The sequence below is a fragment of the Barbus barbus genome, assembly GCF_936440315.1.
Source record: "Barbus barbus genome assembly, chromosome: 24".
NCBI lineage: Eukaryota > Metazoa > Chordata > Actinopteri > Cypriniformes > Cyprinidae > Barbus > Barbus barbus.
This window is the reverse complement of record NC_136752.1, coordinates 21774498-21918676: the sequence shown is the minus strand read 5'-3', so window position 1 is coordinate 21918676 and position 144179 is coordinate 21774498. Positions and strand designations below refer to the sequence as shown.

General features: G+C 36.5%; 4 protein-coding genes across 8 annotated transcripts; 2 read left to right on the top strand and 2 right to left on the bottom strand.

Annotated features, from left to right (window-relative positions):
- Window positions 1-3178: 3178 nt before the first annotated feature.
- Window positions 3179-23055, top strand: LOC306843763 (patched domain-containing protein 1; the record flags this gene model as incomplete). Its single annotated transcript, XM_079375417.1, has 3 exons — window positions 3179-3610; window positions 6626-7106; window positions 21392-23055. 3 exons carry the CDS (start codon window positions 3179-3181, stop codon window positions 23053-23055), a joined length of 2577 nt encoding a protein of 858 aa, XP_079231543.1.
- A 12390-nt stretch (window positions 23056-35445) lies between these two features.
- opn5 (opsin 5) lies at window positions 35446-51260 on the bottom strand. Of its 2 annotated transcripts, XM_079375475.1 has the most exons (8): window positions 50909-51257; window positions 48235-48386; window positions 41967-42088; window positions 40982-41101; window positions 38650-38820; window positions 37737-38071; window positions 37415-37659; window positions 35446-36466 (listed from the first exon to the last, which is right to left on the bottom strand). In XM_079375475.1, the coding sequence occupies exons 3-8, from the start codon at window positions 42001-42003 to the stop codon at window positions 36403-36405; spliced, it is 972 nt and encodes a 323-aa protein (XP_079231601.1). In that variant the 5' UTR covers window positions 42004-42088; window positions 48235-48386; window positions 50909-51257; the 3' UTR covers window positions 35446-36402. The 2 variants fall into 2 exon arrangements, with proteins under 2 accessions (XP_079231601.1, XP_079231600.1); XM_079375474.1 differs by lacking the exon at window positions 41967-42088 and having other exon boundaries at window positions 50909-51260.
- A 9312-nt stretch (window positions 51261-60572) lies between these two features.
- On the bottom strand, window positions 60573-107187 carry LOC306844154 (CD2-associated protein-like). Of its 4 annotated transcripts, none has more exons than XM_079376099.1 (19): window positions 106891-107187; window positions 95512-95672; window positions 90880-91078; window positions 87842-87942; window positions 86804-86927; window positions 85859-86028; window positions 80413-80512; window positions 79945-80051; window positions 78354-78452; window positions 78073-78126; window positions 72844-72880; window positions 71040-71102; window positions 68847-68994; window positions 68241-68344; window positions 66786-66898; window positions 65953-66039; window positions 64678-64856; window positions 64414-64477; window positions 60573-62152 (listed from the first exon to the last, which is right to left on the bottom strand). In XM_079376099.1, exons 1-19 carry the CDS (start codon window positions 106892-106894, stop codon window positions 62090-62092), a joined length of 1977 nt encoding a protein of 658 aa, XP_079232225.1. In that variant the 5' UTR covers window positions 106895-107187; the 3' UTR covers window positions 60573-62089. The 4 variants fall into 4 exon arrangements, with proteins under 4 accessions (XP_079232225.1, XP_079232226.1, XP_079232224.1 ...); XM_079376100.1 differs by having other exon boundaries at window positions 68841-68994; window positions 79957-80051; window positions 106891-107176; XM_079376098.1 differs by having other exon boundaries at window positions 68841-68994; window positions 106891-107173.
- Window positions 107188-112043: 4856 nt separating this feature from the next.
- Window positions 112044-137904, top strand: tnfrsf21 (tumor necrosis factor receptor superfamily, member 21). Its single transcript, XM_079376045.1, has 6 exons — window positions 112044-112505; window positions 117290-117929; window positions 119382-119909; window positions 126803-127068; window positions 134844-135057; window positions 136584-137904. Exons 1-6 carry the CDS (start codon window positions 112422-112424, stop codon window positions 136811-136813), a joined length of 1962 nt encoding a protein of 653 aa, XP_079232171.1. The 5' UTR covers window positions 112044-112421; the 3' UTR covers window positions 136814-137904.
- The last annotated feature ends 6275 nt before the right edge of the window (window positions 137905-144179 follow it).

Sequence of the window (144179 nt, the reverse complement as noted above, 5' to 3'; positions counted from 1 at the left end):
TTGCGCTTCTGACTTGAAGTAGCATCACACCATTTATGGTATTTATAACGCAATGCACTGCGTTATTAGAAATATGTGAGCTTTGCATATAATACAGGCTTATTATGTTCTGACACTGCTGGCAATCCAGACTATAATTAATCATGCCCTTCTGTTTCTAGTGATGGCTACTTTAGAAGTCGTTGGCCTACATTTTTTTTATCCTAGCTTTTGAATGAAATTTAATTGAATTCAGTGTTTGTTTTGTATTTGTGCATTTCATGGCAATTTCACAATGTGGTATCTCCACAGCTGTGCTTGAAGATGTGAGTGCGTTTGGCCTGCCACTCTTGCTCAAGCCCACCACCTGGCAACAGCGGCTGGCAGGAAGTGCACATTAAGCTTTGACTGCAGGCCCGTATCCACTGAGACTGCAAAAATATGGGATTCCTCTCAACTGCACGACACCCTGTGCCATTTTCTTCTTCCACGTCCTTCTCCAGCTCCAGCGCTATTTATCTCTCATCATCTCGTTAGTCCAGTGTTGCCACATCTGCTAATTCTAAGCAACTTGGGCTTGTTTTCACATCGCATTTCTCATTTTCAACACAACTTGTGTATTTTTGGCTTATTTCTAGAATATAGTGATGTGTTTGGGCTTGGCTCTTATTGCGCAATGAAATAAGGCCAACCACAAATAGCAACTTCTTTTGGGTTCCGCATTACATAATGTCATTAGTAAGCATCAGCATAGTTTCTTTTCGTTTTACTCCTGTATTTCTGCCTTTACCTATCACAACGATGCCTAAATTACCCATGTGTGCCACCTTGTTTACTTAGACTTATTTTAGGCATGTTTTGTCAGACCAGGTTGCTTGTTTTCTAGCCAGATCTGGCAACACTGCAGTAGTTGTTGCAGTGGAAGAGCCTAAATGTCAGTGCTTAAAAGATGCAGGGAAGTGTTAAGAATTTACATATATCATTTAATTATCTCATGTAGTGTTTTAGGTGTATCTTTCGTGACACCTGTAAGTGGATCTACTGTGTGCACAAATGTTTTTGAGCCAAACAGGTAAGAAGACTGAGCTGATGGCTCTAAATTTAGGTTAAATTGTCATGCTTGGAAAAGGAGTGCAATCATTTTTGTAATGGATTGGGGAATAAACTAGGACAAGTCTGTGATGGTCTCCATTTTATCCCAATTATGTTGTAACATGCTGCTTTCTGCCATGTCAGATTTACGTAGAGAGAGAGAGGCGTTTGTCTGCACCATGGATTTGTTGGTTAGCTTCTGCAGGTATGCCCTGCTGGTAGATGCTGTAACTACAACATTTTGCAGGGTAAAAGCATCTTTCTCCATTAACAGTCATTCAGACATATCCATAGATTTTGATGTGTACCATCACAAGTGTGTTTAATGTGGCTGTACTCAACTGATTTTGCATCCAGTTACAGTATGTTCCAGATGCTCAAAGGTGGTTATGTTCTTACTATTCATAGCCAGCAACCAAATAACAGTCTTTCTATGTCGATGACCATGTCTAACCATTCACTGGTTGTAAACACAACATCATCCACACATAAATAATGAAGAAGCTGTAACCGAACAGGATTACAGGCCATCTCTGCAGTCACGCATGATCAGCAGTGCAGAAAATTATTTTTTGAGGGGCTTCTGTTAAAAAATATGGTGCAAACAACAAATATGCATCCAGAGCTGTGTGTAGAGAGTTTTGTGTCAGGTTATTAAGGTCACGGGTAGCTGTTTAGAACTGTGGATTCACTTCACTTCATACATTAGAAGAACATCAGGGAAAATGACAAATAACACTGCATGGAAATTCTTCTACTGTGTGTTCACTGTGGATTTATTCTCCACTATTCAACTGAAAGATCTTGGTTAAACCTATTTTTGACTTTCTGGTGCTATGGCTTTTTACAAAAATGTTACAGACTTTTTCATTAGGCTATGTTGTCATTGCTATTTATTTACAGAGTATGAATCATCCTAAATTAGTTATAGAGTACCCCGTTTTTTATTACAGGTTACTCTATATTTCAGGCTTGTAAATGATATTATAGATCACATTAAGTTAGAACCTGAAGTAAGTTATGTCCCAGAACCACCATTTCATACACACACAAAAAAGTGCTAAACAGTTCCTTCATGAATCTAAATGCAAAAATAAAACTAAGCAAATAGATATAAATGAATTAGACCAATAGATAAAACAAAAACTAAGTAAAAACTAATAGTTAGGTAATATAAGGATCTTTTTCCAGTGCGGGAGCTATTTTTGGTCTACTTTTTAATCTAGTTTTGGTTCTGACATGTTCTGCTGTGCTCACCAAGTATAAAAGAGGCTTTACTTCTGCTCCACAAAGAAATAAAACATAAAGCTTTTAAGTTTCATTTCTCAAGATTTCAAGTAGTCAGTAGCTAGTCTTCTAACTGAAGAATCACCCCCAGGCTGATAATGTATTCTGAGGCTCTGAGATGTACAGTTATTATATAGGCCATAAGAAACAACTTTATTCAAAGTTTACCGAAACGTGTGAAAACGCAGTTTAAATGTGTGGATAGAAGTACTTGTACTATTCCTGTAACTTAATAACGTTTATTAGTTTATTAACTTTCTAGGTTTCGTTCGCGGTAAATCAATCAGGACTTTGATTTGAGTAGCCTCATATATTCAGGTCTGGAAATCAACGTTATTTTTAGCGGGTCTGCATTGTAACTGCATTTGGCCTTGTGTGTGGACTGCCGCCCTTAGCTTTAAAATGGGAATGCCTCATTCATTAGTAATCGAGTGGCTATTTCAAGAGTTGAGTCCGCGATCGTGAAGGGCTTTGAATCGCGCGTGTTCTTAAAAATGAGCCCCCACCCTCCCAGTCATCCAGCATTCCCCGTCTGCCTCTCCTTCCACGCACACAGCAGCACATGGTTACAATCAAGCCCATAAATCAGGCGCCTCCGATCGAATAGTCCGAATTAAGCACACATGCACATCAGACTGGGGCTGGCAGCTGTTGCAGCAGAAGAAGCGAGAGAAACAGTCACACATCAGGGGGAGGGATGGAACCAAAAAGCCTCTATAGTGATCAATATCTGACTGTCTTTTGCAAATCGCTGCAGTGCTTCACAGGTGTACACTGGAGTATTCTCATACGGATTGACTGAACTGGAGCCACATGTCACATGTGCTTCATAGGAAGAACCGGGGCATCATCTGCTGCAAGCTGGATCGGGAGGAGGATGCTGCGGCAAGTGATACACAGAGGGCTGAAATCTTCCTTCTACTGGCTGGGTTTGTTCGTGAGCAGGCATCCGGTGTTCTTCCTCACCGTCCCCGCAGTCCTGACCATCATTTTCGGATCCACGGTACTGAGCCGGTTTAAGCCCGAAACGGACCTGGAGATCCTGGTCGCCCCGACGCACAGCCTCGCGAAGATCGAGCGGAGTCTCGCCAACAGCCTCTTCCCCATCGACCAGTCCAAGCACAAGCTGTACTCGGACCTGCACACCCCCGGCAGATATGGCAGACTCATCCTGCTGGCCAAATCCGGGGGAAATATCCTGGAACTGGCCGAGCAGGTGCTCCAGGTGCACAAGAAGGTCCTGGATATGCGCGTCAATTATAAAGGCTTCAATTACACTTTCGCGCATCTCTGTGTCCTGAGCCACCGGGACAAGAGATGCCTCCTGGATGATATCGTCACCATATTCGAAGACATTCGCTTAGCTGTTCTGTCTAACAGCACTTTTTCCAAGGTCCCCGTCAGCTATCCGAATACAACATTAAAGGTAAGAGACATACATTATCTGGAGCACAGGGGCTGTGTTTCAAAACCTCGAGACAGCGTTTTCGAGAGGTTTTTGAGACGCAGCCTTTGTGTGCGACATTGCAACAATGAAACGGCAAAAAATTGCGACTGTGCCTCATAAAACCTATAAGAAACGCTCATAATTATGAATAGACTCCTTGCTGCTGTAATTCTAGTGTGTGCAGCCTCGGAATCAGCTGCATAGTTCTATAGCGCTGCACTCTGAGGAGCCTGGTGATGCAATGTGCACTAGAAGACACTCACAGAACCTAGACTTTTACAATTTAAACTTTTTGCATTATATTTAATCAATAAAATAAAGACAACGTATTAAAAGCAATATTATTAATTAAATAGGCTACAATTGTTTAGAATCCAGTATCAATTAGGCTACATGAGCTGTGTTAAACCACTGAAATGCAAACAGATCATTAAAAACCATATTATTTTTCATGCCCCAGTGCATGCTGGGAAGACCATTGCTAGAATTAAGAGCAAAAGCTGTGCATAAGAAAAGCTTAAACATAAAACTGCTTAAACCACTTTTGAAAATAAACAAACCAAAAAGTTCCAGTACATTTTTCCTCAAAGATTTTAAATGTTCACTCAAATTTTGATCATAAGAACATGTTTATAGCACAGAATCATATATTGCAGTGTATTGTTACTCAGTAAATATGACAATCAAGCAACAACAGTTGTTGGGAAACAGTGAAACCATGTTCATTTTTCAAGCCCCAGTGTATGCTGGGAAGACCATTGTTGGAATTGTGAATAAAATGTGTGCTTACTTAGATTCTTCAATAATCTAAATTAGTGATTCTTGGAAATTATATCAATATTTTAACAGAATACATATTAGTTCATTTTCCCCCAAACATTTAGTTTAGCATAAAAACATGAATATAATTCTGTTAAAAAATGTTTTGATTATACTGCAGTGTATTGCACATTGTTAAATTTCAAGTGTCCTAAACTGAGACCGAATATGCATCTAGTATGAGACCTGTAAGACCAACACAGTCTTTATCAGAATGCTGCAGTATTCACAGACGAAAGACTAAATATAACACAACAGTACAGCAAGCAAGATATCTTATTGTTTTCCCAAGCCTACGTCAGTAGGAGTAGGAGCAGGATCTGTGTGAATGAGGCGCTTACTGTGGCCTCTACAAGAGCTCATTCATATTGTGCCAGTCCTTTTCAGAACATCTTGAGACTGTATTGCTGCATCCAAGGCTACAACGCTTTCTCAGCAGGGTGATGCACTGTCCAGCTCATTACTGGTTGCTGAAATATTGAGACTATTGAAAACAATAACACTCAATCTGCTCTGAATTTTATTAATTCAGCATTGTTTTGGTGCAAAAATTCTGTTGTTCAACTGTGGAGACTTAACATATTTATCCAGCTTCATGCTGTGGTTTGATATTAGCTTGTGTTTTCTTCTTGCCTGTTTTGCTTGTCTGACATTTAGCTAAAAGACATTACGCACACACTGCTGCCTTGAGAAACTTTTTTATTTTTTTGGGCTATGGAAGACAGTTTTAATACATTGTTGAAATGTGTTAAATCCATTCAAATACCAGAACAAATCCACACCAACAAAGCTGCTCATTAACTGGTTTGCTGATTCTGCAAGTCACACATGATTTTAGTGCGGAATTAATATTCAAATGCAGCAGCGGCGTAGCAAGTCAGCCCTTGGCAAAATTTTTTGAATGGGCCCCAAACAAGAAGTGCAGCGAAGAGGCGTATCACTGTAGGTTATCAGCAAAATACCACACCAAACACATTGCTTTGCAAAGGACATTTATACTGTATGTCATTATCACCTGAGCATGTTAAAAATATGATTTCTGTAAAGTAGCAGTACTAGTACTAGTCAAACATTTTTGAGGAAGTTGTGTAATAAATAAACATGAAATGCAACCTTGAGTTGCATAACTCTACCTAATATCTTTTCACAACCAGGGATGCGTTTCCCAAAAGCAACTATGGTCGCAAGTTCCGTCATTGCCAATAGAATTCATTGGAACTAACGGCCATAGTTAGCTAACGATGATTTTAGGAAACGCAGCCCAGATCGGAACTAACATAAGTCTAAAATAACCAAGGCATCCAAACTTAGAAAAATGTCAATAGTAAACTACATCATGCAAACAAACAATTGGTATGGCAGCCCTATGAAATATTCCAGACATGAAAATGTAAAATGAATGCACTACTCACTTGTTTTAGTTGCACTCTTCAGGCCTTCCTTTCTGCAAATTCAACCTTGTGACTGACTTATTCACCTTTCTTTCATTCCTCTTTAAGGTGACACTTTTACATTTGTGTTTTATTGTCCATCCTTAACAACTATGGGGCCTTGTACATGGCATGCAGGAAAATAATATTTTTCCCTGCATGTCATGTGCAGGGCTCTGTAACCAACCTATCACACATATTGTCTATTTATTTTGTTTTAATTCGGCTGTGTTTACATGTAAGTTTTTTTTTTTTAAACACTGATGTATATATTAAAATATGGAATAAGTTACATTATATGGAATAAGTTGGATTGTTAAACTGTTTTTATGATAGGCACATGACCACTACTGCTATTTCTTCCAGCAGCCCATATTACAGATCTCAATTCATTTGTTAATCAACTTTAGTATTCCTCAGATGTTCCAAATGTACCACTTATTTAACATATTTTCGGACAGCAGCTGATTTTGATTGCAGAGTACACTTGTTAGATTGCATTCAAATTCAATTTCACTCATAACATTCCTTTAATTAAGGAAATAAATTAAGTGGTTTGTTTTGCCTCTAGGATGGTCGAGTGTCCTTTATTGGCCATCAGTTGGGTGGCGTGGCCTTATCTGCAAACAGCCGGGATCAGCAGGTCAAGTTTGCTCGTGCCATCCAAATCACCTACTACCTCCGCAACCTTGGGCCAGTGGTGCAGGACATCATTTCTGAGAAGTGGGAGAGTGAATTCTGTAAGCTGGTGCTCCAGCTGGCTACAGATAGCCAGGAACTACACATCCAGTCACTTACGTCCTTCAGCTTATGGCGGGACTTCCACAAGACAGGCGTGCTGGCCAAGAGCGAGGTACTGGTCAGCTTGGTGCTGGTGCTCCTGGCAGCCACCATCTCCAGCTCTATGCGGGACTGCTTGCGCGGGAAACCCTTCCTGGGCCTCTTGGGCGTCCTTACCATCTGCATCGCCAACGTGACGGCAGCTGGGATTTTTTTCATCTCTGATGGGAAATTTAACTCTACGCTCCTTGGGATCCCCTTTTTTGCCATGGGTAAGTGCGGCTTTGTTAACGGAGACTGTGGTGATTGTATGTAGGATTATTATAATTGGTGTGTGACTCCTCGGGAGGGAGGGTGTAATTATTTTCCATGGCAGTCACCGGGGTCAATGCTTCTGCAACAGTGGGCTTCATCATGTAGGGAGAATCTGTGATATTATGAATAGAAATGGAAGATAATTAGAGGCCAACATTTTTGTGTTACAGTGAAAAATCTGTGAATATTTGCCTGAAAGTTCCATAATTATGGTGAAGAATGTCAAGTTAAGATTATTATAAAAGGTTGCCATTTCTTAAAATGATTGATGGTATCGTTATCAGTAAATATGACAATCAATCAGTAAATAAACAATTTACCACTCATGATAAACCATTGAATATCTCAGTAGATTGTTGACCTTTTTACATAGAACCAATGTAAAAGCGCAGTGGTTCCCCATCTGGTAGGTTGCAGGTCTGCTCTGATAGGGTCATCAACAGCAAGAAAACAAACTATTTAAAAAAGCTAAATGTAAATAATAATATGCAACGGAATATATAATCAAATCTTGTCCCTTGTCAGATGTTGACATCAAATCAAATTCTGTAGTGTTTACAATTCATGTCACTTCGTAAAACCTAGCCAAATCAGGCAGGGACAGGTTAAATGCGCTCATTTGAGAAAACCATGAACGAAGCTATGCGAGGTAAAACCTGACTACAAATGTTTTACTGTAAACATACTACACTAAAAGGATAAACATGGTTGGTGCCTAGCAACTATAATCTGTGTTTGTACAGTAAGTGGTGATATTCAGATCAACAGAACGACTGCAAGTGTGCTTTTATACGGTAAACAGTTCAATAAACAAGTATTTCATTTTGCATAACTTACATTTTAAACCCTGTATTGCCCCTATATTTACTCTGCTAACGGAAATAGTTCCAACAAATTCAATCATCTCCAAGCAACACCATGTAGTGCTGTTTAGTACCTGAATGAATCTGTGTTTTGAACAAATCAGGTGAGTGAATGCTTCAATGACTCCTTAGTGAATATGTGTTGTGAATGAATCCGATGAGAGAATGATTCATTGACTCATTCGGTCACCTTATTCTCAAATAAATCAGTGTTTTGAACTAATCGGTTCAGTTCATCGACTAACAAAACGTTATTTGTCACCACCTTCTGGCTGATATAACCTGTCGCGAGTCACAGAAAAAAAAATGGATAAGTGAACAGATGAAGAGTAATACAGAAAAATGCATTTCAGTATTTGCTTTTTAATGACTTTTTGGTGTGTTAGACCCACTTGAAGACAAATGTCAGATTTGGTCTCCTCCATAATAGCGCTTGACTGAAACTTAATTTATAATTATTAATGTAGTAAATCCAAAAATGATATTAGATAGCAAACATACCATTGCACCAATAAAACCAATGTGAATATTTTAGTCTGCAGAATATTTATACTTTTAATGATAATTAGCTCCTTTTCTTTCTATTGTTTGTGCATTTTGGGAGAATAAGGAACAGTCATTAATTTCCGACAGTGCTGTGTTCTTTCTGACGTGTTATTTTTGTGAACCCCTGGGAACACAATCTAGCAAGCTAAAACAAACTTGGAAATTTAACGAACTCAGAGCTCAACACATCTCGCAGGTGTTAAAAACACCCTTAGATTTTACACCTGTCTAGCTTGCATTAGATGCCCTTAGGTGACGACTGTCACAACCCTTAACTGAGTGGAACTAATTAGCTTCGGAGCTCCTGTGGAGGTAGAATCATGATTCACCCAAAACAAGGATATACAGGGTGCAAAAGCACAATTACAACCTGCAGAGAATAACCGCTTACAGCATTCTTACTCTCAGACAGTCACTGCAGTGTGTTTGGTTATTGTAGCAACACAATAGAATAATTAACCATCAGTTACACGCGGTTTCCCAATTTAAGAAGACAGCAACATTGTACAACTGACTGTACTGTAGGATTTTATGATCACGAATGTCCTTGTGGAGCTTGTGGATCAAAGGTAATAATGCTTGGTGCTGTACTGTATACTCACCTCTTAAGCTTCAGCCAGCCATTTACGGCGTCCCTAATGATCTGGACCCCTCAGATGCTCAGTCTTATTGCAAGGCTAGCCCAGCGTGAAAGATTAATTGCTCCCTGACCACTGGATTTTGAGCTCTTTGCACAATACCAGAGGACCTGCGATTTACTGTGCTTTGCATTTGAGCTTCGCAGGAAGGACAATCTGGAGAAATAGATTTTGTCCCGCCAGCGAAGATGAATGGTGACACTCTACACGGCACATCACAATGTGCTGCAGGGACCCCGGGGACACGGGGTGGCTCCGTCAAGTTGGCGAAGTGACATTGGATTCGAGTTTGTGGATGATTCTGAAAAGTCTTTTGATAGAATAGACACATTTGAAATTGTGGGTTTCCTATATACTGTATATAGTGCATGTGTTTGGATTACTTTTATCATTTACATTTTTTTTCTTTAGTCCTTTTTTAAACAGATGTGGTCCAGCTATGTAATAAATCTTTGTCTTTAATGGGACAAAAAGGGGTTGAAACAACAAGAGGGTGAGAAAATAATAATAAAATTTTCATATTAGGGCGAACTGTCCCTTTAAAAGGCCTTGGCAGAAGATGGATGCTCTGCAGAAAACAATGGATGGAGTGCGTGCTATACCTTCAATTTAAGTTTGGAGGTTATTTTTGTTCAGACGCATACAGCAAGAGGCCTATTTATAGACTTGCTTCCTGCCACACGTCTTAGTGGTGGAGCGGCAAATTCTTTGTTCTGCTGGGACAAATGACAGGATAGGAAATCAATGTCAGACTACTCACTGCCCTCCTGATCTTTGTGCACATACAGTAAAGCTGTTTGCTGTTGACGTATGATGAGCCTTGATCAGGAGAATTATAGAAGTTAATTCTCAATGTCAAATTTATTAATTTATAATTGAAAGGGATGTGAATCAAAATTGAGATTTCTGTCACTATTTACTCAGCTGCTGTTGTTTTACATGCACCACATAAGGATCATTTTTTAAAGAATCTTCAAGCAGCTCTTAAAATACGAGAAAGGGTTTGTAGAAGTAAATAATAATTAATTAAACCAGTTTTATGTGGAAAGAAATCCACAAATTGTGCTCTGTTCCATGCAAGTAGTTTTAGAATTTCAATTTGTGGTCCTCTTCACCCTCTCCAAAAATAGTCGGAGTCTGCTCTGCTGAATATTTTGACGCTGAACAGGTGCGAGAAGTTCACATGGTGAGCGAGTCATGTTGACAGCAAAGAAATGAAAATTCATAAAAGAAAGGCAAGGTGAAGCCAGAAACAGAGCAGTAGCACAATGCCAAAATCACGCTGTTTTATAAAGAAATAAAGTTTATCCAACAATATATATAAAAATAACAGACAAATTATATTAAACTAAGTAGATTGTGCAGACCATTGGTGCAAATGGTTTCTGTGATCTACACTGACTGTAAAAAATTCTATAAAGTTGTAAATAAAACAAGATTATCTGAGTTTTAAAAGTTAATACCATTCCTGTCTCTCTACATCAAAATTTCACATTTAATTCATTGTGTTACTTGCCGTTTCTTAATAATTTTTTTGTGAGACTTGCTAGCAATTTCTGAGTGAAAATAGTTTCAAAGTACATCCCACACCTAATCATTTTTATGATGCTTTTCAGAAACATGACCCAGGTCAGGAAAAAGGCTGGCTTTACCTCTTCTGCATATGCTAATTTATTTTTCATGTTGTCATGTAATTTAAAAATTAATTGCACAAAGACCTATCTTTGGTTGCTGTTCTGTTGAAATTATATGTTGGCTTAAATTGAATTTAGGATCTTATTTACAAAATGCGGCATGCTAAAGATATCAAAATTACAAAGAAAACATTGCTGCACCTTTATTTTGTTTTCCTATAGTCATATTAGCACATCCATTTATGAAATGTGACTGCCTATTATGACAGAGTGTACAATGATAAGCATAAGAAATTAGACCATTATACGAGAAAAGAGATTAAAGATAAATAGATAACACTGACGAACACAAATAAAAGTACTAATCAAAGAGCAGATTAAGACCAAATTAGAAGAAAGATGACTAGATGTATGTGAACTTTGACATTTTGCCTTCCTTTTGATCCCAACATTAAGAAAGACTGAATGAACTTTATTTTTAATGAAGATCCAGACCACGTCAATCAGAACTTGATCCTTTGTTTACTTCATTTTACAAACAAGGCACACTATTCCATGAAGGATTTTCAGAGAGACTGAAACTAAAAGACGATGCAGACTATATTGGATCTGACAGTAATGTCGCAACACACAAGTGTGAGTAACTGTTTTTATGACATGGTCACTATTGCTTTGTCTGTTAAACAGATTGTTTGATATGAGTATTTATGTGGTTTTAACTTAAATCACAGCAGCGTCTATCTGTGACAATCTGTGACAACTATTAGCCAATCACAGCAGTGGGCGTTTACTTACAATCCGCCACGCCTATTCAAACAGAACGATCTATATATAATATAGTATTATAAGAAGACCTCAGAGAACAGTACAAAGGCAATTCATAACCCCTTTCAGTTAAAGTCTGGGTTTAGACGTCCATATGTCTGTCGTGAGCCATGTGTGTACGTGTGTATGTGTGTGTGTGTGTGTGTGTGCGTGCAGTGGCGTAGTCACTACCCAGCACATCAGTTCTATTGATCGAGCTCATTTACGGCCACAGACTGTGGAACAGCATGTGCCCTGGGATCTGGACCGTCTCCTTACAATTCTCTCTACACAAGCATGATTGTGCCTGGTCATGGCTAACACACATTCACAGTGCCTGGGAAGCCCAATCCCATCTCAATCACCATTCTAGAAACAAACACGTGCAACCGCCAGCATTTACAGCAGACCTTTGCTGTCTCCCACAGGAAAATATAGATGATGGGGTGTTAGTAGATTGAAAACTGGCCATGTTGAATGCCATTGATTTACCTCTGTGCTAGAAGGCAAGAGCAAGTCCTGGGGAAGAGATTAGGGGTCTTCCAATGAACTACTTATCACAAATGTCTTCAAGCGTCACATATTACATGCCATTAAGCCTGTGGCTGGATAATTTGCCATTGTCAGGAGGAAGAATCAGAATGAGAAAGGTTTGTTGGACATCGCATTTGCATAGCTTGGTCAGGCATGATGTGCGACTACTGAATCGATGCGTGAAATAGAAATAGTAACAGACGTCCAGCTATTCTTCATCCTCCCTCCATTTGTCATTAATATTCCAGTCCTTTTATCCTTCAGTTGTATGATTTATGTTTCACAGGTTTTTTTCTAATTGAAAATTATGCAAGATTGGAAATTACGGGAATGTTTTTTTTTTCTTCGTTTAGTGGCTTGCTTCAAGTGGAATAATTGGCATTAAAAATACAAGAGTGTTTTGGATTGAAACTGTTTGAACTTGACAATATTTTACTGTCATCTTTATGCTTCTAGACCACTGAAAGGAAAAGTGCTGTTTTTAGTGTGGGAGTACAATTGTTAGGAGAAATAGATCTTCCGATGAAGGCCTTGAACACACTGACATATGCTGACAGTGGCATGTTTTACAATGACATGAAATGCTGTCATAGATAGTAAGGTAGATTCTCCCACGAGTTTATGTGACTGAAGCCATAGCGTATAGAAAGCAAGTGATGGAAAAGGGCGATCATAAGCTATTCAACCACATCCTTGATTGCTGTTTTTCCATTTATTGTTTAAAACTGTACTAGCTTCTACTGTATGTTGTAGTTCATTGTTTTTTTATATCAAAGAAGCCTCATTACTTTGTGCGAAACTGATAATGAACAATTAAATTGTGGGTTTGAGGTCAATAAATTCAATAGTTGAAATAGTGTGGCCCATGGCACAATAAATGCAGGGCGTTTTGTTCAGCTCATTCAGCATCTCAGCAGAAAAGTAGGCTATAAGAAAGATGAAAAGTTTTAAACCCCCAACTTTTTTATTAGTCTTCTTTTATTGGACAGTCATATGTGAAATGTGAATACTTTGTACTGTACTTTCTCTTGGCTATTTTTAGATTGGTTTTTTATGTTTAGCATAAAAGATCTTAGGGCAGTTACTTCTTTCTTATTTATATGTCTGATTTAATATTTGATCAAAATAATAAATATATTAATCATATTATATTTCCTCTAACTTAGAACAGATTTGAAATGTTTGTGGTCATAAAGCAATTTTTAAGGAAATTGATATTTTACATTTACTCATTTAGCTGACGCTTTTATCCAAAGCGACTTACAATTGCTATATATGACAGAGGTCGCACGCCTCTGGAGCAACTAGGGGTTACGTGTCTTGCTCAGGGACACATTGGTGTCTCACAGTGGATTCGAACCCGGGTCTCTCACACCAAAGGTATGTGTCTTATCCACTGCGCCATCACCACCCCATTTTATTCAGCAAGTGATAGTAGAGACTTTAACATTGTTACAAAATATATTTCAAATCTATGCTGTTATTTTGAACTTTCTATTATCAAAGAATCCTGAAAAAAATATCATGGTTTCTACAAAAATATTAAGCAGCACCACTGATTTCATAAATGTTTCTTAGCACCAAATCAGCATATGATTTGGGAGGGGTCATGTGACACTGAAGATTCTGCTTTGCCATCAAAGGAATAAATAAAACTTTGAAATATATTAAGCAGAAAAGAGTTATATTAAATTGTAATATTTCACTATATTACTGTTTTTCTGTATTAAAAACTGCTTTCAAAAACATTTAAAACTCCTACCTACCCCACATTTTTGAATGGTAGTGTATTGTACTGTGTTTGTATTGAAATGACAATCTTGAAATTCCAAGGTTAAAAATGCAAACTTATTCATTGCCAAACACAGCTAAATGATGATTCGTCAACAGCAGGATTGATGAGGTCCACTCCAATGAAATTATGTGCGTGTAACTCAAGCCCTCTGCTGATTTACATGTGGTGCATTTGCACAAGCTTTTTCATTAGCAGTTGCAGATGTAGCAGATGTGTGGGGTGCCACAAGAAGCAGCAGCCTTTCAATACAATGATTCTCGTTACGACAGAAGTGTCACGCCATCCTCTCCATCTTCTGACTGCAATCGTTTGACTGGTTCTGCAAAGTGCCCAGCTTTCTACTTAGACACCGTTGTGTTGTGTTGAGTTTTGTGCACGCCACACACCTAATCCTTAGCAGCGGGATTAACGGTGAGCTGTGATGTGTGCCGTGTTAAGATAAGGACATGTTCACTGTCAAACGAGATGCTAATTTTGGGCATTTTCGTAATGCAGCGTTCTCAGCATGTTTTATTTTTGTTTTTGAATGAACAGCGCTGCCTTTATACTGATTATTTCACGTAATAAAATGAAAGACATTTTTTTGCACTGCAAAAGTAAGATATATTTATTTGAGAAATAAATTTGTGTAAGATAATGATATGAATACATAAAAAGCACATTCAAGGAATAATTGAAGATGTAAATGAGTTTGTTTCTTCATCAGAACAGACTTGGAGAAATTTAGCATTACAGAACATCACTTGCTCACCAATGGATCTTCTGTTGTGAATGGGTGCCGTCAGAATGAGAGTCCAAACATCTGATACGTTTCTTACAAACATGCAACTTTTCCGCTTCATAAGACATTCATTTATGTTTTTATGAGCTCTTTAAACTCGTATTCTAACATAGTCTCATCCCAACTCGTCACATATTGACGCTTGGTTTTTGCGTCGCTTTTTGCCGCTCAAGGTACCCCTTTAGCGTCACTTTTCGACGTGAAAGGAAGGTAATTTTTTTAAATAGGAAACACTTAGCGTATATTAATCATTTTTAAATAAATTATGCCAGTACTTCCATCTGCCTCCTATATCTTGCGTTTTCTTCACAGATGGTAGATTTAGGGGCAGGGGTTGGGTAAGTCATATAAATAAAACTATTTTGACTGTTTACATTGAAAAATCACACCCCTACATATATGCAATAATGGCAACCTTATTATGACGATAAAATTCCCAATATCGCGTTAGCATATCGACGCCGAAAAGTTACGCTAAAGGGGTACCTTCCCTTCACGTCGAAAAGTGACGCTAAAGGAGTACCTTGAGCGTCGAAAAGCGATGCAAAAACCAAGCGTCAATATGTGACGAGTTGGGATGAGACTCGTGGGATGAGAACAATGCTTATTCTGATGGCACCCATTCATCGCAAGGAATCCGTTGATAAATTACTCCAAATAAATCAAGCCATTTTTTTGTAGCATTTGCCACAAAGAATAACTATGCTGATAATATTGCATGTCCAAACAATGTGGTAATACCACTTGGAAATAAATATAATTAGCAAAATAACTCAAATATACTGCACTACTTCAAGAATATCTCTTAAGAGGATATATAGGCTATTGTACATGTCTTGTCAGTGCTGCACAGAAAGACTGACACGCTATGGAAATCCGTGTAATATTTTTCCCATCTTCTGTCACAACTGGACATGCTTTATGAGAGGTACACGAAGGGTCCATCCGTAGGGTGTTTTCCTGCCGGTGATGGATGTGTTTGCAGCTGCTCTGGTGCTGAAGTTTTAAAGCAGTAATTTTGTTTAATGACTCACTGCACTGCAGCGAGAGAGGTGATGCAGCTCTTTATATTGAAGCCAGGCCTCAGAGTAGCTTTCCTTCAGATGGTGCTGACTAGAACTGTCCACGGGAGGCCTGTGACAAACTGCCCTCCTTAGCTATGTGGAATGTTGTACCTGTCCACCAGCACCCGGAGACATGAGGTACAGCCCTTTATTTCCAACTGTACCCCTTGTGAGACCTGCAGGGAACACTGGAGTTATGTTCCCTAGGTGTTCTCAGTAGCATGGCAGAAAAACTCTGGGGGAGGGAATTCACTTTGAATGAATTGCGCCCACTATTTATTTGTGCATGTGGTCTGCATTGTTTCAGCACCCGATTCACTAAAGGAATTATGCAAATCCGGTAACACACAAACACACCCACAAAAACACAGTTTGCACTGTGCAATTTCTGATTTTGCAGGTCACTTCTGAGTGTTGGGTTGTGTAGGATGCTTTTACCACAATTCTGCTTACTACCCTAGGAACTGAATATGTTATTTGAAATATTGTAAGTCTGCTCGACTACCATTGTTGGGAAGTAACAAACAAAAAGTATGTAAAAATATATATACAGTATATATATATATATATATATATATTTGGATGGGTTAAATGCAGAGCACGAATTCCGAGTATGGGTCACCATACTTGGCCGTATGTCACTTCACTTTCACTTTCACTTATGTTGTTTTTTTTTGTGAACTACATTTTTCAAGATCTTATCAATAATAGAGTTTCATTTTTCTCTCTCTTATGTAACACTGGAAAGTCAGATTCATGAGTGAATCAGTTTGTTTGGGCATAAATGAACAGATTCACGAATGAATCACACATTTGAATCCCTATATATTTTCATGGTTTAGACTAGTAAAATATGGTATTTTGTTATGTTTACTATAAATGTACCTGTTAAAATTTAGCTTTATTTATTATTAAATAAATTATGTTTACACTGTACAATAAGGATTCATTTATTAACATTATTTAACTACATTTGTAAACATGAACTAACAATGAACAATACTTATACAGCAATACTTCTCTTAACTTTCACATTTACTAAAACATTTAAAAAAAAAAAGTGTCTGTTACCATTAATTCACTGTGAGCTAACATGAACAATGAACAGTTGTATTTGATTAATATTAACAAAGGTTTTTAAATGCTGTAAAAATATATTGCTCATAGTTAATGTAACTAATGCTAACAGATGAGACATTAAGTTATTATAGAAATTATATCAAATGTATTTTTCATTTAACTTGTTTTTCATCTTGCTATTTTTTTCAAATGGTCGCTTGGTTGTAGTTTAAATTATATTTAGCTTGTAACTTGGCAAGGTAGATTTCCAAAGCTTCTCCAACACTACAATACACAGCTATATATATGGTATGTTGCTGTTTTCTCTGTACTGTATGTCTTCACTGTTGTATGTCAATGATATATGACAATGTTGAAGTATAATAGTGAAGTAAATGTATGTCTTGAACAGCAATGGGTCACTCACTACTCCACGTTCAGGGATATTGAGAGTCCCATTGGCCCTATTGTGCTGGACCAGTGAAATCATCCTAGACGTTGTTGAAATGGCTTTATTTTAAAAGCTTTAAAAATCTCTGTCTTACTCTGTAATGTATAAGCGGTATTCTCCTGCCAGCTCGCGCCTTTGTGCTTTCAGTTTTGAATACACTCTATTTGCTGCTGCACTCCTTAACATTTGGCACCGTTGCTGCAGCAAAATGTGTCAATCTTGTTTCAAGTTGTCACTTTGCTACGCACTCCTCTACTGCCCCCGATTTAATTTACAGCCTTAAATGGATGGACCCCTTTTGACAGAGCTTGTTTGAATCAAAATCACTACCATACATGCTATTTTAGGAGCAAGCTTTTGCATATTCTCACAAGTTGACAGAAATTAAGATGGAATTTAATCGTTTTACAAAGAAGAAGCAAATAAAAGAATAATATAATGGTGGTTATTAATAACTGAAAGCATTTATAATGGAGAGAATAAAGAATATTTTTCTAATATTTGTTAAAGCGCTAACCCAGTTATTCCCAGCTACTGCAGGGGGCAAGTTTGAGGAAGTACTTGGCAAGATTAAACCCATAAAACAGAAATGAGAAAATATTAAGATTATAGTAATTAAAAACTATTCATCTTTTTTCTTTGTAATTAACAGTTTAACAACTTTCTGACTTTTAAGGAAAAAGACACGAGTCCTTATAAAAATGTCCATTTGGATTATGTTAATTCTAAATGATATGTAGCATAATAAGAAGCTGTTTTTCTGATTTGGTGTAGATGAAGACAGCTTGAACCTTCCTGATGGGGTTGTTGGTGAGCATAAGACAAAAAAGGCTTGATCTAGTCAGATATGCAGTAGTTTAGTCAGGTTTTGTCTCTTTGTCCTGTTTCATTAGAGACCTTTAGAACCGAGCACATTTTCTTTCTGCCCTTGACCAACAGCCTGATGGCATTCCATTTATGTTGTAGTGATTCATTCTCGGCCCACACTGAAGAAATCGCTATGTCATTCTGAATAAGAGTGTGGAAATACATTTAGAAGCACCATTCCTGTACCTCTCATTTGTCCTACATAGGGAAATCCCTCTTGCATCATGTTTAAGTGATATGTTAGCATCTGAAAAGTGATGATGTCTAAAACCAGAACAGTGAAATGCTGATGCCCAAATTATCTTTGTGAATTTGTTGTTCTAATAATTATATTTTTAATATTTTAAAAAATAAAATGTGAGTAATTAATAATAAGAATGCTATGATAAGTGTTTCCAAACCTTTTTAGACTAATGGATCATCAGTAAGGCTGAAATATCATTGCATTGGCACCAAACCAGTGATGTGTTGATTTTAACTCATATCAACATTTATGTATCCCATGAGTGAAACACATTTTTACAAATGTTAATGAGAAGACCGTCAGAGGACTTTTATAGCAGGCCAGAGGCAAAATATCCTTGTTTTATGTGTAAGGATAATTAAAAAATAACATGGAAAGTTATGGTTATTTTTTGCAGAAAATGTAGTGGAGTTCAGTGTTTGCATTTATATAATCTGTCTTTGTTGTTACTGAATTTAACTGATACTGAATTCAGTGCTTTGAGACATTCGGTGATATTTATTGTTTTGTTTTTAAATTTACAGAGATGTTACTTTTATTTTTTGTGCATATTATACAAAACATACACACATACAAAGCATATTATAATACTAGCAAGATTTTTTTCAAGTTTTTTTTTATTTAAAAATTGCTTAAAAATGTATTCACGAGTTCACACTTACATGTATTTAGCACGGGTTATGTAATGCGTATTTGGTGAGTATGGTAATACGTAGTTGGCGTGCTGTCCTGGGGAAGGACTCTGAGCTTGGGAATGGCCCGAACCCAGAGTACACCCCCCCCATAGTGTGGTGCGAACTTAGTGATATGGGTGGAGAAGGGGTGGTGGAGAGATGCTGATAGACCGTCGAATGAGTGGAGGTATGTCAGCTGTATTTATATCCGTGAGTTGATTGACTTGATTGCGTGCCACTTGTGTTCAATTAGGCTAAGTATCTGACGTGATCCTCCCGAACTTTGTTAATAAAACATCATTTATGTCACTTGCAATTTAAAATTTTGACAATTTTTTTTTTCTCGAATAGTTTTAGTTTATTAACAAAAACAAATGAAACTTTCCAAATTGGGAATCACTGAACTAAATGAATTAGCCTCCATCAGCCAAGAGATTACAGTTTCCATTTAGCAAAAATGAAGTGAAACTTTGCTTATCATCCATTAGCATCTTACAATTCTTTGCACATTTTCCAAAATATAAATGGCACTCACTTCATGAATCTAATTAATCTTCTTAATTGGAGAATGCAAAGGAATTGCTCAAGCAGTGATAGTGTTGTTCATGAGATGGCAGGGTCAACAAATTAAATCCTCATACAATGATTTTGTTGATTTATATATATATATAATGTGGCAAGTGGTGACCCATGTTCATACTCAGATGTCTGAATTTTTCAATACTACCAAACTTTGTGTTTAGTAGTTTAGGTTTTAATTACCATTTAGCAGCTGCTTTTTATTCAGGGCAGCTTCCTATAATTGCAGGGACAGTCCTTTCGGAGCAACCTGAGGCTAAGTGCCTATCTTAAGTGTGCTTGATGATGAAAGAAAGATTGTGATGCCCCTTCTATGAGTGTATGTAATTGAACATGCAGTCTTTGCATTGGCAACCTGGATCTTTGGCCACCGGGTGACCACCAGCCCACCATGTGCCCTCCTCATCTTGCAGATGAATTCACACAAGCTAATGGACTTGTTCTTTGTCTTAATAAAGCTAAAAGCAGGGAAAGCCAGTCCATCTGACTCATTACATTGGTGTAATCCTTTATGGTTAATTAGGTTTTTCTCCGTGTTTGTCAGGTCAATGAAAATTTATGATTTTGTAGAAAGAGGTAAGTGAGTAGTTTTTTGACATATTCTTGACAGCGACAGAGTGCGTAGAGAGAAGGCGCGATGTCCTTGATGCTGAGTGAAATATTTAGTGGATGGATGAAAGTAATATGTATTAAAATGTTCAAAGGCGACAGTGTGCACACACTAGATGTGATGTATGAGCTTGAGCGATCTCATAGGTGGATGGTAGAAGAGTAATTGAATTACTGCTCATCTTACAGCTATCATGAAAGGCTTATTATTCCATAACTCATGTTTAGTGGTTGACCATTATGACCGATGACCATGCCAATATCTAGGCAATGACTGAAAAAATGCTGATGCACAGTGGGGTCCAAAAGTCTGAGGGCACTTTGAAAATCAGGAATTCTAATAGAAGTATAAGATGTATGCTTATGAAAACTGTTTTTTTTTAAACAAAAATACTTAAAATGAATGAGAGACTTTGAGTATTTTGCACTGTTTGTTTACTGTAGGTTAATTGTGGTAACATTTTAGTCAATTTTTTTTTAGACTGATAATTTAATGAATGCAATATTGTGTTGTAATTATTATTAATTTTTATTAAATAGGAAAAATAAAAAATAGTAGCATTTTCACTAATAGTATTAGACTTTTGGCATCTACTGTAGAATTTAATCATGGCAAAGTATTCATGTAATTATTTAAAATAAATTATTTAATCATTTAATTTATTTATCTAGATTAATATTCAAAATCAAACTTGATTTAGGGCTGTGGGATGAAAGTAAAATGGTATATATTAGGACAAGTGGTTTGCAATATATTTCTAATAAATTTAATTCAAATGCTTAAAATTCACTGTGAAAAAACAAAAACAAAAAAGAAAGAAAGAAAAAGAAAAAGTATATTGCTTACTAAAACTTGGCTGTTTTGGGATTTTGGAACTGACACAACTATCACTATAATTAGCCAAGTGGGCACAGTTTTCAACCAATGCCGATAATTTGAAAATGGGCAATTACCCTGGCTAATATATTGCTCTTACACTACTCATGTTTTATATTTTTGTAGATTATATTCATGCTGACATTGCACATGCTGTGTAATAAAGTTTCTCTGTGAATTTTCCATGCATCAAATGATAAATTGCTTCTTCTTTTTTTTTCAGGCCATGGAACAAAGGGTGTGTTTGAGCTTCTGGCAGGTTGGAGAAGGACCAGAGAGAGTTTGCCCTTCAAGGAGAGAGTGGCAGATGCATTCGCCGACGTGATGGTGTGCTACACCATGACCAGCTCGCTCTATATTATCACCTTCGGCATGGGTGCCAGCCCTTTCACCAACATTGAATCTGTGAAGGTTTTCTGCCAGAGCATGTGTGTAGCAATCTTGGTGAACTACTTCTACGTATTCTCATTCTATGGCTCCTGCCTGGTGTTTGCCGGGCAGCTGGAGCAAAACCGCTATCACAGCGTCTTCTGCTGCAAGATCCCCTCGGTGGAGTATCTAGACCGCCAGCCCACTTGGTTCAAGACCATGATGAGTGACGGCCACGATTTGTCTACGCACCACGACAGCGTACCGTACCAGAACCATTTCATTCAGCACTTTCTGAGGGAGCATTACACAGAATGGATTACCAACACCTACGTCAAGCCCTTTGTGGTTATCCTCTACCTGATTTACGCCTCCTTTTCGTTCATGGGATGTTTACAAATTAGTGACGGTTCCAACATAATTAATCTGCTAGCTAGTAATTCGCCCAGTGTTTCGTTCGCCCTGACCCAACAGAAATACTTTAGCAACTACAGTCCGGTGATTGGGTTTTACATCTATGAACCCATTGAGTATTGGAACTCCACAGTACAGGAGCACCTCAAGACGCTAGGCCAGGGCTTTAATAAGATTTCATGGATCGATAATTACTTTCACTATCTGAGGGTCGTGAATGTCAGCGCGTCAACCAAAAGTGATTTCATCAACATCCTCAAGACTTCTTTTCTGAGGAGCCCAGAATATCAACACTTTGTGGACGACATAATTTTCTCCAAAAATGGAGATGAGTACGACATCATCGCATCCAAGATGTACTTGGTGGCCAGGACAACTGAGAAGACCAGGGAGGAAGTCGTGGAGCTGCTGGAGAGACTTCGACCTCTCTCCCTCATAAACAGCATCAAGTTCATTGTTTTCAACCCGACCTTCGTTTTCATGGACCGCTACAGTTCCTCCATCATCTCCCCCATCCTAACGTCAGGTTTTAGCGTGCTCACCATTCTCATCCTCACCTTCTTCCTGGTCATTAACCCACTGGGGAACTTCTGGTTGATCTTGACTGTCACCTCCGTGGAACTGGGTGTCTTGGGTCTCATGACTCTCTGGAATGTAGACATGGACAGCATCTCAATTCTGTGCCTTATTTATACGCTTAACTTTGCCATGGATCACTGTGCCCCCCACCTCTACACGTTCGTACTGGCCACTGAGCACACGCGGACTCAGTGCATCAAGATCTCTTTAGAGGAGCATGGGGCCGCCATTTTGCAGAACACCTCGTGTTTTGTAATTGGGATAATGCCTCTTCTCTTTGTGCCTTCTAACCTGACCTACACACTGTTCAAGTGCTCCCTTCTCACAGCCGGCTGCACAGTGCTGCACTGTTTCGTCATCCTACCGGTGTTTTTGACATTCTTCCCACCCTCTAAGAAGCGGCACAAGAAAAAGAAACGCGCCAAACGGAAAGAGCGGGAAAGAGAGAGGGAGCGGGAGAGGGAGAGAGAGGAAATTGAGTGCATTGAAGTCAGGGAAAACCCGGACCACGTGACCAGTGTTTGATTGAAAGATGTGTGTGAACGTAAGTGGTAAGAAATCAGCTCCTGTCCACTAGGGGGCGACGTCAGGCAGCACTTCACAGGTCCAGAGGTGGCCGAGTGCAGCACTCTCGCCCCTGGGGTGACCCTCGCGACCCCAGCAATCAACAGCAGTGCTGTCCAGAGTTAAAAACACCTTCTCACTCATTTCTTGTGTAGCCTTCGTCTAGAACAGTGTATAACATCTGCAGCTGCTAGCTTATGTTAGACATTAATGAAAGGTTTGCGAAGGAAGGTTGTCCGTATACATGAACTAATACAAAAGGCCTAAAAAGAAGGCCTCCAAAAATGTTATGAGCATGAATCTAAGCAGGTGGGTTCCTGCTTATTTTAGATCTCTAGGGCTATCCCCAAGGGTATTCATGTATGTTTTGTAAGAGCAGATATCACTACAAGTACATTTGCTCTTATTTAGCACCAACACAATTCTTTTTGATCACTCTGTGTTTTTCTAACTGTTATGCAGCTCACATTCCTCCAGCCTTGTGCTTACATAATTAATCAAAACCAACTCTGTTTAAAAATAACTTTGTGAAAAATAGTAGCGAAAGGAAGTAGCAGTTTCAAGCGTCCATAAAATTATGCAGCACTCTCCTACAAATAACATTTGGCATGCATTTATCACAAATGTCCTGTAGCAAATCTAATAGTGTATTTGCAGTTTCTCTGGTAGCAGTTATTTAGACTCTTCTTCGAGAGGTCCCAACTTATACCTGGAAAATATCCTCCGAGCAATGCATTAATGGTCAATAGAATGAATTATTAAGAATTGTAAAAGGTGTTTTTCTCCTTTAAATGTTCGGTGAAAGTACATTTGTCAAATCTGACATTTAGCTGATATTCAGACTGTAATTTGTCTTTCTCTTCTGGGTAAATAACAGTGTCTGAAGGTGGTTTGTGTGGAGACCACCAACATGAATCACTAAAATGTTTTGCATATACTATTAAACTGCATATGCCATTTAAAAAAGGTTTTCCAATACACCCAAGTGGCTCATTCATGAGAAAAGAGACTTGTAGCATGTCTTAAAGCTGATATGATCTGTTTGTTTACTTGCTTGTGTGCTTGTGTGTTTGTTTATTACAAAACCACAAATCTGGTCATACACCTTTTCGTGTAGTTAAACTGAACAATGACAAAGAAGAGAAAGGTTTCCTTTCTGTTGTTTTGTTATTTTGCACATTAGGTAGATTCACTGATGGCTGTCGTCTAAAAATATACAGTACGTGTCAAGTCACAAGAGTAGAAATTGTTTTTGAGTGTGGCATGTGTTTTGTCTGTATTTGTGTGTGTTTGTGGAGATGAGCAATGCAGATGGTATACACTGTGTTCACGTTGAAGAAATATCTTGCACAAATCAATATAAAGGTATCAAGGTACATTCTGGTGGAAATGAGTTTGTCTGTTATGTTAGAAGTGTCGGTTCTCTTGTCCTGAGGAATATTAGGCATTGCATCAGGCGATGTTGTGTATTAGCAAAGTAGTTTTGATCTGTGGGTTATTTTATGTGTCACAAATACGTACAGCACCTGTCAAACCTGTTGGTAGCTCTTAAGATGCAACACAAAAGATAATGTGGAAAATGTAAACATGAAAGGGATAGTTTACCCAAAAATTTAAATTTTGTCATCTTATACTCACTCTCATGTCATTCCAAACCTGTATGACTTTCTATTTTCTGCAGAATACGTATTTCTAAGTTGTTTTATGGGGTCCAAAATGGAATGAAAAGAGGATGAGTAAATATGACGGAACTGACAGAATCATTGTTGTGTGAACTGTCCTTTTAATGTGAAAGTTTCTGGAATTAACTGTGTAGATGGAGGCAAAAATCAGCAGCAGTAATTATATCCTTATCTCATGCAACAACAAACTGTTCTTGAGCTTGCCATATTTCCATTGGTTCAGATGTTGATTCAAATGGATTCTAGGTCAGTTATTGCAATGTATGCCTCAACATAGACCGCCTTCCAAAAAAGTGAAATTTGAACCCAAAAATGTTTTTAAAATACTGCTAGCTTTTGTCCCGCTGTGCATACTGTACACATTTCGTGATCATTGGACTGTGCAAAACGCATGTGGTAGCCAGAGCCTTACTGATCCAGTCAAACAGCTGGGTTCATTGTAGAGTCATTCCAAAGGCAGAGGGCCTCTCACCAGGGAAGGTGTCGTTGACTAGAGTTTACTTGAGAGGTTGAGATACATGGACCAAATGTTTGCTACAGAAAAGTCCATTAGAAACGATAAAACGCTTCATGTACAGTGATGGTCTTATGTTTTTCATTGACTGTTTAAATGTGACAGGTATTAGGCACGTCAAGATAATGGCCACCGTATTTGGATGCAGCATTCCAAACCCAGCAGATTTCATGAATATTAGTCAATCAAACTTTTATGTACTTTGTGTCTAATATCGATGGCATCCCCATATTTTGTAAGAGCTATAATTTGTGTTGGAAGAGGGCATGAAAATTAAATATACGAAGACAAGAGATGCATAATGAAAATGATGAAAAATCATATACTTCCCAAAATAACTGTGTATGCATGTATTGTAAGTATGCATGTATTTGGTTAGTGTGTGTATATTTTCCTGACTTTTTGAGAGCTGTAGATGCTGGAGTGGACACTTTCTTTTAATGCATACTTGATACCATCTTCAGAAATTTGTGTTTTACTTTTTTTCTGGTGTGCTTTAAGCCAGTTGGAAAAATTATGAATTGTAAAATAAATGTATAGAGTTTTCTAATTTTTTAAAGAAATGAGAGGTGGAAACATTTTTTTAAGATGAAGGTCGTGTTATTATAAAAAGCAATAAAGAACAAAAAAAGGAATAAAATTAATTCTAAACTCAGTAGGTCAGTAATAACGTATGGAATGTTATTTGCATCCTCACAGATCAGTTCTTGCCACACTACACTATGTTTGATCTTTTGTTGTTTCTTAAACTAGTAGCCTACATGAAAAACCACAATCTAATTTTGCAGGAGACAACATCTCTCCCAACATAATCCATTTCTTTATAGGTGGCCAAAACTGAATCTTGAAATCTTAATTATAATGCAATGTGTAGACATAGGCATAGAGAGTTTGTAAGAAATTTGCTAAATATATTGCTAAAGCTATTAAACCGCCAAATAAATATGTTGACAATTCAGGACACTTAATTAAGTTCTAATTATATAACCGAACTGTATGTATATTCGTCTACTAAACTGCTGGTCATATCTCTAGAGTTAAGGCTGTATAAATGAAAATCTGCATACTGTTCTTTTTGTTGTGATGCATGTTCTTGGATTAGACCATAAATCACTTAGTCGACATTCTTATTATCTGCTTTATTTAACTTCAAAGTGGCCCACAAATCAAAGTCAACACAAAGTCACCACCGTTTTCAGTGAAACTTCAGACTACGTATTCTGAGGGTCATAAATCAAATATGCACTTTTGGGCTCAAATCACTTTGACAACAAGCATATCATATTAGAATGTGAATCATTGCTAAAATGATTAGTCATTTTCTTTACAGGGGACTAATTTTGCTGTACCCCATTTTCTGCAAATGCAATGTCAGAGGTCAAACAACAAACAGATACTTTTACCGTTTTACTGCTCTGTGAAGGAGGAATAGCTCACTCAACACTAATATTTCTAATATTTAAAAGCTCATTAAAAATCAGGTCAACTTCTGATGATTTAATCAGTAGCTGCATTAGGCCAAAAAAGAACATTTGAACAGATTTAATTTAATAATCTTCAAATTCCTAAACACAGGCGCACTGACCATTTATTACAGAAGCAGTGAATACTGTATATTACTGTTATTTTATTTTTAAAGGTTTGTCCTAATTAATCAATATTTTGTCATGAGATTTGCTATTTAGAATGCAGATAAAAGTGTTAACATCACTTGCTTTCTGTAATTTCAACTGTATTTTACATTGCCAAGGACAAAAACTCACCGCAATACACAGAGGCACCTTTTTAATACAGAAAAACAGACATTATTGTGCATTCAAGGTGATGATAAAACTCTGGATATCAGTCAGCTTTTTAGCACACACCAGCATTTAGTATTTTCCATGATCAGGTCATTAAGATTACAGAGCAATAATAAGACAAAAAGCGCAAACCTGTATGTTGTTGTTGTTTCCCCTTTGGTGCAAGGCTTTTTCAGACTCTGCCAGGGTCCAAAATGAACACTTTTATAATTAAATTCAGTGCAATTCTGTAAGGTGATCTTGAGCTTGGACAAGGCACTATATCAATATTCATTTGCCCCCTCTTAGAAAATGCATTAAAATGGCTTTGATGGCTTAATAAAACAGTTACTTCAACAAAGTACATGTACATAATACTTTTTTTTTCTCCTATATGTGAAATATTCTTCACAGTTAAGTCACCAAAACAAAAATCTGAGGAAAAAAGCAACAATTAATCTTCATATATTTGTACAGTTATATTTCACGGCAATGCTGTACAATAACCTGCTAATTATTGCCTTTGGGATTTTTTAAACAATAAAAATAATGTAAAACTTGGTAGTATATTTGTTATGATATGCTGTTATGTAAAACACAATTTCATGTCAGGTTACAAATATTTATGACTGATACATTTTCTCAATCCATTTGCAAATGTAACAAAACGTTACTTTTGGATCCTGGCCATAGCAATGATATATACCCATCTGAAGTTTTCCAAGTCCATGTTTTAGTCAGGTTAATCGAAACAAATCAGCTAAAACCATAAAGCTATAAATAATAATCTGACATCTTAGACGTTAGTCTTACGATGTTGAATGGTTTAACAAGCTCTTCACTGTTGAGTACTTTGATTTAGGTGAGGCTACATAATTTGTGACCTCAAGTCAAATAATGAGCCCAAAACATTCATGTCTTGTGTTGTATAAACCAACATTGAGAAGGCAGCTTCTGTATTTTCAAAGTTGTTCACCACTGTATAAAGGCTACTGTGTTGTTTTTACAGTAAAACCATCAGCCAGCATAATATGTGTGAGGGCAGGTTTTAAAACATATTTTTTAAAGTAATTGTTAATTAGGAGTGACTTATTGTCAGTGATCTGATTTGGTGTCTACTATTAGGAAATGATACTTTTCAGTGCAGATTAACTGGTGTTTAAGATAATATTCTGTTCTTTATGTTTAGTAATTTTGGCATTTATTTCTTTTGTGTTAAGGCTAATTGTAATGAAGCACTCACTGAAGATGTGTGATTGTTATGCGAGTGCTCATCAGCTTTGTTGAAATAAAATTAGACAAGAATTAGACTGCCATGGATTGTGTCATATCAAAGCTTTTGCAATCAAAGATCCACAAGTTCATAAAATATGAGACATTTCAAAGTGCTAAATATGTTTTAATGTGACCATTTGTTGTACGTATTGCCAGCAGTGAATCTTATTAAGCAGCTTATACATGATGTACTGTAAAAGGTAATGTAAGTTTTAAGTGGTACATCTAATGCAATTAGTACATACCTAAACGGTAACTAACAATAAACATATTTACATAATATTTAATTACTAAAGATTTAAAGGGTTTTTTTAACACATAAAAAAATAATCTGTGAGGTTTTGTTCACTGTTGTCTGTTTAGTATCTATGTTCTTAAAATGAAAAAATAAAGATTCATAAGAATCACCCTCAAAACAAAGCAGTAAATTCTTAGTATGGACAAAATTAACAGTTAGTCAAATCTATTTATGAGCCCAAATATGTGCAATTTCAAAACATAATAGGGATGTGCAATGATATTAAAGTAGCATAATAGTCTACTGTATTTTAGTCCTTAGGATCATCTCAAAGATATAAACTAAGTGAGACTTTTATGTAAAATAGCCGTGTAACATTTTCACAATAGCACTAAGATGAACAACATCACATGAGAAATTATGGTTAAGATACTATGTATGCAAAGATGCTCTCTATGTCTTTTTTATTAACACATTAGTCCTAAAGCATGAAGGTTTAGTTCCTATGCTTGTGTATAACACTGTGATGCTCATACAAAGTTTACTTTTATGGACATGCTTGCATTGGAATGGGAGGGAAGCCATTGGTGTGACGTAAATGGGAACCTATGTCTAAAGAACAAAACACATTAGTAATGAAACTGTGATGCTCACAATGGCTTAAAGCTAGACACTGTCATGGTCGTGTGGCCTAAAACCCGTTATGTAATTCCTAGTCTGTGTTTACTCGTGTGAATCTGAATTGTGCTCATGTAGCCCCATTTCCTCCTTACTTATTTCTCACCGCTTTGCTCTCAGCAGCTCCAGTGCTTAATTCAATGAACTGCCACAAATGGGTTACATAACCTGCAGTGATTCTGTATTCTTACTTACTTGATTACTTCTGTGCTTCAAAGTGTGAATAGCCCTGAAAACAGGCCCAAAGTGCAAGTCTCTCATGCAGATCAAATCTTTTCAAACGGGAGAAAGAAAGAAGAGTGAGCGAGCCGCAAGATTGAAGTCACATGCTGATATGTGTCTGTTTGTGCAGTTGTACACTTGTTGGGTGTCTTGAAATGTTTGAGTTCACTGTGAAGTGGATATGTCAGACTTAAAAACATGACGTTTTAGATTCCATTCTGATGCAATGACTTGGTTTTATTGTGTTACAGAACGCACAACGGTAGACGTGAGCATAGCGTTAAATGAATATGTCTTCCATTAATATGGTTTTCTGTTTGTGACACGCACCAGAACACTGTTTCATTTGAGTTTCGTCACAATTCATGGTAGCGAGTAACGTGAACTGAATCGATCAGCCAAAAGTAGAAACCATAGTAAAGCGATCATTTAAAGGAATGTCTTTAAGTCTGAATTTATAAGATGTATGCATTTGAATGCTCTGAATATTTTCATTGTAAACTATTTTTTACTGCCTGCTATGTTGAAGCTATAAATATTATGCTGATGTACATTTTTATATGGAAACATGGATTTTTTCATTAAAGCCTTTGTCTATGAAACTTCATGGCATTATGACTGGGAGCCCTCTGTGTATAATGCTTACCGGGTGGGTGGATCGGCCGTCTTTCTCTCTGGCACAAAATTAGCATCTTTCTTCTCTGATGACACAGAGTGATGAATGAGAATCCTAGTATTTACCATTAGTGTGAATCAAACTGATTTCATAAGTGTCATCCATAATGTAACAGTTTTTGTCTTTATAGATTGCATTAATTATTAAGACATGTATTCCAACAAGATTTATAATAACAGAGAGTGACACCACGAGGTCCGTTTGCATGCTTGTCAGCTACAGTGTCTTACCCAAGAATTTCTCCAGTTCTCCAATTTTCCTGTTCATCTCATTTGCTCAGATGGTGAAGAATCCTTGAATACTCAAACATTTTTAGCCTAATTACTCATAATTTCTATATATACTGACTGACTTGAGCACTAAATCAGCATATTAGAATGATTTCTGAAGGATCATGTGACACCGAAGCCTGGGGTAATGGCTGCTGAAAATTCAGATTTACCATCACAAGAATAAATTACATTTTCAAATATATTTAAATAGATAACAGTTGGTTTGGATTGTAGTAATACTTCACATTATTACTGTTTTTACTGTATTTTTTTTAAATAAAATAAATGTAGGCTTTGTGACCACAAGAGACATCTCTTGTGGTCACAAAAATCTTACCATCCACAAAATTTTACCCATTAGTCTGTACAAATAAATAAATACAACAGTTAGGCAGTGGTAAAACATCTATAATATAATTAAATATTCAAATGTATAAAACATGACTATTTTTGAAGGGAAATCAATAAACAGAAAGATTTTTGGGCCCTGATGTGTGGTTACGGCCTCTACCACAGGTGCTGGCTAATGCTAACCATCCAAACTTTAACCCCTTAATTTTAACTTAAATTAATATTTTGCACTTTACTTAATATATTTCAATTAAATTTCACCCATGGGGACATTTGGACACATTATTTAATCTTTAAGTGTTGTATTCACAATTTCTGGTGAGTTTCTTGACAGATGCCGATGTACCAGTAGAGAACTTTTCTGGTCCTGGGGTACCATCAAAGCTGCCTTGCCTGCAAATCCCCTTTATGATGTGGGTTTGATTGAGAAGGTAAGTCCAGGGATAAACTCAAACACGTGCTAAGAGACATGAAAGTGCAGACAGACAGGTTGATCTTCTCTCTCCGTCCCTGAGGGACTTGTCCACAGAGACATGTCTCCAAGCCTTTCTGCTAGGTTCGCACATGCCTCACCTAAGGGAGGTACATTTAGTGTTTGCTATTGCTGTCTGAACTGGGATTTGGAAAGTTAAAAGTACACTTTTATGCTATTTTTATTTTCTAAAAAATATGCATACTATGACTGATAAAGTTAGCAACAAAAGCAGAAAAAGTGAGGTTAGCTGTGATTATACTGTACGGCCTTGAGAACTATATAGAATGTTTTTTTTTTGTCTTTTTTTTTTTTTTTTTTTTTATAAAATGTAAATTCATGTCCCAGTCACGTTTTCTTGGTTAAATGAACATTACTTACTATCAGAAAAAGAAAAAAAATATATATATATTATATTTTTACATAAATATTCTATTTATTAAAGCCATGTATCCATGTATACATATATTTCATTTTCTTTGCGCACAAAAAGCATTCTCATGCTTCGTAAAATTACGGTTGAACCACTGATGTCACATAGACCATTCTTACTACCATTCTTGGCCTTGAATGTGGTGGTACCTTTGCTGTCTGGGTCAGAGAGCTCCCAGATTTCATCAAAATATCTCTTTGTGTTCCGAAGATTAACAAAAGTCTTACGGGTTTGGAACGACATGAGGGTGAGTAATTACAGAACTTTCATTTTGGGTGAACTATCCCTTTAAATTTTTACCAAACTGATTACTCACAAAAAAAATCAGTTTTAAAGCCATTTCAAGTCTTATTTTGACGTAACAAAGTGGTTATCTAAGTGTGTAAGTTGTTCATTTACTTTATTTAATTACTCTATTAACACAATTGTTCGTTCAAACTAATTGGCGAATCAGCATCTTACATGTTGTTATGGTCATTTTGAAATGCCCGAGCAAAGTCTGTCAACAAAGTATTTCTGTATAATTGCCTCCCAGAATTGTTACACGACTGCGTTCCCAAACAGCAGGCATCCACCTCCGAAAGCAATGACGCATTTATTTTGTTTTGTCTGCTCTCTCTGAGGCGCAATATATGAAAAGTATTATAATTATTATATTTGATGGCTTCTCCTACTTTTCTTAGTGTTATGTAGTGATACTTCTACCAGGAAGTTACGAAGACGATATCAGTCCGCTTCAGCTATGTGTCTGCATCAGGTCAGTAAGTAGTTGGCAATGTGGAGTAGTGAATCAAATTAACAAAGTATCCTTTAGTTTAAATATGCTCACATGAATAGCCTTATATGGTTCTATTGTGTTTGTTTGGTTATTATTCTGAGAATAGGCATATGATCGTCTTTCCTCACCCGAATTGCTCCACAACCCAAGTAGGGCTCGCTGCAGCCCACAAGATCCAGGGGGTGTGGCTGGATCCACATCTAGGGGGTGGAGATGGGTAGGTTTAGGGATCAGGGGGTGGAGATGGGTAGGTTTAGGTATATGTAAGGTGGGAGGAGTTGGATCTGGATCCAGCCACGCCCCCTGGATCTTGTGGGCTGCAGCGAGACGCTCCTCCCACGACTTGTAACATTTTAAATCAACATTTGGAGCTAGGTAAGGACATACCGTTGTTCCAAGAGTGAGTAAAAAATGACTGCAACTGTAAAGAGGTTTTAGGCTAATTGTGATTCCCATCAGGTTGTGAGAACGGTCCATTTGACTGTCGCAGGGTGGTGGGTATGTGCTGGCTCGTGGGTAAACAGCTGTGAGCTCATCAGCTCAGCGTGTCTGTTGTGTTGAGCTCAATCTCCCAGTTCTCAGCCCATTCTCTGCCTGCTCTAGAATCACAAATTCACAGCGTGAGTGGAGTATCTCGCACATCATATTGCGGCCCCGCTGAGATCATGGTCCTACCAAGGTTGGACTCCACAGTCATTGAAAAATTTATAATATGGCCAAAATGACGAATGAAACAAAACATTTAAACATAAATGCTCTAAAATGTATGTATTTGATTTATTTAAACTAATTTATGTTATTTTCCAACATTGTTGGATCCTAACTAGCAAGACAACCAATGAGCCAATAATAATAATAAAAAAGTCTATTTTTCTAATTTCAGTTACTGGAGACTACTGTTTGCTTCAAATTGATAAATGGCTTGATGTCACCAATTTCTACACTCTTTTTTTCTATTTTATTTTTGCTGTTTTTAAAATACCTGTTTTTAAAATAGTTAATTGAAACATTTCCTCCCTGTTGGGTTGCTAACCCTTGGCATTGTCTGTCAACGCTTTCTTGTTAAACAGCTATTTGACTGGAAATACTGACAATCTGACTTTTTTTTCCTGCCAAATGAACACAAAACAGCTCTTTTTAAACAAGCTTTATTCAATGTTTTGATCATTATTGTAGACACTGACATTACATTTTCTGACATGGATACACACAAATTAATTCATAACTCCAGCCAACTATCCTTTGTCAAATGTTGAAAGTGAATTTATAAGTTATAACAATTGTTGTTCCAACATGCAAGCTGATGAGCACAATAAGCAAATTTCTATTGATTTGGTAAGATAATAATCAACAGATAACATCATTTGCGGGTTTACAGTAAAATGAAAAACCAACACAGTAACAGAGAAACATTCCAGCCTGTGGAAATGAAATATTAAAACCCTGTTTACCATATTGCTAATGACCTTTGCAGTAAAACTCCACCTTAATGAGGTTTCAAAAATAATGTTAAAGAGAACATGATGACAATGGATCAGCATGTATTTTGTACAAGAGTTATGACTATATTAGCAATAAACTGAATGTCTTATATTGTTATATTCTGATATTATAGATTTAACTATTTCAGTCTACACTGAATGTTGTCATGTAATAAAGGTCCTGTACTAAATTTAACTTACTGTAACTACAAAGAAGAGATTACTATTTATGCCAAGACATCCGCTGAAGACAAAAATGCTGACATCCTGCAGGGTCGGAATCAATGCATTATATCAACTGACTAATGCAATGGCATTTTGAAGTTGAATGCACCATAACAATGATTTGTTACTTGTGACAGGCTTTATTGCAGTAGCAGAACCCTAAAAATAGTATAAGATGTATTGTGCCTCGCGTTTGTGAAATATGCAAATCTTTGGTATCTTTCAATCTGCCAGCTTTGTTTGCCTCCCTGATCACCACTTAGATTTGGAACACCTTAGACGTCCCATTTTACATCAATTCACATGGCAATGCAATTTCTGGTTGGTTAAATGCTTTCCTTGACCACAAGTAAAAAACATTTTCTTAGGTTTGATAATAAAGCAAAATGTTAATTATAGTAGAATAATCTATTCTTTCATTAAATAGCAATTTCTTCTGTAAAAGCTCTTTTGTAAGTCTTACTCGTTGACAAGCCTGTCAGAGCTGATTGAGAAGGAAAACGTATCTTATCTACCAAAATGAAACAAAGACATGATAGGTTTACCTTTGGTTTCATTATATTTTTCACTTCAGGTTCAATGTGCTAATCATTCTACATACTATATACTGTAAATAATTCATCAAGCTGATTAAAGCATGAGATACATGAAAAAGCATTAATTTCAAGTCACACTTAGACAGTGTGAGAGGTGGCTTTTACAGCCTTCGTTGGAAATTGAAGGGTCTTTTAGTGTATTGTCTGGTTGTTATTCTGGTTCCTGCGTGCTGTAAACTGCATTATGACAAGGACAACAGAAGGCAGGCAGTGAGGCATCCAGTGCATTTTCTACTTCCTGCAACTGGGGCATTGATTTGCAGGGGAAGTAACCCTCTCTGTCACAACAGCATGAAAGCATCAGAGAAAAGACGTGGGCATTATATTGAACTGCTAAAAAACAGGATAAACTGCTAAGGGAAATCCAACACCATAAGGATCAGCTACCAACAGACTGTGAGGATTTAAAGAAGTACCCTGGGTAATACAGTTGTCAGACTCAGGAGATCAGAATGGGGAATCTCTGAACCCAACAAGGTCAAACCATGCATTTGATGAGAGCACACCACAAAGCCACTCATTCAAGACCTTTGTAAACAACTGTCTGAGCTAGATTGCACAAAAATTTCATTTCTTTCATTCAAAAATATGTCTTCATTTACTCAATCATGGGTAAAAGCTTTTCAAAATGTGGTTCAATTTTTCAAAGGTTTTTTTTTTTTTTTTTTTTTTTTTTTGTTAAAAAAAATTACTCTGGACATCTTGCTAAATACTTTGCCTTCCAAGAAAAGATATTTCTGAACTATTCGAGAAACATTTAACATTTTATAAACCCAGCTTGCTACATTATTAACTGTTAGAACTTCCATTAATTGTCCAACTTCCACGTTTATAAAATTTGTGGAAAACATTTAACCACACTAGGACCTGTAAACAACTTATCTTCACCAACTGTTCACTTTCTTTTAACCTTAGGGGCTTTCTGCAGGTTGATAACATGCAAAAGATAACTATAAAATAATGTTAAAATGAGTTAAATGTTTAAAAATAAAATGAAGAAAACTACAATTCTTAAGACCATGAACTGAATCTTTGGGGGACATCTTTCAATGTAAAATTTCTTATGTAAGGACAGTATATAATCATTGCACATGCCCCAAAACTATCATGCTACGTCTGTTATAATAATGTAAAAGAAATTCTAATAGTCTGAATCAGTGCATCAGTGTCCATTCAATTTGATAAAAAAATACTACTAATAATAACATCACGCACATGTTGTCTATACGGTATATAGCTATATCTATATTGTTGTTTATCTGTGACTATGCAGTTATATTGATGTGAGCGTGAACGGTTTCAATTCGATACAATAAACTGAACACAGACTTGTTGAAAAGCGATGCCACTTTAGACTTCAAGCAGATGATTTAAACATTGTGGTTCTGGGAATGCAGGAATATAATACAAACTAATAAAAATAAAAAATATACAAAAATCCATCATATTTATCACTTAATTCTTGAATACACACACAGATCAATTTAAGAGATGTGTTTGCAAAGTGTGTGAAGTTGACGGCAGTAGGATACAACAGCAAAATTAGGCGGGTGTGAATTGCTGATGTTTAAATTGCACAATAACAAATTGCCCAGTGTCCTATCACTGGCCCATTGTGAGTTCCTGTCATTTCCTCATATCTCAATTGGAACTTCATTGGCTGCTCTCTGTTTCAGGGAGGCAGAGATGGAGTAGAACCTGGGAAAAACAAGACAGCTACGTTCAATAGTCTTCAGTCAATCAGTGGGTTTTTGTTACGTTCAGCCTAATTAAGTCATATACTAGGTTTTATGTCAACAATCTTCCAATAAGCATTCCAAAAATTAGGCAACACTACTTTACAGTGTCCAAGCTTGTTAACGCAGAACGACAACGAACATCTTGCTGCATACTAACAATTCTATAAGGACAGATGTTTTTGCGTTCAGAAAAGAGAATTCCCATTGTTTAAAGAGCTCTGCAAAACTAAATTTGTAAAATAAGTACTACTATATCGAAATATCAGCAATGTGTTGCTTGGGAAAAATATTTCATAAGAATACATGGTCATTTTTTCTGCAGCTACAGAAAATCTACCAGCAAAGGCTAACAGGGCCAAGCTAACCAGCTAAAACTTGATGCATGCATCTCGACACAGGTATCTGTTTTTAAGTGAGTTAAAGGCAGTGTCTTATAAAACTAATGGAACAAGACAGAGAGCGAGATGCGGCATAGCAGCAAAAAACATCCACCCACAGTAGTATATGCATTTGCATATTGCGCTTGCTTCATAATATAATGACCTAGTTCAGAGAATTTTTTTTATATAGAACCTTTATATAGATTTACAAACCCAAGTATATCATGTCAAGAAATTCAGCATTATATCAGGATGAGAGTGCAAACAGCTGATATAAATATTCCAGTAATCCACAAGTAATTCTGACGGCACCCATTCACTGCATAGGACCTATTGGTGAGCATGTGATGTAATGATAAATTTCTCGAAATCTGTTCAGATGAAGAAACAAATCTTGGATGGCCTGAGGATGACTACATTTTCAGCAAATTTGGGTGACAAGTTCCTCTAAGGATGTACATATATAAAAAATGTGATCAGAAGCCAGTTTATCCCTCATTCCTCTAGAATTTGTACTTTGCACATACCTTGAAGTCTTGCAGTGTTTCTTTTTCCTCCAAGCTTGAAAGCAGGAAGATTTTGCACAGTTCTTCTTACAGTCAATGACTTGATATATGATAGGATTGTACATGGCAGAGGACTTGGCCAGCAAAGTTGGCACAACAGAGACTGGGATGGGCACTGAATCGGGCTCTCCAAAAGCAGACACCACTGATACCACAGCATAAGGGATCCAAGCTATTAAAAACCCTGCGCAGATCAACATCGCCACCTGGAGGATGCAAATGGAACCGTGTAACTAATGGCATGGCATTTCCACATAGCATTTCTGCTTATTAAAACACAAACCTTAGTCAACTTCATCTCCAGGATGTGGTTGTTCTTATTCCGTGTGTCGAAATTAGAGACTTCTTTGGCTGAGGATTTGACCTTGAAGATGATCATGACATAGGAGAAGACGATAATGCCGGTGGGGAAGATGAGGCAGAAGAAGAGCATGCACATAACAAAGCTCTGGCCAGACACCGAGGCCTGGGCCAGCCACCAGTCCAGCGTGCAGGAGGTGCCAAACGGCTCAGGTGCGTAGTTGCCCCAACCCACCACTGGCATGGTGGCCCAGAAGGCAGCATAGATCCATGTAAAAACCACACAGAGAAAGGCATGACGCCGTTTGAACCATGTACCTGGATTGACAAAGTAAACTGATGTTAGTAAAGCTAAATAGACGCTAGCTAGAACAATCGATAGAATGACAAATAGCTAGAAATACAGAATGACAGAGAGACAAACAGAACAACAGATAGACAGAGATATAGAACAATAGATAGAAATAGACAGAACGACAGACTAACAGATTAGATCTAACAGACAGACTGACACATACAACAGTAAAGTACGACAGAGAGGCAGATAGAAATATATGATAGAAGGAACAACAGACAGAAATATCGAATGATAGATAGAATGACAGACAGAATTGCAGAACGGTAGAGAGAACAACAGAATAAAATAGATATAATGACAGACACAAACAGACAGATACAAAAATAGATATATCGAACGACAGACAGACAAATGGAAAAAGAATGACAGACAGAAAAAAATATAGATAGAATAACAGACAGATAAAACGCCTGTCTCACACACAACAATAGATACAATGACAGATAGATGGATAGAACAACTGATAAAACGACAGACAGGTAGAAATGCATAATGATAGATAGAATGACAGACAGACAGTTAGGCTAATTGTAATTACCATATTTTAAATGACAGATCTTCAAGTAGCGGTCTAAGCTGACAATGGTCATCGTAATGAGACTTCCACATCCGAAGAAAAAGCCGGCCCAGCCATAATAGCGACAACCCTGCCAGCCAAACAGCCAGCGATGGGCAAAACTAGACACTATGAAGAATGGCTTTCCAGTCACTGACAAAACATACAAAAAGAACTTGATGTTAAACAAGCCATACATTTTTTTTAGAAGCAATTATTACTGACAAAATAATACTTTGTTTTACAGTGAGATCTCAGAGGGCAATAAGAGCAAAGACTGAACTGCAAACTATTGTTTCTTCAAATGTTGTATTTTCTTTATCACTCCAAACAGCTCTTTTCCAATAGATTTCATATCTTTTTTTATCATTAATATCTTTGCTTACTGTCTGTATCTAAAACTACCTAAATTTACATTTGTTTGAAATATGATACAGATTTTCATTAATACTCTCTGTAAACATATAGAGTACAAATATGTGGACAAAAACGAGGAAGAGTAGCCACTCTTGAAGCACTAGAGTAGTCTGCCATGTGCATGACTCCTGGGAAACAAAAACCTCATCATTTTTAAATACAGTGATGCCATTCTGATAATAGGCGACAAGGTTAAAAGGCAGTCTTCTTCAATGGCAATTGGGAAGTAACTATTGATTTGAATCCGAGCGCTTAGAATGATAAATCATATCTGATTAAATTTCTTGTCACTCACACTCAAGCTATAGCTGACAAGCACAACTTTTTTCTGTGTAATTTACTTTCTTCTCTGTGATTTTGGGGTAGGACTGTCGACTGACCAATTCCAGGCAGAGAGAAACTTGTTTGGGAAACTTATTTGAAAAATAACACTCCGCACCTTTATTAACTTTATGAGTTACATGGTAGGTAGTTTGTTCTGTAAATGTAAGGATGATGGCGACTAAACAGATTATGCACTTTACAATAACAGTACATGAATAATCTTGCACTAACACCTAAATTAAATATGAATTAAATATGAACTAATGATGAGTTAAGGCATAAACTGCTGGTTTTATTATCAGGGATCACTGCTCCCCGTGGAAGCGACACTAAACATCCACTAGGTGGGAATAGAGTACAAGTATGAATACAATTTTTTGAATGAGAGGAAATCTTTGTTATGAACAAGGAACAAAGGCCAGCACATTGTAATCAGTGGTTCCTCTTTACTGGGGTACAAGCCCCTGTGAAATACCTCTGTGCCCAATTAAAATTTTACTGATAAATTAAAAAATTGAGATTATATTATAACAACTTGAAAATAATTTTCCCTGTCATTATTTCAGCAATCATGTCATGTGTGTTTTCTATTAGCTGTTTAGAGCCAGAACTAACAATGACAAATCTGTGAAGGAAACATGCTCTAATCAATAACCATAAGCACTTTATTATTTGTATTAAAACTAACATAGATTGGACTTTATATTGTTATATGAAGGCCACATTAAACTCTTGGAAACTTTACAACATGCAGCTTTCTAAATGTATGTTAGACATAGATATTACTGTTTTCATTCTTATTGTATAATATTAAAAGCTAATATAAAATGTGAATTGTTTAAAAATAAATTTAGATTTAAACAAAGAGTAATTAAAAATTATTTACAGTTGGTATTTACTGGTATGTGAAAAATCAATCACCACAGTAAACTGAAGGAAAAAAGGAGTCAGTCAAAGCATTAAATAGATCTTTTGCTCATTTAAGCCCACCGGCAACTGTACTTTCCGCAGTTTACAGTTGTCATTTTTCTTTTGCAAGAATTTTTCTAGATGTTATTTTATGTCTCAATGACATGCAAGCAAACAACCAAATAAAGGATATAAAGAAAGAAAAAAATAAATGCAAAACATGTTCACATAGGACACAATTAACATGACTATATGCATGAAACCATTAAGAAACATTTGGGGACAAATGGGTTTTAAAAATCTTTGTATGATTTACACAAGTGTGTCATTTCGATAACAGCAAATAAATCAGTAAGAAGGACAGTGACAAGTATCATAAAAGAGGCAGCACTGAATAACCTCGGCTGATTTACTGCCACGCTGTCTACTCAGAATATAATGCCCAAAGCCCAATACAAGCTGTACAAACTATACACTGAAAGCTGTGTGTATGTATCTTCAACACACACAAAGGGAGAAAATCCTATAAACAACAAAGAGATCCTTTCAGTTATGTAATACATTCGCTTGTATTCCCTTCATAATATAAATCCATTTTTGAAAAGCACAGCTGACAGATGAAAACAGTATTTCAGCAGCATGACATCAAGTCTTTCAGTCTCACCTGATATGCCAAAGTCGAACACAGCAAGATTCAGTGTCATGAACTCTGGTGGCTTTAAATTGGCCTTCCGTTTGATGGTCTTGTATATGACATAACCATTTCCAGTGGCTGACAAGAGACCTGTTAAAACATAAGACAAATTGTAATAAAGCATGTTTTCTCACAAAGATGTCACTGCAGACTAACAAAACAAATTCAAATTCTCTTTTTAAACAGATGCTATTTTTAAAACGCCAGAAAAAGTTAGTCTTGGACCTTGGAAAAGGCTTTTTTATTATTTCCATTATACTGACTATTTTGCATCAGTTTGAGACACAGGTGTTTAAGGTTTGTGTATTTGTTGAAATACAGTGACTGCATATTAAGACTCCTGTTGTACCAGTAATGTTTTGAGAACTAATAAGAGTCGAAGGTTACTGGTTATCCCGTTTCCCAGTGAAAGGGCAAAAAAAGGTCACTATAACAAAAGAGCAGTGTGATGATTAGTCATTTCTGGTTACAGCCACATACACTCAGATGAAACAATCTTCCCATTCATGTTATTCGACTTTTCTCTGTAGATGACCACATACAGGTATGTGCCTGCTAAAATGTATTTGTCCGAAAATTTCACAAAATTAAATAAAATAAAACATCTATTACTCAAAATCTTATGTTCAATCCATAATGTCCAAGGCCCCTTTATGAAAATCAAATATCCAATGCAGAGGTCACTGTGAGTGCCACATACAGTCATTTCACATCTTGTCCTTTTGTGTCAGCTGACTGATGCAACATTTCAGAGAAGATAGTTTATTTCATGTGACTATTCAATGAATTCTTTCAATTTCCTTTAGTCTGCTGTTCTCATATGATCATGAATCAATGTGCATGGATCACGCACATTAACATCACTAACAGATACATTGTTTCAACAGTTATTGCTCTTAAAGGGACAGTCCATCCATAAATGAAAATACTATCATGTTGTCCAAAAGTTACCTACCAAATAATCTGACCTGAACCCTGTTCATCACTGGCATTTGTTGATCTGTATGTGTTACTGAGAGTAAATGTCTACTGCAACACCTTCTGACTGATCCCGTGATTCAAACGGAGGAGAACAGACTGTGAAATACAACAAGGAAGAACTATTGATTCAGTCTTTCCCCTGAAACACACATCTTTCAGGTCAAAGGAGAATTACATGGAAATCTAAGCAAAGGAAAATGCCTTAATTTTAAAAAAGGGATGAAACGTCCTTCAAAGAATAGCTTTAATACCATGGTTACTGATGGGTGACTGGGCTAAATGATGTTGTGCTGAACAAAAAAAAGGATTTTCAAATTACATTTTTTAAAAGCGTACTGCATAAAAGACAGACATACATTGGCAAACATTATCAATTACATTTTCCAAAAGTGTATTTCGTAAAAGACATGCATTGGCAAAACATCTGAATTATTTCTAACAACTATGTAGATTGGACATAGCAATCATTCTCTTGGAGAGGTCATGTCAGATTTAGAAATGTTTATTCTGGTTTAGAGAGAAATTCATGAAAAGAAAACGAAAAAAAAGACCTGCAATACAAAGATTCCATAATGCATTTTTGAACATAGTGTTTAAAGAAAAACAGTCCAAGAGCGCACATCCAATAGGCAAAAAGTTCAATGTGGATGCTGCTTCACACAAGAATTTAAACCAAAAAATATAAGTAGGCACACCATAGCTCCAGAGATAGAAAAATCTTTATTTATGTTCTCACCGTAAGAACATAAATAAATATTTATTTATTTAAATATTTTAAGTGGTGAGAACATAAATATATTTCTATCCTTGGAGATATGATGTGCCTACTTTGATTTTTTGGTTCATATTTTAACATAGTGTAAATAGAATCTATAACTATTTGCACTTCAATGTAAATAGCATATCGTTAAAAAATACTGCTATTTTCACTTAGTGTAAATAGAATCCATTGCTATTTGTACTTAGTGTAAATAGTATCTATCGCTAAGAAAATATGCAGTTTGCACTTAATAGCATCTATCACTATTTGCACTAAGTGTAAATAGCATCTATTGCTAAGAAAATATGCTATTTGTACAGTGTAAATATAATCTAATTGCTATTTACCCTTAGTGTAAGCCAATATCAATACACCCCTACAATAATGTGTTTTATTAACTAACAAGTTTTTTTTTTCTGGCAAACAATACCTGTACCTACAGAGATACTGATATACAAAAATAAACCCACTCATAAAAACATTCAGTGAATTAAAAAAATTTAACCAACCAGAATCTCTTCTATATGTTTCATGTAAAATGCACTAGATGACACTTCTCAAAACTCCACTATATGACAGAGGATGACATCTCAATGACAGCGTGAGAGGATTGAACAAGTCTCAATTATGACAGCATGGATGATGACTGTCAGTTTTTAACAAATTTAAGTAAAAGTTACAAGTCAAGTTTTGGTTCTAAGGATTCAGAATGTGTTTAGCTTCTGCACCTTTTAACCTTTCTTTAATATTTAATTTAAATTGATAACTTTTTCGATTCAGAAGGAATTAAATACATGTTGGTTAATGCAGGCATTCATAGTGTCAGTACAGTCACTGAAAAATCTCTGTAATGTGCTTATATAATGTATATGTACACATGCTACTATTGTTAGTCAATACAAATATCTTAAATCAAATCCCTATAAACCTTAAAGCATAAAAATTAAACTCTTTATTCTTTCTGTGCCTGGGGCTCAGGGTCAATTTTGCCAAGAGTGCACTGTCTCCCAGCCAACGGGTGTCGTTCCTGGGAACAGTCCTGGACTGTTGGTGGCCTCATGGCCGCAGCATCACCGGTGCTACAGTTGGGCATGCTCCGCATGCGGCCCCTTCAGCGCTGGTTGAAACCACGGGTTCCGCCCCACGCATGGCGACACGGTCGCCTGCATATCAGGGTGAACCAGGCCTGTGTGACAGCCCTGGCCTCCTGGAAGAACCCACGATGGTTGGAGAGGGGTGTGGCCATAGGGATGGTCTGCAGCAGGAAAGTTGTCACGACAGACGCCTCCAACATGGGTTTGGAGGCGCTGTGCTAAGGCAAACCGACCTTTGGCCTTTGGTCGAAGGCGGAGCTAGGCCTCCACATCAACTGCTTAGAGATGCTAGCAGTGTCGAGCCTGCCATTTTTTCCTGCCAGAGCTAATGGGATGACATGTGCTGATCCGCTCAGACAACATGTCCGTGGTGTCCTATATAAATCACCAGGGAGGTCTCTCCTCGAAGCGCCTCTTCATTTTAGTAGAGCGCCTTCTGGAGTGGGCTCCGCTCAACTTGCGCTCGCTGAGAGCAGCACACTTGCCGGGCAGATTGAACCAAGGAGCGGATATGTTATCTCAGAGCAACGTCCGGCCTCCCAGAGCGAGTGCTAAACACCATTTCTGAAGCTAGAGCCCCGTCTACAAGACGCCTCTATGCCCTTAAATGGTCGGTTTTCACCGAATGGTGCCTAAACCGCGGTGAAAACCCCTCTACCTCTGAGTCAGTGGTGATTCTGTCCTTCCTGCAGGAACTGCTGGATAAAGGACGTTCTCCCTCTACACTCAAGGTGTTCGTATCAGCTATAGCGGCCTTTCACGTCCCTATAGCGGGCCAATCAGTGGGCAGAGACAATGCAATTGTCCGCTTTCTAAGGGGAGCCAGGAGGCTGAATCCACCTCGACCCCTTACCGTCCCTATATGGGACCTACCCACTGTACACTGTCCTTTTGAGCCGCTACAGTCTACGAACCTTCGGTCACTGTCACTGAAGACTGCTCTGCTATTAGCACTGGCATCGGTCAAGCGAGGAGGAGACCTACAGGCGCTCTCTGTGAGCCCTGCCTGCCTGGAATTTGGGCCCAACGACTCCAAGGTCGTCCTGAAATCAAGGCATGGATACGTACCTAAGGTACTTTCGACTCCATTCAGAGCTCAGGTCATCACACTCTCCGCGCTTCCTCCCTCTGAGGAGGACTGGGAGTTATTCTTGTTATGCCCTGTCACAGCTTTGAGGATCTACTTCGAGCGTTGCGCCCCCTGCAGGCGTACGGAACAGCTCTTTGTTAGCTTCGGTAACCACGCCAAAGGGCATCTGGTCATGAAGCAGAGACTCTCTAAGTGGATAATGGATGCTGTTATGCTGGCGTACTCTTCCTTGGGCCTTCAATGCCCCATTGGAGTACAAGCCCATTCGACTAGAGGCATCGCCTCGTCATGGGCCTGGTCTAGCGGTGTGTCCATTACAGACATTTGTGCGGCGGCCGGCTGGGCCTCGCCGTCCACATTTGCAAGGTTTTATAAACTGGACGTACCGGCCTGGGTCCTCTCTGCTTAGATGAGCATGAATTGCGTTGTGGGAACAACCCTGATGGAGAATTCTTGACTGCAAAGCACTCAAGCTCTCTGGTGGGTTCCTTACATACTTCAGTCCTGGAAGTACTGAGTATGCAAGGACTACATGGAACGATCGCCCAGGCCGAGCGTGACCTCTATGAGTTCAGCTCGCTTTAGCCCGGAGTATACTATTGTGCTTCCCTATGAGCATTGAATGCTTATGGAGGTATATTAGACACAGTCGTTCCTCTACCTCAGCACGGCGTGATTGAATTGTGTTCCCATAACGTCTTTAACAAGACGCAGTACTCGGTTACTATCGTAACCTCGGTTCCCTGAGATACGGAACGAGTACTGCGTACTTTGCCATGCCAGGTAGCTGCACGACTCAGTCGTCGCTTCAGTCGAAGTAACCTGAGGATCCTATGGTGAAACGGCCGCTTATATAGCCGGATAGCCCTGCCCATTCTGGCGGGATCTGGCGGGCTTCGTCGCCATAGGCTCGTGCAGCTCCGCTGCCGAACCATTGGTTAATTTTTAACACACTGCACGAACCAATAGTCGTGCAGTTTCACTGCGTGATTGAATAAGGCTTCAGTTCAAGAGAAAAAAGGCTTTTTCCCATAGCGTCTTTAACAAGACGCAGTACTTGTTCCGTATCTCAGGGAACTGAGGTTACGACAGTAACCGAGTATGTTTGCCTAGTCAAAATTCCAATTCAAGATATCTACAACTGTAATTTGACTAGTCATAAATTAATTGTAGATATTTACAAATGTATTTGGGATATCTTTAACATTTTTGAATTAAAGATATCTCTAATTGTATTACCACTAGTCAAATTGTAATTTGAGATATCTCTAATTAGAATTGTGACTAGGCAAATCATATTTAAAGATATCTCTAATTGAATTACCACTAGTCAAATTGTAATTTGAGATATCTCTAATTAGAATTGTGACTAGGCAAATCATATTTAAAGATAGCTTGAATTGGAATTATGACTAGTCAAAACTCATTTGATGTTATCTGAAAATATTTTTCAATGGAAGTCAATGGAAGATTATGACTAGTCGTAATAGCATTGTAGATATCTGGAATGTGTAGTATGACTGGTCGTAATCACATTGTAGATATCTTAATTCCAATTACGACAAGTCATAATTGCAATATAGATATCTGGAATTACAATTGTGACTGTCCGAAATTATATTTATGGATAGTCAAAACAAAGTTTTAAATGTTAAAACGGCTTGCCATAGGTACTTGCTCTGCCGCAGCAGCAGCACAGCAGACCAAGACCAAATACATGTACATCACCATGCCAATCCCTCCAAGAGTTGTCATGACAGAACCTTGTTTCATTCAACATTTAGGCTGTATGCAATTAAAAAGATGCCTATATATCTTAATGTATATCCCTATTTCAGCATATTGCTCACTTGTACACATTTCAGTTTGGCAAGATGACGTTTAGGAAAATCCCAAATAGTGATATCCGTACAAGTTTAAAATTAATACATTAACTAATGTAAGTAACAATAAATTACAGAAATGTTATCCTCCGCTGAATTAAGCCTCGTCAGATCGCGCTGTTCTTCTGAGGTACATCCTGGCTTATTCCTCATAGCAGGTCTTCTAAAAATTAGATGAATCTTGATTTTTTTTAATCTATTTTTTGTGTCTAGGTGACAAGGGTGTTTGCGTGCAGGTATGACTGCAGATGAGCTCAGAGACGAGAAAGACTGTTCCTTGCTTTTGTTTCATATGAATTACATAATCAGAGAATATTCGTTTTCATTTGAATTCATTTAAAAGTAGACACAAAGCTATATAGAGACATATTTTTTTGTCTCTATGTATCAATTCATTTTTGTTCATCACGGAGACCGAGACGGCAGAAAGCGTATCCTGTTTGTGTCGTTTATTTTACAAAAACACAATATTTTGTTGTTATTGTCAGTGTACACAAATAAAATTAATCCCTTTTTAGATTCGATTGATTTTAGTCCTATCTGTATCTGAGTATTTTAGGTTCTTTTCTGTTATCAGTAAAAACTGCACATGAACGCGCCAGCACGCAGAGCTTTAAGAGGCTGCATTCAATTTTACATTTAGATGATAAATTTAGATTTCAAGTTCAGTATTCATTTTAGAACTGTTGAAATTATTTACAGTATGCTTTGTAATTCAAGTAGTCTACTTTATAAGTAACTGTAATTAAATTTCCTAAAAATGAACAGTAATCCCTTACTTTACTTTTTCAGTGGATAAGTAATTTAATTACAGTAACGCGTTACACCCAACACTGCTGCACACATATTTTTTAAAAGCACATTAAATCCATATTCATTTATGTTACAGTTCTTAGGTGGGCTTTATTCATACTGAATCATCAGGGTTTGAACCCATTGTTTTAAAGATTATATCAATGTGTCTACTCCCAAGACTGTTAATTAGCATGTAGGCCCTACCAACCAACATGACGTTAAATGGTTCTTATGCAAGCCAAGGCTGTTATATGTTCAGGCAAGATTAAGTAATACAATAAATCTGATTGCAAAACCCGATTCTCTGACATCACTGAGAGTCAGTAAAATATCTGATGCTTTTATCATGTCATTGGTGGTAACTAAAATATAATGAAAATTTCAGTATGTTAAATTCACCACAATTACTTACTTGAGGATATTTTCCAAGACAAACTTCTTAAAATCAACAATAAATAAGTACAATCATACCCTCTAAAACGCCAGACATTCTGCTGTAACCTAAATGAACTATTTGAAATCAAATTATTATTAAATTATTATTTCTGATCTTATCGAAGACCATTCACATGCTGCTTATAAAGAACTCTTTCACATGAACAACCACCTTGTACACTTACCGATGATAAGGATGTAGAATGCCGCCACTATGTCTGCCTCCTTGGACAGCTTGGAAGCAAAGGGATCTCCTCGAAGAAGGTAATGTGGGACAAAGCCCGAAGGGATGGTCTCATTCTCCATTAGGGCCTTATTGAGGAGTGTGATTACTTTCCTGCGGAATAAATAGGAAAAAATGAAAAACAAAAAATGAAAACAGAATAAAATTTGAACTTATTTTGAGACATAAGCTCGAGGGGAGCCATATCCAACAGCTTTACAATTCAAAAACCTTCTGCCAATCTTTTGAGGCTCCAGATTAAGCCCCACAAACCCCCTCATCTCTTATCGGCTACTGTACATGAAATCAATACATACAGAGTCCTTGAGTGCATGCATGCCCATGAAAAATGTTCATATGTAAGCAGCATGAGGATACAAAATAAACATATATCACTGCCCCTCACAAAACGAATGCATTTGAGACAGTGGTGAAAAATAGCATGGGAATAAGACATGAGTTAGACCTGCCAGCTACATCATTTCTGAGCAGTTCCTCTCAGCATTAGAGCAATTTCCAAGGTTTAATGATAGGTCTACTAACGATGTGCAATTTAGCTCTATATCAGACAAATCTTGCTATCATAGATAAATTCTACATATATATTACTGGCAATATTGTAACTGATGCTTGTCCAAATGATTACCATTAGCGACTTTGCAAAATCTTCTCTTTCCATTTGGTCAGTCCTTTCAAGACATTAATTACTCATAGTTCTGGAATAAATACGATGTGATTTTGTGTGTGATTTTTGCACCTACATCTATCTGTCCTATTTATACCTTTCCAATGTCAATCACATAAGGTTGCTAATTACTGTAACCGCAGGGATTTTCTTAGCATGCATTCATTCATTTGACACTTCCATTGGTAATTATAAAACATCATGTCGTTGCTTCAAATTAAATGATCAAAATGAATTAAATCACAGATCAGAAAAGTAAACTGTAGACATCCGGGTCCTCAAGGTCTTCCTCAAGCAAGACCAGATAAAACCACTTATCTTGATGGACTTATCTATAAAAATGATATGTAGATACAGGCATGTTATTTGATTTGGTATCTTGAGGTTTGCAGGAAACTTAGTGTCTACTGTTAATTAGCAAATTTATTTATTCATTTAATAATTTAGACTACTATGCAGTCCTTGAGGATTGTTGAATTTATGAACATATTTATTTAACATTTAAAAAAAATTGGGAATAAAGCAATTTAGTCAATTTTAGTCTGAAGACAAAAGAGCATGTAGAAAAACTGCTACATCAGGATTTTTATACAATGTGTAAGTGTAGAGATGGCAGTGTCTTCTCCTTCCCGCCGCCAGGCATGTTCAGCAGAACGGATTACTAGTGCAACAGACATACTTCAATTGCTTCCCATTACTGTAAAGTTACATGATACTGTAGCCATGCCACATTTTTGTTTTGTAAGTCCATTATTTGCTTGCACTATATAGACAGTTTTTTCCAAAAAGGTGAGGTCATGTCAAACGGATCATATTACTTGTCAGAGTAATAAATATAAAATGATAAAATGGACACAGTATTGAGGGTCCTATCAGCACTGTGAGTCACTTTAAAGCTTCTAGTGGATTTATGGAGAAAGAAAAAAAAAACAGTAGAAAAAAAACAGCTTAACTTAATGAGCATTCTCTACACTCTCTGGTGACACACAGCTTTTGCAATCATCTCCCAGGAGATCAGAGGTGATGCTGCATCCGTGTTTCAGTTAAAGCTAACTCGTGATAGGAAATGTGTGAGGTTACTAAACAGTGAATCCCCTCCCCCAAATATGTTTTCTAAATAATGAAATCTCATATAATAGGCTCAAGTTCTAAGAAATGACCACTTGATGCATGCAATAATCATTTCAAATCTGTCACATGACAAGTCAGTTTTTGAGTTCCTTTCATAAAAAAAGAGTCTACTGTGCAATGACCTCTAAACTAACAAGAGAAATGTGACTTGCTATAAAAGCACAGAAGAATAACTGCTCTTTTGTTGGAGGAATCTGAGTGGGTTGCTATAAAAGTGCATATCTGTCTGATGTAAAGGCTTTGATGGATGTGTAAACAGGGGATGTTCATTTATTAAATTCTGTTAAAACAAACAAAGTATCACAAGTTATTAAAAACCTAGTCGATTTCTGTTTTGTATTAAACATGATTATTAATATCATATCTGCTGAACTTTGTGAAACATCAGAAGAAGATGCTAAACCCTGTACTTACTTCTGGTATGTGTATTGACTTTAAACAACTTATTTTCATATGGCAATGTTATTCTCCTAAAAATTTGGCAATAACAAACGCAGACTATAGCCTGTATCTGTCAGCTGTAATGATGATGTACTGAATCTTGAAACAGAGTATCATTCATTTGAAAATGCAAAGAACAAAAAACAATATTGTGCAGGACAGTAGCCTATTAATTTTAATATAATAAATCATACAGTCATTAAAGTTTAAACAACAATGCTATCAAGGCTTCATTTGAAACCTTTATTCATTTTAAGCATTCTTCTCAAAGATAGGCTATATGATCATAAACAAACAAAAACACAAATACAAAGTGCACGTAACAACAATAACCACTCACAATGATGCCCCAGATGTTTCCCGAAAAACAAACGCTTACCTTGCAGTGACTCTTCAACCATGCTGATGGTTTTAGCACTTTTCTCTCGACTGGAAATGATCCTAAAACTGAGTTGGTAACTTCTCCATAATCCACGTTTGTAGATCACACGGACTGCGCCTTCTGTTATTGAACGCTTCAGAGGGGCTGTCGGTCTGACTACTTCTCTTTCTGATATCGAGGAGGATGAGCAGGAGGAGGATGATAGGAGGTGATAGACGGTCCTTCAGAGCTAAACTAGGAAAGGCAAGGAGCGGTAATTCACAAGAAAGTAGAGCTCAGTTTATTACCATAAAGTGCTGCTGGTCAAAGTAAGCGGCGATCCACTCAGTTCTCAGTTCAATCCACTATTGGCAGTTCACATGTAGCATTGACAGTTCAATTCTGTAAAGCCCCGCCCCCCATGTGATAGACCTGTCAATCATGCAATGCATGTTTACACAACTATGTAATTCATATATTATATAACACTTTTCAGTGTCCTAATTATGCATAATTGCACAATGTGTAAGCAATTGCAGCAAAAATAAAACTATTACATATTAAGTAGATTTGAAAAATAATGGGAAAAAAAACATTTGTAGTAACACAAAACAAAAATGTACATTGGATTTAAAGTAAAAAATATTATATTTTTTCAGTCAAATCAGTTAAATGCTAGCTATAAACAGCACAAACACAAATAATAATACAAAAATTCATAAAAAAACAGCAGCCATATGTCAGCACAAAATAGAAAGGGTTGTTTGCTTACAGGAAATATCTCTGAATATCTCTAAATTCTTGTAATGCTAAAACCTCAAACTAAACACAAGCTCGACTCTTCATAATGGTAATCTCCAAAACTTAAACGGTGGAAACTCAACACAACCAAATATGTAACACTAAACACATACTCTCAAAACACATAAAGCAATTCTGACCTTTACTCTCCTCCTTCAGTCTAATGCAACGCGTGCTGGGATATCCAATTGCATTTTGATGAAAGTGGCTTAAATGAAACCAAGAAGCCATTTTCATGTAAATTAAACAGTTCTTTAAGATTAATCATGATGAGTCTTTTGTCTTTTATTCCAGGACAAGAAGTAATAAAGTAAATCAGACCAACAAAAGACAAATCCATAAACTTTAAAAGCACTGACAAATGTTTGCCCTTTTTGGCATTTGACAGGTCAATCTGAACAGTACCAAAAAAGCAAAGTAAGTTCTAGAGGTTTGAAACAACACAAGGTGAGTAAATTCACTGTCACAAGAATTTCTTGTCCGTGTAACTGCTGAAGAAATGGAAACTAATTGGCTGCACACTATGATACATATTTCTATACTCAAGGGATGTAGGTCACAGATGCTGTCTCCCTGTTATTTACGCAAGCACTGGTCATTTGCCGTGTTTCCTATTTTAGTTAGCACAAATTCACACAACCTTTGCTCCTTCTCTTTGTTCAGCCAAAAATGATCTTTGAGTCAAAGCACTGTATTTTTCTCTCCGTTTCCTCAAGATTAACTGAAATTTTACATTTATATTCCATGCACAATGCAAAGTTTCAAGTGTTAGGAAAGGACTTAATTGTTTCAATGAGAGCTTGTCAGCAGAGTATTTTAAATAATGAAAAGCTAAAATCACAAATGTATGCTAACACATGCACATTTTAGAATAAATAATGTATGGATAAAAGCTCAGAAGGGAAACTCATCCTACATCCTATCCAATCTATTTATACCTCTAATGCACTTTTGTACTCTTTAAAGCATGAGTTTGGAAAGGTATATATATGACTATACATTTATATTATTCGTATTAGTATTTTTATTTGCCTACTGAGAGCTATAAACCCATGAAAATAAGGTTAGAGGAATGCTATAATCTATGAAAAAAAATAAATAAATAAATCAGTTAAGCAATGTGTAGTTTTATATAGGATTGTGGTAATAATGGCCTTACATCCGGTTATGTAAATTGAATCAGAAGCTGCAGGTTGAGATTATTTATCAAGTGCTTTGTTGGGCAAATATGCGTCAGATCAGTATAATCAGAGTATAATGTCAGTGTCTTGCTTGCTTGCATATAAATGAGAGCAATATGTCATATATTGTATGAGATTTGCATTGTGATTGGTTGAAGGTTTTGTAAGGGTATTACATGACAAGAGCAATGAGAAGGAAAGGATGAAGAGGGAGAAAATAAGAAAGACAAGATTCATGCACAATCAGAGGAAAATGTTGATACCCCACTCTTCAGAGGTCTGACAATCAGATGACTGATGGTTTTGATGATCTAGATGAAAATTCCTTGTCGCAGTTGGAATGCAAAAAACCTCTTCCACAACAAGCAACTGTGAGTGTTCAGTTTACATGTAATGGACAATTCCTTTTATCAGTAGGACCAAATTCAGCTTCAGATAAATAACCTTCATTTCTTGTTCTTGTTCATTTCTTGTTGTTGCAAACTGCATGTTTTAGCACATGTGCAAAAGAGTAAGTACAATTGTCTACAGTTTGCACAATACAGTACTAAATACTGTAACTAAATGCACATGGCTGATGAGTTGATTCTCACTGAAATTTGGCAAATTTCTGCTAAGCTGGCAAATGGCTTGCCATTATTGCAAAGGGGTGGACAATTTCTGGTAAATTTTCAGAAACTTTTCAGAATGTTTGGAAACTTGACAAAATTGTTTGATAAATTTCAGAAAAATGTTGTACATTTTCAGAAACTTTTTGAAAAGTTTCTAGAATTGATCTGCCCCTAAGCAACCCTACTTGCCATTGTAATGAAATAGGAATCTTGCCAACCAGTCAAGTTTGGAAACATATTGAGTTTGCCCAGCACAATCACTACCATTTTTGAACAATAGAGAATATCACAACCATAAACAGAAGCAGCTACAACAATAAACTGTATAAATACATTTATATTTGTACAGTACGTTTATCCATTACATGTAAACTGAACACTCACAGTTGCTTGTTGTGGAAGAGGTGGTGGTATTAGGGGAAGACAATAATATCAATATAAAGAAACGCAAATTTTCTTGAAAAGTAATCAAGAAAAACTGTAAAAGGTAGCTAAGGAGGAACACACTGTCTATGAGAGATCAAATACAGATTTGTCCAAAATAATCACATAAACAAACTAAAAATGTCATCAGTACTGGCTTGAAAAACCCTTGTCTTATAGACAGGCAGACAGACAGAGAGACAGATTCAATATTTCAATTCAATTCAAGTTTATATAGCGCTTTTCACAAAACAAATGATTGCAAAGCAGCTTTAAAGGAAATTAAGTTTTTACAATATATTAAGTAGTAGCTTATCAGTGCTGACTATGTCAAGTTGATGTACATATGGCAGAAATGTACAGTAAAAATCAGTTAATGACATAATCAAACAGATGATGAACACTATTAACAGCAATGATTATATGTTGCAATCAAACTTACAGACAGACAGATAGATAGATCATATACTCATAGGTCAATATCTGTGAAGGAGACACATCTGGACTCAATAAATACATCTGACTTTTATTTAGAGTTGATGACAAAGGTAGATTTAGAAAAACCTGGAGAATAGCAAAAAAGTAAATTGAAAATAACTCATTTGTTGCATGTGAGTGCATACTTAAATGTTTTTGTTTCATTTTACTTTGTTTGGTTTGCTTTGAGTTGGTCTTTTTTTTAGTTAGGAGGCCTGTTTAGAATCCCATATGAAATCAAACGATTGAGTTTCTACCCTGACTATTAGAGTTATTCTGCATCCTCAACCTGCATATTTAGTGCTGCCAAAAAGAATCTGTGAATATGTAATCAGATTTACTAACTGATATTTTTCTTTGTAGTAGTTCAACTACTACTACTAGACACTTAATATTTCACCTTTGAAATGTGTGAATTTCACATGCTGTAATTCCTGTTTGCTGCTAGCCACATCTGGTGTATTAAATTGAAGAGCTGAGATGACAGGAAAAACAAAGACATTTGCAGCTGATACCTGAACATCCAATATCAATATCAGTATCAATATCATCTATCAAGGCTCTTTACTGTTTTGATTCACAATTCGTGTTCATTTATAACAAGATATATTGCAAGAAATCTGACCATTGGATTAAGTCAGTGTCACAATCCCCAGTCACAGCCACTATCAGTACTAAGGACTTCAATCCCGCTGGACACCTGCACCCAGTCCCCGATCAGAGCACCTGCCAGCATTCACCTCATTAGCTACCCCATATAAGCAGTTACTTTTCATACCTTCTTTGTCTGGTCTCATCAAGTTTTACCCATACCTGATTCCTTTCCTACTCACCTGCAGTCTCACGGTCTGGCATCTTGTCTTCAGCCTGCCAACCGTCAAAGAGGAAAAGAAACGTTACTCTTTTCCTGACTCACCTACATGTCTTTGCCACCTGCATCATCCGTCGAACCTGTAAAGAGATACACGGATTGGTTATCAACCTGAGTTAAGTCCAGTCATTCTCGAAGACTTTGAGTTACTCACCCATTTGCTCTGTATCTCTCTCCTCTGCACCAAGCTGTAAATAAAGAGATTTCACTTACCTGTCTGTCTCCTATAGTGTGACAGTCAGGTGTTTGTTTCATTTTGTTCAGTGTTTGTACAGAGGGAATTTAAAACCTTAGATTTTTTTTTTGTCACTTTATAAATCGCATGCATGCATACATACCCTAAAACAAAGGCAAGTCACACTTTGTTCAGCTATAAAACCACATTGTTTGAAAAACTTTTAGTTTGGTGCAACTTATGTGAAAGTGTCAGGGACAGAGTTCTGTATGAGGAACAGGGTCCATTTGCACCTTTAATAGCAGCTTGAAGTGCTGGCAACATACCAGAGAAATGCATTAGTGGATTCACACATACAGTATTTGGATACATCTGCAGCCGATGACACACAAAAAGGCAGATTAAAGACAGCCTGCATACAGGCTAAATTATATGATCTGCAGTATTTTCTCATCTGCTTCCACAAGGAAGAAACTCCAAATTTGTTTTAAAGAGGATTATTTACTCTTCAGTGAATAACTATATCAAAAAAGGCAATATAGAAATAAGACTTATGTGTAGGCTATATGTCCTGGAAATTGTAAATGGTAAGATTGACACATTTAGATTAATTACGTATGATTCCGTTTACTAAGCTAAACTGTTATTCAACCTTATTACCTTCTGTGATAAATTATTTAAGCTGTGAATTTCCAAAATGACTTGCAGCTGGAGCTGAAGCACATTCAAAACCATTTATTGCAGCAGCATCTGCAAGTCTGAAATTAGTCTGAAAATCAAGGAGCTTTTTTTTCCAAGTAACCTTGAAATAAACAGAAATTTTGAAATTATTTGCATATATCCAATATTTCTATGGTAAAACAAAAACTCACATGATGACAAAAACACTTTATAATTTTGGTGACACAATATCAGACACAATAGGTTTTGAAGCATGCATTAAAAGTTTTGGGTGAGTTACTACATTTTGCAGACATTCAATAGAGTTTTGATGTTCCAGCAAACAGTTGTGACAGTTAAACTTACATTTTAGAGCAGGGGACACCAAACTTGTTCCTGGAGGGCTGGTGTCCTGCAGAGTTTAGCTCCAACCCTAATCAAACACACCTGAACCAGCTAATCGAGGTCTTGCTTGGTATACTTTAAGATTCAAGGCAGGTGTGTTGAGGCAAGTTGGAGCTAAACTATGCAGGACACCGGCCCTCCAGGAACACGTTTGGTGACCCCTGGTTTAGAGAGTGTGAAGGCTGTTTTGAAAAATGTGCCTAAGCAATCGAGAAAATGTTGAAAATGTTAAATTTTTTTGTACCTTGAAGAAGAGCTCATGTGTACAGTCAGATGTTCTTGATTCAATTCAAGTAAAAGTAGGACAAACCAAATATTAAACAAGTAACGTTGCCAATTAAACATTTCACTTAATTACATGCTGATAATATAATTTGTATTAGAAAAATTGCATTAAATTAGAAAACACTAATGGTCTAAGACCTTGGACCTTGTTGAGTCTTATCCACCAATTTAAAATACAAGTAATAAGAAATAGTCACCAAAATAATTAACTGATATGAATGAACAATCCCTGAAACTCAAGTTGTATAAATGAGAAAGACAACATGCCAGCCAGCCAAAGAATGAGATAAATGAACAACTAGTGCCAAATGAGAGGTGTAGGTATGTTTCAGTTTCTCTTTAAATGAATTTGTTTTAGCTAGATGTTTATATGTTGTTTATAATGAATGGCATTATAATTTGTTATATTTTATAATCATATAGCCTATATATAATTTTACTAAAATTTTAAAGCTGCTTATATTTTCTGATTTTTATTTTGTTCTCTTCTGAAAGGGTTACTCCACCCCAAAATGAAAATGTTGTCATTAATCACTGACACCCATGACGTTCCAAACCCGTAAAAGCTTCGTTCATCTTCGGAACACAATTTAAGATATTTTGGATGAAAACCGGAATAGAATCTGTGATTTGTTTTATTATTTATGCAGCAAACGTTTTAAAAATAGTTTGAAAAATTACTTTATTGCATTCTTTCACTAGTTGCTTTTTAAGAACTTTTTCACTAGCCTATAACTTCATGGGTAGCACAAATGAAAAACATGAATTTGTAGTATTCCCATTTAAAAGACAAATTCATTTTTTTTATGCATACAGCATAAAGGTGATTTGTGAGGTCGATGCAATTTGTGCTATTCCACTACCCCAAGCACGTCTAACGACTCCTGTATGTCACTGTAATCTTCAGTCTTCATCATCCATCAAAACTTTACTTGAGCAACACTGGTTTGCTTTATCCAACCGAGAGCTATGGTTTTCGTATCATATGCACATATGGTTGGGTGTTTTGAGTCTGAGAAACGGCCTGGGCTCTAAAGCCCCCCCCCCCCACACACACACACAAAATACAGGCACACAGTAATAATAATTGATTGTAAGCTGTATAACTTCCCTTACAAAATTAACCAACATTTTAGTAAAAGTGTAGTAGTAGTAACCATTTTGGCATATTGATAACCATTTGAGTAAACACAGTTTTACTACAAATACCATGGTAAAACTACATGGTTAGTGTAGCAAAACTATAGTTAATTTGTGGTTACCATGTTTATCTAGTAACGATGATTTTTATTTATTTAGTTTTTGTTGTAGTAAAATTGTGGTTTATTTTCATAAGGGGTGTGCACCCAACTTTTTCAGTGATCATCACTGTCCCAGAAAGGGTTAATTTAGGTTACTGACAGCAGATGTACTATCAAACATTTGTGTAGATACTCAAACATAATTAAGAACTCCAAAGTAGTATGCAAGCATTTCCTATCTATCATCAACATTCAGCTGTTACAAACTACAGCCGGATTGACAAATGTGCTTGAGGTGAATCTTTGGAAAATCCAATAATTTAATCAAAGGAAGCAGCATGATGTCCTAAAGCAATGGGATGGTCTTTTGTTTCTCTGAGGCCATGATAAATATTGCTTTGACAGAGCATCTATTTTCTTCATTAAATGATATGCTAAATAATATGTGTACTAGTGATCAGTGGTTTGGAAGAATTAAACAATTAAATAAAGTTAAATGGTGCATTATCACACATCCTAGATAAGACCTCAAGGGTAACCATTGCTGTGATTATGGCCACAACCAAAGAATTTAAAAAGGGGTGCACATTATTGCACAAATGAATGGACACCATTGAGTCACAAGTTTGGTTCAAGAAGGCTTTCTAGGAAAACGCACAAAGCAACTCTATGAGAGTGCCAAGACTCGAGTTAATGAGATGTCAGCTGACTTACTAAATGAAGCAATTCTTTCACCAAACGATTATGCTGTCGAATTGTGACATCATCATTGCGCTAAGTTTTGACTCCTGAACACAATTAAATTACATTTTCTGAATTATGACTTTTTCTAAAAACGAAATATTTCTTATTATCAATAAGAAAGGTTATGTCTGTAAGCAAGCAATAAACACTCATGCTTAAAATCAAATTCTGTTCATCACTGAGGTGGCAGCAGTTGTATAGCGTAATTACATTTACCAAATTTACCATTAGAATGTCTCAAATAAACAATTCCCTGATGCAACTTTTAAAAAAAATGTTTTTTAGAGTAGGCTATATGCAAATATTCTACTTCTGTTTTAGTTATGTACTTGTTTACTTTTATTATATAAAAACTTGACCCTCTAACATTAACACTCTATTCTTTTTCAATTCTATCTACTTTTAAATAATAAAGAAAATAATAACTTGACCCTCTATATACTGTATTTATTTTCTATCCACTTTTTATTCCTTCCATTTGTTATTTAAAAACAAAAACACACCCTTGCTATGTGTACTACGTTAGACTAACCGGGACTTGTCAGTTGCTTTTTGTCTGTGTTTATTGTCTGAGCTGCATTACAGGAGAATTTAATTTTGTTTTCATAATTTAATTAATTTTTTATTGCTTATCACTGAAAAGCTGCTTTGAAGCAATCTGTATTGTATATACTGTATTGCACTTTATAAATACTTGACTTGACTGAATGGCTGCAGCCGTTTCAGACAGTTCAACTATTGTTGACCTGACAAAGACACAATCCTGATATGTGCTTGGCTTTGTTACATAAGATCAGTGATGGATTGGATTTATCTGTGGTAAAAAACACAGCACTGAGCATAATCTGGTAGGGCATGCTTTCTCCTGATTCTGCAGAGACTGACCGTTATAGAAATGTAACCTGGCTCTGATCAGCTCAGCAGATGGAAATGTGTCCCCTTCACAGTGTGTCTCTCGGCATGTTTAGATTTGGTCTGAGTCCAGCTCTGCTGATTGGAGTGTTTCCAATAGTTTCCTGCCATTTGTGACCTGTTTAAGTATATAATTATGAAATCTCTATAAATGTCCTTTCTGATCTAATTAACTTGTCAATCAGGGAGCTAAAATGCTGTGTAAACATGACCTGCTGACATTAAGCTTAATGGATTTGGATTTGAAAGTCTAGTCAAGGGAAAATATTAATTGGCACTGACTGAGATATTTCAATTATCACTGAAAACAATGATTCATTGAATTTACTAATTTTTTAAGGTAAGTCATTGCAATCAATTTATTTTAGCTACATTTACAGTAAATAAACAAATTTGACTAACTTTCACCTAATGTGTTTGTGCTTTTGGGAACCTTTAGTGCAGCAGATTTTTTTTTTTTTTGTAGCCTTCCCCAGATCTGTTAAGAGGTTCAAATCAACAAAAGATGTTAAAAATCTGCCTGGAAGAGGATGTGTCTATATCGTCCTAATGCATGGTGAGGAGGAGAGTTTGAGTGGCCAAAGACTCTCCAAGGATCACAGCTGTAGAATTGTACAGATTAGTTGAGTCTTGGGGTCAGAAACCTAAAAAAACACATGTTGTTCAGGAGGGTTTCAAGGATAATTCTCCTCACTCATCTGAAATCAATCTCCAGCAAATTCAGTTGTCAGACACGACTGGAACTTCAAATATACATATATATATATATAATGTGTATATACACACACGTACACACACACACACACATATGCATATATACACACAGTTATTTTAACATTTTATAATATCACTATTATCACATATAATATCAATAAATAAAGAGTTTTTCTTTTTTTGTAAGATTTATTTTTTGTCATTTTTGTCTCGAACACGGGACGCCCCTGAAGAGTATCAGTGCTACACGTCGACGTGCTGCCCACAAGGCTTTCAGCGCCAACGATTTTACTGTAATTTTTAGCAAATAAATACAGCCTGGGTGAGCATAAGAGACTTCAACAACAGAAAAAAATTGCGCCAACTCCAAAAAGTAGAAAACTTTATAATTATCCAGGCAGGAAAAATATTATATGAAAATTCTGAACACCTTAAAAATCACAGAGACCAGAACAATCTCTGTAAATAAACATGATATTTATTTAGTTTGGGGAAAGTAAATCTCAGCTCATGCAATTCACTTTGTAATCATGTAAACAAAATAATTTTGATAGATGCTGAATGTGCACAACAGATCTTAAGACAATAAAATGGAACGTGTTCTACCAAATTTCAGACAACAGAGATGACTCACTGCCAATGTACTTTCACGGGAGATCCTTTAAAGTTGCTGCAAAATGGAAACCAAAAAGACATGCCTTTTTATTGCTTTAGGGGTCAACCTGTCATCCTACTGCATCAGCAACTCCACTCTCACACAGAGACAAACAAACAATCCCTGGTCGGGAATGCTTTTAAAAATGGATTTTCAGCTTAAGGGTTAAGAAGCCTGAGGAATGGGCACACTTCATTTTTGTACGTTCAAGGGGGCATAACTGCAGAACAAACCCACCAGCACTCTGCAGCTTAAATTAGGAAATGGATTTCTTGCCATTCATATGGTGAAATGGCACTGCTTGTTGAAGCCAGTTTTTCTTTTCTTGGGAAGTGTGAATGTTTTAAACCAAACACGGATACACAAACCCAGTACATTTTTATGATGTCACAATCAATAGACCATAAAAATATATCATGCTGTAGATCTAAGTATACACATATATATTTATATAATATGAGAGCTCCCAGTATTAACACTTGTAAAAAATCTTAACAGGCACAATAGTGTTACCCTGGATAGGAATGTTAGAGAAAAACAAAAAGAAATGTTCTCCCTTTTCAACATCAGAATACATCATTACTATGGAAACAAGAGTATGTCATACATTTGATAATCATCTAAAGAGGCTAATATAGACAGAATATTGCTGAGATCATAATATCTTTTTTTAAAAACTAACCCATGTCATAAAAAACAAGGAAACAACATAATCCCCCAACATTTATACAGACTCAGTAGTATTGAATGCATAATCCACTGCACTTCTCAATAAGTGCACAGACTGCATATCCAGCACAGTAGTTAAGTAAGGCCTCGATAATCTTTGTTGACAAAAAAAAAGAAAGAAGAGGAAAACAAACATATACATCTGTCATAATTACACTTTTCTAAACCTAGAAAAAACCTCATCGTGTGCAAATATTTGAATCTTACAATTTGTGGAGTAAGTCAGTGAGTATAAAGATGATGTGAACGATATCCGTCCCTCCATCTGGAGATCACTTTCCACTCGTGATGTGACAGCGGAGCCATCAGTTCAGTTCAGGATGCCAGATTTTTATTTGATGTTGATTGTACAATCTTCTTTATTTTTTCTATCTCCATCTGAAAATAAGCAGACACAAACATGCAGTAGTTCAGCCAAAATGTAATGTTAGCTGAAAATTCACTCAAACTCTACATCTCGGATGGCCTGAGGGTGTTTCTTCATCACAACAGATTTGGAGAAATTTAGCAAAATGAGAGCCCAAACAGCTGATAAAAAACATTGCGATAATCCACTCAACTCCAGTCTATCAATTAAATTTTATGCAGTGAAAAACTACACGTTTGTAAGTTTTCACTTTAAACCATCGCTTCTGACCAAAATAACATATCATAATCCATAATGCTTCCTTCATTGAAAAAGTCCATGCCCTGTTGTTCTCTCACATCAAAATCCACAGACAAATTTGTTTTGGACTGTTTTTGCTTGTAAACAGTGCTTGATCTGTGCATATTTCTTTCCTGATTTAGAGCAGACAGCTTGTTCCACTGGAGAAAGAAATATTATGGATAGAGGACTCTGCTGTAAGCATTGGTTTTCAGTTAAAAATGTCTTAATGATGGATTTGTTTATTACTTACACACAGCTTTTAGCTTTACAAGACTGATTGGATTTGTGTGGAGTACTTGTGGTTTTTCGTTATATTTTTATCAGCTGCTTGGACTCTCATTCTGACGGCACCCATTCACTGCAGAGCATTGATCTCAAACTTAATTCCTGGAGGGCCACAGCTCCGCAGTTTAGCTTCAAATCACACCTGCTTGGAAGTTTCTAGTGATCCTGAAGACCTTGATTAGCTGGATCAGGTGTGTTTGATTAGGGTTGGAGCTCAACTGTGCAGAGCTGTGTCCCTCCAGGAATTGAGTTTGAGACCAATGATGCAGAGGATCCATTGGTGAGCAAGTGATGTCATGCTAAATTTCTCCAAATCCATTTCGATGAAGAAACAAACTAATCTTGGATGGCCAGAGGGTGATTAAATTTTCAGCTCATTTTCCTGTGGACTATTCTTTTAACGTCTAACATAGTACCTTATGTAAACAGACTGTTACAAAGGAAACATTTTACAATGACATTAAAGGCTTAGTTCACCCACAAATGAAATTTACCCCATGACTTCAGATGAATCAGAGTTTTATTAAAAAATGGGTGGGTGGGTTTTATTGTTCAACAGTCCAAAAGAAGTCCACTAAAGCATATCCATCCATAATAAAACGTCTCTTTACTTTTTCCTTATTTTCCTTTACTTTCCTTAAAACCAGTCTCCTCTTGGCTAATGTCGAAATCCTCTGACATTTTTCTTTGCAAATCCTCGTTTTGTACTTTTAATTCGTGAGCAGTGTTTTGTTTTACTCCTCTGCGCTTCCGCGTTCATCACTAATCACCACCGCATGCACTATGCCGACATCCTACGTCATCCGCTGGAAAGGCACTCTCTCGTGAATGCGTGTACGACAGTTAGCAGAAGCTAGTTTAGAAAACGGTTTATAATATAATATATATTACCTTTTAAATATGGATATTTTTCTTAGAAAAACGCATCGATTCGCTAAAGGAGGCCTTTATTCACCCCCCAGAGCCGTGTGAGGCACTTTTTATTATGGACGGATGCACTTTATTGGACTTCTTTTGGACTGTTGGACAATAACAACCACCCACTGCCATTATAAAAGCTTGGAAGAGCTCGTTACATAATTATAACTCTGATTGGATTCGTCTGAAAGAAGAAAGTTATATAAACCTAGAATGCCTTGATGGGCTAATTTTTTGGTTGAACTAACCCTTTAACTAAAAAACAAATGGCAAACACCTCAGTTTTGAAGAACTAAATTTTTACATTTTCAAAAATAACAAAAAATGCTCGGCTGTGTAAAAATTGTACTGAAATTCAATGTGGAAAAGAAATGTGTGTCTTGCTTAAATTCATTCTTAAAGAAAATTCCACTTATCAAAGTCAATATTTTTTTATTTCATTTTAGTTATATAAATATATATTAAAAGCATTATATCCACAACATTTCAGATCACCACCACTGATGCCCTGGCCTTGTGTGATGCCATACACCTTAGTTGCTAGCAGGTGTGGACTTTATCTAAAGTATTGTTAGTTTTTATGTTCAGTGAGTGTGAGAAACACGCAGCAGGAGACTCGGAGCCGAGTCATACCCCTTGCGTTCACCCTGCTGAGTGTGGAAGCAAACCCAAGGTATCCCGCCTGCATTTCACGGTCCTCTGAAACACCACTCTGACATCCATTTACATCAAACTAACACACTCTGACAAGCCGTAAAGAGAAATTCTGATTTCAAGATCGATTTACCTGCAGGGACACCCGTTTGAGTCGTTCATCATCCAGCTCTTTGCGGAGTTCATTGAGCTCTCCCCTACAAAGTTATGAAAGACGTTACATAATTACGAGGTTTTCAACCTTCCTATGTCACAAGTGAGTTCTAAATAATCTATCTACAATGAGTTGATATTTCAAATGCGGATAAACATCTTCTGTGCATTATATTTTATAGACATAACTCGACCAGTACAGAATACCAGAAACCAAGCAGCATGAAACAAAACGATCACTTACGACTGTTGTGTCCTCAGTAACTCTATAGACAGCACTAGGTCCTTTATCTGAGCCTTCAGATCCTCCAGTTCTGATTCTTTCTCCTCTTCCTTGTCAAGTTTTGGTTTGGGCTCAGGGGTGATATGAGTTACTGAAATGGTTTTAGGCACCGTAGATGGTAAAGGTGATGAGACAGACGTCTGCAAGAAAAGCAAAATCCAGCGTATCAATTAGTATGAACCTGCAAAATATTCAATGCCACGTGTTTAGCATACAACGCAACTGTTAGGTTATGGAATTACCCTGATCTTTTATAAACTTAGATATTTCCGAACTAGTTCCCTGATAGTCTGCTTTACAAGGATGGCCTTGGACCAATCTCTAAGGTGTTTCCAGCTGAGAGACTGAGGTCATGTTCATAATTGCTGAAAACGTCTGCTTAGGAGGAACATTAATCACTCCACTTAAATATAATAAAACATTTCTCAGACTAAAAAGGTGAAATATTGATAAACCACTGATAGAAAAGGTCCCACAAACTGACTGTGGTCTGAGTTCATTTGTCCACAATGTGATTCTGCTGAATGCAGAGCACTCCATAATCATTTTTTCACATTCACTCACATTTTGATTAGTATGACAATATTTAAAGTGAATAAAACAATGCATATTACTTACAATACATCGTTTAATACGTCTAAGCATAATATTAATATCACTGTTACTATTAATATAAGTACATTTAATGCAAAAACTACAAGACACCCAAACATATTATGATACTGTACAATCAATCCCTTTCTTCTCTTTATTTCTTAAAAGAGTGACCTTGTGATAGTCCAAATATGAGTAGCATCTGTGTGAAACCAGACAGTGTGTTCTCGGTCCATTTCACATTAGCTTAACGTAAAGAACACTACATAATAAAATAAATCCTCAGGACTGAAGCCTCATTTAAAAAGAAGAGCCAGACAGTCAGTCGAGATCATATCAGAGATGATGCTTATCTCACAAACCCTTGAGAATATAATTTCATGGGATGCATTTTCAGGGAGTCACAGTTAATCAGACAGGCATCTTGGGGAAATGAACCGTTTACATATTCTTTCGATTAGCTATTTAATTACTTGATTCAGATATTGCAGAAAGCCACAAAAGAGAGTTCAGACAAAATTTTAAATTCATTCTTAAAAGTAATTTAAGTCATAATTTCTTTGCTCTTTTTTTCCTAACTTGTATATAAATCACAGTATCTTCTTTTTTGAATGTGAATTGTGTGCTATATATTTGAGGTACCTTAAACGAATTTTGTGTGGAAGGTGCAACGTCAACTTCATCCACTTTCTCGATTTTCTCAGCTTTCTCGCCAGTCTCCTTGCTCGGCTGCAGGACGTTACAGAGCATGTTAAACAAAAACATGGGAAGAGAAAAGCGCAAATAGCACTATGCTTGACACACATCTGAGGTGTCACTGGTAAGGCCTTTTTTGATCCAGACAAAATAAACTACCTGATAGCCTTATTATGCCACTCTGCACATCATAAGAACATTATTTTCATTAATATATTTACTACAAACATATCTATTAAAAATGTTAGTGCTTAGCACAAAGAGATTTAACAAAGCCTGGTTTGCTTATCCTTCAGGGCTACGATTAAAGGAACATCTATGATTTCACACATGACAGCATGTAAACTCAGAAAATACTAACCCATAAAATAACAACAATTCTGTGAACCAAAAACTTGAAAATTATAAAACAATTATTAAGCTGATTGGTTGATATAGAGAATGTTACCTAATGTTTTTTTATTAATATACTATCATTTTTTATGAAATTTGATGTTTTTTCTTCTAGGTGAAAATATTTAATTAGTTTTTTTTTATTTTTTATTATTTTATTATTAATGAAAATTGGTGCAATATGTTTTATCTCCAAGTGGAAGGATGGCACTTAATGAATGTGCAAAATTAATGTTCTGATAAAATGTTATTTTAATTAAAAAAAAAATTGCTTACAAAAAAAATATACATTTTTATGTTATCTCAAATATTTTCATTAGTCTTTTAGCATTAAATTGAGAGATCAGAGCCCGAGGCAACTAAGCATAAGTGCATTTTATACTCACAGAGTGGCCTCTGTGTCCAGGTGGTCTTTTGCCAGGCATCTTTGGTCGCTGTGCTGTAGGGTGGGTTAACTTTTCCGAGGCAGAGGAGACATCGTCAAAACTCATGAGATTAACTACAGGAATAAGACACACAGAAGACCCAATCATAAGAACAGCCTTCAGTCACACAGTCAAACACGACCTATCTCAGCTGAATTATAATTTAGAAGTTATATATGAGCCAAAAAATTTTTTTGGAGTTACATAAGCCAATTTAAAAGTCATGGGGTAATAAAGTAAGTTTGTCTAGATCAAACCCCAACAGTGCAGGAAATTACAATTCATTACTGAGTGATGATGGTTGTACAAAGATTGTGCCAGAAAAATTTCCAATCAATCATCCTGGTATGGTTGTCAGTTCGTTATCTTAAAAACTGGCACCTTTTGATGGTGTCTAAAAGGAATCCAGACGCCTGCTGCAGTGACATGCTCATGACCTTTCGAGACGATGCGATTATAGAACCTTTGGTGCCATTTTGTCAACCTTTGAGACTGAAGCAACATCCTGGTGTTTGTGTCATCAAACAGAGAATCTACTCATACAGATTTTTTTTTCTTAAGAATTCTTGTTTTCCGTTTTTCCATTTCATCATTTCCATTTTTACATGCAAAATATGGTGGCTCCAAGGCAAACATCCTCCAGTGTGCTTGTAAGTGCATGTTTTTAACATGTAAACATGCTTTTATCTGTCACAGTATTAACAAGTAATGCATAAGAACTAATTAAACACAAACAGTCAGACCTAAGTGAACAAACTTGCTGATAGATTAGTTAATACCAATTTATCAGGCAATTTTAATTACATTGCAGTGATTTCAATTTTGCATCAAATGTCTAAAATATGGACATCTTTTAACAGTCAAAAAGGCATTTCTCAGCTCTCAGATAATTACTAAAGTACCGCTTCAGATTTGAGTAATTTGCACTTTTCAATTGAAGTTTTAATCAAAGAAACCTTGTAAAGATGGCATCCAAGGCAACTGAGCAGAAATAATAGACTACTCGCTTCCTTTATCTTTCACAGGTAATTTTAACATTTTTAACCAGCTCTACAGATCTGGACAGCCACCCTCTGTGCAGGAAGAGTAATCCTGCTCCCAGCAAGGGATCCGTGGTGCTAATCCATAAACAGAGCTCTGCTACACCCAAACCACAGCAAAAACCATACGGAGTTGTGAAAAACTGAGCATGCAAGAACCAAAACCATTCCAAACACTAACATTATAGTCTCTGTGCCGGCGGTTCTCAACTCTCAAGAGTTCAAATATTAATATAATAGCAAACATGTCTTGTTGTTGCATGTGTAAGTAGTGTGATCAGGGTCTATTATTTGTTTCCTGCTAAACAGTTCTGAACTTTGTTATGGTTTTGTTGCCACATGATGGTCAATACAAATCAAAATCAGAATAGCCTACCTATATCTGAATTCTTCTCAGCGCTGTCCACAATGGTTTTTGGCTTAATGGGTACAGGTTCGCTCTCTGGTTTTGTTCGTATAATGGGAACTTCTCCATTTTGCCTGTGGGATTTATGAGGAAAAGTTAGAACAATAGCATGCAACGTCCACTGTCACACTCTAAATGCAAAGGCTGGTCCAGACAGTAAAAATAATACTAATAAGAAAGCTATTTTTGATTAAAGATGTAAGGTAACACATATACAGTGCGTTTTGCATAAAACATGTATCGTATGTATCTCACAATGCACTGCAACAAGCTCAGTGTAGCATTGCCATATTTGAGCCAAAAAGAGCAATACACTGGGAAACATTGATTGTGACATAAAAAATTAATGTGTATTAAAATACACATTCAATGCACATAAATATACTATATCTGATTTAATTAATTTAACAATATACACATATTTGGTTTTAAATCAAATATTTCAATTTAATACATTATTGTATTAAAAATTATGAATATGAAATAGACACCAAATATTTTAACTGTGCTACAAATTTACAATGCTTCTAAAACCTAAAAATGTATTACGATAAAGCTTATGACACCAACACTTGCTTGGCGGCTGGTGATGGAGTGAGAGGCAAGTCAGGTCGTTTTGTGTGGATGGAAGGACGCAGCAGTCCCTTGTTTGGAGGCACAGGTTTTTTCGGGGGCACGATGGGGCCAGCAGGTTTGGCGGGTCTCTCTGGCAAGGGCTTGACAACTTCAGAGAAACAAAGGACAAATATATATGTTCTGAGATAAGATTGAGATCTGGGAGTTAATTGTCTAGATGTAGGATACTGTAATAAGGTTAATACAGAAATAGTATTAGTTCCTTCATTCCTGATTATGGAAATTCATACAATACAAATACATGTACTAAACTGGTCCAAATGACATCAGAAACGATGACGTGACTCCAAGTAGGTCAGGAGAGATTTTGACAGGATGTCTGCACCACATCGACCTGCTTCTATCTACTCAATTCAATGTTTTGTGTCACATAAATAACTCTTTCTGAGATTCAAATCACAAGTCTTGTGTTCAATTCGTGACACTTGCTCTAAATAAGAGCGATTTCTATCTGAAAAACATGAAGTCCTGCTTTTAGACACCGCAAAGATTATCAGATATACAGTATGTTCCAGTAGAGTGACATTCATATGAGAAAATAATTGGCAGGAAGTCTTTGATGCATACACAATAGCAGATACTCAAGACAGGCAGTTGGTCAGAGTGCATGGCATTTTTCCTACAAAGTAGCTAAAGCATTATATGAAGTACATTATAAACAGTATTTAGAGTACACACATCAGATGACCTTAATAGCCCCCACCTGCCTTGAGCTATATTAACAACTTCATAAATGGGGATGGGTATCAATTCAGATTTCCTGCTTCAATTTGATCCCATTTCATAAACTCTGGATTTTATAATATTAACTTTCAGTATCCGGGTATATTTCAGTTATAACGTCTGTTTGTTTATATATGAAAATATTCAATTTGAAAATTGACAGCAGGGACCAGACTATGCAGACCAAGTGCCATTTAACACGGTCAACACCAGCTGAAGTAAACTTTAAATGACAATGAGTGTGTACAACTGTTATTACAACACTGTGTAACATTATTACACTGCCGTTCAAAAGTTTAGGGTTGGTAAGATTTTTCATATTTTTTGAAAGAAGTCTCTTATGCTCCCCAAGACTGCATATATTTAATCAAAAACAGTGAACACTGTAAATTTGTGAAATATTATTACGATTTAAAGTAACTGATTTTTAAAATGTAATATTTATTCATGTGATGGCAAAACTGAATTTCCATCAGTCATTACTCCAGTCTTTAGTGTTACATCATCCTTCAGAAATAATTGTAACAAGTCAATTTGGTCAATTTATAAAAACATTTTTATAAACCGCTGTGCTGCTTTATGTTTTTGCGCAAGTTATGATACATTAAGTTACATTAAAGTTACATTTTTTAAGTTTTTTTTTTGTTGGATGAATAGAAAGTTCAAATGAATCAGCTTTTCTTTGAAACTGTATTTTTTGGAACACGAACACTGTCTTTATTGTCATTTAAGATCAATTTAATACATCCAAATTCTTAAATAACAATAAAAAATATCAAATTACTAATTAAAAAAATAAATAATACTAACCCAAACTTTTGAACAGTAGTGATTAAAATGATAACAACAGTACAAACCAGAACAGAAACACATTCTTCTTTAAATAATCCAATTAGTTCATCTATAATCTACTTAAAAAAATATATATATAAAAATTTATAAAATTATTAAAAATTCTAAAAATCAACAAAACTGAGAGGCACACTCTGTGCACAAAGCTTATGACTTTAGCAATCTAGTTGCATTGTGACGGAGTGCCTGTCTGTAGTGAAGATTGGGTCTGTAGTGAAATGACAGCATTGCAACAGTTCCTGATTGAAAGCATGTGTCAATAAGCAACAAAGATTCTCTCTTATAAAGGCTCTGAAAGAGTGCTTAGAAAACTAATGAATGAATAAAAATAAATTCACAATCAATTAAATTAACACCATGACGATTTTTAGGGGTATGTTAAAAGTGGATTCCATCCTTAACTATTAATAGGTTGTTAACAGATACTATTTATTTCATATTATCCAATGAAGAGAATACTTGTATACATCAATTTCTGCTTTTTCATTCTTTACGATACCACAGATAGCAAGAAGAATTTGTGGTATAACAGGAACCGGGCAGTGGGCCCTCTCTTACCTTTATCTTCAGGCCGTGGCTGTGGTTGCTTCTTGTCCGCACTGGGGGCCTCTGGTTTCATGACTGAGAAACGAAGCATATTGACTGAGTTAATATGTTTTTTTAGATACTACACTGAAGACAGAGCAGCTCTAGATACGGTGGATAAAAGAACAATGTGACTCCTGAGACAAGACGTTTGAAGAGAATAGGAAACATACAGTCAATGACTTGCATTTCCTGTGTGGGTAGGAGAGACAGACCAAATCTTTGCAACCCTCTATGCAAGCTTTCTATAAAGCAATTGGGATGATGCCCTTTGATGCATAACAACATCCGCCTTTTTTTTTTTTTGTGCATGTTTTGCAGACAAAAGCTGTGAGGGACTGACAACTTCAGCTGCATTATCAGACTTTACATCTGCATTGACAGATCATATGATTTTGTCCCCGCCACTCTAAACTAACACTAGTCAGCTAGAAGTTGTTGCATCAGTCTCGAAGCCCATTTACAATTAAACAACTGATGTCTTGATCGACTGGGTTACTATCCAATCAACTATCTACTAATAGCCCCTTGCATTATTTTATCATATGTGTTTGGATATCTTACTAACCTTAAAAGTTCATTGATATCTTCAGCAATTTATTGAACGTAAATATAACGAAAAAAACAAAAAAAAAAACAATGTTACATAGCTGGTTAGCAAATTAACCAAAATAAAATTATAATGCTATTTTCCAGCAAGTGTGTTTAAGAATTTATAGCTGCCATTTATATTACAGCTTTATTATAATATAAGATTTTTTGTCAAATAAAATAAAATATTACATTATATTAAACAATTATTCAAAACAAACAAACAATTAAATTAAGCAACGTTTTTTAAAACTAAATGAAAATATATACAGAATTTTTTTTTGGTAGGTCAGTAAAAATAAAAAAACTAAATAATTATTCCAAATGAATGAATAAAAAATTATCATTGCTGTAGCTTAAGCTAAAAACAGATCAAGAACTATAAAAGAAGTGTCCAAATCATTCAATATGCCACCACTGATGTGTGGGCAGACATGAGCTCTGTGTTCAGTGCAATAATTGAATATGCTAGTTTAGCTGGCATCACCTCTAATCTTCTCAGCAAACACCAGCAAGCTTCTCTGAAAACCACAGGGGAAGCAGCTCAAATCAATATGCCATCCTGCACCAGCTATTATCCACTCACATACTGATGCACACACATTGGCATGTTCCCTTTAAGTACCACTATTAAGCGCCATCAAATCATGTCAGCTGCCTGTAGCTAATAATAATAGCTTTTTGTTGGCAGGCAAAAACAAGTGCAAGATATTTGATGACAATGAGATTTAAAGGGATATTTCACCCAAATATGTAAATTCTGTCATCTATAGCTAACCAAACTGTTGCTGGTCCCCATTGACTTCCATAGTATTGGGGGGTGGAAGTCAATGGAGACCAGACATTTTTTGGTTATCCACATTCTTCAAAATGTCCTTGTCTTTGTCCAACAGAATTAAGAAACTCATACAGGTTTGAAACAACCTGAATGCGAGCTTATGATGACAATTTTCATTTTCACATGAACAACCGCCTTAAATTGATCACAAGGCTTTTGTGGCTCTTATTACATACGATTACAAGAGAGTCATTGAGCATAACCTCAGCAGCCAGAATGCATTTGATGACACTTCAAGCTCTTTTATTCCTTAGCGGTCTCATAGCAGCTTAAAATGAAATAGAAGAGTAATGTAATCAAATTTATGCAATCAGTGAGATGTGAAATGGTATGTTAAAGATATTATACCTGGGGTTTTGGATGGTGGTGGGGGCTTCTTTGGCTTCTGTGGAGAAACAACAAAAATAAATAAATACATAAACCTGCCACTTAAAATAAAATTTGAACCTGGAAATAAATATTTTAGGTGTGTTAAATTTGGGGGAAAAAATGATATATTGACATGAAATAAAATATCTTTAAAAATGTGCTGCATTATTTCTAGGTTAAGTAAGCAAATTTGTGTCGGATCATTCTCAAATCTTGCTGAAGAACACAATCGTCAGGTTTTACTCAAACTTGTGCTGTATGTACTGTATGCTGTACAGCATGAAATGAAAATTCACCCCATTTCTTAATAGAAAAATTTCTGAAAGGATTCTATTAAAGGATTATATTAAATATACCTTAATATACCTATAATTCAATTAAAATTTACAACCGATGCATAGAACCCAACATTTTTATTTTTCTATAATCCATTACACATTTCATGTATCTTTTTTCATTAAACTTTTTGCAGATTGTTATTTTGCAAATGATTATAAATTGCAAATGACAAAAACAAAAAAGCTGCATAAATCAGAAAAAAGGGGGGGGGGGGGGGATCTTCACCTCACAGGTTAGACTCCCATAAACCCTTGGGGGCTGAATAACAACTATTACAGGGGCAGCTAAATTAATTAGAATGTGGAAAAGTTCATTTACTTCAGTAATTCAACTCAAATTGTGAAACTCGTGTATTAAATAAATTCAATGCACACAGACTGAAGTAGTTTAAGTCTTTGGTTCTTTTAATTGTGATGATTTAGGCTCACATTTAACAAAAACCCACCAATTCACAACAAATTAGAATACTTCATAAGACCAATAAAAAAAACATTTTTAGTGAATTGTTGGCCTTCTGGGAAGTATGTTAATTTACTGTATATGTACTCAATACTTGGTAGGGGCTCCTTTTGCATTAATTACTGCCTCAATTCGGCGTGGCATGGAGGTGATCAGTTTGTGGCACTGCTCAGGTGGTATGGAAGCCCAGGTTGCTTTGATAGCGGCCTTCAGGTCATCTGCATTGTTGGGTCTGGTGTCTCTCATCTTCCTCTTGACAATACCCCATAGATTCTCTATAGGGTTCAGGTCAGGCGAGTTTGCTGGCCAATCAAGCACAGTAACACCATGGTCATTGAACCAGTTTTTGGTACTTTTGGCAGTGTGGCCAGGTGCCAAGTCCTGCTGGAAAATGAAATCAGCGTCTCCATAAAGCTTGTCAGCAGAAGGAAGCATGAAGTGCTCTAAAATTTCCTGGTAGATGGCTGCGTTGACTGTGGACTTCAGAAAACACAGTGGACCAACACCAGCAGATGACATGGCAGCCCAAATAATCACTTACTGTGGAAACTTCACACTGGACTTCAAGCAACATGGATTCTGTGCCTCTCCACTCTTCCTCTAGACTCTGGGACCTTGATTTCCAAATGAAATGCAAAATTTACTTTCATCTGAAAAGAGGACTTTGGACCACTGAGCAACAGTCCAGTTATTTTTCTCCACAGCCCAGATAAGACGCTTCTGATGTTGTCTCTGGTTCAGAAGTGGCTTGGTAGCCCTTTTCCTGAAGACGTCTGAGCGTGGTGACTCTTGATGCACTGACTCCAGCTTCAATCCACTCCTTGTGAAGCTCTCACAAGTGTTTGAATCAGCTTTGCTTGACAGTATTCTCAAGCTTGCGGTCATCCCTGTTGCTTGTGCACCTTTTCCTACCCAAATTCTTCCTTCCAGTCAACTTTGCATTTAATATGCTTTGATACAGCACTCTGTAAACAGCCACACCTTTCAGTAATGACCCTCTGTGACTTACCCTCTTTGTGGAGGGCATCAATGTTCGTCTTCTGCATCATTGCCAAGTCAGCAGTCTTCCCCATTATTGTGGTTCCAAAGAACAAGAGATACCCAGAATTTATACTGTAGGCATGGTCATTAATTGAAACTCAAATGTAAATATTCTAATGTTTTGAGATACTGATTTTTGACTTTCATCAGCTGTAAGCTCTAATAATCTAAATAAAAAAATAAATAAAAAAACTTTTGAAATGTTTTACTTTACATGCAATGAATCTAAAATATATGAAAGTTTCACTTTTTGAAATAACTTACAAGAAAAAATTAACTTTTTCACGATATTCTAATTTATTGAGATGCACCTGTACGTTTCTAAAAGAGCTCAACAAATTAAAATGAACCAGAACTAAAATAGATGAAACTGCTGAGGTTGGAAATCCCCCAGCCTCCCCTTTGATGGCTCTGGAAGATTTGATGACTCTTGAACATAATCAATGAATCGCTGCACTGATCACCAGAATAAATAATCTTACTTGACACATAATCACAGCAGGAGAGAGAGTTCAAACAGTAATATAGGCCTAAATCAACATTTGCAACTGACATAGATATGCATCATTTATGATGAGGCCTGCATGTACATGCATGACTTCTTTCATGTAAAGTGCGAGTCTTTTATGTACATAATTTCAGCATTCTGCCCATTTTCCACAAATATCCAGTCAAAATGTTCCATCTGGTGCCTAAAATTAAACTAAAATAATCTTAAATTAAAACAAGCCCTCAAATAAATAAGACCATGGTTGCATTTGAATCCAAGAAAGTACACATGAGCTTCTTAAGTTGTGAATAAATAGCTCCATTAACTACTAGTTAAATTTTACAAAGGCTGCATTACCCACAACAGAAGGCAAATCAAGTTAACTTACTTTGATGGAAGATTATGAATACAAACTTTTTTGGGGGTGGAGCACAACATGCACTGAAGATTTGTGTTTACAATAAGACCAAGAACATGTATCAAGTAAACAGAACTGAATTAGATTTCATGTTGACATTAAATTAAATGTTTTAGCTCACAAGTTCAAATTTTCCAGATGCTTATGCCACTATGTCCTGGACTTAAGTGCGAGTAGGTTTATGAATATCATCATGGGGAAAAGTCAATCTTAATGGATATCTGTTTTATAAGCATATAGAAAGAGACTCCAGCAGACACATTCTGGCTTATTTTCTTTTTAGTGTAAGTATTTCTTAGTATTTTTCTGCATATTTGAACCCTTTCCAGCATTGACTGTATGATTTTGAAAGAGAAGAGAAGAATTTACACATCATCATCCTCCGTGGTCCTCAGTGTGTCACTTTTGGAAAGGGTTCAAATATGCAGAAGATGCTGGAAAACCAGAGAATGTGCAGAAGCTGGAGGATTTTTCTGAAGAACAGCAGGCAGTTGAACTGCTCAGGACCAACAAGGGACTCATGAACATCACAAAATATAAAAATAATCGTGGATCATCCAGGAAATGACACACAGTATAAAGATTAAAGGGTATGTAAACTTTTGATTGGGGTCATTTTTATGAATTCAGTTATTATTTTGTCTTGTGGAGTATATGTAAACATCAGTTCTGTGAAATAGCTTATTCAAGACAGTACTAAATAAAAAAAAATAACATGCAGTTTTCATGTTATGAAATGCAGTTTTCATGTTTCCCTCTTATTTTGTTTCAATTATTAACATTTTGCACATTCTGCAAGGGGTATGTAAACTTGAGCACAACTGCATACACGCATACGCTCACATATTTATATTTTTTGACCCTGGACCACAAAACCAGGCTTAAGTTGCTGGAGTACATTTGTAGCAATAGCCAAAAATACATTGTATGGGTCAAAATTATAAATTTTTCTTTTATGCCAAAAATCATTAGGATATTAAGTGAAGATCATGTTTCATGAAGATATTTTGTAAATTTCTTACCATAAATATATCAAAACTTTTTATTGCACCCTCAGATTCCAGATTTTCAAATAGTTGTCCCATCCTAACAAACCATACATCAATGGAAAGCTTATTTATTCAGCTTTCAGATGATGTAGAAATTCGATGTAGAAATCAGATGATGTTTCAGTTTTGAAAAATTGACTTAAGACTGGTTTTGTGGTCCAGGCTCACATATGTGAAGTGAGATCTTACAGTAATAACCATACATTTGGTTAAATTACTGTTGCAGACAGCTCAACTAACCGCAGTTCACAATTTAGAAGAAATTAGACTGAGACAGTCTGTAACCAACACTATCTATGAAGAATTGCGTTTGGGGCCAAAGAGAGGCAAGATAATTTCCTCTCCTTCAACATCAGAGACATACCTGGAAATCAAGGGCTGACGGGTTAATATTCAATCACTCGTGGCACACAGAGAAAAACAGTCAAACAGCAGACTGGATCTTTATGTTCAAATTTAAAATGTAAAAAACAGGAAGAAGAAGAAAAGTTTTATAATGACTAAAAAATAAACTTCTATTTTAACACTGAGGCTGATGTGTTTGTGCTACTTGATCATTTATATATTATTTTGATCATATATAATTGCATTAATAATAATAATCACATCTTGGTTACTATTTTTTAAATGCACTATAATTGCAGTCAACTACAATTTACAGAAATTGTCTTCCTAATGCCCTCCGTCCCCTTCACATACAGAGATCAATGCCTCATCTGACAGGACACTTATAGGAGATAGGATTGATCTTGGGCTCCTTGGAGTCGGTTGGAGGAATGAACACGTTCACATTTTCATGAACTGCTCGCTGAACTCCACAACCCATCACATGAGCTTCAGCTCATCACATTCTCACCGCAGCAGCACAAAGACCAATTCACCAATGAAGCTGAAAACGAACAGATTAAAGAAAAAAGAAAGAAAAAACACTTGTGCCCAAAGCATATGGACCCATGAACTGATTCAGTGTAGGGGTATGAGGCTTCACAGAATTGTCCTTGAAAAAAAGATGTGGCAGAGCATAACTTTTGCCTGCATAAGCCCTCTGTTTGTTCTCTAGACATGGTAGCTGTGGCTTTGAACAAATAATCTGCTTCTCACAATAAAAAGGGCCTGTTGTTCCAGAGTTTGCCAAAATGTGGTTAAACATGCACCCTCAGGGTAAACCTGAAGACCCTAAAGCTAGAATGAAGCCATGTTTGTAAAACATATGGTGATAAGTGGCTATTATTGATTTAAACGCTTTTTTCAAGCTCAAATTCCCAACAATGTACCATAAAGAAAAAAAAAAAGATCAAATGTTAATTTGATCTATATGTCTGTCTGTCTGTCTGTCTGTCTACACACACACGTTTAATATAAAATAAAAAGCGCATTGCAAATTTTCTAACGAGATGATTAGCAGTGCCTACCTCTTCTGGTTCCTGTTTAGGAGGCGCTTTAATGGAGCTTTTGGATGTGAGTGTCTGTATAGAAGGAAAAAAATAAGAACTTTCCATTAGAAATAATTTTTTAGTAAGTTTTTACTTTTACGTTGCAACTGAGAATTAGTTTTGAGAATAATCACTTTCCAAAGTAAAGTAGATTTTTTTTTAGATTTTTTCACGTCTGCACTGGTAGTTCAATTTCCTTTTTAGAAAAAGAAGACTCCCAAGGAAGACATCAAAAGCAGCATTAACAACTGTAAATTTACCTCTTTGTCTGTCTCAGGAAGCAGCGTTACGAAGTTGTCTGGGAAAACTCCCTCCTTGCCGTTGATCTCTCCTCTCCACCAGCCTGGCTCTCCTGTGTCCTAAAACGTCAAAACCATCAATCACTCTGAACATAAATTGTTTATTTTATCAAATCTACACCTTAAAAGCTTAAATACACATTACTATGAATAAGAAATGCAGACATATCCCTTGCCACTAGATGGTGGTCATGTATAAAACATTTCCAACTTTGATCTGCTTCCTGCTCAAGACCTTTGCCAAACATTAGCATTAGGTGGGAAAACAGTGTCCACGTGTCTTAAATGAAGCAAACACATCCTTAGGTTGCTAACAGAACAGAGGCCTTTGGTAATTTGATGCAACAGCTACAGTGTCTGCAGATAGCATCAAACACGCACAGAAGCATCAAACACTGCACACACACAAAAAAAAAAAAAAAAAAAATACAGAAAACTCCCTTTATCTCTGAACACTTCAAAACAGTTTCATATCAGAATCCCCATCTGAGAGCTCTGTACTAGCAACAATTGCATTACAGGTCACATGTTTTTGTAAATGAAGACACTTCATCTTAGTGTGATTTTTCCCTTTAAACTGTGATTTAATCCATGCATCAGATGTTAATATTCTTAATGATTACACTGTAATTCTAATATGAACCATGACGCTACCTCTCTGGCATAATTTGCAGAAATGTTGACTAACTGCCTAAGCTTGTTTGTATCAGGTAGTGTTTTCACACACCAGACTAAACTACAGAGCAGGATATAGACTAACTAGTCTAAATGAAGAGAGTAAAAGTGATTGGTTCACAAGTTTTGCACTTCCAGCCTTATTATTAATGTAGATACCAAAACTGGTTTACACCGCTCCCTGATGGCTAAACAAAGCTAAAAGTCTTACTGTTTATTTACCATGTGAGTAGTTGACATATATTAAGCATTGCCGTGCAGTGTCGCACATCAAAAAAAAAAAAAAAAGTTTTGTTTTATTCTTGTACAACTATTATACATGCAGTGTTAGAACTGAATTTTCACAAATGACTATAAAATAGACTTAGACATAGAAAAAAAAATCTAAAAGATGATTCAACACACCAAAAAAAAAAGTTGATTAATCTGGTGACATTCAGCTATTCAGAAATGGTCAAAATTAGTAGATAACTGCCCACTTGGCTGATTAAAAAAAATGGATATTTTGCTTAGTATTCATTTCAAAATCTACCCTAGAGACTTGGATAATGAATACATTTTAGTTAAAATTTAACAACTATTATGTGATTAGTTAACTATAATATCGTTCCCTTTCTTTAATAAAATAATGTTACTATGTAATTAAATCATTTTTAAAAATACCTTTTAAAAGTTGACATTTATTACTATATTTTAATAGACCCACATATGTCTTATTTGTTTTCAGATGTTCAATGTTTGTCATCTGGCAGATTTCTTTTTCTTTTTTATAACTGTACATTACATAATGTCACTTATTAAATAATAACTGTCATGCCTAATATTCCTATTGTGGATGCTTCCTGAAAATGTGTTGTTTATTTGGACATCTGCTCACCCTGTTCCGTACCTTGCTCAGTACATGGATGACGTCACCCTCCTTTACATCCAGCTCATCTTGGTTAGTTGCTTCATAGGGGAATGTGGCCTTGTAATATTCTTTTACTGTAGAGAGACAAGAAAAAAAGAGGATATATGTATGCTACACCTTGATGTATATTTACTATATGCTACAGTACACCTTGATTTGTCTTATGTAGCTACTACTGACTCTGAACTAAAAACTTGAGATTGTGGAGTGTTACTAGTAAAGCACAAGGTTTAAGTGCACTTTCAGTACTAACAGAAAGACATACTAATCTATAATTTGGACTTAGCTAATAACCAAGTGGAAGAAAACCAATGTCAGTCAGTCATAATATGGGCAGTCAGTTTCAGCCGTTCATGTCTGGTGCATTTCCATAAATCTCCTGTCATTATTTTGGTAATCACATATAGCTTTATGTCAACCTTCCCATGAACTCACCTTTTCCTTTTCCTTTGCTCTCTGCCTCTTTTTCTCCTTTAGAGGGTTCAGGAGTGCTCAAAGGGGTGGGTTTTGTGGCTGATGGTAATGATGGAATTGGCTAAAATGAAGCAGAATCACAAATGGATTTACTGACACGGCAGCCACACAAACACATGCAGTTGCACACTGGAAGGTACAGATTTTGAGTCAGGTCAGCCATGCCTGGATGAAAGGAATGCTGCGCAAAAAATCACCACTGTTACATATGCACATATTCAATGGGAGCGCATGCCGCATTTAGACTTTAAAAAATCCAAAACAGAGTAAGAATCTGTAAGTACTTAGTAAATCCTCTGACATTACATGATGGCATGTTATAAATGACCTCTGAGCTCTTGATATGATATGAGTAGTGTATGATTCACCTGATCTAAATGACATAATGGGATGCAAAATGTGACAAAAAGGGAGAAAGAAGTATTGTTTAAATGCATTAATATTGTAAACAGAGCTAAATGACTAAAAACATAACATGGAAGGTCATTTGTGGCAAATTTAATAACTATAACATGTACACGATCAGTTTTTATCTTTTATTCAACAAGGATGCATTAAAATAACCAAAACTGACAGTAAAGACTTGTATCACAAAAGATTTCCATTTTAAATAGATGCTCCTTTGACTGTTTTCAATATTGATCATAAAATGGAATGCTTCTTGAAGACCAAATCAGCATATTAGAATGCTTTCTAAAGGATCATGTGATACTGAAGACTCTAGTATTGGCTCCTGAAATAAATGACATTTAAAAAAAAAAATAATAATAATAACATTACACAGTTTTACTGTTTTTACTGTATTTTTGATCAAATCAATGCAGCCTAGGTGAGAGAAAGGGAGTTCTTTTAAAACATTTAAAAATCTTACCAATCCCATATTTTTTGAATGGTAGTGCACTACTGAGTGAAACAGAAAATTCAGGGAGAAATGTAGGATGGGGTTGATTTTAACCAAGCTGCATCTCCACCAATCATGTGCTATGAAATTATTCTTATTAATAATATCTATACTAGGGGTTTCCAAAGGTTGTAATGCAAAGAACCCCCAAATATAAAGACAAATTCATTCATTCCTATGTGTATGTGCGCGCAGAAAAAAAAGAAAAAAAGCTTGATATATAGATTATACACGCACACACATTGGTGTGAAAACGTGTTGGCCCCCTTCCTGATTTTTTTGCATGTTTGTCACACTTTAATGTTTCAGATCATCAAACAAATTTAAATATTAATCAAAGATAACACAAGTAAACACAACATGCAGTTTTTGAATGAAGTTTTTTATTATGAAGGGAAAACAAAATCCAAAACCACATGGCCCTGTGTGAAAAAGTGCTTGCCCCCTAAACCTAATAACTGGTTGGGCCACCCTTAGCAGCAACAACTGCAATCAAGCGTTTGTGATAACTTGCAATGAGTCTGTTAACATCTGAAACATTAAAGTGTGACAAACATGCAATAAAATAAAAAAATCAGGAAGAGGGCCAACACTTTTTCACACCACTGTATGTATGCATGCATATATATATATATCATGTGCACACAAAGCAAAAATGCATGCACCAATTTAAGCATTAAACATGAATAAATAATTGAACATATTAATAAACATGATCTGGAAATACTTTGTATTTTGTTTTTCTACAAAAAAAATTTCTGACCAACATCAGAATACTAGAGAAATATTTTCAAATAAATTTGGGTTTATATCTATAGCTCTTTTCACAATAAATGTCATTGCAAAGCAGAAAAACCATTAAGCAAGCTAACGACAACAGTAGCAATGAAAAATGACCTAGAAAATGCTGCCTCAAATTGTAACCCAGTTCGAATATCCTTGATTTATATTGTATTATATCATTACCAACTGCAATCAAGCGTTTGCGATAACTTGCAATGAGTCTGTTACAGCGCTGTGGAGGAATTTTGGCTCACTCATCTTGGCAGAATTGATGTAATTCAGCCACATTGGAGGGTTTTCGAGCATGAACCGCTTTTTTAAGGTCATGCCACAGCATCTCAATAGGATTCAGGTCATGACTTTGACTAGGCCACTCCAAAGTCTTCATTTTGTTTTTCTTCAGCCATTCAGAGGTGGATTAGCTGGTGTGTTTTGGATCATTGTCCTGGTGCAGAACCCAAGTTCGCTTCAGCTTGAGGTCACGGACAGATGGCCGGACATTGTCCTTTAGGATTTTTTGGTAGACAGCTGATTTAATTTATCACAGCAAGTCTTCCAGGTCCTGAAGCAGCAAAACAGCCCCAGACCATCACACTACCACCACCGTATTTGACTGTTGGTATGATCTTTTTCTGAAATGCTGTGTTACTTTTACACCAGATGTAATGGGACACACACCTTCCAAAAAGTTAAACTTTTGTCTCGTCAGTCTCCAGAGTATTTTCCCAAAAGTCTTGGGAATCATCAAGATGTTTTCTGGCAAAACTGAGACGAGCCTTTATGTTCTTTTTGCTCAGCAGCGGTTTTCGTCTTGGAACTCTGACATGCAGGCCATTTTTGCCCAGTCTCTTTCTTATGGTGGAGTCTTAACTGAGGCAAGTGAGGCCTGCAGTTCTTTAGATGTTGTTGAGGGGTCTTTTGTGACCTCTTGGATTAGTCCCATTTAAGTGATTTCTTGTTTGCGAACAGGTGTGGCAGTAATCAGGCCTGGGTGTGGCTAGAGAAACTGAATTCAGGTGTGATAAACCACAGTTATGTTTCAAACACTTTTTCACACAGGGCCATGTGGGTTTGGATTTTGTTTTCCCTTCATAAAAAAACCCTTCATTTAAAAACTGCATGCTGTGTTTACTTGCGTTATCTTTTATTAATATTTAAATTTGTTTGATGATCTGAAACATTAAAGTGTGACAAACATGCAATAAAATAAAAAAAATCAGGAAGAGGGCCAACACTTTCACACCACTGTATGCATGTATGTATATACACTCACCTAAAGGATTATTAGGAACACCTGTTCAATTTCTCATTAATGCAATTATCTAATCAACCAATCACATGGCAGTTGCTTCAATGCATTTAGGGGTGTGGTCCTGGTCAAGACAATCTCCTGAAGTCCAAACTGAATGTCAGAATGGGAAAGAAAGGTGATTTAAGCAATTTTGAGCGTGGCATGGTTGTTGGTGCCAGACGGGCCGGTCTGAGTATTTCACAATCTGCTCAGTTACTGGGATTTTCACGCACAACCATTTCTAGGGTTTACAAAGAATGGTGTGAAAAGGGAAAAACATCCAGTATGCGGCAGTCCTGTGGGCGAAAATGCCTTGTTGATGCTAGAGGTCAGAAGAGAATGGGCCGACTGATTTAAGCTGATAGAAGAGCAACTTTGACTGAAATAACCACTCGTTACAACCGAGGTATGCAGCAAAGCATTTGTGAAGCCACAACACGCACAACCTTGAGGCGGATGGGCTACAACAGCAGAAGACCCCACCGGGTACCACTCATCTCCACTACAAATAGGAAAAAGAGGCTACAATTTGCACAAGCTCACCAAAATTGGACGGTTGAAGACTGGAAAAATGTTGCCTGGTCTGATGAGTCTCGATTTCTGTTGAGACATTCAGATGGTAGAGTCAGAATTTGTCGTAAACAGAATGGGAACATGGATCCATCATGCCTTGTTACCACTGTGCAGGCTGGTGGTGGTGGTGTAATGGTGTGGAGGATGTTTTCTTGGCACACTTTAGGCCCCTTACTGCCAATTGGGCATCGTTTAAATGCCACGGCCTACCTGAGCATTGTTTCTGACCATGTCCATCCTTTTATGACCACCATGTACCCATCCTCTGATGGCTACTTCCAGCAGGATAATGCATCATGTCACAAAGCTCGAATCATTTCAAATTGGTTTCTTGAACATGACAATGAGTTCACTGTACTAAAATGGCCCCCACAGTCACCAGATCTCAACCCAATAGAGCATCTTTGGGATGTGGTGGAACGGGAGCTTCGTGCCCTGGATGTGCATCCCACAAATCTCCATCAACTGCAAGATGCTATCCTATCAATATGGGCCAACATTTCTAAAGAATGCTTTCAGCACCTTGTTGAATCAATGCCACGTAGAATTAAGGCAGTTCTGAAGGCGAAAGGGGGTCAAACACAGTATTAGTATGGTGTTCCTAATAATCCTTTAAGTGAGTGTGTGTGTGTGTGTGTGTATATATATGTATGTGTGTGCACACAAAGTAAAAATGCATGCACCAATTTAAGCAATAAAAATGAATAAATAATTGAACATATTAATAAACATGATCTGGAAATACTTTGTATTTAGTTTTTCTACAAAACATTTTTTCTGACCAACATCAGAATACTAGAGAAATATTTTCAAATAAATTTGGGTTTATACCTATAGCTCTTTTCACAATAAATGTCATTGCAAAGCAGAAAAACCATTAAGCAAGCTAACGACAACAGCAGCAATGAAAAATGACCTAGAAAATGCTGCCTCAAATTGTAACCCAGTTCGAATATCCTTGATTTATATTGTATTATATCATTACCAACGGAGTATGGGTTACATCACCAAAAATTTCAAAGCAAACTATTATGTTCTGATAAGACATTTCTTTCACTAGAGCAATGCGCACTGATGAATCACGCACAACCAGGGAAATTTATAATGGTTGTAAAAGGGTTCATCTTGATTTGAAGCTGTCTTTAAGAATGAAACTGAAGTTACAAATAGCTGCCTATAAAACTAAGAGCAAACAAAAAGTTGTAGCTTCTAGAAACGTAAACACAATGCACACGTCATTGACACGTCTAGCAACTAAAATGTGCAATGCCTTCCAGCTGTCTGCAGATGTAACAAAAGCACAGACAGGGATATTCTGCCCTCAGTTTGAGCTGTGCAGAGAAAAAACGATAACAAGAGAAGCAGTCCATACCAGAATTCTTCAAAAACAGCCACCCTAAATAATGAAGTCCAAAAACAGAAAGACACATTTCCTAAAAAGGAAGGTCTCGCCATGAGACTGTCTGCCTATACGGTAAAGGCTTGAGCAATCACTGGCAAAACTTGTAGAGCAGTTAGACTCTAATGTAATTATCCTTCAACGCTCCGTTGCTCTTGGTTATGGGAATGGGCAGCACTGATTTTTATACATGCCAAGGCAATGATATAATTTTATAAGGCACTATTATGTGTTACATTGGTTTGCGGTATAGTTCCTACTTCATCCATACCAGAATATCTTGCATATATAGCTATAGCCACAGATTATTTTTGATTGTGACATCTACAATACTGAAATATTTCTTTAATGTGAAGTGTACACTGCATTTTCTGGAATTGGTACTAGTCCTGCAGTATAGACAAAGACAAAACTTTGAGGAAGGCAAATAAGACATTGTCATGTGCAGAACTACACTTACTTTTTCTTTCTTTTCCTCATTGTCAGATGGTAATCTTTGAGAGACTCTGAGTTTTACAGAGCCCTCTCTGAATATGTCACCAAAACCAATGCCCTTGATCTTCTTCGGTTGAGCCATGACCCCATTGCCTTGGTGAGGGGACGTGGGGCTAGACGCTCCATCTCTGTTATCTGCGAACACACACTTCTGTATGAGTACCACCACAACAAGCTTTACAAAATTTTTATAAAAAAAAAGTCATGTTTCATGTGCAAAGTAAACTGTAAAAACATTGTTAAAACAACTATTTGCATTTGAAGTTTGAATTCACATAAACACAAAAGTGATCCATACAAGTTGTGCGCTACGTGCCAGGTTTTCTAAAGTCATACAATACATCTGTGTGAGGAACAGATACAAATTTAAGCAGGAACTAAAAATCGTGACATCTGCAGATTCTGCACTAGCTCTCTCGTATGAAAGTTCATGACAGAAGTAGCGATTTTGAAAACAATTGTGATGCTTAATATTTTCATGGAAACTGTCATACTTTTTTTTTCAGGATACTCTGATGAAAAGAAAGTTCAAATGAACAGCATTTATTTGATAAAGAAAACAAAATGATTAACATTTTACTGTCAGTTTTGATTAAGTTAATGCATGATTGCTGAATACAAGTTTTACTTATTTATTTTTTTTAATCTTACTGAACCCAAACTTTTGAACAGTGGAGTAGTGAACAGTGCTTTTTAAGACCTCTTCAGTTGGCCTAATACCTCAAATAAATAAATAAATTAATATTATGAACAAATAGTTTGAACCGCAGATGCCGTGACTAGGTCTAACACCTCCAAAACACCGCACACACACACACACCCTTAAACGTCCCAAAAAAAACCCAACAAAGGTGTCTGTTGAGTGTTTTCGTGTAAGGACATGCCCTCTCTGAGATAAGCTGAGCAGTACCTGGCTCGTCGGTTACGTCGTTGGTCTCTGTCTCTTCAGTTGATTCTATTTCTTTGATGAAGTTGGAAGGAAAGAGCCCAGACTTCCCATTCATGATGCTTCCGCTCCACCAGCCCTCCTCAACCTAAAAAAACACTTAGTCAGCACTAATACAGGAACAGTCCAGTCAAATGCTCATTTTCAAAGACAGTAGGTCTCAACTGGTTTCACTTCAGGATGCAGATTTTACTCTGGACATCAAGTGACAAACCAACAAAATAGCAAAATAGTTTAAAGCATGAAGCAAAACTGTCCTAAAAAATGCAAAGACTTAAAAATATTAAATTATGTAATGTTTTTAACGTTGCTTGAATTTTTATAGGCAGAAACAAAAGAAAACAACAAAAAAAGCTTTGCCATAAAAGAGCCATATTAAATTTAATCTGGTTTAAAGTAGTCTTGCATATTTCATGTTTTTTTTTTAAATGAGGGAGATGTCAAGCATTGGTATGCGTCCATTTATCTGGTTTTTGACAAACAACAAACGACATCTGAAGCATTCAGGCTATGTATGCCCATTTATTTTATTTTATTCATTTACTAACTTTTCACAATGATATGATTTCTTGAATTGTTTACTTTGCATTTTATATAGTTGCTTTCCTTCCGGTCTGCAACCCTATCAAAATAGATTTGTGACTTTTTGGTGGTTTTGCAAACCACCGTTCGAGAACCACTGATCTTCATACCATTGTGGACGAAGTCACAAAGAATGTTTAAGAGAGAGTATGTAAAATAAATAAATAAACTACATTTTTATTACTAGCTTGTGAGAAACATCTGAGCGGGCAACAAGGATTAATGACAAGGAAATTGCTCATTTAACGAGAAATGAAAATTAAGGAACATCTAACTGCTTTTGATCACATCGCAAACTGCAGCATGCAAAAAGCTTATCAAAGAACATTTGCTGCGCGTGGATTTCTATAAATAGAAAATTTATATTCAGCACAATTTCAAAACATAGAGTTACATTAAATACAAGAAACAGAAGCTGACCTCCTCAGTGATGTCAATGATATCTCCAATCTTCAGTTCCAGCTCGTCTTCATTCTGAGGCACATATTCAAACAGGACTTTGCACTGACGCCTCTTGGGCTCTGGAATGAAAACACAACAAGTCACTCTGGATCTGGTCTGACACATCACTAAGTCAATAATGCCAGCATGGAAGGGGAGCATTTCCTCCAGCTACCTGAAGAGGGTTCAACGAGTAAAGACTAGCACAATCACACACACACACACTCCCACTCACAGACGCCACACCCTGTGCTTGAGATGATTCATGTGCCCTTTAAGGAGAAAAGAAAACGGCTCCATATTACATGCCAAATTAAGACATGTTACCGGTCACCCAAAAACTAAACTGAGAAATCTTCTCCACTACTAAATCTTCTAATGCTTGTGGACTGTGAGAAATGCTAAATTATTTACCAATTACACTACAGCTGAAGAGATTGGGATCAGTAAGATTTTTTATTTTTTTTAAATATTACTTTTACTCAGTAATGATGCAATAAATGTATTAAAAGTGACAGTAAACATTTAAAATGTAAAAAAAAGACATGTCATAAATGCTGTTCTTTTGAACTTCACATTAAAAGAATTCTGATAAAAATATACATACATTTTTGAAACTATTTTTACTGCATCAATTATTTTGTCTCATATGCTCATCAAGGCTGCATTATTTGATCAAAAATACATTAAAAACAGTAATAGTGTAAAACATTTTCAAAAGTCATTCATTCCTGTATGGCATAGCTGAAATTTCTGAAGCCATTACTCCAGTTTTCAGTGTCACAAGTAACAGTGCTCACGTAACTTTTCTTAATTATTATGTTGTTGTGCTGCTTAATTTTTGGGTAAACCATTAGACATTTTTCAGGATTCTTTGAAGAACAGCAAATAAAAAAAAACTGCAATTATTTAAAAACATATTTTTAAAATTATAAATTGCATTTACTGTCCCTTAATGTGATTAATTTATTGCTTATCAATTTAAAGCTTTTGATCAGTTATTATTGCTGAATAAAAGTAGTACTTTCTTTAAAAAAAAATCTCTGACCCCAAACTTTTGAATTTTTTAGTGTACTACTACTTAATATTAAGTTTAATAATAATACAAATATACCATGTATATAGTAATAAATCATTATCACTGTATATTGAAATACTACAGTATTGGCTATTACTGTACCACAGTACTGTTTAGTTTAGTAGAAGGCTCTCTATGGCTGGCTTGTAATGTAAGCTGCACTAAGCAAAAACGAAACAAAATATACATTATTACCCCAAGGGTACAATGTGATAAAGCTGCACAGGAGCACAGAGGAAGAGAATCAACACAACTACATTCCACTGTTATCACCGTTTTAGATTATTTGTTCAGCAGAAACCTTGAAGGTAGGACGGCACCACAATCGTTGTGTGTTCTGTGACAATGTTCCCATGCAGCTGGAGAGGATCAAGTGGACTTCCTCTAAAATCTGAGACAGTCGTACACTCAAGACTCAAGACAGAGGAAATGAAAACAGGCTTTATGAGCCAATAAGAAAGCAACTGCTACCCACTACTGGCCAAAGCTGTCATCTGCCAAACATTTTTGTCCTAAAATCTGAGTCCGTCCAAGCCAACCACAAAAACAAAAAATGGTGAGATATTCCCATCTGCTGTACTATGGATAGCTATATAAAGATCATCTCAGCCTGCTGGGACAAATTATTTTGATATTAAATTAATGCTAAAAAGTTTTTTTAAATCCCACAATGACACCAATAACCAATTAACAACAAAGATGCTGTAACCCATGATGCTACTTAGAGCCCTGCACGGGCCTCAAATTTAGGCCCTAGCCCAGCCCTGGCCCGAGACGCTCAGGCCCTAGCCCGGCCCATGTCCGACAGCTTATCAGAATTACCTTTTTTTCCCTCTTCTCATAAAACAGTTTATACTACTGTTTCGGCTATTAAAATAGTTCAGTTTTGTGTGTAATGGCAAAATTATTATTATATATATATATATATATATTTTTTTTTTTTTTTTTTATTAAGTTAATTTCGAAAAATGTTCGGAGCATTTTTGTTCGTTAAATAGCCTATAAGTTTTTGTTTTTTTTAAAGTAACGACCAAGCGGCCAGCTGCATGAGCTGATCATAGCCTATGTTTGATCAATTTAGCCTTCTCATATCATCACGACTTGCCTAAAATAAAATCTATAAATATACTAAAACAGTTCATATAACAATGTTTATTATAATAATGTGCGCTAGCCTATATCTAAGTTTGTGCGGAGAGTGGAAGCTAAAGCGCACTCTGCAGGACGTGGAGGCACCAGCTTTGGATTTTTTTCAGTGGAAACAAATTAAAATAGCCTACGTCATCATTTTTTGATAAAGGTAAGAGTAATACATCTTTCGGACCTGTAAAGGGTCTACTTGTATTTGTGTGCACTCACAATACCAACAAAAGGTAGTTCTTTTATAAAACACATTCATGGTTATGTTTGCTGGGATTTTGCAGCAAGCTTTAGCCTATTGCATGCATTTGAACGCAGAATTATTCAGCTGCGCTGAAGTCACTTGCGCACGCTGCTGCTGCTGCTGCGGGACACTAAACACCGTCGAGCTGCTCTCAGTCGCGGCAACACGGTCTCCTGTTGTTTCCACCAGCACGGCAATTTTTTTCATCACTAATCGATAGACATCTACAATATAAAATAAGGAGAAACCCAAAACAGGCCCGATGCCCGGCCCGCCTCTGAACTATGACGTGGAAATTGGCCCGAAGCCCGGCCCTAGAGGCGTAAAAAAGTCAGGGCCCATCGTTTCTGATTGGCTACTTTTGCTCAATGGCTAAAAAGCTTGGGTGGATTCGTGACAATTTTTTTGGCTGTTGTTGAGTCCAGGGCTGTCACAGAGACAGATATGTAGTCAGTCGGGTAGAAGGGATATTTTGTGTGTTGCATTCTAAAAACAAAATCTCTTAAGTTAAAGAAGAGAAAAAGCTGTTAGAATTTTAAATGAAAAAAGACGCACTCTTTTTTGAGGCACGGGGTTTAGAATGGGGTTGTAAGCCAATTCCTCCAGCCGGAATGCCGTAGATACTCATCCTCTGCACCAGGCTCGCCACATTCCCTGATGCTCGCCGCTGTATCGGAGTCTCATCTTTCACCTCCTTCACTTCTTTAGCTTCCTTTAGCTCCTCTTTGGACTTTGGCTCATCTTTTTTCACCTCCTTGATTCACACACACAAAATAGCATCACATAAAACAGCAGTATGACAAATCACACATCATGGTAGGAGTAATTTTATACCCCGGACACAACATGCATCATGATATTTTCCCTGAAAATTCAAATGAAAATGCTTTATATATTCAATAATCATGACACTGCGTATTTTAGAAAAATCCAGTAAAGAAAATGTGGCACAAATGAAAGGTAATTCATCATTTTTAATTATTTTCTCAGTTTTTTTGGAACAATATATCTTCTAAGTCATTTCTCTCATATTAATTTGTCTCTGTATTTACACGTTACGCCATGTTTCTTCGTCACTCATAGCATTGCTAGTATATAGTGCCCTCCAAAAGTATTGGACCAGTAAAGAAAAAATTGCTCTGTTGGCTGTGGAGTCAAGACATATACAAATATGATTAAAAGATGAATATGAGACAAAACTACAGAATGTCACATTTTATTATTGGGTGATTCAACACATAGATGTTTTACCAGCTAAGAAGTTCAGCACTTTTAGAGTTTCATCCCCCTATCTGATGTGAGCATAAGTATGGGAACAGTTGCCTCACAGGTCTTTATAAGTGATCAGCTGTGTCCTGTTGCATTAATTCTTCAGATATTAAAAGCAGGGAATGTGTCGTATCAGTTATATCCATTACTTCTGTATTCTGAATCTTTCATTCAATGATGACACACACAAACTAGGATGAAGATGAGGGAGCTGACTTTGAGAGAAAAGCAAGGAATTTGGATGCTGAAAGAAAAGAGGAAGTCAGTTAGAGCTATAGAAAAAAAAAGGGCATGGAGAAATCAATAGTTTGGAAACCACCAACAACCAACAACGACCTGATCGGCTGAGAAAACAACAGTAGTTGATGACAGACAAATCATAAAAGCTGTGAAAATGAATCCTAAAAGACGTGTCTGTAAAATCGCCAACAACTTCCAGAAAGCTGGTGTGATGCTCTGACAATCTACTGTCCTCAGAAGACTTTGACACAGAATTACAGATGCTACACAGCAAGATGTAAACCTCTGACAGCACCAAAAATAGAAAGGCAAGTTTAGAGTTCATGAAAAAGCACAAAGGTGAGCCAGAAGAGTTTTGGAACTGTGTTTATGGACCGATGAGACAAAGATGAACCTTTATCTAAGTGATGGCAAAGCAAAAATGTGGAGAAAAAAAGGGAACTGTAATGATCCCAAGCATACAGCCTCATCTGTAAAGCATGGTGGAGGTGGTGTCGTGGCATGGGCATGCATGGCTGTCTCTGGAACAGGCCCTCTCAACTTTACTGATGACTTAATGTATGATGACAGTAGCAGAATGAATTTGGAAGGTTACAAAACCATCTTGCTTAACAATATTCAAGAAAATGCCACCAGATTCATTGGGAAGTGCTTCATATTGCATCAGGACAATGACCCAAAGTCAAGGAATTTATAAGGGCAAAGAAATGGAAAGTCTTAGATTGCCCAAGTCAATCTCCAGATTTAAATCCGACTGAACATGAATTTCACCAGCTGGAGAGGAGAGTAAAGGCAGAAACTCCCCCAAACAAGCAACAATTGGGATTGGCTGCATTAAAGGCTGGGAAAAGTGTTTCAAAGGATGAGACCAAGAGTCTGGTGATGTCTATGGGTCACAGACTCACTGCTGTGATTGTGTGCAAGGGATCTGCAACTAAATAATAGCTTTTAATCTTTTATATCTGCCTTATGTTCAACTGTCCCAATACTTATGCTCACATCAATGAGTGGGATGAACTCTAAAAGTGCTGTTCTTTTTATTTGGTAAAACATGTATGTGTTGAAACGGCTAATAATAAAATGTGACATTCTGTAGTTTTGTCTCATATTCATCTTTTAATCATATTTGCAAATGTCTTGACTCCACAGCCAACAGAGCAATTTTGTCTTTACTGTTCCAATACTTTTGGAGGGCACTGTATACTATGGTATAAAGGATTTAGCAAAACCAGTTTGATAAATAAATACAGCATTTAGTTTTTTCAGTAATACAATAAAAAAAAAAAACTGAATTTAAGGCAGTTTAAATTCAAATGAAAATGTCTGAGAGAATTCAACATCTATACGCCCAACAGCACCTGTAGGTTGTTTATTTTACCATGAATGCATGAATTCTTTGTTAGGTTTACATACTACATTTACATTCTTCACACCCACATCATGTAAAACTCTACAGAAACCACTGACCAGCATCTACATTCACTGTTTCCAAACACATGTAAATTCAGCAACACCACAGCCTCCCTCACACATTCAGAAAAAGGTGGGAAGAGAGAGAGAGAGAAGAAAAACAAAGGAGTGATAATATCTCCAGCGACTTCAGACAGCCGTGTTCTCATACGCCCCGAGAAGTAAGTTCTCAGCTCATCCAGTTGAAACTTGCTCTGTGCTTCTCTCTCTCTCAATAATATCTGTATTTGGTATGGATATTAAGAGGATCTGAAGTATAGCACTTCATAAACAAGAATAAAGAATCCTGAACTGGTAGAGCCAGTGTATTACACCTATTTAGCGTGCAATTCAGCACTGAATTAAGAAACCTTTAAAATTCTTTTAAAATTATTTAAATTAAGGTAGCAATTAGAATGCAATGACGCAGAATTAAAATGAAGTGAACTTCAAAAAATGGTTTAAAATAATATATTTCTCCATATGAATTACCAATAAACAAGTAAAAAATAAACAACCCTAAACTTTCTAATTGATTTAAAGTTGTCTGAAATGTATCTGTAGAGAGTGTACGGTGAAATCATAATCTAAAGCTTAAAATGATAAATAATTTAAAAAGAAATTGCGTTCTACAAATCAGGGAATTAAAAGGTATTCATAAATAAATCATGCAATCATTTAATGGCAACAACTTTAAATCAATTAAATGGAAAAAGTGTTTCTTTCACTATAGATGAACCTAGTGGCACAATATACATAAATGCAATTACATTAAAATAATAATAATAGCAAAAAATGTTAAATTGCTTAAACCTCATTTGCAACGCCAGAATCAGAACACTTTGCATCTGCTTTATTTAGTCTACTACTTAAGAAACTACCATGGATTCATGTTATACTATAATATTATGTTGTTTTTGGACAATTACTATGGTTGATAACATAACATTCTTTGAAGTACCCTTTAATACTATGGTAGGTACTATGTAATGCATTCAGTGCTACGTAATACATCAAAGTACCCTAGCATTATTCTAGCATTGCCACAGTATTGCTACAGAAGTCTTTTTAGCTGGGTTTATATGGACTTTATATGGGTTTATATGGTTAGTGTTTGAGAGAAAGGCATGTGGAGCAGCGCTTTTTGTTTCCTGGAGGTTCCAGTGCAGAATGGAGAATGCCACAGGCTGCATCCGCTCCAAACTTCCTGTCTGAGATGCTGACAAGGAAATTCCTTATTGTTACTCCCTGCTCAGTAACTAATTTGAGGTCAGCCTTCTCAACCTTTTTAAAGCCTTTCTTATATTACCTAAATAATTAATAATTATAATGAATAAATAAATGTTCTGTACATGAAACCAGTGTACTGAAAGCAGTACATAAAATCACCTGTCCTCAGTTAAAAAGTGTAGATCACTTCAAAAACTATTCCTTTCTAAAAATGAATAAATATAAAAAAAATAATCTTTATTCAAAACAAAAATGTTCTAAATGCTCAATTGTAGAAAATGAATTTTACACAATAAGAACACAATAAAATTGTGCCGTTAGTGTAAAAACATTTTTATTAAATTATTTCATGGTTATGCTTTTCCTGTAAGCACCCTTTAAAAACCTGGCTATCTGCGATCTGTCTGGTGATTCAACGAAACAGGAATTAAATCCAGTGCCACATTATGACAAACTGAATTAACAGAAAACCACCTAGAGACAAGACATTACCAGTAACATGTTTTCCAGACAAGACAAGTGCAAGATCTTATTTAGATACAAACTGACAGACAGACAAACTAAAACAAGCTCCTTACCTGCTCGATTTCCATGATCTTCTCCTGAGACCACCTGAGTGCTGACTATCAGATCTTTCCGGGATCAAAGTTCAGTTAAGGGAGTGGAAGATTACCTCACACCCTACTAAAGGATCTCCGCAAGGAAACGAAAGCAATAATTTCCTGCCTTTGACAAGATTTGCCATCACAACCAATATTAATGTGGGTTTCCTCACGTTGCTTCAGTAAGCACTAATTAAGAGGTATGCACAAATTGAAGATGAGACTGCAATACCCGCAATGACACATGGCCAGATTTCAGGCTGAATTCAAAACTTGTAATGTCCTACCTAAAGAAAACCACTTGTCACTCAGGTTTGGCCAGGTTTTTTTACCCTCCTTTATTTCCTTACATAAACGCAATATATTCCACTAAAAAAAGCTTTTTTTTTTAAATTACCTTTACAAAGTTGTCTGGGAAAAGGCCTCGTTTCCCGTTGAGGTCTCCCTCCATCCATCCCTCGTCCTCAATTCGTCGCACGTTTCTGATCACATCTCCAAGTCTGAGGGTCAACTCATCTTCGTGGGCGGCTTCATACTCAAACTCCACCACCACCTCAACTACAAAGGGGAGAACAGACGGTCACTGAAAGTCATGCTGTGATTAAGAATCTGATAAAGGTTGTTTGAGGCATAATGGCACAGATATTACTTAACAAGGACGTACAGTAAAATATAACCATGGCATTTCACACCAAATACAAACTGATAAAGCAAAACAAATGCAGAAATGAATGGTCCATTTCAACAACAATGGTCTGTTTGCATTGACACATACACTAAAACTGATATTGTATACAATGTAAAATGTATTGATGGTCCTTAAAGGAATAGTTCACCCAAAATTGAAGTTTCTGTCATCATTTACCCACATGACTTTCTGTCTTTCTTGGTTTAAACATATGGATAAAAAAGCACAATTGTTATGATACAAGTATTCCAAAAGTCATATGAACGTCACATGGGTGAGAAAATGATGAGAATATCAACTTTGGGATGAACTGTTCATTTGCTACAGGTCAATTTGACCCATTTTGAATTTCTTGTTGTCTGAAATACTGGTTACCTTACAATGTTTTTCTTGAAATTTTGAGATTTTTCCTCACTTAGGATCATGAACATACCGGCACTGTTTCAACACTTTGATGTGATCGAATTTCTATTACAGTTTTTATGATTATGAGTCAATTTGTCCTCATATTTCATCATTAAAGGCAGCTGCACAGACCCAAAATAAAATGTATTTCATTATGTCAGTTTCTCATGCCTAAGTGTATTTGGCAAAAAATGTCTATAATATTATTATAACCAATTTTTGTAATGTGTGATAGGTATTCGTTTTAAAGGTTTGCTGATTTTACCAGTTTGTTTTTGTTTGTTTTACATTGTGATTTCTGATTAATTTTTATGACTCCAATTAATTTCAAAACGATTGTACCCAGATTTTTAACTTAAAGGAGTTAAAGCGCAATCAGATCACATGAACTTGACTAGTCCAATATTTAAAATCTGTCCTAATATAGTTAGATCTGACCTTTAAAGAGCGAATAAACATTCCGCACCAAGCCCACAGAAGAACCGTGCGGAAATCTAGACCTTGCCATTTACAGCCACCATTGTTTTACCTCTTTGTTGAGCGATAACTTCAAAATCACTGGGCCAAGGGCCAGCAGAGCACAGCCTATAAACAATGTTGTAATCAAATATAGGTATGTTTATAAGGACAAAGCCTAACAATGGTCATTTTAACAGCCAAGAGCACTTAAAGCACTTTTTCAAGGGCTTTGGAATGACCGTTTCCAAGCAAAGTGGTGTCAATCAACTTTCAGGCAAACAAAAACAACAATGTCTGAGCAACGTGTGTTTCTCTGCTACCTAATCATTACCACGGACACCCAGACACAAACATCTCCCAACCATTTCCAGAGTCTTTGGAAATGATATCGTGTTAGACAATGCCTTAGGAAAAGTGCTAAATCTGGCTGTGAGAGTTGCATGAGTCTGAGAAGAATGTGATCAGCTGCATACTTCTGTTGACAAAGGTTATTTACACAGCAATGTCAGAGATAGTGGGGACTTCTCACGGAAAACACAGGGAAGAGGTCAGAGTGTTTGACAGCATCTCATCCCTACCTTGTCTGGTTATGTCTGTACAAAGTATTTCTACAAACAAGTATGTAACAGATGTAATCATCAAACAAAATTCCCTGTATATTTTGGGCATATGTCTCTGCTGAGAGATGCAAAATAAACCAGTTTAGGCCAACCTGATTATGAGGAATCTGTGTTATGCCCCTTTCTCAATGATTTTATCAGTGTAATGTGGGCCACTAGTAGCTGCTGGATGTCCTAATGTTATCACAGGCTGTGTAACTCGTCATAGTCTTAAAAATCTGATCCCAAATGATATGCAATGCTGGTAAAGAAATATGATGTTTTGACAAAAGACGTTTTCTTGCTGCTAAAACAGTGGAAGGTTTACACACTGCAGCAGTGAATAATAATAATACAATATATTAGGGTTGTCACAATCTCAAATTTTCACTACACAATTATTGGTAAAAAAAAAAAAAATTTTTTTTTTAAATAATTTGTTGTTTTTATCTTATTGTTTTCTATATTTATTTGCTTGGCCAGTGTCATTGTGGGTTTTGGTTATTTTGCTGTTTTAAGCTGTAAGGAACTTTGAAATAACTGAAGTCATTTGGCAAAGTGATATGGACATGTAATGTGGTCAAGACCTGCCTTGAACTACGCTCGCTATGCGTTTCCCTGAAAATAATTGCACACCTTCTGTCAGCCAATCAGACTAAAGCATTCAACAGCCTCGTAGTATAATAAATAAATAAATGAATTAATTAATAAATCATAATAATGAGCCTTTAATTGCCTACATAGCTTAATAAGCGCAAGCACACGCATAAAGCTTGCCACAGCGCACTGGCAGAAGTAATGATCATGAACATGTTGGGAAAAACAGTAAGAAGGCTGCATTAACATTTTAATAATTTGTTGAAAAACTAGTGTTTTCTTTGTTTTTCGGTTTAAGGGATGAATTCGGAGACACTGATGCAATCTTGTAATCTTGGCAGTAGTGGATGCGCCTGTGTGCACCTTTCATACGGATTACATAAGAATAGGCTATTTGTTTTCCATTTGAAAGTAGACATTTCACTCTCTGTAGATATATTTTCATGTCTGTAAGGCAAGTATACAAGTATATGCTCAAGTTCATAGAGACCGAGATGGCAGAAAGCGCATCCTGTCTGCTTTCATTATTTTACAAAAGCGCAATGTTTGCGCAATGAGTCTTTAGAGATTCTAAAAAGATGGATTACTCGTATCTGTATGAACAAAAATAACAGTATTTTAAGAGCAAGTGAGCGCACCACCCTCTCCATCAGTCCTTCAGTGAGCACTACGGTTCAGCTTCCACACTCCGCACAGATGCTTGAATAGCGCACATTTTTCTAGGTTTCTATTACACTAAGCTGCCATGTGAAGTTGCTACTATTTACATAATTCAGATGATTATCATGATTTGAGGTCGATGAATGATAGGAGAGCGTTTGGATGTCCTGTAGCCACATAGACCAGCCGTCAACGATCTGTCTGTCATGGATTGTGTGACTTCGCCAATGTGGATTTTTTTTTTCTGCGACTAAGCGACTTATAACATTTTGGTCGACCAAGCCTCTTCTGGTCTACTAACAGTTAGTCGACTATTAGGTGGCAGCCCTAATAAAAACACTGCATATTCTTCACTGTGTAACAAAATATATTTATTTTCATTAAAGTTACAAAAGTAATTTATTCAAAAGCAGTGAGAGATTTTCTCTCTTTTGTTGTTTGATTAGCATGCATGACAGACAGCAAGAATTTTAGACTGCTGTCACTTTAAGAGCTACCCAGATCCAATATTCTGTGACACGTGTGTTCTTTCTTAGTTGTTTGCTTTCACATAAGACGTAAAGTACTGTGTTTATGAGGATACTTGGAAAGATAGGCATTTTGACACAAGTGTGTGCATTTAAAGGGGTGGTTGATTGCGATTTCACTTTTTTAACATTAGTTAGTGTGTAATATTGCTGTTTGAGCATTTATTCATTTATATTACACAATATCTGCAAAGTTACGAAGCTGAAAGTTCAATGCAAACAGAGATATCTTTTAAAACTATGGCAGTTTAATGCCTACAAAAACGGCTCATAGGGACTACAACGAGTTACGTGACGTAAGAACCCAGATAAACCCCGCCCCCGGGAACATGCAGCAAAGGGGGCGAGGCCATGTTGCGCTGCTTTAGAGAAGAGGAAGACAAAACTAGGGGTGCATGTAAAAATCTATTCATATATGAATCGCGATTCTGTCTTCTAACGATTCTAATGGATTCACAAGTTTCAAAATCAGTGTTCTAAAACAGCGGTTCTCAATCATGTTCCTCGTGTCCCCCTGCTCTGCACACACTCTGCATCTGTCTCTCTCTTATTCAGATCTTCAGCTAAGCTCCAACAATGAACTGTTCCAATTAAACTTATTGTCACATAGCTATGAGAAGCTTTATACATGGACACGTGTGCGGTTGCCATGCCGTATTAAAGCTTTAATCAGGGTAAAACCGTATATTAAAAGCTAACAGAAGCAGTAGCATTTACAAATAACAGCGCATCTAAAAGTATGAGACAACAACAAACAAACACACCATTAAGAGCCGTGCTTACACAGTTGGCGCGCTTCCATTACCCTTCAAATTGCGCAAATTGAAATTGCAAATTGAAAATACGCCTAATGGAAACGCCGTCATTTCGCAATACTTTTTTATCGACATTTATAAAATAATCGCCAAAGTTTTGCGCAAATCTGTAATGGAAACGCACCTAGTTTCTGCACGTTCCTCTTCACTAATATCCTCTGCGTCTCAATCGGGCTCAAATTGATAAGAAATATTGACAACGCCTTTGCTTACAATACAACCGGAGCACATGCTGCTGAGGTGAGGGGTGTGAAGTTTAGATGAGCACTGGCGGTTTAGCCAATCACAACACACTGAGCCAACTAACCAATCTGAGCACATCGTGTATTTCTGAGGGAGGGGCTTCATAAAACCAGGAAATTATCAGAGCATTTGTCAGAGAAGGGACAGAGAGGTGTACAATAAAGGTAAATTATGAGAAAAATTATGCTTTTTTAAAAAAAACGAAGCATGAACACGTTACACTGCACCCCATAAACACAATTAAGCCTAGAAAAAAAAAAAAGTCAACCACTCCTTTAACCATTTAAGGCCTACAAAACAATCAAGCGTGCACATATAGTGGAATGAGCTTGCTTTTGCTGCTGATTGCATTTGAACGGTTTTAAATCACTTGTTTTTAAACTGCAATGCTTAAAAACACATGCAAACGACCCGTTTTCGTGACTACAGAGCACAGCAATGTCACACAAGCATGTAACCGTGATAGAGACGATAGTCCAAAATTTCTAAAGGTTGACAAATTTCAACCGGTTAATTGTGTCTACCAGTTTATCGCCCACCCCTAAATATATGGTTTGCAAGTACTAATAAACAGCCAATATGCTATTAATATGCATGCTAATAAACAATTAGTTAATAGGTCAAATAAATCTAGTAAAATTTCCGGAACTAGCCTATTCAGTTCTGACATCAGACCCTAGTAATGTTACCAGGACAGTGAAAGCCCTTGCAGTGTCTAAATAATTTTAAAAAAATCCCAATGTGATGGAAGAGTTTATCATTTTTTACCAATTTTTTTCCCTGTGGAAAAAAAACACGCTCAAATGTCATACTTCGCTTGCATCTTACACAGCTACAGCCTCTCATAAGGGATGGGCCTCACAAGTCAAGCATCTTACAGCTCTCTGAGAAGTAAACTTTAAACAATAGATAAACAAGTACACAACCCAAGCCTATTTGAGCAAACACCAAATCATGTGCTGTCATCTCTCCTCTTGGATGGAAATCTGTGGCCACTTTCTGTTTTTAACACTGTGTGAAGGCTGGTGGCCTCGCAGTCATTGTCTCTTCCTCTTCTTGTTGGTGCAGTTTACAGAAGACAAAGTTACGTATAATGTCAAACCACCATAAATTGTGGTTAGTTGGTTTTGCTTCTGATTTAGCCTTGACCATGTTTCCAACCATAAAAGGAGGGGGTAGGGTGGGAGAAGAACTTCAAATTAAGATGAACTTCCAAATTAACTTACTCAAAAGGCTTTATCATGTAATTGAGTACATAGAAAGTATATTTTTTGTATGCCGTGTTCTTAATGCATAGAAATCACCGGTCAGTACCAATATGACAGAAATGCAGAGACTAAGTGAGGCCAGGATTTTTGGAAACTGAAAGTAGATAGTAAAACAACAATATGGCTTTTTCGTGTAGCTCATGTATCCCATGTTTCATGCTGACTTAGCCTCTCTGTTTTCGCCTGCCGAAGCATCCTGTTAGAGCAGAGCTTTGCAAAAATTGTCATAATGACATAGTTGGCCGACTTGGCATGAGTATCAGGAGCAGATCCAGAGCCTGCGTGCTTTTTGACTGCTCTTATTCCCTCTGCAGCCATTTAGAAAGCAAAACAGATTAAGTCATTTACTTCTATGCATTCTGATTGCCAAAATCTCTTAAAGCTTTACTTAAAACGCTATACACAGTTGCCAGCTTGTGAATAACTACAGGAATATGACAGGTCAGGTCAGTGAAATAACACAAAAGACTGAACGGAGTAGGAAATAATTTCAGCCTTGAGTCCAAGAAATAAGGCTTTAATAAGGTCTGTTTAAGTTTTATCCAACAAGCAAGCAATACAATCTTTGAAATGACCTCTTAAACCTAATTTCCACAGGTGGAGCTGAAGTAACTGGCCCCTTGTTTATTCTAAATTTTAGAAACAGTTATGGCTCATAGATGGATCAAGGAGCTGAGAAACACACAAGCGCTAGAATGCTTTCACTGTACAGTTCTGTTACTCAAACATTGAGTTCATCCATTAATGGAAATTATTTATTAATATGTGACCCTGGACCACAAAACTTAAGTTGCTGGGGTATATTTGTAGCAATAGCCAAAAATACATGGGTCAAAATTCTTAATTTTTCTTTTATGCCAAAAATCATTAGGACATTAGGTAAAGATCATGTTCCATGAAGATATTTTGTAAATTTCCTACTGTAAATATATCAAAACTTAATTTTTGATTAGTAATATGCAATGCTAAGAACTTCATTTTAGACAACTTTAAAGGTGATTTTCTCAATATTTGGATTTTTTGCACCCTCAGATTCCAGATTTTCAAATAGTTGTATCTCAACCAGATATTGTCCTATCCTAACAAACCATACATCACATACATCATACTTAATTATTCAGCTTTCAGATAACGTAAAAATCTCAATGTCTAAAAATTGACCCTTATGACTGGTTTTGTGGTCCAGGGTCACATGCGTGTTATTTTCCCCAAGAATCTTCACATTGAGTTTTCCTAAATTTGTTTTGTGTTCCATAAAAACAAAAAATAGATGCATATGGGGTTGGAATAACATGAGCAAATAATATTCTTTCATTATTATTTCATTTTTGGGTGAACTATTCCTTCAAACTACAGTCAGACAATGCATATTATGATGACTTTGATCATTAAATCTTTAGGTTATTTAACACAACGTCTATATCGCAACTAGTGCTAGGGATGATATGATGTCTAAAGGTTTTTTTAAAGAAATTAATACTTAAAGGATGCACTAAATTGATCAAGTGACAGTAAAGATTTTAAATTATTACAAAATATTCAATTTCAAATAAATTCAATTATTTTGGGCATTTTATTTATCAAAGAATCCTGAATAAAAATATTATATGAATATTCAGCAGCAGAACTGTATTCAACATCGATAATAAGAAACGTTTCTTAAGCACCAAATCAGCATATTAGATTGATTCCTGAAAGATGAAAACTGGGGTAATGGCTGCTGAAAAATTCAGCTTGCTATCACAGGGAAAGATTACATTTTACAATATATTAAAACAGAAAACATTTCAAAATGTAATATTTCATAAAATCATTGTTTGTACTACATCTTTATTCAAATACAAGCAGTCTTGATGAGCATCAGAGACTTCTTTTAAAAATGTTGAAATCATACCAATCTGAAACATTTGACTGCCAGTGTAGGTTAGAGCTTTGTCAAATCTTCAGATGGCATGCCCACAAACCATCTGATACATATTGCACACAGAAATGGCAAGAGCTGGCAGAAGTTTGCAATATAATATTAATTTATTCTGTGTTGTCTGTACAACCTCTCATAGACTTCTGACCACTGCGGTTTTATTTATTTTTACATAAAACCTGTGAAACAAAATGTTTCCAGAAAAACAATACAACCACATTTATCTGTACCTTACCAGAGAAAAAAAAAAAAAAGTTTTCTACAATGCTAACAAGTCAGTCCCTGCCTTAGGCTGGCATGTATGTGCTGCGTTTCTGAGTTTGACATTTGCAAGATTTTCAAAAAAAAAAAACAATTCATACAACCTTTTTGTACCTGACCCATGTATAAGAAAAACAATAATTAATACTAAAAAAAAAATAAAAAATAAAGCAAGGGCTGATTACTTAACATTCATGTCAGAACAAATGGGTGGCACTTGGCCCAGATTTTCTACCTATAGTCAAAAGTCTGATTATGCAAGACTAATTAGTGACAGAATAATGACTCCAGATTCTAGTTGAAAATGTCCTTGATTCTGAACTGAACGTAAATGAAACTTGCATAAAGTGGTTCTATTTTTTTAAAACCATGTGCTGACAACCTCAAAATTCCACAGACAATTTTTTTCAGAGCATATGTTCACTGTAGAACTGCAATCCAGGCGAGTCGTGTGTGCCATGAATCAGAGAGAGAGGTCAGACGTTAAATGGGTCAATGGTTTAATAAAATAAAATTACTACACTAAACAAAAAAACACACATACAATCAATATGCGACTGGAGCTTGGAGGAAATAGAGCAACTAATATGGGAAACTTCATTTCAATTTAACCTCACAATGCCCTCAAGCTGTTTGGACTGATCTAATCAAAACCCTGGTTGACACAAATACACACACACACACTGTAAATAAACTAGTCCTGATTTGAAGATTTGGAATTTACACAAAAACAAGAACTTGGACCAACCAGAATAGAAGTTCCTGCAGCACTTCAAGAAAGAGGGGTGTTTCCAACATGCAAATATGAAAAACAAATTTGAAGACCTTTTGACTAGTGTGAGAAATAGCGACAGCTTTCAAGATTATGAGCTAGCCTGCTCCTCCTTAAAGTCATACATGAAGCTGCATCGTTGTTGGTTTCTCCGAGGAAAGCATTTTTGTCAGGTTAAAAAAAAAATACATTAATACTGTGAGGACAAAAGTTTGAGACCACAGAGAAAAGCTGGGATTCTTAGCACGTCAGTCAAACAGAATCAAACAAAAGATTATTACACATACTTCAGAGGTCAACCAGAGTCCTTTCTTCAAAATCACTTGACAAAATAACTAGTAGTGCAGTAGTTAGCATGTTGGGAGAGGCTGCTGAGATTCCTCGCATATCTTCAGCCCTTTGCATGATGTCAAGAGACATGGTAAGGAGAGGGTTTATTCAGTACTGGTTCGATTTTTGTTTTCTATAAAAATACTGAAACAAAATTATTTTCATGCATCGGTTATTATTATTATTAGGTCTTCACCGTCTGCATTCTTTCACTGATGTGGAAGGAACATCATAACGAAGCACTGTAATAATATTTCCTTCGCCACATGAGTGCTTGAACCAAATGTGATGTTATCAGTTCAAATTAGACTCAATCATTCACTTAATCGATACTAACGGTTCTTCAGTGAACTTTAAATGAAAAGACTTTGATTTCAAATTTGTTCTTAATTATGTACAATGGCATTTCAAAGTTTGGGGTCTGTAAGAGTGAGGCTCCGGCTGGCGAAAATAATGTAGTTGATGCCTATTAAAATCCATTGCATTAAGAAACATGTAACCTATGCAGACTAAGAAGTACACTACTAATCAACTGAAAGTTATTAGGCCTCCCTTTAATTGTTAAACAACATGACAAGGCCATCTGTAGAGCAGATTCCTACATGAGAGGACAACAGATCAGTGTTAACATTCCCATTGAAACCAGAGATCAGTGAGAAATGTTCATCTATTGTCACTTTGCCTGCACTGATTTTGTTTGCAGTCAAGACCCGACATGTCCACTCACACCTGTACAGAGTACACTTATTACTCTAACACACTTCCATACTTCCTGATTGGTTCAATTTCCAATCCAGCGCTTACATAACTCTGCGACAACATGATGAATTACTGACGACAGGGGGGAGGCACTCAAGGCCACGAAAGCAACCTGTCTGCCAGCCGGCCGGCAGCCCACCACGCCACACATTTAACCTACAGCTGGGAAAACAAATGACCATTATGCCCCACGTAACATGTATCTAAAAACACAAACATGTCCTCAGAACTTTTTCCTTTGAGCCTCAGTGCTTAGGTTCTCAACCAAAAGTAAATATAAAAGGTACATGTTCTAACAAATCTTCCACTCTAGTATGTATCTTAAGGAGGTTGTGTTTGAGATTAAAAACTCTGCCCTACAGTGTTATACAATTAAGACCCATCATTCGGATAATCACATGGATGACAAAAAATATCTAAAAGAGTTTTGCTAAAAGCCATATTAAACCAGTCATAAAAAATGTAGCCTATAGCATGAGCCAATGGCTTGGTCAGCTGACATAGGACGTAGCCAATAAAACCAGCACAACTCTGACTCCCTTACTAATTCCAGTAGTATAATAAAAAATAACTGCTAATAAAACAACCTGAAATCGAGAGGAGTAAATATGGAAATGATGCTAACCAAAACAGGATTTGTAGACAACTTTTAACATTTGCACTTTATTCAAACCAGTAGTGAGGTGCAGTAGAGCATGACAGTGCAAAACAGGCACTAAACTAACGTTTTCCACTTTAATATTTGTTTACCTAATACCTGCGTAACTTGCAAGGGAGGTGCTTCTTATTAAAGCTGCGGTAAAAGGTGCACTCAGTAAGTGCTGTTAGCCTTTAGCTGGCTCTTATTAGTCTTATTAATAGTTTTGGAATTGACACAGACACTATTATTGTTGTTATTAATAATAGTAGTAAATCGGGTCATCGCACAGCGTGTCATGTGATGTAAACATGACGGCACCCATAGAGGGGCGACCCGCTTCGCGTTAAATAAAACTGCTTTTTCTAGTAAAGTGACGTGGTTTGAACTTTCCATCTTATTTGAGAGCATATAATTGTAATAAGACTTGTCAAAAGTGCGGGTTACTTCTTTAAATATAATTTTTTATTCATCAGCAAAAATAACTGGGTACACCTTTAAGGGGGCTTCCTTGGAACTGAGCCACAGCAACTAGTACAAACTGTTTTAAAAACAATCAAACAACGTCAAAGCCACTTACATCCGAGAGGTAAACAATAATACTGTCGTGGCAGAGCAGGGAGTCATTAAACGCCTGGAATTTACTGGTTTGGACAAGCCGAGCCAGTTTGCGACACTGGCGCCTAGTCAAATATTCATCTGATCGCAAGTTTTTTTTTCTTTTTTCCACTTGGATACAGTTTCTTCACTAAAGTGACTCGCTGGCGCTGTTTCATTGGACACGGAAACGCGAAGTGACACTGTAACTGATCCATAAAAAGCGAGTTGAACTCACCCATACTGTCCTTCGATACGAGACCGTCTTGATCTGATGTGTACAATCTGCCGTCCTGGTAGCTGATGTTAGCTAGCAGGCTGGATGCTAGCGGTAAATCCTACTTGTGCGTGGAATCGTGTTGATGAAGTGCTTGTTTGCGAGTTTATTTGCGCTACTAATCCATTCGACTTGGTTTTGACGTCGGCCTGTTGTTTAAGTATGAGGTATGATTCTTGAGAGTACTGTGCAGGAAGTTATCCCGAAGTCTCCACCTTTCTTAGATTTGCCTCCGCGATATTTCATCGGGAGGATCCCGCGAGAAGTCAGATTTCCTCGCTGGAATGCAAAAGGTGTCACATTTTAGTGTAAATTGGTTATTAAAACACAAATGGCCATATCCATGCAAATATTGCAGTGATTTACCAATATAAAAATATAATTAATATATATTTATAATAAAATATTATATTATAGATATATACTTTACTAATTTGTACAGCAAACAATTAACTAGAAATAAATAAATATATTTTTTAAATTTTATATAAGAAGTAATTTTACTTAGTAATGAAAAAGGCGAATTTTTGTTTATCATATCTTAAATATTTTAATACAAAAAAGGATTATGCTGCATTTACATTGGGGGTGGGGAATACCAGTCATTCTGCAGTCACTTTCTCATGATATTTTTGTCAACAGAGAATGTAGGCGGTGAAGTAGCTGTGAAATCTCGTCTTCTCTCAGCTGAATGTCTCTCTGTGGATTAATTATTTGCATTGAATTTGGCTATTAAGCTGTTAAAGGTAAACTGAAATTGCCTCAATCAAAGCCAATTTCCATAACCATGTACTTCCCTAAGTTTTATGGCAGGTTTGAAATGAAATCTGCTCAGCCTGTGTTCACGATTACAAAACTACCACAAAGAATTAAATTTACTGAGAAAGAAATAGTTGCATTACGCTACGGCTTACACTGGAAAAGGGCTTAGCATCATCTCAAGGTAACATGAGACCCTCTCTATACTACAACATTGTGGAATAATTTGTAACCTTATTTTAACACATTTTTGTATTGTGTTTATGATATTATAAACCATATAAACTGAGGTTTGTTTGAAATGTAGGCTATATATAATATAATATAATATAAGGAAGGAACCATGGTGATACAGATGGCACTTTTAACACTAAATGTATTGTTGTGATAGTGAAAACCTATGCAGTAATAAAGGAAAATCATGAAAAATAATATGCAAAATGGTCAGATTGTTATATTTATGAGAAAGCAAGTAACCAAAAAATTTAAGAGAAAAGCTCTGTATCATTCTATGCTGGACTTTTAGATGCTATTTTGACAATCTATCATTTATAACCTGTTTAAATGTAACATATTCTATTACATTACATGACAATTCAGAAAACATACATTTGCTGTGAACTGTACCAAATATTGACACACACACACACACACACACATATATATCGACAATTTATGTCTATCTACATAATAGATATCCATGTAGTGGGGTCCTAAGGTCCAATGGCCTCCTAGGAATGGAGCTCCAGAGTGAAGTCATGCTTTCCATGTCCTCCCTAATTCCTATAGGCATAAACAACATTGAAACTTTATGAGTAGTTCTGAAACACAGATCTTAGTAGATTTATGTGTGCTTAATTTATCCCCTCATACACAGTTTAGAACAAGTAACAGCATTCCAAGACTGTTAAAGGGCAAAAGGTGGCTGTACCTCTTAATAGTTCCTTAATATATTGCTTGATGTCTCAGTTATTTTGTTATGTTTACCTTCTTTATACAGACCTGTGAAGTGAGTGGCCTTTCAATATATTCTTGTGGTTTTTGTCTCTCTCTGCTGGACACTCCAAGCAATTGCTTAGACAACCACAGAAGCTGCTTTCTTTTAAACCATCGAAACCTTCATTTTAAATTGCCTTAGTACCAATTGAGGAAACTTATCTAGTCCTAATATTTTGCCTCCCTCAATTAAATGCCATAATTTGTTGTCTAAATGCTTTTTAAAATCAAATCATTAAAAAGGTTGACGATTTTGTAAAATTCTCATTATGTGTCTTTAAAATTGCTTTTTTATCCAGCAGAGGGTAGCATATGAACAAGTTACAAAACTAAAACAGGGTGAAATGACACTGTATTTTCTTTTATATTAATAATGTGTTTCCTTTAACTGTTCCCCATATGACCTCAAATGGCACATGAAATTAAATCAATCAAATAATATAATATATATTGTAATAATGATTTACACAATTTTTAAGGCATTTTGAGTATTGCTCTTGTAATTATTCATGACTGCCATTTAATTATAAAATATAATTTGGTTGTGTAGCTTCGGATATATTCATGATCTGAACTCTAGAACTACAGACACATCACTTTATATCCTGTAGCAGCAGATGCTAACAAAAATCTGGTATCAGCACACATAATAACATTTTGAGTAAAATGTTAAAACTTTCAGTCCACACTGCTGATGGAATGTTGTTTGTTTAAAGCACTAGGTGGTGTGTTGATTGCACAGCAGCACAAATAAGCGCATTGTTGTACATTTCAGCATGGATGCACTAATGTTAGTCAGAGCAAGGCATTTTCTCTTACCCTATCCTCTAACTCACTAACCCACTTAGGGAACAGTGTGGCATGTGAGCGCATTTCCTCGTTTCATCCTTTTAGCTCTCAGATGCACGTGTAGGCCTGTGCCAGATGGTGTGCTCTTCATCTGCCAGTGGGCTCTGAGCTCTGCCTGTCTGAGACACACTGGAAATGATCTCCTTTCCTTGTGCCAGTGACACAAAAGAGCCGTATGCTGTTTGCATATGTCTGAGGCCTGAGAATGACTGTTTGGATGAGGTACTTTCTTTCAAACAATAACGTGAATGAGACTGGACAGTGTAGGCATAGGCCTATATACATTCATGTGTATACATACATGATTTATTTCCAATTAAGTTTAGGTATTTTATTATGATTTTTTGTATGTATGTCTGTATTTATTTATTATTTTTAGTAGTAGTAGTAGTAGTAATAATTCTAAATATGTTTTTAAATTGTGTGTTGGTGTGTGATTGTGTGCATAACTATAATAGTGAGTTGCAACACCATCAGTTTAACCAATCAGAAGTTAGCTACAAGGGTGACATCACTCATATATGTCCACCAACCTGAGATGACAATAAAAGTCATATGTAAAAATATTGAATTATTATTTTTTAGATTGATAGCCCTGTAATATTTAATAATTTCATAGCATAAATTATACTATTTAATATAAATGTATGCACATGCATTATTTATTGAATATATATGTAAAATTTTTATAGAAACACCTTATTTATATAGTTCCTATTTACATATATTTTTATATGTCTTATTTATGTTTTGTGTTAATAAATACATTTGATACTTTATTACATTTTGTGTGTGTATACACACACACTGCCGTTCAAAAGTTTGGGATGAGTAAGATTTTTAATGTTTTTTATTTATTTTTAACTTTCTTATGCTCATCAAGGCTGTATCTGTTTGATCAAAAATAAAGAAAGAATAATTTAGAAAGAATAATAATAAAGAATAATTTTTTGAAATATTATTGCAATTTAAAATAACAGTTTTCTAGTTTAATATACACTCTAAAAAAATTCCTTGAAAGAAAAGGTTATTTGGCTCGTAATCATAGGGGAACCACTTTTGGTGCTGTATAGCACCACATCTTGGTGCTTCAGTGGTTCTTCAACAGGTTCTTTGGGGCTATATAGCACCGCTACCATATACAGAACCTATTAAGCTCCTGTATGGTTCTTCAGTGGTTCGTTGGGGTGATTAAGGTGCTATATAGCACCACTGCCGTACAAAGAACCTGTTAAGCCCATTTAAAGGTTCTTTATGAGCCAAAGAACTACTGTTGGTGCTGTTTAGCACCATTTTTGTTGAAGAAATACAGTGCAATATGGTACCTCTTATGGTTCTACATAGCAACATTTGACAAAGTTGCTGTATAGCACCTTCAAAGATATGGTGTTATATAGCACCAAAAGTGGTTCCCCTATGATTACAAGCCAAGAACCACTTTTAGTGCTATATAACACCATTTTTTAGAGTGTACTTTAAAATATATTCCTGCGAAGCAAAGCTGAATTTTCAGCATCATTACAGTCTTCAGTGTCACATGATCCTTCAGAAATCATTCTAATATACTGATTTATAATCACTGTTGGAAACAGTTGCGCTGCTAAATAGATTTAGGAACATGTGATACTTTTTTCACGATTCTTTGATAAATAAAAAGTTAAAAAGAAAAGTGTTTATTCAAAATTTTGTTACAATATACTCTACTATTCAAAAGTTTGAGGTCAGTCAATTTTTTTCTTTCTTTTTTTTTTAAAGAAATTAATACTTTTATTTAGCAAGAATTTGTTCAATTGATACAAAGTGATAGTAAGAAAATATTTCTATTTTGAATAAATACTGATCTTTTTAACTTTTTATTCATAAAAGAATCAAAGCAAAAAGCATCACAGGTTACAAAAAATATTAAGCAGCACAACAGTTTGATTATGATCTGATATGAGTATATTAGAATGATTCCTGAAGGATCATGTGACACTGAAGACTGGAGTAATGGCTAATGAAAATTCAGCGCTGCGTCACAAAATAAAAAGTATATTAAAATAAGAAACCAATATCAGAAATTGCAATTATATTTCACAATATTAGCCTACTGTTTGTTTCTCTATTTTGATCAAATAAATACAGCCTTGATGAGCACTTTGAAGAGACTCCATTAAAAAACTGATCCCAAATTTTTGAACGGCAGTGTATATAAACTATTTGTACAAGTGTTCATATTAACATATGTAAATTATGCAGTACGTTATATATGTTTTTATACATTTTATATAGGGCTTTATTATATAAGTTAAAAGGTTAAATTGAGGTCACATCGTCCAGTTTACTGTAATGATTTGCCACAAAGTGTGGCACAATGATAATAATTAACTTTATTACTGTGTGTAGGCGTACGGTACACATGTGCAACACCTTTAGTCATACTATTTGTTAGTCTACCGCCCTGTAGTAGGGTAGACAACCCCCCCCACCCCGCCAGTATCTTCCCGGAAACCGGCTCGTATCAGGCCCGTGATACGGCGTGCGGCGGATACAAGCAGCCAGTGGCGAGTTTCGGTCGTGACGCGTGTCGCCAGGACCCGCCCATCACCCGCAGCCTGTGTTTGCGGCACAGGGGATCCGTAACCTGGACAAACAGCAGCCAGACTTCAGTCCACAGATCCATCCATCATCGCTATGGGAATTATAGCGTTCTTCTTCCAAAACGAAGCGCTTATCCCCTACTACTTGAAACCCGTGCACGCCGGGGCACAGACTATACAAAGGCGTCAGTGGACGGAATTTGTACACTGAGGCAATAACCCAGCAAAGGGACAATACCTCACAACAATGTGGGTGTCCTGTTGATGCGGAGATGCTGATGCTCCACCTATGAAGCCGAAAAGTAACAGATGTGGACCTGGGCATATTTAAACAAGAGTGAATCCACTAGGACAATGCCTGGTAAAATGTCTCAGACTTGGTCGTTGATAATGGTAAGTGGAGGATACATTTATTTACGCATTACGCTTCTCTTGTCCTCTGGAATATTCTGGCTTTTGTTGGATTTAAAGGGACAGTAGAGGTACCTGGTGTCGCACTTAGTGTATACTACTGTAGTGAGGATGGAGCCCAAACAAAAGATGAGGACAGGATAATAAAACACATATTTTCCTTTTAAACGAATTAGTAGTTAAGGTGGCACACCTAGGCTTATAACACAGCTTAAATGGATAAACACAGTCTTATTGTAGGCTATTGTTTGTGGTAGTAATTTCACACATTATCCTACATTAGTCAATATTTAATAATAAAAACGTTAAATTACAATTCTATCAAATGTGGAATTGTTAAAGGTTAAATTAGGGACACTACTTGACCTATTTTAAGCTGTATTAAAATGGGAAGTATTTTTTTTTTCCTCTTGAGTGTACATTATTTTACATGGTTGTAGTTATTAGGGCTTAATAATATTCCTACTTATTAGTTTACAGACATTTGCTTTACTTTAAACTGCTGCCTTGTTAAAATTTTAAAGACATTCACTTAATGGCGTTTTTGTTTTGGAAATATTAACCAGTTTACATGACTTAATATGCCTAGTGTGTTGTAAAGATTTACATTACTTAATATCCTCATGCGATAGGAAGTCAGCTGAGGTTAATTTGGTATATCACTTCAGACTGGCTCATCCATTAGCAGGCCTTTATTAGGGGACCTTTAAATCCCATAATTCAAACAGCTTACTGTTGCTGTTCAGTTTTCAAAAATTGGATTCAGTTGTTTGATACCATCCAGGCTAATATGCATTGGTAGTCTCACAACACCAGAAGGTTTAGCAGTTTACTCCGTCGGTTTAAATCATCCACGCACCCTTGAAAAAACGTATTTATTGGTGTGACGCAAATGATGCAATGTGTTTGGCAGGTGGCCTGACATTTGCAGGCATATTCCTCGCTCATTCATGCCGCCTGCAGACTCGTTGGCTGTTGTCGATTATAAAATGGGCATGAATGCCTCCAGACAGGGAGTGTTTGTTCTTGCTTTGCAGTCTTCAGTTATGATGTATCAGAGGTGTAACAGGTGCCCTGTTTGTCTAGCAGAGTCTGGCACATGGTGTATCACATCTGTCCCTGTGTCTGTTCTGGTAGATTTGCATGCTATGTTTGTCTTGAGGACAAAAAACGTCTGCAAATCTGCCCTGAAGTTCATAGGCAAATTCAATGAGACACACCCCATCTTAGGGGGTTGTTCTATGACACTTTTACATTTAGTCTCCCCACATATGTTCAGTATTTAGTTACATCGTTGATTACTCGCTAAGTATAAATGAATGTGAAGTTATGTTATTCTGCATGCACAGATTGCAAGCTCATGTATCAGCGAAAAGCCAAGTCCTTTTACTCAAAGGTTAGTCAGGAAACCCCATGAGTCATTACAAAACATCATTGCTCATAAGAGGAGCTCAGTCAACAATCAAGCCTCGTAAAGCGTAAATTATGGTTTTAAATATCCCGCTTTAACCTTGAAAATCTTAGAATCTTAAAATCTGTATTGAACGTTTAGACAAAATATGAATAATATGCTTCTATAATATGTTTGTAGAACATTTAATACACGAGGCTTTTATGGTGCATATAGTATGATATAGTGAAACACAGATACATAGTGTATACTCGAAGAAGGAAAAAACATCTCAGTTTTATTTAGAAGCACCAAACTGAGCAAAATTGCCCAATTTGGTGTAGTAGTTGATATTTACATGGCCAATAGTATGATGAGGTTCTGACAGCTTATGACAGTATAGCAGACTACTTGCATAAAAAGCATGTAAATATCAGTTGTCTATATCTCAGTTTTATTATGAAATCACTGTTTTTTTTATTATGTATAGGGCAAAACATAATACAGTGCAATAAAGCCTGTTTTATCATGTTTGACTCTTAAATTTTAACATGATTTTCCAAAAAAAGTATGTATAATTGTAAACATTACAGTAAATCCATTAAATGTTCATCATGAAATATTATTAACAATATGAAAATTATTCTTATGCTCACTTAATAAAAATCAGTAAAGATCGCAGAGGGGTAAAAAGTGTACCACAACCTGAAGAGGACACTTTTAGAACTATTCTAAAAGGCCTTTAACTTGATTAAAAAAAGTATGAACTGTTATTCAGATGACAGAAAGCATGTAGCAGATGGTGTAAAACACTTTTTTTTTTTCCAGCAAAGTTTGATCATGTTGTAGAGGCCTTAGAAATGTGTGTATCAAATGTAGTAGGCTTCGTGGTTAATATCTGTTTTCTGATGAACAGAAGATAAAAGCTTAGCCTTAATTAAATTTAAGAAGCTCGTTTGTTGTTTCGCATGGCCTTACAGGTAATAATCCGTCTGCTTAACATTTTGAATAAATATTTATGATTTTTTTTGTATAGCCTACGAGTTTCTATGAAAATGGCACTTTGAAGGTCACAGCTATAAAAGGGTTCGTTTTGAATCGGTGCCAGAACTGCATATTTCCGAATGTCGAGACATTACACAGACATGGATGGCAAGAATGCATATACACTCTCACATAAGAAGTCATATTTATATAAGCTTCCATAAAAATGTCCAAATTAGGTTTCGCACAAGTGTCCTTTTAACCCAGACACTGTTTCGGGTGGGATGAGAAGTTGGAGTTGTAACATGTCTTAGTGTTTTGTACATCACGTCCCTTCTCGTGCTTATCAAAAGCAAGAGTGCGTGAAAAAGTGTTCCTCTTATCTTGGGTTGCCAGTTCCTCTTTCCAGAACCGTTTGAAAGAAAAAACGATTTGTGAGACAACAATGTACTCATTCTTCGCCTTAGAAGCACACTAAGCATACAGACATTGTCTTGTCATCAGTGAAGTTGTCCTCCTCGCTGCCGACTTCAAACCCTCGTCTGTTAGCTCACTGCTGGCCCTCTTCTAGAGCTAAGGGCGCTGGGAAAGCACAGCTTTGTCTAATTGCTATTCATGTTCAGTCTGTCGTCCTGAAACAATCCCCATCACCTCACGAAGAGCAACACATGTATCCGAGCACAAGTGCTCTGGCATCATCCTGCGGTTCCCAGCGATGGCAGTATGTGTTGGCTGGAGAATATTAATGTCATGTTTGTTTTGATTCAGCCCTCCCTGTATTAGCAAGGAAATTAGTCTCCTGTGCTTTTATACTAGTCTTCTGTGCGGTCTGTTGTTGAGGAAATGTAGTAAAACTCCAGGGGATTCATGATCAGCAGTTAATAGAACTTTGTGTTTAGAAACTGATGATGCAGCGAGGCCCTTGTGTGCCGGGCTTTCCAGCATCATAATGTTTGGTGACAACGTTTGTACTGAGCCCAAGATATCTGTCTTGGCCAAAGCCCCATTTAGATGCCCAATTAAAATGGGGGCTAGCATCATAAAGAATATTAGGTGCAGTCAGCTTTGCTGGATGCGCCAGAGGAAAGAGGGGGGACCGTTATGATCGGAATTTGGCTTTCAGTGGGGCACGCTCAAAGCTGTAGTAACTTTAGAGCGGCTGTGTTTACAGGCTTCTTGTCATTAAAAGTTACTCTGAAGGTCACCGGGCTGAGAGAGTGCTGTCAATGCATTCCAGGGTTCCCTGTTGTTGGTCTGTAATGTGTTTTTGCATGGGTGATTTGTTGCAGACTGTGTAGACGTTATGCAGACTTAAGTGTTTTAGAGAGGAATTATGAGTTGCTTATGTTTCTCCTTGCATAGCTGGCTGAAGAGAACATATGCTTGTTGATCCGATCGATGCCACTGCATTCTGATGTCACAATATAAAGTTCTTGAGGTCATCTGCTCTATTTTGGGACATCAATATGCTCTTTGAGATATTGCTCATTATTTAAACTTTTGTACAGCATACTGTTGTGTTATTATTGGATATTTTTTGGTTAACAGTAAATGCACACATTGAAACAATTGTTATAATAATAACATTCTTTTACAGACTTCAGTTGAATGAAAAAAAGACAAATTCAACTGAAACAAAGCGTCCCACTCATCCTGGACAGTGTTTTTCACTGCATAGAGTGGTGAAACTTTGCAGTTTTTTAGTGGTATCTGATGAAATTGAAACAAGGAGACTTTGAAAATATTCCCATATCACTAATGTTCTGAAAGGAGCCATTTTATTTGAAATGAGACAAAGTTTCCTTTGTCTTATTTCAAATAAAATGGTTCGCACAATCTTCAATTTCAGTGATCATTTTTCAAAATTTTCCTAAATTCAGCAATAATGCTTAAAGTTGGGATGAAATGGAAGTTAATCTATTCTATAAATACACTCATTCGTGTGTTTTTTTCCCCCTGTGAAATGACAGACTTTTTGTATGAGGTATACTGGACTTCACCAATCATTTTGTCCAAATAAACCTACCCCACCCTGCATTTTTTCCAATAACTCATTTTTCTCTGATGTACATCACAACATGGAAGAAAACATCTGTCGCTACTTCCATTTCATCACAACTTTAAATGACTGAATTAGTGACTTCCAGTGGTGATTATGAAATGTCAAATGTGTAGTTGTTGAAAAGACATGAGTATGTATCCATCAAACAAATTAAAGAACTTGATTCCTTTCTAGCACCAGTGGTTTTCTTTATCGTTATATTGTTGACTCTTCTTACAATACAAACCGACGCAGTGGTCATTCATGCTAAATAAGACATTTATTGTGTGTTTTGATTGTTTGTATTGTCATTGCATAACAGTCTTCTTGTTGTTCTTTCATTGCTGTTAGTTGCTGTTCACTGCGGTCAGTGATGTCTTAACCCACACACTGACCCCCAGCCCTACCACAGAGAAGCCCTTGTCTCCTCGACACTACCACCACACCGACCCCACCACTGGAAACAAGCTGGTGTGCGACAAATGTCCGGCAGGCACCTACGTGTCCTCCCACTGCACAGAGGCCAGCGTACGGGAATGCAGCCCCTGCCCAGACGGCACCTTCACCCGGGGCGAGAACGGTGTTCAGCAGTGCCACCATTGTCAAAGACACTGCCAAGCCCCATTTATCGAGAAAACTCCCTGTACGTCCACCACCGACCGGTTGTGCGTGTGTCCACCAGGCAGCTTCTCCCAGGGTGGAAAGTGTCAGCGGTACTTATTATGTGCATCGGGGTGGGGCGTCCGAAAGCGAGGGAGTGAGACAGAGGATGTGCGCTGCCGGCCATGTCAGCGTGGCACCTTCTCCGACGTGGCATCAGATGCTCTGAGGTGCCAGTCTCACACAGACTGCTCGTCTCTGGGCTTAACGCTGCTGATCAAAGGCACAGAAAAGACAGATAATGTGTGTGGGCCAACTCCAGCCAGTTCGGATGTCCTACTTGGAGAGGCCTCCGTTTCCACGGTTTCCAGCACTGAGTCAGCATATAGAGGTGAGAGTGAATAAGCTCAGTGAAGAGATATTCCTTACTGAATAGAGTGTGTCTAGTTAGCTAGACAAACTCACGACAGACAGACAGACAGACAGACAGACAGACAGATAGATAGATAGATAGATAGATAGATAGATAGATAGATAGATAGATGGATAGATAGATGGATAGATGGATAGATGGATGGATAGATAGATAGGTATTTGTTTTCTTTACTTTGTAGTGTTATATTCTCCTGGTTTGTTATACAAGTGCTTTCATCCTCCGGTTCCGTTACTAACAGCTCCCTCTTTTCAACTTGATTGCTCAACCCCTTCATCAACTTCCCTAATTTGGTGTTTAAATAAAGCAGTGGTTGTATGTGATGTTTTTGTGTATGTTCTTTAGAGGACTCTTTTTAAGCCTGTACAGATGTAGCTGTATGCGCTATAGCTTTTAAAATTCCCTGCTTAGTGCCTGCTAGGCACTTATTGTCTCATAATTATGTTATTCTTATTAACAATAGTAATAGTAATGATAATAATAAATGCATGAAAATTATTTAACACCTTTTAATTCGCACATACACAATCTATCAAGAGTTTTAATTCTTGGTAAGATTATTTAAATGTTTTTCAGAGAAAACTCTTGTGCTCAACAAGACTGCATAAATGTTTTTTGATCGAAAATACAATAATAAAAAAGAAATATTGTAAAAGAACTGTTTTCTTTTTTAAATATTTAAATAGATTTTAAAATGTCATTATTTAATAATTTATGATGGCAAAGCTGAATATAGTCTTCAGTGCCTCATGACCCTTCAGAAATCATGTGATTTGCTGATTTGGCGCTCAAGAAAAATGTCGTCTTCAATGTTGAAAACAGTTGCGCTTTTTCATATTTTTGTGGAAACTGTGATACATTTTTTTCAGAAGCCTTTGATGAATAAAGTTCAAAAGAACCTCATTTATTTCAAATAGAAGTCTTTAGTAACATTATAAATGTTTTTTGTATGGTCAGTTTTGATTAATTTAACAAATCTTTGCTAAATAAAAGTGTTAATTTCTTAAAGAAAAAAACATTTACTGATCCCAAACTCTTGAACATTAGTGTATATGTAAAAATATGCAAAATCATAAAAAAAAGTGTTTCACCAACGCAGTCATTGTAGTATTAGTATTAATCTTTGTCTCTTATTTTCAGAAGAAAACTATTTCTGATTCTTTGCATTGACTTTAGTTTTTGGGTCAAATCTGAGCAGTTAAGATGAGAAATCCATGTGAGATTATGTTGGCTGAGCAGCACAGCTCCACTTGGCTATCTACACATGCCAGCTTGATGCTGGATTAAAGTTTTAGATACTCTCCCTTCTGTTTTGTTGTCTAGGTTAAGCTCATCTTTAGGACTATATTTAATTCTCTCTCTCTCTGTCTCTGTTTTTGTCTGCAATTATACGATCCACTCTGCACACAGCAAGTACTGCAGTTTTAGCAGCTACAGAGATCCAGGATACAGCCGAGCCGGACCTCAGTAGCACAGAAACGACCCTCGCAGCTGAAGAAGACATTTTCACAACCACAGCTTCCTCCAAGGCTAGTGATGAGGATGGTGGACTCTTAATCGCTGCAACTCAGGACCTCCCTAAATTGCAAAACAAGTTTTCCTTATCTCGAGACCCCCAGCTTGCCAATCAACAGGCCATGGAGACTCTGTCTGAGGGCAAAGCCCAAGGTTTGGGCTACCGGCCCATCCGCAGGGGTGCACCGAGGCCTAGCACGCACAAGCACTTTGACATCAATGAGCACCTGCCTTGGATGATAGTCCTGCTGCTTCTGCTGGTGCTGGTAGTGATCGTGGTGTGCAGCGTAAAGCGCAGTTCACGAGTGCTGAAGAAGGGTCCCAGACAGGATCCCAGCAGCATCATGGAGAAAGCCATCCACAAGAAGCCCAGCTCTCCAGCGCAGACTAAGGAGAGATGGATCTACTATTCAAATGGACAGGGTGAGTTATGTTTTTGCAATTTTATACATATATTTCAATATTTTGTGTTTGCTTACAAAACTTCTGTGATGGAAATAATGAGATGGGAGGAAGACCTATATTTCAGTGCTTTTGTGAGCAAACTTCTCAGAGGAACACAATAGTTTTGCAAGAGAATACTATAGCACTAAAAAATATTTTTTATGTCCTGTTAAAAGCTCCAGAACAAAATAGTCTGAGAAGTCTGACTCTTATTTTTTTTTGTAATTGTTTAATTTTTTAAAAAAAAAATTTCGTCAAAATGTTTATTGAAAGTGTCATCAAAATACCTGATTAAATTGACGAGTCCAAACTATTAAAAAATCTATTTAAACTCCAATTATAAAAATATATATTGCCAAGGTACGTATTTTCAGAGGGTGTGAAGAAGTTTGTAGAGGCAAACATTTGGACATAGTGTGAATAGCATTTAAGTGCTAATGTAAATTCAAATGTACACTAATGTTATCCAAACGAATAACTTTATTAAAGGTGATGTGTATTTTTTAATGTTAAAATACATTCTCATATCCCAGCTTATCTGTAAGTAAATCATTCGTAGGTTGATTTTCCCAGAAAACTGTAAACACTCTGGTGGTTTCAAAACATTGCTCCGTTTGTTTGAGAATCCCGACCAGCACAGCAACAGCAATGCAACCAATGGCAGGCTGGCAGAGTGTCCTCAAAAAGGAAAACTTCACACGTTTTACCGGGGACTAGATTGATGTATGCCATTTATGGATTTGTGAATGGCATTGTTAATGACTAGACACCCAGGACTTTGCAATCTGAATAGTGATACAATAAAATTATAATGCACCAGTGCGTATCATATTGAGAACTTCAACAGTTACATAACCAAGCCCAACGTCAAGATCACCCCTCGTGTTCTGTCAGTCACATGATCATACAGAACCTGATTTCCTTCTGTTTCCCATTCTGCTCCTTGGGTAGCATTTGCTTCATGTCTCTGGTATTTCTCTTTCTCTTTTATTATTTATTTCATACTCTCTGCCCCATAACCTGGTTGTTACTATGCATCAGAGGCTGTTAGGCTAGTTGGGGCTGTGGCAATGGGAACCAGCTTACTGTATATCAGCCTCAGATATCCGCCTGTGTGTGTATGCTTGTGCAGCTGGAGCCAGATTATTCCAGTTCTTTGTGGTTTGAGAGCTGCATGGCCTGGTGGGAGATGAGTGGAGGTTCTGACTAATGTGACATGAGAGGCCTGAATTCAGGGAGCCGCTGTATGTTCTGCAGGAACCTCACGCTTGAGCAAACACCTAGTCATAATTTTTTAGTATGCAACTCATCCCACACCATTTGTGCTAAAGATGTGAGTGGAACATTAAATCATGTATAGGATAAAATGAGTAAAGTGAAGTGACATACTGCCAAGTATGGTGACCCATACTCGGAATTCGTGCTCTGCATTTAACCCATCCAACGTGCACACACACAGCAGTGAACACACACACACACCGTGAACACACACCCGGAGCAGTGGGCAGCCATTTTATGCTGCGGTGCCCGAGGTGCAGTTTGGGGTACGGTGCCTTGTCAAGGGCACCTCAGTCGTGGCATTGAAGGTGGAAGAGAGCGCTGTACATTCACTCCCCTCACCTACAATCCCTGCCGGACCTGAGACTTGAACTCGCAACCTTTACGAGTCCAACTCTCCAACCTTTACGAGTCCAACTCTCTTTTTTTACAGCTTTGTGGACTTCCAACAATTACTATTATTTAGATATTACTATTATTTATGATGAATAATTATATCAACAAAATCACCACTATAAGAGTAGTTTTATGATATTTTATTGTTAATTGGCCTTGAAAATAGTGGAATATCAAGGAAAGGGGGAACCAATGACCTGCTCACGATCATAAAATGTAAAAAAAAATGTTAAACACTTCCACCAGGTGCAAAAAAAAAAAAGACTTGTGCTATTTTTACTGCTGTGTTTTTCTCCCTTGCACTCCTAAAACGTGAACAATTTCATTGTTTATTGACTTCGGCGAGCAAAGAATTTATTACATGCTGAACTTTTGAATTAAACTGAGATAGTAGAGCCTCTTCGAATCATGATAGAAAGCACAGGTAACCTTTACACAGGCGGTTGCCTTCGCAAACACAACACAAAACATTTCCCTAATGCATTCAAGGTGTGTAATTGGGCGGCCTGAAGTGCATGTGTGTCCGTTTACTACATTAGTGAAATAATGGCCATAAAGGGCCGCATGGGAAACATATATAAAGATGAAGGAGTGATCGTACAAATAATGAATTCTTTCATTGGAGGTATAACAAAGCACGCATAGCGGAGATCAAAGACGTAGAACCACCCGCATGTACACCTCATATAACAACCTCTGCAATAGGTGTTATCTATAAAAGCCCACTGCCCAGAATCAGGGTGGGCTGGGGCTTTTATAAGAGACGATTAGGAACTTCATGGGTGAGCTCAACTTTGGCAGCATTTTGTTTAGGAGTCAGGGAAACTCGGGGGAAGCTTGTAGGATCCCCTTGCTAGTGAACCTCCCCTGGTCTTCATCAGGCGAACGGTTTCATTGTTTTGATGGGGAAGTGGTAATTACTGTGGCTGGTATGGTGTCAGGGATTTATGGGATGACTGCGTTGCTGCGAGACATTCCAGCAAAGCCACCACGGCGACTCACTAAAAGGGGGAAGTCCTGACTCCCTTTGAGGATTCCTTTGTTTTACAGCCAACCTAGACCTGTTGCAGCTGGTTTGCCACCTCATTTGAATTCTCATATGAAGACGTTACGCTTTGTTCTGTTGTTAACGGCTGTGGCTGATAAGCTAATGTCTTTGTACATGCAAAAGAGTCATAAGGCATTTCTCCACTTTTACATATCGCATCCCTAATTACAGCTGTTATTAAGATGGATATATGGTGGTCCGATCACAAGTGGTCAGCCATTTACGCCTAGTATGTGTCTCAAATATCATCTCATGTGACAATTAAATACTGTCCAGCATTATGCAAAGCTTTACTTGAAACCATTTTTGCTCCGAAATAGCAGAAATTGAAGAAATGCCAAGTAGCATGTTAAATTAAATGTAAAATTGTGAAGTAGAAAGACTGAAATGGTCATTTCTTGTAAAATTCTTCAGTAATCTAAATAATCTAATTAAAAAAATTATTTGATTCAATGTACTTTTTGAGCATTTCCAGCACATTTTAACAATACCATGATCATTTTGATCTTTATAACCGTGATATGAAATTGTCATAGTTTCATTGCTAGCATGTACTGTACTTTTATGCACTGTAATATTTTTAAAAACATTTAAATACAGTTTAACATAAAATATATATTGTATTTATGGAAAAATAGAGGGGTTGGTAAGATTTTTTTTAGTCTCATAGCTCACCAAGGTTGCATTTATTTAATCAAGAATACAGTAAAGACTAAAGAAAAATATTTTGTATTTGTTATATATATATATGTCCATCTAAAAAAATTGAATATCATGAAAGTTTTTTTTTTTTTTATAACTTATTTCAAAAAGTGAAACTTTCATATATTCTAGATTCATTATATGTAAAGTAAAACATTTCAAAAGTTTTTTTGTTTGTTTGTTTTAATTTTGATGATTAGAGCGTATAGCTCATGAAAGTCAAAAATCTAGTATCTCAATTTTTGAATATTTGCATTTGAGTGTCATTAAATTACCATCCCTTCAAAATAAATTTCGGGTATCTCTTGTTCTTTGAAACCACAATAATGGGGAAGACTGCTGACTTGGCAATACTCCAGAAGACATTCATTGACACCCTCCACAAACAGGTTAAGTCACAGAAAGTCATTACTGAAAGGGGTGGCTGTTCACAGAGTGCTGTATCAAAGCATATTAAATGCAAAGTTGACTGGAAGGAAAAAATTGGGTAGGAAAAGGTGCACAAGCAACAGGGATGACTGCAAGCTTGAGAATACTGTCACGTATTGCATTTCATTTGGAAATCAAGGTCTGAAGACTGGAGAGACACAGAAGCCAAGCTGCTTGAATTCCAGTGTGAAGTTTCCACAGTCAGTGGTGCCGTGACGTCTGCTGGTGTTGGTCCATTGTGTTTTATCAAGTCCAAAGTCAATGCAGCCATCTACCAGGTAATATTGGAGCACTTTATGCTTCCATCTGCTGACAAGCTTTATGGAGATGCTGATTTCCTTATCCAGCAGGACTTTAGCACCTGCCCTCAGTGCCAAAACCACTTCCAAGTGGTTTGCTGACCGTGATATTACCGTGCTCGATTGGCCAACCAACATGCCTGACCTGAACCCCATATGGAATCTATGGGATATTTTAAAGAGAAAGATGAGAAACAGTCAATCCAACAATGCAGACGAGCTGAAGGCTCAATAGTTCCTCAGCAGTGCTACAGGCTGATCGCGTCCATGCCACACCTCACTGATGCTGGAGTTTGTGCTAAAGGAGCCCCGACCAAGTATTGAGTGCATAAATGAACATACTTTAAAGAACTCAAACTTTTCTGTTTTGCAAATCCTTGTTTTGATTGATCTTAGGAAATATTATAATATTTTGAGAAACTGTATTTTTGACTTTCATGAGCTGTAAGCTCTAATCATCAAAATTAAAACAAAAATCGTTTTGAAATGTTTAAGTTTACATGTAATGAATCTAGAATATATGAAAGTTTCACTTTTTGAAATAAGTTACCAAAAAATGAACTTTTTCACAATATTTAAATTTTTATATATATTCAGTGAATCTTTCTATCTATCTACTTAATCTTTATGTATTTATAATATCAAATATAATATAGATAGATGATAGATGAATAGATTTACTGTATATATTTAAAATAATAGTATAATAACAAATATTCAAGTCACAGTTTAAGAGTGTAAAAATAACATTGCACTTGCTGACTGAAGCACAAGCCTGGAAACATTTGTAAGCACACTGTACATTCAGATAGCAGCGACATGTGTTTTCCCAGCATTCCATAAAAGTTGCTTTTGGGACTAGGGCAACCAAGTCCATACCACAGTACAGTCATAGACAAGGAAGGTATCACGCGACCCATCGACTTTGGCCTAAATCACTCAGACAGAGCCCGTCCTCCTTTAACACGCTGTCATGCTGTAGCGACCTCTGGAAACAACAGGAGAGAGGATGGGCAGCCCGCAGGCCTTGGCATTTTTAGATCCGCAGTACAGTCTGTGGCACGCTATCCTCCTGAGAGCTCCAGTGAATTTGCTACAGATGGATCCCAAACGAGACAGATCTGGCTTACAGATAGATGCTCTAATACCTTCCAGCAGCAGTTGTCCCCTACATTCATCCTGTTACGCTGAACTCAGTCACGTTTATCTGCTGTAGAGACTAATTCAACATGGATTGCATTGATCTGTGCTATTTTACATTGGGCTCTCTTGATGAAAGCTTACATGATTTGTTCTTTTTAATGTTTTTTTTTTTTTTTACACAATTTTGAAGCGACAATACAATACAACTAGATTTGTACATTTACTGAAGAAAACATGATTGGTGCTTCCCTTAAAAATCTCCATAGGTGGAATGCAAAGTGTGTTGCTATGTTATTGCTAATGTTTTTAACACATTGCTATAGGTCTCTGTTGTATTCTGATCCAGTATTATTTTAGTTTCAATGATATACTATTATAGTTTCTTTTAATAGTTTTTGTTTATTTTATTTAATGAGATTTTATTTTTAGATTTTCTGTTTTTACTTAAATTTTTGTTTAATTTTTAGTCATTTTTTTCATTTATTTATTTATATACACATACTATGTTTACTTCATTTTAAACCAAAGCAAATTAAGAAATGTTGCCTTGGAAACTACCTGAAATAAAATAAATTTAAGTTTTAAAGATTTATTTAATTTCAGTTCACTTTTTTTATTTCAAGTAACAAAATATTATTTATGGTTTTAGTTTTACTTTTAGTCCTTTCCTCAGTGTGAATCTGGGATTTTCCACAAAGTCTGGGGGATTTTTTTTATTTATTTTTTTTGGTTTGGAAAAATCACTTAATACTAATGCTATTCATCTATTTGTGATTCGTGATTTCTCATTCTTGACTATAGCACAAATGGTGTGACATGATCTACAGCACATGCTGAAGTTTAATACTTTGGTTTGGGGCTGCGCTGAGATCCCTAACCCTGTGATCAAAAATTTGTATCAAGTGGAAATATGCCATATATGTGAGTATAGTGTGAGAAGAAAAAAAAACCTTATGCCTCCCTGGGTTTGCTTCAGGGGTTCACTCTTAAAAGGATTCCCTAGGAGGCATCTGTATGTCACTCTACACCAAAGTGTATAAACACAGGCATCAATCTAGGTCATTCGTATAACTTTATCCATGAGACAGTATGTCCCGCTGGAGCCGCCTGGTGCACTGTAACCCTAGAACGCTGCCCTTCTGCACTGTATGATTCCATTCCTCACTGTCTACTCTGTACTACGCCAACAGCACATCATGCCAAGGTTGTACTTATTTGATCAAAAATAAAAAACAGCACCACTTTGAAATAATACTACAATTTAATAAAACTGTTTTATATCTAACTGTAATTTATTCCTGTGATGTCAAAGTTTAATTTTCAGCAGCCATTACTCCAGTCTTCATTGAAATTTATCCTTGCTGAATAAACATAATAATAATAATAATAATAATAATAAAAAAAAAACATTCTGACCCCAAACATTTGAATGGTAGTGTATATCAACATAGCTGATATATCAGTACAGTTTGTCAAAGGTAATACATTGGGAGTGTTGTGTTGTGCATGTCTTTGAGGTTCAAACTACAGTTTACAGTTAGGTAAACATAAAACTGACCTTTCCTCTCATTCACTAGGTGTTGACATCTTGAGGCTGGTGGCAGCACAGATTGGCAGTCAGTGGATTGACATGTATAAATCTCTGGCTAGTGCCACCGAGCGAGAGGTGGCCGCCTTTTCCAACGGCTACTCGGCTGATCACGAGAGGGCATACGCTGCTCTGCAGCACTGGACCATACGAGACAGTGACGCCAACCTGGCAAAGCTGATCAATGCCCTTCACCGCCAACGCCGCATTGATGTGGTGGACAAGATACGTAGTGTCATGGAAGACAATCCTCAGGTGAGCAACTTTAGGTTTTAGGTTGACAATGAAGTTTTGTGAAAAAAAACAAATGTTTTTGGTTACAGATACCATTGTAAACAGGAGATTTTAGCCGTCAGCCATGATTATGCCATGAGGTGAGTCCTTTTCAGCTGGTCATGTGACCTGAACATGGCAGCATCCATTAGGCCAGAGGTTCTCAAGCTGGAGTCTGGGAACCACCAGGTGCAGGAAAATACTAGGGGGTCTGTGGAAACGTTTAGAGAAAAGCAATGGAATTAAAAAAAGAAAATAAAATAAATCTATAAACAAATAAATTGTATTAAAATAGAAACTTATTAAAATAAATAAATCAGAAAGGAAAATAAATGAATATAAAATGAAAATAAACAGTAAATTCATACATTGGATTAAAATAATTAATAGCTAAATAAACAAAAACTATTGCTTAAAATAAATAACATTTAAATAATTAATTAAAACAATAATTAGTTAAAATAAATATTTAGTCATTTACGTATTTAATTAATAAATATTAATCAGTAACTAAATAAGCAAAACAATTGAAAATACTAAAATTGTTAAAAGTAAATAAATACTTTTTGATTTTAAAAATAATACAACTGACAGTACTACTGAACGTTTTATGCAGAAAATATTTAGCGAATATGTTACTCATTTATCTTTTTTTTATAAATTGTATTAAAAATGATTTAAATCAAAAAGGAAAATAAATTAATATAAAATGAAAATACATAAAAATAAATAGTGAATAGCTAAATTAACAAAAACTATTGCTTAAAATAAATGACATTTACATAATTCAAGTAAATAAAGATCATATAAATATTTAGTCAAGTACTTATATTAAACGAATAATCAATAATTAAATAAGCAAAAACAATTGAAAAACATATTTTGGGGTTCTGTGGATTTTTATATAAAAATATAATTTATTAAAATAAAATAAAAAAAATAGGTTTTTAAAAATGGTTTACATTTTATAGTAATAAGTGTTTGTATTGTTGTATATTAGCAAACATCAAACCTGTCCTGTCATTGCCATGCCACAAGCTGCTGTATTAGTCAGGCCACAATAATGGATCAAATAGTCATGTGTATATAGTCTTACATAACACACACACCCCAGGTCTAATAACACCTAACTTAGATAATACGTGTGCAGAATAGTAAACAAACTACATGAGTGCATCGTGACTCCTGGCTGCATCCTATTGAGCTGCATTACTAATGACAAAAGCCTGACAGGCTACCGGAGATGGAGGATCAGTCATCAACTTTCATTTTAGAGTTTACAACCTTTCCTGTGTGCAGATATTATAAAGGCCACTTTATTTACTCTGTCCTTGTTTCAAGGTCATAGCAGATGGTGAAGTTAAGGCTTTTGCTCTCATTTTGATGCCACTGATATGACCAAGATAAAGTGAGATAAAACTCTCAGACTTATTTATATGTCTGTCTGTCAACACCACCTCATAATCACCTAATTGCCAGTGCGAGTGCTGACTTTCACTGAACGTTTGTGTGTAAAGGCAGAGCAAAGTCATCTCTCTGCGGAGCGCATCCTGTTCACCGTTTTAAAGTAATTCTCATACGTTCACTTCATTTGTCCTCATGTTTTGTTTATAAATCTGTATGTTTAAATGAATAGTTCACCTATAGATTAACATTAAAAAAGATGATAAAATATGAATATTTTATATATATATATATATATATTCATCAGTAACAACTAACCAACACAAAAGTAGTTGTTATCATTAACAACTAACCAACGTTGCCAGTGAAATGTAGTTTAAATTATTAAAAAAAATAAAAAAAATAATAATTAATTAAATTTGCAACCTTACTATTTGGAATCCTACATTTTATTGTATTGAATTTCTATTTTATTAAACTTTGCCTATCTAATTTGATGTTTATTGCTGGAAAACTACGTACCTGATCACCATTGACATTCATTGTATGGAAAAAGAGACATTACCATTTTCTCTGATTCCTTTTGTGAGTTTTTAAATATTATAAAATATTAATATTTTTAATTCACAGGAAATATAAGTTTATTAGTAACCACTAACCAACAGTTGGTCCCAAACTGGCTTTCACAAGTGAAATTTAGTTGGATATATCCATTTTTTTCTACCTTGGAACCCTGTCATCCATGTATTTTAATTTAATTTAATTGTGTTTTATTTTAATAAAATAAAGTCCATAATATGGCAAAAAATAAAAACAAATCCAAAACTCTTCTGTTTTCCATCCTCTCTGACTGTATTCAACTGCAGAAAGAAGGTTACACAAGTTTTTTAGCAACATGAGGGTGAGTAACTAATGACAGGACTTTTAATTTTGTGGTGAACCTCCCTTTAAAAGATGTGAACCATGGAATTAAATGGGCTTTGTCAGGGCATTCTCTCTTTCTCTGAGCAAAAACACAATGGTTCTTACAAGATCTGATATTGAATTAGCAATGCTGAATGAAAATGATGCAGCAATGAGGATGAAACATCATTACCATGACAGAGCGGCATTCATCAGAGCCACATGTTTGTAGATCAAATCACATGTATCCCATGCTCCACAGTGCCACAGCACGCATAACCTCCCGTCAGGAGAATGAATTACATGCGGTAAGAAATTGAAAGACATTAGTATCAAATTAGGAAGTCGTGGCCTAATGGTTAGAGAGTCGGACTCATAATCCAAAGGTTGTGGGTTCGAGTCTCGGGCCGGCAGGGATTGTAGGTGGGGGGAGTGAATGTCCAGCGCTCTCTCCACCCTCAATACCACGACTGAGGTGCCCTTGAGCAAGGCACCGAACCCCCAACTGCTCCCCGGGCGCCGCGGCATAAATGGCTGCCCACTGCTCCGGGTGTGTGTTCACGGTGTGTGTGTGTTCACTGCTGTGTGTGTGCACGTTGGATGGGTTAAATGCAGAGCACGAATTCCGAGTATGGGTCACCATACTTGGCAGTATGTCACTTCACTTCACTTAATGGTCTCAAAACCATTAGGACATTTGGATTATTTGGATATTTAGGTATGTTCCTTCTTGTTTCCAAATGTCTGGGAAGTAAGGAAGTCAAATGTTCAAATGTTTGATCTCTTGTACTATATAATTTCATATACACAAAAATTTCTCCTGGAATCGTGTGTTTTTAGTTCTTTTACTGCCTATAAACAGAATGACATGCACTTTTAGGAGTTACAAAGGATACAAAGTCATACCACTTGGACTCAGAATGCAAGTAAACTTCAGATAAGGGCCTCAGAGGATAAACACACCCAGTGCTCCACTTGTCATGGACGCCAGCCAAACACCCCCAGAACTTTTAGACGCCGTCACCAGCACTCAGTCTGTCCCGTGCTACTATTTATATAACATATTTTGACAGGTTTTCCAAACCATTAAGCAGAAACAAAGAAATCTTTCTCTTGAAATCTTTTTTTTTATGTAATGTTGAAGTTCCACTACCAAGCTTTGTATAGTCAGATGTGGACCATGCGCTGTGTGCTGTAGGTGGTCTTGTTGAGTCTGGAGCAGTGTTAGCTGCGGCTAATAAGATCAGTGTGGTAGTGACACACTTTCCACATCTGTGGCTTGTGTCCTGGTGGGTGATGGCACAGCGTTCATGGCGGCTCCTATGTTGTGGTTCCAGACGTTTACCAACAGCTTGTGTGCTGGAAATGAATAGAGAAGATATTTGGGTTTACACCCATCATCCTTCCTGCGACATGCAACTTGTCTGAACAGTAGACTGTGTGGTTGGAATAATGCATTTGTTGATTTCATTGAGGACCTTAGATGTGGAAGGAAGCCTCTAGTTTGTATTAGACAGTTCTAATACAAATGATATGGATTTAGCAATAATGTAATGTTGATATGTGTGGATATATATTACCATTCAGTTTTTGAAATAAATAAATACTTCTATTCAGCAAAGATGCATTAAATTGATGAAAAATGAGTGAAGACTTTAAAGTATTACAAAAAATTCTCTTTGAAAAATGCATTTCATGTGAACTTTCTATCAATCAAATAATCTATTTTATTAATATTTTTTTATTTCAAATTGTAATAATATTTAACAATATTACTGTTTTTTACTATATGTGTATGTGTGTATGTATATATGTATATTTTATATATATATATATATATATATATATATATATATATATATACACATACACACACACACACACACACACACACACATACTTAATATATGAAGAGTTCAGCTGCAAAAGCCTCTAAGTGCCGTCTGAAATTTTCATCTAAAAGGAGCTTTTTTATCAGGCTAATATGTTTAGGTTCAGTAATTTTACTCTAATTGCATAGAATAGGACCTATACATTGCCATTAGAGAAAAATTACTGAATCTAAACATATTAGCCTGATAAAAACACTCCTTTTAGATGAAAATTTCAGACGGCACTTAGAGGCTTTTGCAGCTGAACTCTTCATATATATATATATATATATATATGTCTCTTTTTTCTTGAAAATAATTGCATTTATTTAGATGCAGAATGTCTTTATGACCACATCAAACGGGAGACGTTTCTAATTTAGCCTCCGCTCCAGGCGCTCGTCAAACGAGCTCTTCAAATACACGCACAAAGCTGCCGGCGCATGCTGTAGCCTGTATCATTACATATCAGACAGCGAAAGAAACTACGTGCATGCATTGTCCTAGTTATGCCGTCAGTTAAGGCATGAAGTTACCAAAAAGGCGATTAAAGCTGCCTTAAAACTCTGTGCATGCATACAATAGGTTATATATGCATCACATTTAAGAACATGTCTCTGAAATGGTTTTAAAAACTGTCCTGAGTCACTCATCTAAAATACCCGATTCAACTCGTCCACTCATTAGTAGAGACTTTAAGACCTGAAGTGGGTCAGAAAAGGTAAAGAGATTTGTGAGAAAATAAGATGCGTGTCAGATCCACGTCACGCTCAGCAGCAGCTTTTAAAGCAATAGCTGGCAAATAAGCAAATAACCAGCTGCGGTGATGTCTATTAATCCAAGGACAAAAGTAAAAAGAGCAAATCAATAACTTCTATAGCTTTAAGGGGTTCATCTATATTTAATTTAGAATTTAGTGTTTGGTAACTATTCATTTTCTGTATATTTCTGCAGAAGGGCACAGGTATGTCATTTATTATAATGGGTTCATGTGAAGGTTGTTTTAAGTTCACTTAAATTAGAAGTTAAGTCTAATAAATGTTAAAATTGATAGCTCTCAAATATACTGTAATGCTGAATGGCTACAGTCAATGGTTAAATATTAAGGGGAAAAAAATCTAGTTTATAAAGAGATCAGTAGTATTGATATCAGTGATGCTGGCCTTCAATCATAAAAAAAGATGTCATTAAAGAAATATTAAAAATATACTGTCTTTGTTGTTTGTACATTTGAAGATTGAATGTGAAATTATTGCAATATAAAAGTATATTTAAAAACTTTAATGTTAGGTGGGATTAATTTTAGATTCATTTTAGATAAATGTAGTTCTAAATGATGATTATTATTTTTTAATTGATTGAGAGCACTAATATATACATACACACACACACACAATTTATAGAATTTATATTATATATAAATACGTTTAATATATAAACATAACATATTTTTCTTAATTATATACATGCATGTGTTAGTATTTATATATATATACACAAATATATTACATAATACACACATATATTATGTAAACAAACTTATTTTGGATGCGATTTAATCTTTTGACAGCATATATAAACATCTTTTATGTGAAATATCTTATTCAAGTCAGTACTAAATAAAAAATAACATGCATTTTGTATGATCCTTATTTTGGTAAAATTAACATTTGGCAGATTCTGAAAGGTGTATGTAAAGTTTTGACTTCAACTGTAAATGTGTTTGTGTGTGTGTGTGTGTGTGTATGACCCCAATGTTTTTGCATTGTAGTGTATATTTTACAGTACAGTATATACCCGAAATTAGGCATTTATTTGACACAGTATGTATATAAATATGTATGTGATTAGTTTTAAGATGAGGCACATTTAAACCTCAGTTGTCACTAGACTACTGTACAAATCTCATTCTCATTACTGCAAGGTTTTTTACAATTATTTTAGTTTTTTATATATATATATATATATATATATATTTAAAATAATTATTATGGACAATTGTCCTTCATATTACAGTAATTCTGTATGAAAATAAGCTTAATTGGCATGAAAATAATGGCTCATTGCCAAAAATCTAAATGATCCCTTTTTTTGTTCCATGATTTCACATTTGGATATAAACGAATAAACAATTAGCCAGGAATGCTCACCAGAGTGATGCATCTGTAATTGCTGCACTCATTCTGGCTTCCCTTGTAAAAAGTGGCTATTTTTGTATCTTGCATGTGCTGCGGCACACTTACTTCCTTCCTTTCGGCACTAACGCATGATTTCATGGACAGGGTGGAGCGGTTTTATCTGTTAGCTTAGTTCCTACTGTTGTTTTGTGCCAATTTTTGTTGTGTGTTTTTGTTGTACTGTTGTTGTGTGCCAAGATTTCTGAAGTCAAAGAAAACTCCCATCATTGCATAAATGTAGTGTATTGAAAAATTACCAGATTTTCTCAGAAAAAAACCCAAACACAATAGCACAAACAATGTAAGGACAGAGAAATATCCGAGTTCTGTAATGCTCCATTACTCATATATTATCTCGCTTGACCTCTTGTGTTGCCATTTTCCTGGTGGTGTCTTTGAGTTCAGAGCTTTTTTTCTTTGTGTGGGGTGACTAATGAATGACTAAATGTGATCTCTCGCCGTGGCACTCTGCCTTTTTATGTGGCATTGATTATTCACTGCTGATTCCAAGGGAAATTTTCCCGGAAATGGAGTGGTTTCCGTCCTTCCTATAATTTGGATGTTCCACTTCAGAAGTTTGAATACCTGCCCAGCCTATTATATGTTTCCTTGAATAGCTTATGTCAGGATTTCCCAATCTGGGAGTCACCAGAGCTTTCGTAGGAGTCACCAAGTCTATTTGATATTGACTTTAGCTACATTACAATCAAATAACTTTCAGATAACCCACCCGATCATACTACGCACACAAGATGTTGTATTTAAATTGGGCCTGCATATGGATTATGCTGAGCATGTTTTGTGGGTACGTTCACTTAATATGCATAGTTTGCTAAACTGGTGGCCACATTTGCCTTTAGTGTCCAGTAAAGACCGTGGTAATAAAATCCGGACTGCACCGGCTTCCTGTGAAGTGACTTGTTCTTGGAAATGCACCATTAATGTTCCAACAAGCTGGCATAACAAGTATGCTTTGCGCACAGGGGGTTTTGTGACTGTAACACAGGCCATGTCTCTGTGCTCTGTGGGCAGTGCATTTCTGGCTGTACTGTATCTTTTTCATCTGTCTTCCCCTGACGCAAAGGCCAACAGGGACAGGACTCATGTGGGTGGTCCAGGGCTGTGACGGCTGAACCCTTTGTGCTGACCCGGCCGTGAGCACATAGTGATACACTTGTAGAGCCCACACATTAATACAGTCATCGCTGTCTATTAGCAAAGACCCTCATTCTTTCAAATCCATTACTCACGTAATAGTTGTTCCAAGAAAACTTTGTTTGTTCTGACAGGATACACTTGTGGGTTCAGAATGGCACGAAAAAGAATCTCTATAGAAATGTGTGCCAGAATGATGTTCTCACCGCTGTCATTAACATGTACTGTGACACCTCTTTTGCTGTAGGTTGACCTGAACGAGCTAATGGCGGTTGTGAATGTAAGCCATTGTCTGAGCCCCAGCCATAAGCCTTTCAAGTCGCCTGGTGTGGTGGTGGAGCAGTCCCCCATGGAGCGCACCAAAGGATTCTTCACCGACGAATCAGAGCCTCTGCTGCGCTGTGACTCCACTTCCAGCAAGGACTCTGCCCTCAGCCGGACAGGCTCTTTCATAACCAAAGGTAAACGCATGTGAATAAACACTAGGAAGAAAAACACAACAATAAAAAGTTAGAAATAATAAACACATAATGATATATATTTAATAAGTATTTTTATTATATTTCAGATTATCAAAATGTCACTTTAAATTAAAATATAAAATTTAAATGTAATTGATCATTTAAGTGCTCCGAATTCCTCAGAGATTTAAACAGTTTTCACTGAATACTTGGGTAGAGTGTTTAATGAGCTTTATTAAAATGTTCTTTTACTGTATATGGCCTCCTTGTGGATGTTTTATGTTTCTGCATAGTATGTTGAAACATTTCAAATATGCAAAATATTAATTGTTACCTTTTTAATTGCAATAGATCGTTAAATAATTTAGTAATATTTTTTAAAATATTAATATTTTGTTCTGTTCTCATAATTTAATCATTTCAACTAATGAATGTGTAATTAAATTCAAATTGAATTGTTTTTGCACCTTTTGTGTGGTGAAAGGTACTATCTTGTAATATATCGCCCCCTCGTGGATGCTTTGTTTCTGCATTGTATGTTCAACCATTTCAGATAATTCAATAATTTAAATCTAGAAATGCTAACTTTTTGATTGCTAGAGCCTATAATACTTATGTATTAATCATGTATTAAATGCGGTTTTATTTTATATTAGTAACATTTTGAAATCTTAATAAATAAAAATAAATGTATATATTTTAAAGCATTGAGTCTTATTAACATAAATATTATTCTGTTCTTATATTAATTAATAATTAAGTAATAAGATTAAATTTTAAATAACAGTTAAGTGTCCTACGTTGTTCAGGGAAATGTTTAGTTTAGTTATAAAGCACATTTAAAAACAACAGGAGTTGCAACCAAAGTGCTGTACAACAAATATAAAACAAAGTAAAAACATACCCAATCAAGACAAACAAAGGGACAAATAAAGTTTTACACCCTCAAACAGAATTAAAACATACTGAATATAAATGGGGTTTCAAAGCAAATTTAAACAAAGAAATAGAAGGAGAAGCTCTTATGTGGAGGGGAAGACTGTTGCGGAGCCTAGGTGCTGCCACCGCAAAAGCCCGATTGCCTTTCGTTTTAAAATGTGAACGAGTAACTGAGAGAAAAAATTGATTAGAAGACTGAAGAGATCTAGTGGTGGAATGCGGAATGAGGAGATTACAGATATACTGGGAAGCATAACCATGTAAAGCTTTAAAAACTTTAAATCAACAATAATTAAACAGGTTTGCCCAAACTAGAGTGTTTGCACTTTTAATGTGGTAAAAGCAAATATGTTGCCTCCTTGTGGATGCTTTATGTTCCACTATTAAACTATACAAACTATCAAAAGAAATGCTAGTTTTTTTCTTCTTGAGCTGTGATTTTTCATCACACCATCTGCTATTAAATATAAAACTTTTCTTTAAAATTTGCACTCCTCTTTTTGTATATGGTCAATAAGACTATTATGAATAATAAATCCTAAAATGTTTGTTTTATTAATGACAGCACTCAATCTTCTGTCCCACAGAGAAAAAGGACACGGTTCTGCGGCAGGTGCGTCTCGACCCCTGTGACCTGCAGCCCATCTTTGACGATATGTTGCACATTCTCAACCCTGAGGAGCTCCATGTTATTGAGGAGATCCCGATGGCGGAGGACAAGCTGGACCGCTTGTTCGAGATAGCAGGGGTGAAGAGTCAAGAAGCAAGCCAGACGCTGCTCGACTCAGTCTATAGCCACTTGCCTGACCTTCTTTAGGTCTTTACATCTCACTATTGTCAGCTACAGAAACAAAGTGACGGACACACAGATGTACTCTCACTCCGTGACATGCACGTAATATTAAAACCTCTGGAATGCTCAGACAGGAGTTTATCTGCAATCGAAGCCGCTCCTTGTGCTAGAATTCACAGAGCGTGGATGAAGCGTTCTCTTGAGCTCTTGACTGGATACAGCTGGTGTCAATGCTATAACCTCTCTAACATGCAGCATATTCTTGCACACACCTCAGCATGATGTCTAACTCAAAGCTATATGATGTAATTTATGAAACAATTTTGTAAATTGTTAAATCAAGCATTTAGTCCTTTGATGTTATGTTAAAATGTGTTTTTTATTGCTAGTTACAGATTAACGCATGCTAATGAGCAAGGTATTTTTGTTCCCTTTGTTTGTCTTTTTTATGTTCTCAAGTAATACCACTGTAGCTTTTTTAGATACTAATTTTATGTTTTATGTGATTTCAAGGGCATTGAAAATCATTCCAACTGGTTATGATACAAATCATGACTGTGGATTATGTGCATTCACTATACAACTCTCAAAATAAGCTCCATTCCCATGTGCTATTTCAATAATAGAGGACAAGAAGCAAGTATGATCGCTAAGTAATTTCACGCAGGCTAGAGTACCACCAAAAAAAGGCTATTTCACAACATTTAAATGTAGCATTTCAGTATTGATATTGCTGATGATGATATGTAGTACAGAGAGAATGTCTCTGTTAAATCAAGTCACTCTGGTGCTAGATGTCAAACTATGGGATAGATAGTGGTCCATTTTATCCCAATAACAGGGTGTTATGGTCATTTTGACCGCTGAACTTTAAAAAAAAGAAAAAAGAAAAGTGGGTCAAGATGAAACAGCAGTTGTACTGACTCTCCTGGATCTCAGGAAGAGTGTCAGATGAGCTGTTTGGAAACAAACAAAGACAGAATCATGGAGTGGAAAGCTAATATGTATTCTGATGGCTGTCTTAAAATATAACACATGTAACCAAGACATTTATTATTATTGTAATTATCATGTAACCTGGAAAATCAACAGATTAAAGTTTTTTTGTCATAACTTGTGGTTGTTTTCATGTGGTGTTTTTATAAATAGTTTATTCTGAGTTTTCATTTTTGTTTTGTCCATGAGCTGAACTCATTTCTGATTGACGTAAAAGTGCTTGAAGCTCAAGTTTGTGGAGACATGCACATTACAATGAACATGGTTTGCATCAGAGGAAACAATTTTTTATCTATCAGTCTCCTGTAAGCCTATCAGATGCATAACTATCCGACATGAAACCCGCATTGGCTGATATGAAACATATAACAGTGTCCTTCCTCGTTCTTATTTTACTTTGACCTGAAAAGGCGTTTTGCATGCTTTCCACCTGATTTTCTCAGTAAGCCAGCTTTTTTATGATGGTTAAGCCCAATAGATATTTACGTGCATCCCTAGTTTTCTTTCTCTTGCCTAAAGCATCTCTATGCTCACACAGCTACATTACACACTAACAAAAGTTAAAAAGGTGAAATCGTATTATATGGCCCCTTTAATGCACTTAGAGTCGGGTTCTTTTGCGAACGTTTCTCTGCATCTGCCTTGGATGGGAGGTTTGCTTGCTTTCAGATTTGTATGAAGATAATGTCTATGGAGTCAAAACAATGCAACATATATTTGCAAGATAATTTAAGTATTGCAAAAGAAAATAAAGTATTGAGAAAATTGTGCTTTTTTTGTTTTGTAAACATTTATTGTGAGATAAAAAGAAGTTTTGCAAATAAAAATAAAGAACTGCAAAATATAAATGAAACAGAGCAAAAGCATTTTTGCAATACAAAAATTTTTTGCAATACATATTTTTCATGGCCATATCTACTAATTTATTTGCAACACTGCTTTTTTATTGCGTTTGAGTCAAATTTGAGCTCGCTATACCGTTTTCCACTTTGCGCTTCACGTTTCTGTGTGTCTCACTTTGTGGCACAATTTTGACATGGGGGGGGGGGGTCAAGTGACATACTTCCAAGTATGGTGACCCATACTCGGAATTCGTGCTCTGCATTTAACCCATCCAACGTGCACACACAGCAGTGAACACACACACAGCAGTGAACACACACCCGGAGCAGTGGGCAGCCATTTATGCTGCGGCACCCAGGGAGCAGTTGGGGGTTCGGTGCCTTGCTCAAGGGTGGAGAGAGCGCTGGACATTCACTCCCCCCACCTACAATCCCTGCCGGCCCGAGACTCGAACCCGCAACCTTTGGATTACGAGTCTGACTCTCTAACCATTAGGCCACGACTTCCAGGGATGGGGGTGTGTTTATGTCATTCCTTGGATAATTTATTTGTGAGTACAATTTGTAAATTAAATTCTCTATCTATAGTTTGGCAATAAAACACAAACAATGTGATTTTGTTTTTATTTACTATGGGAAAATGACACAAGTCAAATTTTTTAATATGAAATCTTTTTACTACATGGCAAGTTTCACATCCATAAATGCAAGTGGTCTGAAAAGAAACCCATTATCCAGCTCAAGAATAAAATGGATGGAAACAATGCAAAAAGGACCGCCGCGTTGTCAGGATCATAGGCTGTATCCCAAATCGCCCCCTATACCCTCATTCACTATTCCCTACATTAGTCCACTCATACAGTTCACTTGAAGGAGTGAATGAAAACGAGTGAGTGAATTCAGACACTGAGTGCACCGGAAAGACTGCCGCTTTTGCATAGTTTGCGTACTGTTAAATAATCATTTGAAACGGGCAGCTCCAATAATAAGATTGAAGGATATATCTTGAACTCTGTCACGGAAATTATGTATAAACCCTAATAGTCAATTTACAACAAATTTTGTACCTTTGTTGTAGTACGCTGTATTACACCGTGGACGAGCGCTTCTAAAACCAATGAATGGATGATTCAGCTGCAGGCCCCATCTTCTGGTGAGACGTTGAGTGTACATCGGTTGTACACTCGTTTTTGCGGTGCATTGTGGGATTGAATGAGAGCACTCGAGAACATCGACTATGGTTTCGAACACCACTTAAAATGGCCGTCCCCTCAAATAGTGCACTATTTGAGGGTGTAGGGGGCGATTTCGGATACAGCCATGGACTGTTTTTGTTGTGTTTTGCTCCCCTTGTGTTCCCTGTGACTCATCCCTCACGTTGATTGTTAATTTGATTCCAGGTGTGTCTCGTCTTCCTCCCTGATTGTCCTGTCTTTAAAAGCCCCAATCCTTTCGGTTGGTTTTGGTGGTCCTTGAATTGTCATTGAATGTCTTCATGTGCTCTATGGTGCCTCTTTGGATTATTAAAAGATTCTTTTTGTGAATTCCTCGTTCCTTGCTCCAGCGAATTTGACACTTGTAGTGCTACAGAACTTTGGACTTCTGACATCTCCATTTGTAGTAATGTAGTATTTTAGTGTTCAAATTGCAGGTGGTAATTACAGAGAGAATGTCTCTTTTAAATTAAGCCATTATGGTGCTAGATTTGCAACTATGGGGTAAATTGAAATAATAGTGCTCAATTTTATCCCAGTAACAGGGTGCGTATTGGCATTTGACTGCTGAACCTACAAGAAATGTGGGTTAAGATGAGATAGCAGCTTGTATTGACTTTCCAGAAACTTGGGAAGAGAATCAGGTCAGCTATGTGGAAACAATAACAGAATCATGGAGTGGAAAGCTAATATATATTTTAATGGCTGTTTTAAAGTGTAACAAGCAATCAAGACGTTATTGTTAATTAACATGCTATTTTTTTTTGTCATAATTTGCGGTTTTCATGTGGTGTTCTTACTGTACAAATAATTCATTCACGTCTTAATTTTTGATATGTCCATGTCATGAGCTGCACTCATTTTTGAGTCATATAAAAATAGGAACAAGTCAGTTAATGTAGTGGCTAATTTTCAACATTCAGTACACTCTTAAAAGTAAAGGTGCTTCATGCTGCTATAGAGAACCTATAACATCAGAAGAACCTATCGGTTTCACAAAACGTTCTTTGTGGCAAAAGAAGGTTCTCCTGATTATAAAAAGCTAAGAAAGAAAAATTTATTTGTAGAACCTTTGACTGAATGGTTCTTTGTGGGTCCAAAAATGGTTATTCTATGGTATCGCTGTGAAGAACCTTTTGAAGCACCTTTATGCAAGTCATTTTATCCACTAATCTCATAAGTTTTTCTGGTAATTTTAGGCACCTTTGTCCCTTATCACATGAGAGGAGTATGCCTATTATCATGATAATGGATGTTTGATATGCGCAAGCCTTGTTGCTGATATGTTGCATGTCCTTTTAATTCTTATTTTAATTTCATCTAAAAAATATATTTTTGTATGTATTTCCCACTTGTTTTTTTATTTAGCTTGTATTTTTATTTTATTTTTTCAAAAAAAAAAAAAAAAAAAAAAAAAAAAAAAAAGTGTATGCTCAAGCTCACAGGAATGCAAAAAAATAAAACAATTTTGTCCACGATATTTTATTACGATGGTTATATGCTACATATTACACATACTGTAGCTGATATGACATTGTGTATAACAGGTGTGAAGTAGCTATACTAAATATTTTAATGTAAAAACCAGGAACATTGAGCTTAAAAAAAAAAAAATCCCTGCCTGGAGTATCACATTCTTGAACCTTAACTACCCTGGAAAACACGCACGCAGAGACAGGAATGCAATCAGTCAGGAACTGAATCACTTGTTAGTTTTCTTCACTTGTCATTCTCATGCTACGGTTGCGGTCATCTTAATCAAAACACTTCTTGTGAAATCTTAGCAGAAAAAAAAAACACTTACAATTGTATTATTCCAATCAGGCATGTGTTCTGCAGGAGGATAATAATTTCACAAGGAAACAAACACTCTTCAGACAGATTACTTGATGGTTCAGGGCATCATATCAGCATCTTTCTCCCAGAAGCAAGGTAAGAACACTAAATTTGTTTAGAATGTCACGTATACACACACTATTGCTCAAAAGAAATCAGTAAGATTTTTTTTAAAGGAGTCTCTTATTGCTTATGTGGCGGTCAGGCTCAGAAACAGGGACACCAAATAAATAAACCAACTACGCCACCCTGGGGGCTTATTACCAGGGAATCGCCCTAAACAAATTAGGAGCACACAAGGCTCGTATTGGTTGGAGTCAGGCATGAGACATGGGTGAGGAATACAAACAATAAAAATCACTTTATTGATTAAAATCATACAAACAAAGTCATCAGAAAAAGGATGTTCAAAATTGGACACTCCTGGCAACGGAAATTGGGAACGGCAGCCGTATTACTCCACCTAAGGGGCCTCCCTATTCTCCTAAAAGGAAACAAAAGAAAACCACAAACACACGTGTACTCACACTGCACTCCGTCAAACACCTCCAAGTGGCACAGCAATCACTCCAAAATACCACCACCAAGATGAGGGCTGCCGCCCTTAGTTTCCTTGCCGCCCAGGCCTACAATAAAGAACACACATCAGACTCATACACCACGAAATGGAAAAAAAAAAAAAAAAAAAAAAAAAAACAATCATTTGACCCAAATGCACAATGTTCATCTCAAACCAATATGATAACAAGCACTCTCATCCCAGAAAGATACATTCCAGATGATCGTCACCTCACAACACTGTTGAATAGTACACATTCAACACTTAAATCCAGGGTACTCTTATGAGAGCAATTGGATAACCGAGTATCCTAGACCGCATCAAGAAAATACAGACCAGGTGGTTGTTTAACTCGTACCGGGCCACAAAGACCGCACTTGAGCCAAAAAGACAGAATTGAACAAAACAAACAGTCACATAATAATAATAATTAAATAAACCAAAAACAAAAAGAAAACTTAAATCAAAACAATAAACACTGATGACTAAGAATAACGAGCATCAAAAGCCACTTTAAATACAGCTCCTTACATTCTGAGTACCCAATATCAAATCCCGGCCAATGAAAACATCCACACCAGTTCTCATAGAATGACAGAGAAAAATTAACATTAATGGTGCCGTTAAAGTCGGAGATGTCGCAGTGACGCTATAGTCAGTAAGGCTACACAGCAGCGCAGCACGTAGTAATTGTGGTCGCTCAACAGTCGTATATTCGTGAAATCAAGCCAAACAGCAGCACGTAGTAATTTCGTAGTCGCTCAGCAGTTTATGTTGAACCGGACTTCTGATTAAAGCGTCCAGTGAACGACAATGATGACGAAACAACCCACCATAACCTTAAGCAAGCATATGAAACACACCTGGATTAAAACAGAAAACTCACCAAGCTGACTTGAGTCGGACTGAGGCATTAAATATAAAAGGTTGAAAACATACCTGAACAGCCCGTCATTAAAGAACCACGAAACTCATCCGCTTTTCCGGAAGTTCACACAACAGCGAGCGCCGCCAAGTGTACGCCGATTAGTTCCCCTGTCCACTACAACAGTCTATATCACCCGGTGCCACAGGAATCATTTGCAACAGAGTCGCTAACCGGCAGCTCTTACCTCTCCAGCTCTGGCACACCGCGCCGGAACAACAACAATGACATGACGTCACGTGTAATGCCCTCACAGGTAACGTACACCAACCACATTTATAGTCCTCATAACTAGCACTAAATCACCATCCAGCCGAGCGTTAATAGGCGGGGCGAGTGCCTACTGCTACACTTATCAAAGCTGCATGTGTGTGTAGACATATGTAAGGGATAATCAATGGCTAGCCGTGAGTTAAAAAGGATTTTACATATATATAGGCCATATGCATGTGTGTATACTGTATGTATAGAAGATAACATGAACAAAACAATATTTATTTTCTTCAAAATATCTTATTTTATTTTCCTCAAAAGATGACCGCTTTTAAACACCATAAGGGTGAGCAAATAATGACAGAATTTTTATTGTCCCTTTAATGTGTTTTTAATAATATGGAATATTATTTTATTAAGCTGCAACATATAACTTTGAAAAGTTAAAAATGAACAAAAATGAGACATCAGTGTTACCTCACGTCTCTAAACAGCTACTGTGGGCTGTGTGGGTGTAACGTTTGCAGCTTGTTCAGCTTGAATTTAAACTTGTCATCTAGATAGCTGCGTTCATAGATATACTAGATCAGAGGTCTTCAACCCTGTTCCTGGGGACCTGAAGAGTTTAGCTACAACCCTAATCAAACACACCTGAAGCGGCCAATCAAGCTCCTCTAGACTGCTTGAAAATTGCAGGCAGGTGTGCTGAAGCCGGTTGGAAATAAACTTTCCAGGAGAGTGTGTCCCCAGGAGCAGGGTTGAAGTCCGCAGTACTAGATGCCAGCTTTCTATTTTAACATAGCAT

Excerpts from the sequence above, each read along its gene's own strand:
- tnfrsf21 (XM_079376045.1), top strand. The coding sequence starts at position 112,422 with ATGTGGACCTGGGCATATTTAAACAAGAGTGAATCCACTAGGACAATG. Across the intron at positions 112,506-117,289 it reads AGACTTGGTCGTTGATAATG|TTGCTGTTCACTGCGGTCAG; the intron begins GTAAGTGGAGGA and ends CATTGCTGTTAG. Across the intron at positions 119,910-126,802 it reads CTACTATTCAAATGGACAGG|GTGTTGACATCTTGAGGCTG; the intron begins GTGAGTTATGTT and ends CTCATTCACTAG.
- LOC306844154 (XM_079376098.1), bottom strand. Across the intron at positions 91,079-95,511 it reads TCCCAGACAACTTTGTAAAG|GAGGTGAAAAAAGATGAGCC; the intron begins GTAATTTAAAAA and ends GTGTGAATCAAG. Across the intron at positions 80,052-80,412 it reads GAGCAAAGGAAAAGGAAAAG|TAAAAGAATATTACAAGGCC; the intron begins GTGAGTTCATGG and ends GTCTCTCTACAG.
- opn5 (XM_079375474.1), bottom strand. The coding sequence starts at position 48,355 with ATGGAGAATGAGACCATCCCTTCGGGCTTTGTCCCACATTACCTTCTT. Across the intron at positions 41,102-48,234 it reads ATTCTACATCCTTATCATCG|GTCTCTTGTCAGCCACTGGA; the intron begins GTAAGTGTACAA and ends ATGTTTTAACAG. Across the intron at positions 37,660-37,736 it reads TGGAGATGAAGTTGACTAAG|GTGGCGATGTTGATCTGCGC; the intron begins GTTTGTGTTTTA and ends TGCATCCTCCAG.